Genomic DNA, 144,179 nt, shown 5'->3' with positions numbered 1-144,179 from the left:
AGGAGCATAGAACACTTCTTTTAGAACTTTCTTATCTTCAACGGCAATCTGAATTTCTGCTTCCCATTTTTTTTAATCTGATGTGACTTCTCCATTTCACACTACCTAGAATTTCAGAGACAACGCCTATTTGTCATTTAAATACATTTGTTTTTTCCTCTTACATTTTCATAATTTATTTTCACTGCCAGAGTAGGACATGGTCTGCTGTATATGAGTGTAAGTTTTCTTCAGATGTAGAAGTAATAAAAGAGTTGTACTGTTTGTGAAAAACATTCTGAGAATTTGCTTTCATTGATAAATTGTTTAGATGGGTTCGGACCTCACACAGACATGGTATGCAATCTTTTGTTTCATCTCAAGAAAATAGATATATGCATGAAATTATATCTATGTATATACCTATATATCCCAGAAGATACTAACATCCTTTTAGAATGAAAGCTGAAAAACTTCAAGAGTAAATTTGAAATTGAATTTATCTATTCATTTCACATCCATATCTAATAGAAGCACATACTCATTTTGGTGTTTTTGGAAATACACAAGACTGATATCAGACTTTTTTAAAAATGTAATTAATATTTCACTTATCAGAGACTTATTAATCTGAGAAAAGTATAAAGTCAAAATTGTGTTGGACTATGATCTGAACAACTGGTTTTGATTTTTCACTGAATAACACTGCTTTTTGCTTGAAGCTATAAGTGATAGAATTGTGAATTTGTAAAATCAGAGGTAAAATATTAGAATAATAATTGATATTCTTGTCCATGTGAGTGAAAGGAAAAAATCCTTTTCTTTTCAATTCAAACTTCTATTCCCACTTGATTTACTATCGTGACATGATAAACCTGTTATAGTGCTTGGTATCATCACTACCGTGAAAGATAGCCTTGTTTCTTTCATACCACAGAAGCAATATATAAGGCACATTTTTGTAGGTCAGAAGAGAGGTTTTCTTTTAGAATGAAAACTGAGATGTCATCAGGATAGGATATATGTCCTGTGTTTTTTGTTCTGTCAACACATGAGATCTTTAAAATGCTCTATGAAACAACTTGGAAAGACAGTATACATCTGACTTTGAGTAAAAGCTACTGGCCTATTATATTGCTATTCATACTGAATACTGACATGTTTGAAATTAAACAGACCACCACAGATTCTTGACATCAATGTAAAATTGCCTTTGAGAAATTATATCAAAGAAGATTTTTTATATAATTGCTATAATGCTTATATCACCTCTACTAATGACTATGCAAATGCATTTCTCAGCATAACAACAGTCGTAGCTTTAACAGGAACAAACATTCTTTGTGACTTTGTGACTATCTATATACCTGTAAATCTTTCAAATGTCCATATTATACCGACATACAAAAAGTCTGGACATCATATTTTTTGCTAGTACAAATACAGACATGCAATAATCTTTTGATTTTACTGGAGCTGCACCACTTTACAGACAGAGAGATTCTCTAACTCAGAATTTCATAAAAAAGAACATCAGCTACAATGTTGTAGTAAGCCTTCTGGCAACAAATCAAGTAGAACCTATCTGTATTTCCATAGTTCAGACAAAAGTACACTTGCTTTCTATAATATTTGACAACATCTAACATGAAACTAGCTAACTTAATGTCCACTCTGTGGGAAGCTCTAACAGTTGATTCTGTTTAATCTTAAATAGAAATAAATACCTTTTAAAAATGGTGAAGAAATAAATTATCTTCTATTCAGATATCTTGTATAATGTGCAGTTATTTGGTTAGGTAAAGTTGGTTTGTATCATTCTGATCTAATGTGACTGTTGTTTCATTTTCTTTCCCGAATATATTGGTAATATACATGAAATATTCCCCTTTGGTGTATTAGTATGTTAAAATCAGTAAACTTCCCTAATATGTAAGTTTAAAATAAGAGGGTTTTGTTTCTTCTTTTTTGTTCTATCTTGCTGAAGTGAAATGTTCTCTTATAATTTTATGAGAATTTTGTCAAAAGTGATAAAAAGTTTTTAAATTAATACAAAAGTGTATTTCTAAAAATGCCATGCTTGTAATTTTTCACACAGTTTTATTTTTTTCTACAGAGTTGCTGCCACTTCAGCAATCCAGAACTCCCAGACTGTTTTGCCCAAGATGTAATTACAGATGTTTTTTCTCTGTATGCAAAATGGTCTTTAGGATTTTCAAACCCTATTTAACTTTTTAAAAATCTGTTTACTTACCTAGAAAAAAAAGATATTGATTCTAAAAAAAAAAAAAATCGAAACTGCAATTTTGACAAACACTACTAGGGCTGTTTGGCTCTAATTTAAACTCTTCTTTTGTCTTCATCAAATCAATGTGTTTTAGTGATGTCTATCCAAATAGGAATATTGTCAAGAAGGAATAGCTAGGAATAGAGAGATCTATCCTCTTGAATTCTTTCGGGGACTAAATATCCTCATGTACTGTGGACCACTTCTGATGCTGCTTGGTGTAGTATGGTCAGGTTATGGTAGTCCAACTGAGCAGGTATTTACCTTCCCTTTCTTTTTCTCATTCTTTTTTCCAGCCCTGAATCTTTTAGATATTACAATTACTGCTTTATGACACCACATAGAAAGCTTCCACTACTGCTGCCTGTATCAGTACTGCACTGATTATTTGGCACTCTTTGCCAGGGGCAGATGTAATCAGAAAACAATAGAATAGAAAAAAAGGAACACTATGTTATGAACTTTGACAGTCAGTAATGCAAAACAATGTACAAATTTATACTCTTTTTAAAGATAAAGGAGTTCTGTTTCTATCGTTCTTATATTTTGTTTGGGTTTGTTTTGTTTGGTTGGCTGGTTTTTGTGTGTGAGAGTGGTGTTGGAAAGACATCAACAGTGTTACTTTCCACTCCATTCACACACCAAGATGTGACTTACTGGTTGTGTTAACTAAAGAATGAAGGGAAAGACAGGGGAAAAGGAGTAGTGATGTAGGAGACCATGTTGCCACATATTCAGAGGAGGTTAGCTTTCTGCTATGAGAGACTAGAGTACTCAAGCTAACATCACTTCTGAACCAGTCCCTGAAAGAGTCTCTGTCCTTGTGGGTTGTGTAGGGATTATTGGTAACTAGCCACCTGACCTAAGCAACAATATTAACTGAGTGGTATTTGTGGCAGAGGAAGGGGAGCTATTGTTCACAGGTAGGAAAGGTTAAGGGCAAGGAGAGAAGATAGGAGAGGCTTGTTACTTCACTGGTATGCCTCTTTAGCATCTATGTGTGGACCTTTAACTCCTTAGCAAGGATGGAAGCCATACCAAGAACTTCAAAGGATAGGGGAGGACTCGTTAAAAATTACATGATGCAGTTTCAACTTCCCTTAGCTTGTTCTTTCATGTTATGTATACAGCTTAAACATGAGAAGGTCAGGGGAGGAAGGACGGGCTCTCTGAATAGCTAAAAGTTTCAGCTCCTTAACAGGACATGGTAAGCTGATGTCACTTAGCTGAGGAAAGAGACATGGGAAGCCCAGAAATAATAGAAGTGGACTAGTGTCATGTAGATTACAGCCAATATTAGTGCCATTGGTCCATTCAGCTTTTGGCTGTTGAATTTTTGCCCCTTCCTAAAAGGGAGATGAGGCCAGCTTTATGTCTCTGACTGACAAAATTCTAGCATGCATGACTGGTAAGATTGGTGCTGTTCTCACAAAAAAAATTCATCTATTATTTTTCGTTCTGGTAAAGATCACAGAATCACAGAATCACAGAATTGGCTAGGTTGGAAAAGACCTCAGAGATCATCAAGTCCAACCCTTGGTCCAACTTCAGCCCATTTACTAGATCATGGCACTAAGAGCCATGTCCAATCTCAGTTTAAAAACCTCCAGGGACGGTGAGTCCACCACCTCCCTAGGCAGGCCATTCCAATGCCTGATCACTCTTTCCGTAAAGAACTTCTTCCTAATATCCAGCCTAAACTTCCCCTGGCAGAGTTTAAGCCCATGTCCCCTTGTCCTATTGCTAACTGCCTGGGAGAAGAGACCAGTTCCCACCTGACTATAACTTCCCTTCAGGTAGTTATAGAGAGCAATGAGGTCACCTCTAAGCCTCCTCCTCTCCAGGCTGAACAACCCCAGCTCCCTCAGCCTCTCACCATAGGTCATGTGCTCAAGTCCCTTCACCAGTCTTGTTGCTCTTCTCTGGACCCGCTCCAGCACCTCAATATCCCTCCTGAACTGAGGGGCCCAGAACTGAACACAATACTCCAGGTGTGGCCTCACCAATGCAGAGTACAGGGGAAGGATCACTTCCCTTGTCCTGCTGACCACACTATTTTTGATACAGGCCAGGATACCATTGGCCTTCTTGGCCACCTGGGCACACTGTTGGCTCATGTTGAGCTTGCTGTCAATCAGTACCCCCAGGTCCCTTTCTGTCTGGCTGCTCTCCAGCCACTCTGTGCCCAGCCTGTAGCGCTGAAGGGGGTTGTTGTGGCCAAAGTGCAGGACCCGGCACTTGGCCTTGTTGAACTTCATCCCATTGGAATCAGCCCATTTTTCCAGTCTATCCAGATCTCTTTGCAGAGCCCTCCTGCCTTCCAGCAGGTCAACACTGCCCCCCAACTTGGTGTCATCAGCAAATTTGCTGATGGTGGTCTCAATCCCCTCATCTAAATCATCAATAAAGATGTTAAACAGGACTGGACCCAACACTGACCCCTGGGGGACACCACTAGTGACTGGCCGCCAGCTAGATGCAGCCCCATTTACCAGCACTCTCTGGGCCCGGCCCTCCAGCCAGTTCTTAACCCAGCAGAGAGTGCACTTGTCCAAGCCATGGGCTATCAGCTTTTGAAGGAGTATATTATGGGAGACAGTGTCAAAGGCTTTGCTGAAGTCTAGATAGATCACATCTACAGCTTTCCCCTCATCCACTAGGTGGGTCACCTGATCATAAAAGGAAATCAGGTTGGTCAGACAGGACCTGCCCCTCCTAAACCCATGCTGGCTGGGTCTGATCCCTGGTCCATCCTGGAGGTGCTGTGTGATTGCATTCAGGATGATCTGCTCCATCACCCTGCCAGGCACCGAGGTCAGGCTGACAGGCCTGTAGTTGCCAGGGTCAGCTTTGCAGCCCTTTTTGTGGATTGGGGTAACATTTGCCAGTTTCCAATCATTTGGGACCTCCCCAGTGAGCCAAGACTGTTGGAAGATGATGGAGAGCGGCTTGGCGAGCTCTTCTGCTAGCTCCCTCATCACCCTAGGATGGATCCCGTCTGGTCCCATAGACTTATGAGGATCCAGATGGCTCAGTAAGCCACCAACTATTTCCTCTTGGAATACAAGGGGACTATTTGGCTTCCTATTCCTGTCAACCATCTCCAGAGGCCAGTTATCCTGAGGGCCATCTGTTTGACTGGTAAATATTGAGGCAAAGTAGGTATTAAGTACCTCAGCTTTCTCCTCATCTTTGTTAACTATATTTCCCTCAAAGTCCAGTAGAGAATGGAGGTTTTCCTTGCCCCTCCTTTTGTTATTAACATATTTAAAGAAGGACTTTTTATTATCCCTAACAGAATTGGCCAAATTAACTTCAAACTGCACTTTTGTTTCCCTGATTTTTTTCCTGCACGATCTAGCTATTTTCCTAAATTCTTCATAGGTAGCCAGCCCTTTTTTCCACAGTCTGTAAACTCTCTTTTTATTTCTGATTTCCTTCAAAATCTCCCTGTTTAGCCAAGCCGGTTGTCTTCCCTGTCGGCTAGCCTTTCGGCGCACTGGTATAGCCTGATCCTGTGCCCTCAAAACCTCCCGCTTGAAGTATGTCCAACCCTCCTGGGCCCCCTTGTTTTTAAGCATTGTTTCCCAGGGTATGCTCTGAACTAGACTTCTGAATAGGCAAAAATCTGCCCTCCGGAAGTCCAGTGTAGAGGTTTTATTGGTGGCTCTCCTTGCATCTCTAACTATTGAAAATTCTATTATTTCGTGGTCGCTATGCCCCAGGCGGTCGCCAACCACTACATCTCCCACCAGCCCTTCTTTGTTTGTAAACAGTAGGTCTAGCAAGGCCTTACCCCGGGTAGGCTCATTTACCAGCTGATGAAGGAAATTGTCCTCTATACACTCTAGGAAATTCCTAGACTGCCTCTTCTGTGCAGTATTGAGCTCCCAGCAGATATCTGGCAGGTTAAAGTCCCCCACAAGAACAAGGGCTGTCGATTTTGAGACATCTGCCAGCTGCTTGTAGAATAATTCATCTCCTTCATCATCCTGGTCGGGTGGTCTATAACAGACACCCACAAGGACATCAGCCTTGTCGGACTTGCCCCTGATTCTGGTCCACAGGCACTCAACCTTGTCACTACTGACCTCAAGTTTAACAGAGTCAAGAGACTCTCTAACATATAAAGCCACCCCTCCACCTCTCCTGCCCTGCCTGTCTTTTCTGAAGAGCCTGTAGCCACCCATAGCAGCACTCCAGTCATACGAGTCATCCCACCACGTTTCTGTGATGGCAACTATGTCATAGCTTTCCTGCTGCACGATGGCTTCCAGCTCCTCTTGTTTGTTGCCCATACTGCGTGCATTAGTGTACATGCACTTCAAGTGGGCTGCTGATTTCACTCTTAATTCAGGCTTTTTGTCCTTAGGCTGATCTTTGGAGAGCCCAGTTTCAATCCCTTCCCCCTTCAAACCTAGTTTAAAGCCCTCTTGATCAGTGCTGCCAACTTATGGGCTATAGTCCTCTTGCTCTTCCCAGAGGGATGAAGCCCATCTGATTTCATGAGACTAGGTACCATGGAGTTTGCCCCATGGTCAAAAAAACCAAAATTTTTATGGTGGCACCAATCCTTTAGCCATCTGTTAATGAGATGGGCTTTTCTGTTTCTCTCTTTATTTGCCTCCTCATCCATTCCGGATAGCACAGGAACTGAGGCAAATATCACCTGTGCTCCTGTCCCATGAACTGACTGACCCAGTGCTTTAAAGTCTTTTTTAATTGCCCTGATACTTCTTCTGTTAATGTCCCCTAACGTAAGGCTTCTGAGATGCAGTTCACTATTACTGTTCAAATTAAGCATTGAAATAGTTTTCTGCCTGGGCTCCATGCGCTAGGAATGAATTAGAGTCCCTTCTCCCACAGCAGCTGACTCAGCCCACATCTGATCCATGAATAGTCTCATGCAGAGGACTATTCATGACCATGTTACATGATGCAGGAGCATGTGTGACATCCTTCACAGTGCAAAGGAGAAGGTAGTTGTTTCCTCACTAGTGAATACAGATCTGTAAGTGCAATACTCTTGAAATTCTTGTGCCCCAGAGTGGCTTATTTGTAGCAGTTGAATTTGTCTTGAGATTTTTGTATGTGACTTCTCAGATCATGAAGATTTGCTATTTCTATCTTTCTCTTGATCTGATTTGAGCGTTGACTGGCTGAGTATGAGGGATATAGAGAATCTTTTATATATTCTCCAAAGTACAAGGATTTATCGTTTTGTGTAGGATATCAAGCTGGATAGATAAATAGCTGGGTCTAGTGATGAATGCTTCATACTACCAATGGCTGATGTGGAAATGAACACAATTTTAGACTAGAGAAGGGCCTAGAACACCAGTAACTTTCTAGGTATGTCAAGTAGTTATTGAAGATATGAGCATATTCTTTTGGGCTTTGTGTTAGGAACAATTAAATTGAATTTTGTGACCAAAGTCAGTAAAATATGTTGTGGACAATTTAAAAATGAAAATGTAAAAAAGTAATGACTTGAGATTTTTTTAAACTGTAATCAACATAATATGCTGACTTCTTTGACAAAATAACTTATCTGTCATAATGACTTTATTTTTTTCAATCTATTAAATTTTATTCAACTATTAAAGTTTAAATCTACTATCTTCTCTGCTGTTTCTTCCCTACAAACTAGTTCTACACCAGAAGAAGCCTCAGTTCTTTAAAACAAGCATTCAGTATGGTAGTGCAGTAGGAGCACAAATTAATATAATCAAAACCATAAGCCATTACTGCGAGTTTGAAATGGACAATTTGATGGACTGAGTTTTATGCAGTTTCTAATGAAAGTTGACCCCTTTGGTTAATCAGAATTCATAGTAATGCAGCACTGTCTAAGTGTTGCATAAAAATCTTTACCTGAAGCTGGCAAATAGACTGTGGTTAAAAGAGGAGGGGGAGGGGCAGCAATAAAAGAGACCTCATAATAATAAAGAAGTCGTCATAAAAGTCCATCATATGCATTTATTCAGGTTAGTTATGTGATACTATTCAATATGCTCTAGAGAAGAAACTGTTTCTAAAAGTATAAGGAAATCCACAATTGCAAAGACGTGTGTGGTATTTTAATATAAGTGCTGCAAGTCATTAGTTCCTGGCTTATTAGATCCAATATAATTCCTCCACTCAGACTTCAACAAAGCAGTTATTAGTCAAGCAAAGTGCCCCAACAGTACTTCACATCCAAGATGTAATTTCATGCCAAAAGTGTAGCTGGTGAGATGTGAACATGAAAGATTTGATAATGATTTTTATTTTAGTTACATTCAGTCATTCTTTGTTTTCATCGCGAAATATTCCGAATGTTACGAGAATACATGATAGTCTTGCATTTGTAGAAGCAGTGGCATAAATATTGGTAGACAGATGTGTCAAAACAGTGAGGTAATCTTAAAAATGTAGGAGGTCAACCCCAAAACCATAAGATGGAAACAATAATGAAGAGACTAAATCTGTGCTCCACTGAGATAAAAGGAAATGCTACCAAAGATCTGAATTTACACAAAATTGCTTAAAGGACTTATCTTAATTCCCTTACTATCTATGCACCTTTATTTAACTTGGGTTATATCAGATTAGTATCTTTTATCTCCTCTCAACTCTGAGTGTTTAGAATTTGGTGGTTTATTTATAAGGTTTCTATTTTTTATTATTTTAACTTGAAGCATAATCCTTTTATTGCTCTAAGAAAATGAAGGGGCAAAAATACCCTAATGGCTATAATTTCCTATTCTCACATGAGAAAATAAATGAAAATAAAGGTAGTTCTTTACTTCCTTGCTACAGTAAGAAAGTGTGTGCTTTAGAAACATTGTAAAAATACATAGAACAGATGCTTGATTTTATAAGTACAATCTTGGCTGATTTTACTTGTGAATAATACCATTGGCACACTGGTTCATATGTGATTTGCACTTTGCAATCTTTACTTACCATTATTTTCATTAACAGAAGTAGCTTAAAAGAAAATAAATAAATAAATAAATAATGTACACCTCACTTTGGAATTAAATGATGCGTATCCCTAACGAACTTGATAAATTCAGACTAGCACTGTGCCTATATGTAATAAGAGTATGTATACAAATAGTTGCTGACAGCCTGTGAGCAAGTGTCCTGTAACCATTTTTTAAATGTAACTATTTATTTTGAAATATTAGTATTTGTATTTTAAGAATATAAAACATTGTTAGAAATAAAAATAATCTCAGTGCAATTTATTGCTACTCCTGAAATAATGCACAGAATTTACCCATGGAACTGCAGTACTGAAAAAGTCCTGAGGTTGCTTTAGTATTCTTTCTTTGGGATATTGAGGTTCAACTTATATTGCATTGTTAACTTTTTTGGAGAGGAGGGGAGATACAAATATAGAACTGGTTCCTGATCTTCAGGAATTTACAATTTTGCTTATAAGTAGCATCTACATTTCTGTGAGTTATTTTACTCATGACTAAAAATGTTTCAAAATTATTTACATTTACTGGAAATAAATTTAAATTCTGAAAAAAGGTGATTCAAGGCTGTGCCATAAGCAGGGCATATCCAGTGTAAATAGAATTTACAAATATTCTAGTTTCCTAATGCACTGCTATTGGAGACAGGAGTCTACCAGGCTTAATCCCTTTGACAACAACTCGATTTTGAAAGACTAGTAAAACCATTAGATCAATAAAATAAAATTATTAAACACTAGTGTTTAGAAGTGTCACAATCAAATGCTTCCTCTTGTATTTCAAATAATAGTGCCACATTTGTGCTAAAGAAATCTCCAGAAATCACACTTTCTGGTTCATTTAATCTTTCGAGCGATTTCTATAGGGGAAAAATGAAATGCAAGTAGACAAGTTTTTCTTTCGTTTTCCCACGGAAAATGAAACATCTCTGTTTATTTAATGGAGTTCACTGAGATTAACTTTGTGTGAACAAAAAGAGATTTTGATCTCTTTTCCTTTCTGTAATTTAGAAACTTCAACAGTCAAGTAAGAAAGTTGTTGGGTAGGAAAACAGTCTCTGTTAGCTTGTGTAGAAATGGCAGAGAGCTTCAGTAGCATCATATAGTTCCTGGAAGCTTATAATTGGCAAGTAATAGTAATTATCAGTTCCTTCCTCCTGTCTTTTGTTTCGTAAAGCTACTCATAAGTGGCTGTATAGACAAAAGACACATACATGAGCATAGCAGGGATTATACTTTCGCATTGCTATTTTCTGATAGCTTGCTTCGATGTCTTTTCATGAAGGAAAGGCAACGTTTTAATTTTTAATTGTGTTTTAACATATTTTTAGTCCTATAAATACCATGTTTAGCAGGTGAATGCTGTATAACCTCTTCAAAATGCTTTTGAAACACACCCCTAGAATACAAGACCTGGCAAACAGCACTGTTTGGGTAAAGGACTCTCCAACAAATTTATGGATTCTTTGGGATCCAGCCTCCTTATTTCCAAAACTTATCAATCCAGTACTTGTTAGCCCTTCTCCTCTGAGGACCTTGTGAAGATGACTCTGGAACAGGCTTGAATACAAAACACGGTCATTGTTTGTTTAATTTAACATGGTTTTATTCCGTAAAAGTTTTCTTTCACTTAACTCCTAGCACTAATGCAGGATAAAATAAAAAAGAATGCAAGGGCAGGTGACTAAAATACACACGTGTACACGTTTGAGACACACAGTAAAATGTATTTTCCATTATCCACAGCAAACAAAGTACTTTTTTTCCTTTTTTTTTTTTTTCTCCAAAACAAGTATTTGTGGTGCATTTTTTATCAACATTTGGTGAGATAAAGCCATCAGTGCATGAACCAGAAGTGACAACAATAGTACAATGACAGAAATTACATTTTAAGGAAGCTGATACATTTTCTCAAATCTGCAAGGCAAAATAAACCCTCACTCTCTCACATAAGCAATGCAAAGTGAAGAGGAACAGCCACATGCTTTCCAGAAAATAGCTCAATAGTAACCTAGTTTGCTGTTTTTTAAATTTAAGTATGTCACTTCATCTCTCCTCGCCTCATTTTTCTTATATGTATATAGGGGTGATGAACTACCAAATCTATTCAGACCAGTATGAAATAAAAATATAAATTCTTTTTTCAAGAAAGCCTTTTCTTTCCTGAACATTCTTTATATAAGAAAGAACTGTTAGCCCAGTGAAATAAAAATAAAATGAAAGATTAAATTCTGCCACTGTATGAACTGAAAAAGAAGTCTAAAATTAAGACCAATTGGTCCAAACATCTAAGCACTGTGGACAAATTCTCAGGTGGAAAACACACTCTGGAATACAGATTTTTCTAAAAAAAAAAATATTAATCAATATTATCAGTCAATAAAAGAGTAAAACATGCTTAGAGAATTATGCAGAAGCTGTGAATCCAAAATACATGAGCTTATGGTGCAAAGTGAAGGAGCTGATCGGAGCTGATCGGAGCCAGCGCAGCGAGAGCCAGAGCCGGCGAGGTTCAGTCGACTACGAGGTTTAGCCGAGATTAGAAAGCCCAGAGGGAAACGTACAGGGACAGCGTGACTCCCGGCGGTCCCGATCCCCCCGAAGCCCCGGTAGCCATTGCGAGAGAGCGGCTGACGTGGCGGGGGGCGTTCCCACGGTGACGGCGACCACACCTCCTCCTCTTGCCTTGAAAAAACCTTTGGGAGGGCGGCTAGTCGCTGCGCACCAGGTGCAGAGAGGAGCAACTAGCTAGCGCAGCGGGTGTGGCAGCTAGCGCAGCGGGTTGCAGAGAGCACTTGTTTTTCATTCCCACCGACTTATTGCCAGCGTCCCAGACCGCTGATGACCATGGTCACCTCCAGAAGGAGAGCATGTCTCAAAAAGACTGTGGCAACGCAGACTGAAGTTCTGTCCCAAACGGTGGCTGTTCAGGTCTCCGGCTGCAAGGATTGCCAGAGCCTGCTGCTGCCGGAGGAGGGAGGCCAGCACTCCATCTGTGTGAGGTGTGAGCAGGTGCAAGATCTGCTCGACATGGTTGTGAAGCTTAAGGAGGAGGTTGAGACGCTGAGGTCCATCAGGGAGTGCGAAAGGGAGATCGACTGGTGGAGTAACACCCTTACGTGCTGGTCGGAAAGGCCCCAGGGAGGTACCCCCGAAAAGGAGATGGACCTCCTGCCCTCCCGGACAGAGGCGGAGGTCCTGAGACAGCCCCACCCTTGTCGCTGTCGGGCAGAGGTAAATGACCTAAAAAAAGATGAGGGTTGGAAGCTTATTCCAGTTCGGCATCACAGGCAGCCCCACTCCCTGCCTGATTTGCCTCCCCAGGTGCCCCTCCGTAATAGGTTTGAGGCCCTGGATCTTGAAGAAGAGGTAGGTGAGGAGGTGGTGCCAAGCCTGCCTACAAGATCACATAGGAAGAGGCGGTTGACTACACAACTGAAGACTACCTCTGATAAGAAAGATAGAAGGGTGATTGTAATAGGAAATTCCCTTCTGAAAGGAACAGAGGGCCCAATATGCAGGGTTGACCCTCATCTTAGGGAAGTCTGTAGTCTACCTGGAGCCCGGATCAAGGATATTGCTAGAGAGCTCCCCAGACTGGTGCAACCGACAGACTACTACCCACTGCTGGTCTTCCAGACAGATGGGGAGGAAGTTGCTTCCCGTAGTCTGAGGGGAATGAAGAATGACTTCAAGGTCTTGGGAAGGATGGTGAAAGATTCAGGGGCTCAAGTGATCTTCTCTTCACTCCTTCCCTCTTCAAGTGACGATGTGGGGTGGAATGGGAAAATTCAATCTCTAAATGGTTGGCTCCAAGACTGGTGCTACAGGCAGGGCTTTGGTTTTTTTGATAATGGCTGGTTTTATAAGACTCCAGTCCGGACAGTGTTATGCAGGAAAGGCTTATCTCGCAGAGGCAAAAGGATGCTGGGGCAGGAATTAGCTGGGCTCATTTGGAGAGCTTTAAACTAGCCTCGAAGGGGGATGGGGTTGTAGTTGGGCTTGCCCCAGAGGGGCAGCATTCTAAAACAGATGAGGACCGGGTGGCCTCCTGTGCCCCTAGGGAGAAATTGGTGTGCTCTGCTCGCTCCCTGAAATGCCTGTACACCAATGCGCGCAGCATGGGGAATAAGCAGGAGGAGTTAGAATCCTATGTTCGGTTGGGAGATTATGATCTGGTGGCAATTACAGAAACGTGGTGGGACAGTTCACATGACTGGAATGTGGTCATGGATGGCTACGCCCTTTTCAGGAAAGACAGGCCAGCCAGGCGTGGTGGTGGAGTTGCTCTCTATGTGAGAGAGCAACTGCAATGTACTAAATTCTGCCCAGGAGCAGATGAGGAACGAGTTGAGAGTGTATGGGTCAGGATCAAGGGACAGGCTGGTAGGGGTGATACTGTTGTAGGTGTCTATTACAGGCCACCAGATCAGACTGAGGAAGTTGATGAGGCCTTCTATGCGCAGCTGAGAGCAGCCTCACAGTCACAGGCCCTGGTTGTTGTGGGTGATTTTAACTTCCCTGATGTTTGCTGGAAGGACCATTCAGCCAGCCAGCCACAGTCCAGGAGGTTCCTCCAGTGCATTGATGATAACTTCCTCATGCAGATGGTGGAGGAGCCGACCAGGAGAGGTGCACTGCTGGATCTCATCCTCACTAACAAAGAGGGTCTGGTCGAAGCAGTAAAGGTTGAGGGCTGCCTGGGTTGCAGTGACCACGAGATGGTGGAGTTCAGCATCTCGTGTGGCAGGAACAGAATAGCAAGTAGAATTGCAACCCTGGACTTTGGCAGGGCTATTTTCGGCCTTTTCAAGCAACTGCTGAGGGAAACCCCATGGGCAAGACTGCTTGAAGGAAAAGGGGCCCAAGAGAGCTGGATTGCATTCAGAGATTGCTTCTTCCATGCTCAGGATCAGAGCATCCCCACACGTAGGAAGTCGAGGAAGGGAGCCAGAAGGCCTGCGTGGTTGAATAGGGATCTGTTGGGTATGCTCAAGCAGAAGAGGCGAGTTTACAGGTCATGGAAGCAGGGACTGGCCACTTGGGAGGAATATAAGGCTGCTGTTAGAGGATGCAGGAAGGCAGCTAGGGTAGCCAAGGCCTCCTTAGAATTACAGCTGGCGAGAGGGGTCAAGGACAGCAAGAAGAACTTTTTCAAATACATAGCAGATAAAACTAATACCAGAGGCAATGTAGGCCCACTGATGAATGAGGTGGGTGCCCTGGTGGCAGAAGACACAGAGAAGGCAGAATTGCTGAATGCCGCCTTTGTCTCTGTCTACTCCGCTGGAGGATGTCCTGGGGAACCCTGTACCCCTGAGACCCCGGATGAAGCCAGGTTAATGGAGGAGTTTGCTTTAGTCGATGAGGACTGGGTTAGGGAACAATTAAGTAGTCTGGACGTCCATAAATCCATGGGTCCAGATGGGATGCATCCGCGGGTGCTGAGGGAGCTGGCTGAAGTCATTGCTAGACCGCTATCCATCATTTTTGCCAAGTCTTGGGAAACGGGAGAGGTGCCCGAGGATTGGAGGAAAGCAAATGTCACTCCAGTCTTTAAAAAGGGCAAGAAGGAGGACCCGGGTAATTATAGACCGGTCAGCCTCACCTCTGTCCCTGGGAAAGTAATGGAACAGCTTATCCTTGGTGCCATCTCAAGGCACATCAGGGATAAGAGGGTCATTAGTGGCAGTCAGCATGGCTTTACCAAGGGTAAGTCATGCTTGACCAACCTCATAGCCTTTTATGAGAGTGTAACAAGGTGGATGGATGATGGCAGAGCGGTGGATGTGGTCTACCTTGACTTCAGTAAAGCCTTTGACACAGTCCCTCACAGCATCCTCACAGCTAAATTGAGGAGGTGTGGTCTCGACAATAGAGTAGTGAGGTGGGTTGCAAACTGGCTTAAAGAGAGAAGCCAGAGAGTGGTGGTCAATGGTGCGGAGTCCAGTTGGAGGCCAGTATCTAGTGGAGTGCCTCAGGGGTCAGTACTGGGGCCAATATTATTCAATATATTCATTAATGATTTAGACGAGGGAATTGAGTGTACTATCAGCAAGTTTGCTGATGACACTAAGCTGGGAGGAGTGGCTGACACGCCAGAAGGCTGTGCCGCCATCCAGCGGGACCTGGACAGGCTGGAGAGTTGGGCGGGGGATAATCTGATGGAATTTAACAAGGGAAAGTGTAGAGTCCTGCATCTGGGCAGGAACAATCCCAAGTTCCAGTATAGGTTGGGGCATGACCTATTAGAGAGCAGTGTAGGGGAAAGGGACCTGGGGGTCCTGGTGGACAACAGGATGACCATGAGCCAGCACTGTGCCCTTGTGGCCAGGAAGGCTAATGGCATCCTTGGGTGTATTAGAAGGGGGGTGGTCAGTAGATCGAGAGAGGTCCTCCTTCCCCTCTACTCCGCCCTGGTGAGACCCCATCTGGAATATTGTGTTCAGTTCTGGGCCCCTCAGTTCAAGAAGGACAGGGAACTGCTGGAGAGAGTCCAGCGTAGGGCAACAAAGATGATTAAGGGAGTGGAGCATCTCCCTTATGAAGAAAGGCTGAGGGAGCTGGGGCTCTTTAGTTTGGAGAAGAGGAGACTGAGGGGTGACCTTATTAATGTTTATAAATATATAAAGGGTGAGTGCCATGAGGATGGAGTCAGGCTCTTCTCAGTGGCAAACAATGATAGGACAAGGGGCAATGGGATCAAGCTGGAACACAAGAGGTTCCACTTAAATTTGAGAAAGAACTTCTTCTCAGTGAGGGTAACAGAGCACTGGAACAGGCTACCCAGGGAGGTTGTGGAGTCTCCTTCCCTGGAGACATTCAAAGCCCGCCTGGACACATTCCTGTGCGACCTCACCTAGGCGTTCCTGCTCCAGCAGGGGGATTGGACTAGATGATCTTTTGAGGTCCCTTCCAATCCCAAACATACTGTGACTGTGATAAATATACTGAGTGAGTTCCTGTGTTAGCTCTGGAGAAGCTACAGTTTCCTTGAACCTTGTTCACGGGTTTGAGAAATCAATCCTTTTCCTCAACTCTGCCAGACAAAATAGGAATTTCTCTAAAAGGTTTGAATTTTTCCAGAATGTGAAGTTTGCTGAGGGCTAAGTTTCAGCGTCTGACACAAGTTTGAATCCTAAGCAGCAGCAATAAAATCAAGACAGGTATAGTTAGAAGTGGGGTATGGTCACTGGGTAAGTTTTGCATTCAGATCCTTCATTATTGCTATGCCATGTTTTTTTTTTACTTTTCTTATATTCTTATATTAAACCTCTTTTCCTGGCTGAACTTACTATATTCTGCCGATGTGAGAGGTAGGTATTTTTGTATACTTTATTGAATGGTTTTGCTTTAGATTGCCAGAGACACTCATAGAAAAGACTGTGGGGACTTTATAAAGCATCCCTTTTCTAAAACATTCATATTGAAAATGATCAAACTATCTAGCAGAATACTCACCAGTATTAAATAAATTGATATACTATGAAAGAACTATTGTACATTCTTTGTCAATTCATCACATCAAGCTGTTCTGTGTATCTAAAATTATGATTGCCTGGTGTTTTTTAAGTGTACATCTACCTGTATCAGCTTATTTTACAAAAATGTATGATGAGAACATAATTGAATCCAGATTTATTATGCAACTGGCATTTTTCTCTACATGAGGTAGGGGCAAGGGAACTTCTCGAAAGTGTGCTGTGAAATATCTAAATTGCAACCAAAAGTCTTATGAAGACATAAATAAAGCATACTGGTTCTGCTATGCTATTATTTAAAGGAAAGAAAATTACTGGTGATCTCCAAGGTATATTTAATTATCATACTTAATTAATTTTTTCTTCTTCTTCTGTAGTCCCAAACATCTTCTGTTTAAAGAAGATAGAAATATTTTATTAAATTAAAATATGGTTCTGAGGCAGTCTCAGAGGAAGGAGATTGTCAAACATCACACCAAGTGTTGAAGACGTGAGAATTTTTTCAGAAACTGTCCGCTGAAAACTGCCCATAGTTTTGTATCCCTCTGATGTACAGAAATTTGTTAACTCCCATATACCTTACCAAAAAAAAAAAAAAAAAATCAACCTCTTAGTGTTGCACAAAAATGCTGAAAATTGTTCGCTAAAAATTTTTAACAAAAATGAATTTATAACAGATTTTTTATAAATTTCAAGTTGTTTTTTTTTTTTTCTCTTCAGTTTTATGATTTGGACTCATGATTTCTTCATGGACAGTGTATTCTGCTTTCATCACATCTAATCAGCAGAGAGGGAAAACGTAATATCAAATTATGATATGATGTGTCACAGGGATCTTTTTGCATGTCTTTTTCTGCATATTGTGTAAATTTAATTAAATGAGGGTGTTTTTGGGTTTTTTGTTTGTTTGGGGTTTTTTGTGGGTTTTTTTGTTTGGTTGGTTGGTTTTGTTTTTTGGTTTTTTTTGGGGTGGCGGCCGTTAACAATTGTATTCCAAGTAACTAAAGTTGAGGCATACTTTTAAATTTCTCTTCAGCAGAGTGAAGAAGCATGCCACTAATTCTTGTGATTTACATGGAAATAATGCACTGATATAGCATAGATCTCCCATTAATAGAATACAGGCTTTTCTTTTAAAATAAGCTGCCTTTAACACCATCAAGATGTCTTTAAATGTTCTTTCTGAAAATAGAGAGTTCTTGGTTTGATAGTCTGAGAAAAGTTTGAAAAGAAGGGAGAGAGAGGAGAGGAGAAGAGAGGAGAGGAGAGGGGAGGGGAAGGGAAGGGAAGGGAAGGGAAGGCTATGTCACTAACTAATCACTATAAATACATTTCTGACACAGTTAGATTTTTTTAAAAAAGGTCTACAGAGTACCCCAAACCCTGAGGGTATAGATATGGGGGAAATTACTCCAAATTTACTATAATCATTTTATTTTTAAAATCTGCAACTTCTATATAAAAGTATTTATTTGAAAGGTGAATAAATCCTACCTGTGTGAATTTATTGTCTTGTGTTATCTTCAAATCATAGATATTAGGGTGAGGAATGACCTGCTGGGTCACCTGACCCATCTTCATACAGCAGTAGGATTGCACTTCTAGTTTATTTATAGGTTCCCCCAGTATTTTTCTGTGTGATAAGCCTTGAATGTTTTCAGTGACAGTAGCTGTTTTAGTAAGTTATTCCACTATCTAATTGATCTCACTGTTTTACAGTGCTTTTTTTAATTTTTGGCCTCCATTTTCTTAATTTCAGGCCACTACTTCTTTTACCCACTATGACAAATTAAACTCTAATTACTCTTTTTTTTTTTTTTTTTTCGTGTTTTTTTTTTTTTCTCTTTAGTAATTCCTGGAAGGTACTTATGGATATTTATTTGATCACCTCTTGCTGGTCTTCTCTGTAGGCTGTACAAGTTCAGTGTTCTTAACCTCTCTTCATAGGTCATGTTTTCTAAACCTTTCAGCACTTCAGTTGCTTTTGTCTCTACCATAATGATATTATTTTTTACAACACAAAGACCAGAATTACAGTGCTCCAAAAGTGCCCTTGGCAATTTTGCATTATCATTATGCAAAGAAAAAACAGATTTGCAATTACTGACATGCATTGAGACAAGATTTTTAACCCATTTGAAAATTATTAGAAAGTGACTAATTCAAGATTTGCTGATGGCCTACATGTATTTTCACCTTATTTTTAATAGGATAGAAAATAAAGCAATGGAGAACAGCTGTCTTGATTTCAACAGTTTTTCACTATTAAACTCCTGTTGAAGGTGTTACTCTATAAACTGAATGGTCTAGTTGTGATCATTTAAGAAAACTGAACAAACAGTAAGAAAAAGCTTTTTGTCTTAATATAGTTTGCTTGATACAGCTTATGTTTTCTTCTTCATATCTAACATATAAACCTCCGTATTAATTATGGCTTGTGAGGCCTCTGCATAAAAAGAGACTACCCAGCTTCACTGTAACGTATAGATTATTATGACTTTATATTTGTAACCATCAAACAGCCAGTAACAGTGTTTTTATTGCTACTTTGCCTTGCTGATATCAATCCATATGTTGTGGTTCTTTTATATGCATGCTGTGTTCTGTGGAAACATAGATGAACTTTTTTTCTTTTCCCTATGCTGTTTCTTTCTAAAACACCATTTGAATGTTGGTCAGTGTTCCATTTCCTTCCACTCACTCAGAGCCTTTTCTGTCTTTCCTGTCACTGTTTGCATTTTAATCTTTCTACGTATATTTAACAATTCTTTTTCTCTTATTAGCACTTAGTCCTCTCTGAGATGCTTAGTCCTATCTAAAAACACTATCACAGACTGTTTTTATGGGATTTTCATGGGTAATTTACCTGTCCAGATGAGGATTTAAATTCTCTCTTGCCCATTAGTATTTCATACTAGTGCAGGGAAGAAAAAGGAAAAATATCGTAGTACTTCGTGGTTTTGATTCTGTCTTCACATGATGTGAGCAAGAGTCAATTGTGAAAGAGAATCGTATCTGTTGTTTCTCCTGTCTCCAGAATTTTAAACTTGCAGAATAAAATAAAATTTTTAAAATACAGTGAATATAACCTTAAATCTTATTTGTAAAATAATCTGCATTGAGCCTTAGTCACTTCTTTAAAGAAAAAAATACAAAGTGCATTAAGTTTGTACTGTCATTTATAAAGTGTTATGCACTCCCTTCTGTGGAAAAATGTTTCAATTAACTGAAGACCATCACAAAGTCATTTAAATAAAATATTAGCAAAAATATAAGTTAAAAAAATCAATAGAAATAAAAACTGTTTTTAAATCGAAAACTTAGATCATCTTTTGGAACAGAATACATTATCTCCAAATTCGCCTATCTAAAAAAAGTATTTTTTCATGCAAATCTCTTTCTGTAATATTTCATATGTTGAAATTCCAAGTTTCCATTAAAAAAAAAAAAAAAAGAGAAAGCAGTCCAGTAAGCACCATATATGCAAAAAATCATAATGTCCATCCCAGTTCCAGTGAATTGATTCTATATTGTAAGTAACTATAACAAATACAATTTTGTCCCTAATTCTACTCTGTGCTTCTCAAAATCTTCTAAATGTGAGAATAAACCTTGAAATGTCTTTCAGTGTTGTTCTGGTATCTCCTATTGGGTACAATCTAGTTAGTGGTTTTGAACATTCTCTGAATTTCTATGTGAACATATAAATATCATATAGTCTTGGCATGAAAAATCAGATGTTCATACCCATTCAATTCTTTAGTATGCAACTTCATAAGCAAATGTAAGTCCTGGTGATAGCAATGACTGTTTCCTTTAATAGTAACCCTTTCTGCTTTCTCAGAAAAATTCAGTGACTTTTTTTAGTATATCATTGTAAAGCTCATCATAACACAAAATCTGTGTAGTAGAGGCTAAAAGCTTATATGACCTGTGTGTAATGAAGGACAGTTCTGAGCTATGTTTAATGAAGGCTGTTTTGACATAGTGGAAGAAGAGACTGAAGCTTTGGCTGAAGAGACAGATAGCAGTATGTGTACATGTCTGTATCAGGAAGATAATAAAGACAGTATTTCTAATGCTATCTGACAGCATTTTCATGTGCTCACTTCCCCCTAACTACATTTATGCAGTCAGCAGCATAAAATTTATGTTACTAAGTATTGCGTGCTGAGAGTGAGTGAAAGGGATAAACAAACATTCTCTATTTTAATTGATAACTTCTCTTAAGCCTTCTGGAAGCCTGAGATGCAAAACTCAGAATGTATGTATATTATGTTCCTCTTGTGATTATTACAATTGCAATTGTTGATCCAATAATTGAACAAGCAAATGATTGTGTGTCCAAGTACAGATTTGCTTCCTCTGTGAGTCAACTTGCCTGATTCCAGTAATTTATTGTATGGGCCACTGAATATAAATTGTCTGCAAAATGCCATAACTTTTATTTGGTCACAGTTTATATGATGTATAAATGCCTTAGACAAAGAAAGGTCTGACGGTGAGTACCTAAGATATCAATAATTTCAGAAGTTTTTAAATATATTGAATAAGTCCTGTATGGTCATTTTCACCTGGCAAAGCAAATGCAATAAGTAACCTCCCCATGAGTGTTATTCTGCATGACTGTTTTTCAGCAAGCTGGCAGTGTGTAGATGAACTAAAACAGGTGCAAAACAATTCAGCATCAGACATGTATATACCTTTAAAAAATCTGATGATGTGATCATTTTGGAGTAGTGTAACTGATATGTCCATAGTGTGAATCTGAGAAGTGTAAAATTTCAACTATGTCTCCAAAGGGAATATAATTTTCCTTTAAAGTAAAGGGGTTTTTTTCGTCCATATGAACAAGGACTCTGTCACAGAACTGAGATTTATGTAATTTTCTTTTTTCGTTTTTTTGTTTGTGGGGTTTTTTTGTTTGTTTGTTTTGGTTTGGTTTGGTTTTTTTTATTTTTGTTTTGTTTTACCTGCAGTGCAGACTTAGTTAAAAATAATCAAAAAGATTTTTTAAAAAGTCATTGAACTTGTGCAATCAAAGGGAAACTATTTTGGAACTTCATTTTTATTTCCTTTTTATTCTTACTTTTTTCTCTGAATTTTGAACCTGAAATAACATTAAAACTTATATAAATAAATCTCCCTTTCTCTCTCTACCATTTGTGGAATATCCCAAAGAGTATTTTGAATCATTTCCATTAAGTATACACTGTAAGTCTTTGTCTGAAAACGATAGAACTTTCAGAAGCCAGTTCTCTCTAATGTACCCATTTTTGATTCCTAATCAGCTCTTTTCATTCTGTCAGATCATAGGATTGCAAGAGACCTCCAGGGTCATGAAATTCAGTATTGTGGTATCACAGGCAACAACATTATACTAACCCTTTTCTGAATCATTGAGCTGGATCTTAAAATTAACTAGGTGGGATTTGGGGAGCTTTTTTCCCCCACAGTTAAAATACACCAGTAAGAACTGTTTCAGCTTGACAATGATCTGCTAAATGTTACAGATTTGTGATTTTGACCTAAAATTCTAGCCTAGCCAACAAAAAGGATGCCAGAATGTCTCTGTGTAACTACATTGCAATTTTGCATGGTTAAAGAAGGTGAAAAATAAAACCTCTGAGTGAATAATACAGCAGCAGCAGGTAGCTCAGAACTAATGGTACTGTAACTGTGGCAACACAAATCTTAAATTAACTAATAAAAACCACAGTGCCACTATTGCCTTCCCTGTTTTTTGAATTACATGATTGATTGCATATGCCAGGTGCTGCAGCTTTCAGTGGATTTTATATAGGTATAATAAGAATGGAAGGATTTTTGCCCATTATACATCTGAATAACAATCACACAGAATCTGGCATCCATTTTTGAAATATTAATGGTATTCTGAAAGTTGGACATTCATTTTACAGGTTCATGTTGAGTAACATTTAATGCACAAAATGCCCTCAAAGCCAACAGGAATCTTTGTGGTATCAGAAGCTATGTATTAGAAACAAAAGTCACAGATCATGTCCATTAATCAAAGTACTCAGGGAAAAGGCAGTGTATGCTCTATTTGTAACATCTTTTCCTACCTTTCTGCCATAAAATACGGCTTCTTGCCAATGGCTGCTCACTTTCTGAGTTAAGCCTCATTTAATCCAAACCACAGTACTTGTGATTCTCCTGTGTACCAGCCATATATTTATCCCCTATTTTCTTCTTCTTGCCTAGAGAAATCCACAACCTCAAATGAGATGTCAAGACCTAGAAATACATGAAAATAAGAAAGGAAGTGCAAATCACTGTATTATAGGTGAGGAACTATAACAGATATCTCTGATAGAAGCCTGCGTCAGCTGGAACATTGAGTTGGATTTGTCTAAGCTTACGTATTCCCTTAAGGAGCTTTCAGGAAAAAAAAAAGTTTAAAAAAAAGTTTTTATCAGCATGTAAACAAGAGAACTCAACTTTTTAAGGCTAGGAAATTCACTCACTGAGAATAGAATAGAAACAGAAACAAATATAAACAGTTCATGAGAGAAAATCTGATCTTTCCTCTGAAATCCTTGCAGGAAGGTTTCAGTATGCTCAGTACCTTTCAAGGTTCCAATAAATGTTATACTGCTGTTGTTAGTTCTTACATAGCTTCAGTCTCCCTTGAGATATAGCTGTCTATTCCCTACTCCTCAGCATCTTGCTATGACAATATGTTCTGTGTCTGCTTCACCTAACCCTATCTTTCAAGTCTGTGACCCAACGAAAGGACCACTTTCTTCTTGTAAAGGGTTTTATCTAACCCATTCCTTGTAAAAGATTATTTGTAAAAGACATATATACAAACTGCTTCTATGAAAATATGGATCCTATCCATATCTGTAGCCAACAAAAAATTATGAGAAGGGGAGTAAGCTCAGACAACTTCCCCTTCTCATGACATAGGCATTTAGCCTTTTGGTCTGCAGCTCTGCATGGGTTGTCTAGTCTGGCAGTTAATAAGCATCAGAATTTCTACTAGAATCACATAGAAATGAAAGACAATGATGTTCCTGTCTCCTTTGATACATTAATATGGCTGTAAGAGTAGTCCAACAAGTGGGGTGGAGCTGGATTACATTTTCTTTCTGAGAGAATTTTAGAATTCTTTTTCATCCCAGGTGAATGCTCTGAAAGAGTGCAAAGTTTTTGGTGGATCAGTACTATCTCTTAAAATCATCCTATTTTCCAGGCTATGAATAAATATTTATTAGGTCAAAGAATACTTGGGAAGGATCGCACTTCATGGTTTATTCTCACCAAATGCACACTCTGAAGGAGCCACATGAATCCATGGTAATGAAATTATAAAACATTCCAATTATCACTGCCACCTCCCACTCCACGGGAAAATGTAGTACATGTGTGATTATCAGTTTTTGTGTGAAAAATCCTCTGGCTTTTAACATAAGAGAAATATCCAGGTTTTGTGTAGCAATCAGCCTAGGCAACCCTGGCCATGCCTTGAGACAGAAAGATTCCTAGGCGTTTTTTGATAGGTAGCAGTATAGCCTATTGGTATCATAGTAGGTGGTTGAAAATTTCTGTTTCTTTAACAGAAGCATCTACAAAGACAGTTTGGTGATACTTATGTTTCTGTGCTCTTTCATGGATCTTGCCTAGATATGGTTACCTGAATTATCATACCTTTTCATATCAACCAGGTCTGCACTTGTACTCTTTGTTTCAGGTGTATGGGGTTTTTTTGTTTCATTTTTGTCTCCCCCATGTAACAAGTCTATAATAATAAACTTAATAATTCCAAAATCAGTGCATGAATGTTATGATTCTGGCTCTAGATATCGATACGGAAAGAGAAGTAACTTTGCTTTTTCAAACAATGTCTGAGAGATATGCGTGAGTGGGAACTTTCAGATCACAGTTATCCTGAAATTAAAGGAAAACAACTGCTGTTAATCCTGTAAGAGAAAAATATTGTAGCATGAATCATTGATAAAATAGTGCATAAGTGTGCGGCTGGTATTAATGTTACTTCTGATCAGCATTGTTAGCACTCTTTTTGTCTTAATCTGTGTATTCTTGGCACTCTAAGAAAAGGCCAAATGAGAAAGATTTTGTCTGAGTCTTGCCTCATGAATCAACCAGCAGTATGAAATTCTAGTTCCAGACAGTATCTGTGTCCACACACTCTGGGATTAGTGAGCTACAGATGTATAATCTGTCGAAGATCCACACCTTCTATGTGCTTCAAAACAGAGAAAGCTCAGTAACAGGGGGTGCCTCTGATCCAAGACGACAAAAAAGGGAATATATAAGGTTCTTAAAAAGTTTGTATGTTTTAAATGTACAAAGCATGCTATTAGTAAAGGCTTCTGCTTTTTCTTATATACTTTTTCTTATTTTTGCTTCAATCAGTGATTCCTAGAGTTGTCTGGTCAAGTTTTCCTTAGATACACAGACATTTTAGAATAGAAAATTACTTTGCTGTGTTTTTTTTACACTGAAAGGAAGAGGAGAATATGTGGCTGGCATGCTATGGTCTTGGGCAACTAACATCTAGTGTTGTTCAAGGTTAGATTATAGTTTAAGGCTTCAGAGCAGATTAGGGAGGTTTAAGAACATGTGTGTGTTCTCAATTCAGTGGCAAGACCAGGAAATTGAACAATAGATAAATTACTATGCTTCCATCAACTCAAAATCAAAATTTTCCATAATTTTCATGGAAGTAAAGTACTTGGTTTTAACTAAGACAGACTTAATTTGCTTTAAAATTACATCAGCTCTAATTTTGTGTAATTGTTAAGTCATAGAAAATGTAGAAGCAAAATGTGTGTTTCAAAGGAAGACTTGTCAATCAGAAGCTAAAAGAAGGTAGATTTTCTTCTCCTCGAAGTCCCTGAAATCAATGGTGAGGACAATCATTTATAGCACAGGAGACAGTTAAAAAAACTAACCTCATTGCAATTTAGAGAGGGATTTGAACCAAAGCCTCCCTGCCACTGAAAAGACAGTGTCTCATCCAGATAGTCCTCTATCCAACAAATGTTGTTTTGTCCACCCACCACTATGTTTTCTTTCACAAATAAGCTGACTGTCTGTGGCCAGTTGTCTGATGACAGCATTGTCTGTGCCTTTGCCAAGTAGAAACCAAATGTTACAACCATTAGGGACAATTATCTTTACTTCCTCTGTGAATGTGTCATAGTCTTATCAATTCTTTCTAAGTTATATTTCTAGATAAATAAACCAAGAAGATCTATTACAAATTATCTATCTTATTGTCTGTTAGAATTAAAAAAATTCTAAGTTGGTCCTGTACCCAGGGAGCCCAACCCACAGGAATGGAAGAGATGGGCACACCACCTGACAACTTCAATGAAACTGTGCATCCCGTGTGCTCAACACACAGCCCTCCCTTATCTGAGGACAGAGTGGACCTGTGCCTCATGAGGCCTCTGAAAGTACAAGCACCCTGTTTCTCCATGCACACAGGTGCAAATTAATTGCCGTACTGGAACATCTCAAATATAGTCCTACTGGAAATGACACGGCTAATTGTTTCTGGTTGTGTAGTACTTTACAAATTTTACATTGGTTTCTCACAAATAAGGAATATCTCTGCGAGAAGCTGTGGCTCTGCACTCGCTTCTTTAGATAAAACACCATTCACTCTTTCCTTCCAGGATAACATCCACTGTGGAGTCTCTTAGGATGCAGCTACTTTTGAGAGTATTTTTCAGGGTATTTTCTGCTATTTTTCATTCTTAGGGTTCCAATTTCAGTATTATGTCTTCTCTTTTTGGTTTTTTTTTTTTTTTTTTCCCTGATCCTGTAGTTTTCCAAATAAAGATGACATATAGTAAAGGACAAACCAGGCAGGTCTGTCTATTTTTTGTGATTATACGTTTCATCCTACGAAAAAACTTGATAGTGAGGAATGAAGGTTAAGCTGGGGTATTTCTCAAAATCTGTGCCAGCCCCTCAAGGAGCAGACTTTGCCAATCTATAGAAAAAAGTATTTGGAAGTTCCTGTTTTATGGTTTAGAAAATTTATAAGCATTTATTGAAAAGCTTTAGGATGATTAGTATATGTCTGCTGCTTATTGAAATGTGAGTTTGGAGAAATTTGAGGTTTGCTTTTTATCTGCTCCTTTGGCTTCAAATTCCTAGAATTCTCAAAATTAACAGGAATTATAAACAAAACTATAGCTTAGAGTATCTCAAGGAAATTTAATAAAAAGCATGACATTAATCTAAAATGTATCAAACAATTCATGACACTACCATATATCTATGCTATCTAACACTGCACAGACAATGGTGTTTGATTTAACTAGCATTGTCAATATTTTAGTGAATTTTGTATTCTTAAATTTACTTTATTGCAATTTTGAAATGTTTTAATAAATGCCACAAAAGGAAAAATATCTATATTTATACATAATGGTCAAACTCCTCCAAAATATTTCCACTCTAAGTGGTAAGTGGTCACCTGTTAGCTTAACTAGTTATAGTCATGTTTTGTCTAGTTAAAAACAATTAAGCACAATGGTTTAAAAACAAAAACAAAAAACCCAACAACAACAACAAAAACTATTGTTATGATATACACAAAATTGTGGGAGTATTACAAGTGACTAAGTGAGTGAAAAATGCTTTAATTCTATTGAATGCCGAATATAAAACAAATGTGGTGTGACTGATCATTTGCAATTTGATTTAACTGGGATCTGTTGATTCATAGCTTATTAGTATGCTATGTATGAAAAGAACTACTTGGGTACATTTTTTTGTCAAAGAAGCTTAAACATGAATAGAGTAAAATGGATAGGCTGCAAGAGCACCTGTTTGTTTGCTAAACAGAATAATTAAGAACCCATAGGCTGCAAAATGATTATATTTAGGCCTACTTTTCTTAAGAAACAAAATGCGGGTGCTTTTTTTTTTCATTTGGATTATGTGGATGTAATCTACACTAAAAGCTAATATTTTAGGCAAAGCATTATCAGGTTGTATGATGTCAAACATGTTATCATAATAGGATGAGACAGAATTAATAACCGTAACCCTGTTTCTGATATTTGTGATTTTATATTTTTGTAATCTTGAGTAAATATTTTTAATAGCTGGGTTTTCACATGCACTGTCTCAGATTTAAATACATACATCCTCGTTTTTTTGGGAAAGTATATTTATGCCTCTCCTCAGTCATCACTGTCTGCATCTGAACAGTGGACTTTCAGCTTCGTGGCATAAATCTCTTCCACTAGAGCTACACTGTTATAATTATCACAGATGGCAACGGAAATAAGTGGTTATCTCAGTGGACCAGGTGCTTGAGAAAGATACATAGCACAATACACTAGTGGATTTCGTATTTATGAGTAAACACATTTCACAAAGAACAGAGACAACAGACAACTACTAAAATGGAGGACTCCCTTTCTTGAAGGCACTGTGTCTCACTGATTGAGAGGTGAATTATGGATCCACCGCGTTACTGATTACGTCAGCCTCTATTTTAAGAGCAAGAAGTTCTGCCTTATAAAGCCAATGAAATGTACAATGCATAAAAATTACCTGGAAAATGTTATCCTTAATTTTGGTCCTTTAATGCTGAAAGTTTTTAAATTAGTTGTTGACTGTCATGGCTTGATTGGTTTATTCCTTTCCTCCAACTACACCCTGTCAACTTATAACAAAGCACATGTGTAAAGGATCCAGATATGTTTGTATTGACATAGTTATTTCAGTATCCTGTTATTCTGTGAAGCATCCTCTCAGTTTCTCTGCTAAGACTGTCTGAATTTACTTTTGTCAATTTTCTTTTAGGACTACTGTTATATTTTATCAATTATTTTCTTTATCTCAGCAAAAGACATCCAGATATTCTGGTTTCACTCATTTTTTCTTACCTTTGTTACAGATTACAGGATTAACACTTCATTTTGTTGCAGAAACTTTAAACTAGTCAAATACTCATGACAGGGTACACATTTGAGAGAACCAGCTCTGACAGTGCAAAGCTTAAAACACCTCAGGCCAGAACATGAACCAGTATAACCGATCATAGATTTAATGAAGATGGAGATGTAGTATTTTATAAGACCTAAGAATCTTATTTTCTGCTTTTTGATTTTCAGTCTTTTTTCTTGTGGAGCAGGTATTTCACTTCAGCCTGTGGAGATGACCATGTTGGAGCAGACATCTACACTGCAACCCGTGGAGAACCCCATATCTGAGCAAGCAGATTTGCTCTGAAAGAAGCTGCAGCCTGTGGAAAGAAGCAGCAGAGATAAACAATCATGGACTGACTATAAACCTCCATTTCCCATCCCGCTGTGCTACTGGGGAGGCAAGACAGGAAGCAGAGGAGTTTGGAATGAAAAGTTGAGCCTGGGAAGAAGGTGGGGGTCATGAAGAAAAAGTGGTTTAGTTTTTTGTCTTTGTTTGTCGCCATCCAACTCAAACTTGGAATACATTGAGTTAATTTTCCCCAAGTCAATTTTGCCTGTCACGGTAATTAGTAAGTGAAGTTCCTCTCTAAATCTTGACCCACAAACTTTTCCATCTTATTTTCTCTAATCTATTTTCTTATCCTGTTGAGAAGGATGAATGGGGAGCCACTGGGTGGGCACCAATCCCCTAGCCAGGGTCAACACACCAGAATTCCTACATGCAGTGTGTTGTTTCTATTATGTGTTTCAAATTAAGAAAAGCTTTTATTCAAGGAACACTTGAAAATGAGCAAAATGCAATAGATTAACCTCATCATAACTCAATATGATAATTGTTACAATTGGTTACCTGTAACTAGAGAGAGTAAGATTTACCTAAAAGAAATCTTAAAGGAAAAAATAGCTAGATGGCAGGGTTCAAATGCTTATTGTTTGTCTAGTTGTTTGTCTAGGAAGAAAGTAGACAAACTAAAAGGAAAAAAAAAAAAAAGAAGGGAGAGAGAGCAGGAGAGAGAGAAAGGAAAGGAGAGATGGAGAGGAGAGAAGGAGAGAGAGGGAGAAAGAGAGAGAGAGAAGGAAAGAGAGAGAGAAAGGGAAGGAAGGAAGGAAGGAAGGAAGGAAGGAAGGAAGGAAGGAAGGAAGGAAGGAAGGAAGGAAGGAAGGAAGGGAAAGAGAGAGAAAGAGAGAGAAAGAGAGAGAAAGAGAGAGAAAGAAAAAGAGAAAGAGGCAATGTTAGAATGACTAAGCTGCCACTAAAAGCAGTTTTTGGTAGGCAGAGAAATTAAAAAAAGAAAAAGGTAGTAAGTGATGCTTCACCTTCATCATAATCAATGCAACCACAAAATAGATAGAAAATGAAAAGCACAAAGATTTTCTCTTAGGAGTTATAAATGCATAGTATTGTTCTATTTTTTCTTTTTTTTAATCATTATAGCTATAAAATTATGTATGTAAACTATCTCTATATGGAGACTCTTTTAACCATGTCTTCCAACAAATCATTGCTAACACGATGCTTGCATTCTTTACCTTTGGCTCCTCTGCTCCGTTGCCAGTAAAATAAATTTTGGAATTTTATTCTAATTTCCCATTAAAAGATACATTTTTTTCCTCTTCACTAGAATCCTTGCTGCTATTAAACCTCTTTTGCTTCAAAGAAACAAGTAAAATGACCATTACTTAAGTTAAAATGATGGAATAATATCTCAACAATCAGAAACAAAACCTTGATAAATTCCAATCGAGCAAGAAAGATATATTTGTGTCTGTGTTTAAAGGAAGTAGAATCCAAAGGTACAGGGCCAAATATGTCTCTGAGGGCTTCTTCATTATAATGAGATAAAGAATCAGAACAATGGTTACTGTAATTCAGATGAAAATACCTTCCAGGATTCCAGGAAGTTTACATAAACTGCATTAGCAGTAGCTATTAACATTTGAAATGCAAACATCCACTGTTCAGTGCCATCATAATTGACATCACTCAAAACCCTTACAAAAATCAAGTAGACACTCTGCAAGTGCTTAGTGGCTATCCTGTCTTCATTCAGCTTTAACAGACACTGAAACAATAGTGTTCTGTCTTCTTGTCTTTGCAGCATAATTAAATACAATATTTTGGAGCCTGAAAGTCTAGAAGTGTCCTAGAGCAAGGCTCTATCAATATCAATTACCTTATCAGTATTTGCACCTGGTATGGACAGCATGACATGGTTCACTTTCATTTTCTTTTTCTCTATCTCCCTTTACCCTAAGTTAACAAGTTCTGTTTCAGTACAGCAAGACAACATAGCATAAATTTTCAGGTTTTGGTGTGATTTGAACCACTGATATTGGTCTGTAGATGACTTTTTTTTTTTTTGAGTTGGGTATGCTTGAAGATAGCCAATTATAATTTCAGGTAGCTGTTTGCTACTGAAAGAGGACAATAAGCAACATCTCTACATTATCACACTTCGGAATTTTTACTGCAGGGGAAAATAACAATCAAGAAGAATTACATACAAGCCTCAGTAAATTTCTATTTTCTCAGAGGCTGTATTTCCTCCTTCTTCAAAATACCTTCTGAACGCTGCAGGGAAAAAAAAAAAAAAAAAAGAAAAAAGAAAAGTGTGCTACTGAATAAGAAATTGCTGAGATTTATAGAAATACACCAAAATGAATGTATGCAAATGATCAGTGTTACTTGCCATTTACTTTTTGCAACAGAGTGATATAGCCATTCAATGATAAAAAACTATACCCATAATACAAAGCACAATATTATATCATCAGCTCTCAGTTAAAAGCCTAGGTTTTCTTTTTGTTTTCTTCATAAAAGTAATTCTTTTTTCAAACTACGCTGAAGCGCAACCAGCTCTGGGTATAACTAATGGCTCCCATTTTTTCAAGACATTTCTTCCAAAGGACAAATTTCATTGATGCTGAAAATAAAATGAAGGGCAGCTCTTTCGGAGAAATACAACACTCTCACAATCTCTCTTTTTTTAAACTCTTTCTCCACATATGTTACAAAACCAACCCAAACCACTGCATCTCATTGCTGTTGTGCATTAAGTATTCCTATAGGTCTTTTCCTCCAATCCAGACAAAACTACTGAGACCAAAGAAGCCTCACCATTGCTTATATTCTATAACCCAAAAAGAAGAAGAAAACCCACTCAACAAAAATAACCAGAAAAATCCACAGATAGTACAGGTTTGCTTAATGCATTAGTCTCAGTGCTGTGATGACAAGAGTTTTACTGACATTTTTTTTTTTAAATTGATGGCTTGGCTTAAAGTGAATTTTAAGTAACAGCCTCTGAGAACATACAGGGAAGAATGGAAAAAATAAAGAACAAAATTAATAATGGGTTTTTGTGGATTTAAAAAATTCCTCTTTGCTATTACTCATAAGGGGGTTAATCACTCCTTACCTGGCCACCTAGAAGCTGTAAATCGGCAGCACTATTAGCATACAACACTCTCTTAAGTAATAAGTGGAGAAATAAAGAAAGAATTCACCTCTCATCTCTGTCCACTTATGTCATTGCAAATCTAACTGTACTGTTTTTTTCAAGGACCAAGACTTATAAATATATTTCTCTACCTGACTTTCTTCATACCTGTGATCTTCTCCAGTATGTTTTATTCAGGATATGAGCTAGTATTATCAGACCTCACTGATTAGGAATTGTAGGCGAAATACTTTGTTATCCCATCCTTCATTTCCTATTGAATAAACAAGGGTATGCTGGAAGAGAGGCATATTGTTTATGCCTGTGTATTGTTTAGCTTTATAAATACTGAATACAACCCAAAGGCAAGCAATATAAGTCCTATTTGTTATCTGTCATCGGTCATTATTCTAGGTATAAAATTACTACAAGTTGCCCTTTAGCCCTGGGTGGTAGTCAAACAGTAAACAGCCGCTCTCTCTTCCCTTCCTTCCCCAGTGGAAAGGAAGGGAAAAGGAGGAAAGACTTGTGGGTTGAAACAGAAACAGATTTAATCAAACAATAATAAAAAAATGGGTGATAAAGAGCAATACTCAGCCACTAGAACATGTGGTCCTAGCAATCAAAGCAGCAATACTCAGCCACTGGAACGTATGCTCCCAGCAATGAACACCCAAGGATGAACACTGTGACCACAGCAAGTTCTGTAAAACTATGAAGATCAACAGCAGGGCATAGGGAAGCTGTGGGAGAGGGACCCTTCATGAGCAGTAGCAATCAAAGAAGAAGGACATCTCCAGCAACTTCTTGCTTACATATGGAGCGTGTTGTTCATGGTATGGAATACTTCTGTTGGTCAGCTTGAGTCAGCTGTCTTGGATCTGGTCCTTCTAGCTGCTGTCTTGCACCTGGAGCTGGGCAGTTGGAATGTTCTTCATCCTCTTGGCAACAGACAAGAGATCAATGAGTTCTTACATTCTTTTCATAACAAATCCCGAACATCGGAAAGTTACTGAAACAAGACACTAACTTTATCCCAAGGTGAAAAGTGCCTAACTGCATGAAGAAAGTTAACTTTATTTCAGTCAAACCCTCACACTACAGAACAAAAAGAGTAATGCTCACTACAAAAAAACCCTAGTTGATTTCAAACTAACCTCACTGTAAGAGCTACTGAATGTAAATACAGATGTAAACAGAAATACAAATGCATGTTTGTTTCTCAGTATGTTTTCTATATCATGCCTTATTTTTCTTTCTACTAGATTTTCTTTCTTTCAGGATGCTCTCCTCTCACTCTGTCACTGGCTAAAGTAGACTCCTTTTTTCTATACAGGCTTTCTTGGTTTGATTGCTCTGATCTTTACACCTGTCTGGTATTGTTGCCTTTCCTCTCAGAGCCATTGCAGAGCATGCTCAGACAGCACGTTCTGTCTATGAGCCTTTTCCCATAAACTCCAGTCTCTAATGGCAACTAGTACCTTCTCAAGCATAAGATGAAGAAATGATTGTAAGTGAGGGAACAGTATTTTACTCCTCCCTGGGGCATGATTACTATGATTAGCTAGGTCTGCTCAAATGTTCAAGTGCTTGAGGCATCTGTTGCCTGAAGAAAAAAAAAAAAAAAGCAGCAACACAGAAAGCTGTTCAACCCTGTCTCCCCCTTGGCAAAGCAGCAAAAATTGTGAACAGCTGTGTAAATGTCAACCTGAGGTGTGAAGGTGTCTCATTGTCTACTCACATACCACTACATGAGACTTGAAATCAAGTGTAGAAAAGAATTTTAATAACCAAGTGTGTGTAGGGGGGAGTGTGTGTGGTGTGTGCATGTGCTTCTATCTCTATTTGAGATTATTTGTAAAGTAATACATTGTAGACTTGCTAGATGTTCTCCTTCCCCTCTGCTCTGATGAGACCACATCTGGAATATTGTGTCCAGTTCTGGGCCACTCAGTTCCAGAAGGACAGGGAACTGCTGGAGAGAGACCAGCGTAAGGCAACAAAGATGATCAAGGGAGTGGAGCATCTCCTTTATGAGGAAAGGCTGACGGAGCTGGGTCTCTTAAGTTTGGAGAAGGGGAGACTGAGGGATGACCTCATTAATGTTTATAAATATATAAAGGATGAGTGTCACAAGAATGGAGCCAGGCTCTTCTCGGTGACAACCAATGATAGGACAAGGGGTAATGGGTTCAAAATGGAACACAAGAGGTTCCACTTAAATTTGAGAAGAAACTTCTTCTCCATGAGGGTGACAGAACACTGGAACAGACTGCCCAGGGAGGTTGTGGAGTCTCCTTCTCTGGAGACATTCAAAACCCGTCTGGACATATTCCTGTGTAGCCTCATCTAAGTGTTCCTGCTCCGGCAGGGGGATTGGACTAGATGATATTTTGAAGTCCCTTCCAATCCCTAACATTCTGTGATTCTGTGTTCTGTAAATATTGGCTGATAAGATAGAGCTACAGCCAACATTAGGTTTAAAAGGCTGAACGATCTATATAATAACTGGGTTGTCTGTTAATAAATAATATTAAATTGGTTGTCTTTAATATTGGAAACAGAAAGATAATATCTCTAAACATGGACTTACACTAATATATTTTGTTTTAAATACATAAATTACATTACTCTAGATAATACATAAAGGACCAGCAGCAATTAGTGCTGATACCAGTAATCAATGGCATGAAATTTAACAAGTACAAATGCTGGATTCTGCACCTAGGATGGAGTAGCACTGAACAAAAGTACAAATTGGTAGAAGAGTGGCTGGAGAGTAGCTCTGCAGAAGAGATCTGGGGATGTTGGTCAACAGCATCTCAATATGAATCAGCAGTGTGTGCCCTGGCAGCCAAGGGGAGAACCTGCATCATGGGGTGCACCAAACACAGCATCACCAGCTGGACAAAGGAGGTAATTGTCCCACTGTATTCAATGTTAGTGCAGCCTCACCTTGAATACTGTTCAGGGCCTCACAATTTAAGAAAGTTTATAAGATATCTGAATGCAACAAAAATGCCAAATCATAAATGCCCTTATCTTGTTGTCCCAATGCACTTAATTAGGCACATAAAAAACGCAACTGAAAATTTTATTTTTGGAAAAAGGTGACACAAGTCCATTATGTTGTGATTATCTAGGTTCCAAAATATAGAGAACATTTTTCAAAGAGTTTCAAGTATGTTGTTCATTTCAAGCAGCACAGAATTGTTTTTCTTTCTATGACATTCAATTCTGACAGCATCTTAATATCAGCCCTTTACCCCTGAGATCAAGCTTTTTCTTCTGAATGATTCTCAGTTACTAATTTGGTCAAGGTTAGAACCCAACCAGGCTCCTTTGGCACAAATGAAGAATAAATTAAGGCCAAAAGCTGAAAATCGCTGCTCTTTCTAAAACAAGCTTTGATGAGGAAAAAATCATAATTGTATTTTAAATTAGTTTAATCATGATTAAATAATGCTGGACCACCAGAATATTTGTTTAATTGAATAGAGACATAGAATGTAGCAGAGGTAATTTGTCAGGCTTAAGAAATTTAGGTGTGATTCAATTTTGCTTCGCACACAAAAAGTCTACCCTACATCATCTGCAGAGAATATTAAGCATATTATTTAACCTCTTGGCATTACTGTTAGCTGTATTATCATGTGAACGAAATCAATAAAATGTGCTGTCTAGATGATTTCACAGGAAGAAGTTGGGCTCTGCAAGGGTGATAATTCTTATTTTTATTTTTGTCTTTCATGGGTACCACACCACCCAAAAGTAAAATTTTCTTTGATGTGTTAGATTACTGTTGAATTTATTTAAATAAAGTCCAACCTTTGCAAAGTATGAAAGTCACAGTGATGGAATCTAAAACTAAAATAATTGAAAGAAGTTTAGAAAGAAATTTGAAACCCCACATTTTTAATAGAATAAAACCGGATTTTCCTTCTAACCTGTTCTGAAGAGGTGATCAAAGCATTTCTGAATTCTAAATTCTCTAAAATTTCTCCAAAAAGGCCATACACTGTAGTGGCAGAGCCCCCTCCGCCCCGGGGAGATGGGGTTGTCACCAGCCTGACTGAGAGGTGAAGCCAGAGACAAAAGAAACTAAAGCAGCACCATTAGAAGGTAATAATGAGTGATCAATCGCTGGACACATGCGTGCAGAGCAAGTGAACAGTACATGCAGCCTATCATGTTATTGTATAACACAAGTTACAACCAATCACTTTTTTGTAAGGCACGTGGACAGAGCAGCTTTGCTATAAAGCTAGCCCAGTCGGACCATAAAGTGAACTCTGTGAACATCACATTGGTGTGTCAGGTTCCATGTCTTGCATGGAAAAAGCAACAATACACAATGCTGAAAGCTATCAGTAACAGAAAGATTGTTTTGGCATACCCTGTCAAGAGATTAAAAAGCAAATGCCACTCAACCTAAATTCTTCAGACTTAGGAGTAGCCCTCCCTAGTTATAGCTGAAACATTTTCCTAAAACAAAGTGAAGAAGGTTGTACTATAAGACTAACAACTTCTGATTATGGTACTGTCAATCTGAAACCTCATGAGAACTACACACATGCTCCAAACCAAACTCAGGGTTGTTTTTTGTTCTCTAACAAATTTCAATAGTAACTTTATTCCTCTCTTTTTCCACAGTTCCTTTGCCTCATGAAAATATAGCATGAGGGCCTAAACAATGTAGAAGCACTTCTTTAAGTATTCTTGCCTTACCAATGTATGTCCAGAAATGTGTAAGGGAAGAAAAAGAAGCAAACCATAGACATCATGTTTACATCACTCTAAATATGTAAGAGGGATTAGCTTCTTTCCTTTTTGGGGAGTCTTCAGTCTAAGATTTTCCTTAATTAGCTCTATCCCAGATTCATCAGTTCATTGTATCCAATACTGCACCAATAGGTAACTAAATTACTTTTTGAGCATTAAAAAAAGTAACAGGGTTTTTCAAAGAAAAGTCCATGATTATGTGGCTTCTCACTTAGAAGGTCTATCACAGATTCCAAACAAAAAAAGTGTTCGGGAATCTTATTTCTTTATACTCTTTAATCCAGCTCAGTTTAAGAGTAGGGATACTGATCCAGCAGCAAGGTGCCACCTATACTTTTGATATCTTTACAGTCCCCTCAGTAGTTCTGCAAAATATATGATACAGGATTATTTTAATTCCAGAGTCATTCATACAAAGATTTTCCTCTTTTGATCAGTACAAAATTTTGAAATCAGTATAGCTACTCTAAATCTAGGTGGACATAATAAAGAATATAATTTGGCCCATCGTCTGGACACATTTTATGCTTTTTATGATGTATATCAAAAGTATCTTAGTACCCCATGGACATCCTAAATAGACAAATCAAGAATTCTACTAAATATATTAGATGAGAAGGATGATTAGAAGTGGAAACAGTTGAACATGTATTAAATGTTAGACCTATCTATTTTATTGTCTTACTCCTAATTTTGGTGCTAAAATAGGCAATGCTTCTAGTGACTTATAAGCATCAAAAATTAATAAACAAACAAAACCAAAAAAGACCTGAAAAATACACAGATAAAAGAGGAGAAAAAAGAATGCCACACATGCTTTAAAAATTGTATCTTGTTTTCATTATTTAAAGGACTATGAAGATAAGGAGTTCTGTCTGAAAGAGCAGAAGATATTGTTATGTAAAGGAATGAAGTACGGGGCTTAGGGAGAAAACTAGAACATGACACCAAAGTGCTTTTAAAACTATTTAAGTAATGATTGACTTACATGGGACACAGAAGGAGAAAGCCTTCAGAGCAGAGCATAAGGAATTACAGATGGGGAAAGAAGGTGAACTAGAGCCAAAGGAGGGAGTAGTCAAAGTTTTAAGAGGAAAGGAGTGAAGTACACGACAGACATGTCAGTTCCCTTATTATGCCTCAGTTATTTCCTGAATGACTACTCCTTCCTGAAAACACAAATGAAATCAAAAAGCTAGATTTTGGGGATGTTCTAAAGCAGAAATGGCAGGATTTAGTAACAGCCTGAATGTGAGAGATAAAGGACAGAAAAGTGTCAACTGTAATAATAAGTTACCTGTTTACAGAATGAGAGGGATTACAGACTTATGTGCAATGATGGGAAAGGATGCCAAGGTGAGGACACATGCAAAATAGTTATTATTTGCTTCCATACCTCTAGAAGCTCTACATTTCTGCTATAGAGACATGAAAAATCCACAGTGGTTTTCAGAACTGAAATGTAAGTTGTATCGAGCATTGAACAAACAGAAAATTTGAGGTGAGATAAACTGTCCAAAATTTACATATAGACATTGTATTTTGGCTGTCAATGTGTAAAGCGTCTTATACAAGAACGGGAGGGCTTAAAATACCTGATCATAGATATTAATAGATGTCAGACAACTTTCCTCAATTACAATGCGCTGATTAAAGAAACTTAAATGTGTTTAAAAATAAACTTCAACAATGGTGAAACAGTGGAAGAAGAGTGCAGCTATTTTGAAAACCATGCATGTAGAATCCTTTTTATTCTCTGATTTCACGATCATAGCTTTTTACCCTTTCCATGTAACAAACATAGCCAAACCATATTGGTGATCACAGGAGAGGAGTCTGGATCTGAGAAGGGGAAAAAGGTGCTTCCAGCAGTGTACCATCATCTTCATTCCATTATAGGCCTAAAGCTCAATTGCAGTTTATCAGATCAGTTATTCTAGACCAGGGGTGTCAGATGCATTTTCACTGGGGGCCACATCAACCTCGTTACATTTATACAATCCTAAAATCACATTTGGCCCTTTGAAGGCAACCATGAGGCTGATGTGTCCCCCCATGAGAATGAGTTTGATACCCCTGTCCTAGACAATGGAAAAAAATCCATACTTCTTCTTTAAGGTATGTTATTTATTTATTTATCTATCTATTTATTTATTTATTTTTAATTCAGCCTTTTATGGTTCCTGTTCTCTGTTATTAAATGGATCAAGTCAGATTTAATTCTACTGAGACTGCAGAACTAGTGTCATCACTCTATAAGCTGTTAAATCCCTCTGAAACCTTCAGTTGCTTTTGGCAGAACCTCTTTTCAGAGGCTCTCATTCTGCAAAATGTGTACTGGGTTTTGATCAAAGTTGTCATCTTGCCTACTGTAAATTATTATGCATGTATGGTATTTCAATGCATGTGTAAAACCAGTATTGCAGTGAGAGGGAAATTCCACTGAAGACTGTATCATCAATCCCGTGTTTTCCAGCCTCCTACCAAACAAGAACTGTTGAAACTCTAGGGGAATATTAATTCATTTTGACACTTCATTAAGGACATTGATCACCTTTCAAGTTAGTTTTTGTTTGTAAAGGTAGTTCAGAATATAAAATAAATAGAATATTAATCAAGTACACAGTTGACCTTGAAGTAACAAAAATGTATTTCTGGCCCATTTTCACTTGAGAATAAGCCTTTATCATAGCACCAGAAAATACTTGTGTCAAAATTTGCATTTTTATGTAGGGAAAAAGGGTTTGTACTTCATTGCAATTCATTCATACTGCTGTCCTCAGTTTGAGAATATTGACTCAAAAGACTCCACTGGCTAGAAAATGTTTTATGTCTGTAGTATTTCTGGTTTCTGTTGGAGTACGCTGCCTGTTTTATATGTTAAGCCAGTTTGAACTTGCTCTTTCAGTTCACTGATGTAAACGTACCCAGGCAAAAATGAGTTAACAGTGTCATTAAAGACAAAATGTGGGTTCGAAGAAGCAGGCCAAGGCAGTCCTGTGCCTTATTTTATGCCAGTAATTCTTTAAAATGCCTCCTCAAGCCCTGGATGTAGCTTATCTTCCACTGAAATCACTACAGTGTTTTCCTATAGTTTACCCTAACAGTGAATTTGCCCATGCCTTACTTTTGATTGCTGTGTTTGAGCTTTTTCTGATATATAAGATACAGCAAAGATAAATTCACTGGTAGAGAGACTGTCCCTTTTCTTTTGTCAGTAAAACTTCTGCTTTGCTCCTTTATGATTGTAAATCCATATATGTTTCAATAAATCTGCACAGAAGTCAATTAAATTCATATGCTTGTGTACGCATGTGGATTTTTTTACATAAATATACTTGTACAGAAATTGAGTATATACGTATCTACATGCACACATATATAAAGAAAATTAATTTTTTTTTTAGAAAATGAATTCAGAAATACACGTTTTTAGGGTATTATTCATAAGTTCAATTTTTTATTATCAGGAATGAGAATTTCCATTCAAAAAAGAAAAATAATACTGCGTTATTTGTTGCGTTTTGAACTAGAGTAGAAGGCCAAAGTTACCATCAAAGAGCAATAAGAACTTCTCATCATTGAGGAGGATTAGAATAGTTTTGGTTTGGTTTTGTTTTTTGTATTTTTTTTCAGTCTTGTTGTTTTAATCATTTGGCATTTATGCAATACTATGCATATAACCTCATTAGTTATTTTATATTTCAGGTAATATTAGAAGAAAATGGAACACTACTAGATAAGAACTGGCTAAAAATCTCAAAAGTCCCAAAACGAATTTGCCTTTACTGACAAATTTATGAAAGATCATGGTATCTCCATGAAATACTTCAAATTTCAAAACATTTAATATTTTGGTGAGTTGCTGTTATATGCCAAGAAGTGGACAATCTAACTAGGTAATATCTTATTACAATAAAATGAACTTAAGCAAAATCAATTTCACTTAATAATATGGAGATTCTCGGTTGAAGGTACATTAGTTTTAGATCAAACATGCAAGGAATTTTTTTCTTTAACACATATGCTTTTGGATGTTTTTAATATATATGTTTATGGTTATTAATTATAATGTGTTATGCGAATTTTTTCCCAACTTCGAGTAGTAACTTCTGATCTATGTCTTGGTATCCGTCCCTCATTGGAAGTCATGCTTACATCTAAGTTTTGTGTGTAAGTTTAAGTCCAATGAAAAAGGTTGTTGTTTTTTGTGTTAATTTCCTGTAGTAAACACTACCTTGAAGAACCTCATAAAATGCAACAGAAAATTTTAAATTGAAGGAAGCAAGAAAGAAACTGTGAGACAAATTTATGCCTTTTGGCAAGAATTTTTGCTGCTCAGTGTCAGGGCACAGCACAGACCAGAGATCAGGCATGAGGATGGGGCTGGTCAAAGGCTGGTCTGGGATATCATTCTTCTGGTGGGGTCAGGATCAGGCCTGGTGAGGGGAAACAGGGTCAGACTTGATATCAGGATGGTTGAGCAAGGCCATGGGGATAGATGGGGGGAGGCTGGGCAGAACCAGCAAGGGTTGTCAGTTTTTTCAGGGCCCTTAAGTCTGTTCTACAATAATAATTTGAGATTAAAAATATTATAACAATATTGCAAATTTCATCAGTTTTGGAAAGTTTCCTCCCACTGTATCTAACTTTATTCTCCTTGTAAGCCTGAATGTTGATAATTGCATGAGCATACTATAATTTAGCCTGTAAAACTGTCAGAGTAGACAAAATCTGCTGTAGATTTAACCTCTAAAAAATCAGAAGCAAGCTGTACAAAATTCACTTCGGTAGAGCTTTCTAGAACATAGACCTTTTCTACAGCATAAGAGATTTTTTTTTTTTTTTCTCAACAGCCTCCCTTCTTAGTGTTTCAACACTAAGAAGTGTTTATTTCAGTTAAAAACAGGAAGCCCAGGGTTGTGGGAAAGTAACAAACAATGTTAGACTTTTAAACAGATAAATCTTACTCCTTCTTGAATTTAAGATTTGTTTCTCTTCCACCACCAACACCAATCATCTCTTTCCAGTGTTTCTTCTTACATTGATATTGAGTAGGTCTTCTACTGGATCTTAGTTTTTCTTATGTCCAGAAGAATGGGCTAAGATATTAATCCCTACATTCACCTCAGCTGTTATAACCATGTCGCAGATCTCAGTAATCAAATTAATGAAGATTTTTTTCCAAAAAATTTTGACAACTTTGTTGGATTTGTTTCAGAAACATATGTTGTTTTTACCAAAGAGTTTTAAATAACATTTAAAACAAACAAACAAACAAAAAGTTTTCAGCTTTTTTTTGTAAATAAATGACAACTGATTCACTTTTTTTTTTTTTTTGCGTGTGTGAACAAAATAAATGTTTGATATTCTGTTGACCAAATAATTTTGTTTTAGTTTTGATTTTAAATTCTTGTTTTGGCAAGTTATTTCATACCAATTTAAAATAAAATAGGTTCTTTAGCATTGTCATTAGAAACAAACTGCAAAAATAGTGACTTAGAAAAATTATTTTTTGAGATATATGCTGAATGCAACATTACAGCTAGAGAAACTTATTTTGTTAAAATAATATTTGTAGTTTTTTTCCATGGTCTCCTTTACAGTATATTTCTATTTTTTTTTTCTGCCTCTTTTCTGTAATTTCTTTGGAGGAGGTGGAAATATATCTCTCAAGTGTTCATAAATAAAAATTCTTACTCAACACTATTCTCATAAAAATGTTGTATTTATTAAACACCAGACAGAGCCGATCAGGTTAAAATTTGGAAGACAAGGTTTTTAATGGTTGTTATTTTCACCGCATAATTCTGTTGTTTCTTTCTATACACACTATTCTTCTCGAAAGTTAATATAAAAATGAATGCATGGAAAACGGATAAGAAGTCAAGCAAAAACCATTGAATTGGCAGAGCAGAAACAGATGTATTTTTCTGGATGAGGAAAATCAGCAGTGAGTGCTTAACTGTTGGTTATCTCCATATGTACCCGTGCTCCGATGAAGAAAAGCAGAATATTTAAGCAGATAACATATTTAAAATCACAGTTCATACTCACTTTGAACTTGATCAGGTTTTCTGCTGGTAAGGGTGAGGTATTTGCCCAATTCTGTGGCTTTTAATCAAAGAAGGAATGTAGTAAAATAAAAACAAATCGGATCTCTCTCCCTGAACAGCTCTTGAAAACTTCTAGTAATTTTCTTGAAAGAACACACTTCTGTTTCTTTAAGGACAGTTTGAAAGGATCTTTCTGGATAATAACTTATTAGCAGACAATAGATAACCTTTACTTTCTGTTGCTACTGTAATCGCAGACCTCCTACAGTAAGCCGTTCAATTTGGTAACTATTGGGATGGAGTAGTTAAATGCTGTCAAAATGAAGGTCGATATTCAGATTATAAAGTTTATTATAATCTTTTAGTTCATAAGTCCTGAGCCAAGAAATACCAATAGGATAAGTACTATTCAGATCCAGGAAAGATTTGACCCTGGGAACATCTAAAAGTGAATATAAGCTCGTCTCCTACTCTCTTTCTTTTTTCATGTGTGAGTTATCTTGTTAATCCAATGTTAACTAGATTAATGTGGTAGAAAAAAAGGCATTTCTTCCTGCGCTATACAAAGGCTGCAGCTGAGTGCAGTGTATATCCTGCCTAGCACTGTTTGAGTGTTGAGAACCTAATGAGCTCACATCTCCTTTCTGACAGAGGGAGAAAAAGAAAAAAATAATCTGGTCTAATGATTGCTTTTACAACTAGCAATAGCAGTGCAGTTAGTATATTGCTATGTGGAAATTGCTTCTGTCTGCTGTCAGAGGATACTTCCACCTTTAAGTACTGGGGTGTAGACATTACTCTTGCTCTTGATTAACTAGGGGGTAATCAGGAAAGGTGCAAGCATTGCAAAGGGTGATTAGAAAGAAAGGCCTGTCTCCCAGCACAGTGACTGCACTGCTTCCAAGGATTTTTCTCCCTGGCACAAGGGACTTGCTGGAGTTACTGAAGCTAGGCCGGTTGATGGACCTTTGATTGGTATTTTAGTTCAGATCCTTTGCTGTGACACTTTTTTTTCTTTTCATAAAATTCTCCAAAAACTTCTCAGAACTGAGTTATTTTTCCAACTTGAATGATTTTTTTCCTGTAAAAAATGTAAGTTTCTGTAATAATTAGATTATCTTTCAGCAATAATAGCTTTGTTCTGGGAAGGTGAAAAGCAGCATGGGAGACATATATGCCTAGGGTATAAAAGTAGAGCACTAGACCTCTTGAAACTTTTTTTCTACTCTGTAGAAGACAAAAGCATTTCTGATGCTTGTCATAAATCTGCTTTGATAATAAAAGAAAAAGGTATACAGATAGCACTGATAAAAGTGTTTAATATTCTAAACTAATCCAACCCAATGACCTAGGAAGATCTGGTTTCACTGACTCTCAGGACTCAATGCATAGCTTCCTTTTTTGTTCTGCAAACATTTTTAAAAAGCCTGACTAGTGACCTTGTTGGGTTAAGAGCATTAATTTGGCAGAAGTCAAAATCGCTTGCATTCCAAATTGTCCTCAGCATTTCACTGGGGCTGGGGGTGGCTGAGCTTAACTTCTGAGTGATGCCCAGTTATACCAAATGACCTCAAGTCAGCACGATAAGTCCAATCATGCTCAACAGCCAGTCTGACATTATGTTGAATCCACACAATTATGGATTCGCTAATAGTGCAAGGTTGGGTTGTGGTCATTGAATGTATGCGCTTGCCGAGATTTACAAGTATTATAATATATAAGTCTGAGTGCATCCAATGAGAGTTCCTCACAACTAGATCCACAAATAATGAGATTTTCTTAAAGGAACGGGTACAAGTTCTTTTAGATTGCAGTTGATAAAATACACTGTCTGCAAAAATACACTTTAGATGCAAAATACACTTGGGTATCGAATATATATATATATATCCTAAGATGACTACATAGCACTACTAAAGGGATTACAAATACAAGCTTGAAGTCTGAGTTTCCTAGGGAAACACTTGGCATAACCAAGTGTGCAAATCTTACCCAAAAGTGTGCTTTTGGGGAAGAAGATATGCTCAGCTCATTGACTGATCCCAGAAGTCTGTCTCCTTGACTTCTCAGTGATTGTGTCTTCCCCAACTTTTACCTATTGTTAGGGTTTATTTTATACTATTTTCTACATTTATATGGAGTTTGTGACTCTAGTCATACATACCGTGTTGATTGGTGTAAAATTCTCTCACTTCAAGGTATAAACATACAAGAATTCAGGGAGCATTCTTGAGAAGGAACAGGGGCATGATGGAGATGGGTATCTTTTGGGATGGAGTTGTGTTTTGGTATTACAATGAGATTATAATAAGCAAAGTTCATCCACAGGAGAAATTTCAACACATCTGTTAGCTCAGCAACTATCACTTTGGATGGAATGGGATATTTATCTCTTACTTGGCAGTAACTATGTGCACAGTACCATCTAGTTCCTGTACATGCCTTGTACACAGAGCCTGGCTGTGGTATCTCCACATCACTCCACCCTCCAAACTCTTTGGTGACAGCACACTGGGCTCCCCCCATATACTAACATCCAAGAATGTGGGCCAGATTGTGGGTGGGAAAGCATGCGGAGCAGATTCCTTACAGGCCAAGCAGCGGCCTTATGTGCCGAGGATGTGGATATAACATGATTCTTAGTAAGTGTACCTTTGATAATTAGTTTCAATAATTTGCCCCCTCAGTAATTATTCCACAGACCTTTGGTAGAAAGATGAGTGCTAATAACTTACTCCCATAGTATTATTCTATAAATTTCAGAAACCTACACAGTAAATGGTTTTGGTTTTGGATTTTGCCTCTGCTGCCAGTAATAAACTTCCACAGTAAGTTTTGTGCACTGACTTCATCAAGGTTTAATGCAAGGTGACAATAAACTGTGGCAGACGCTCTCTGTTACCCCCTCATTCACCTTCTCTTTTTGATAGGAAAGATTGTAAGGAAGAAGGAAGAGAGGCTTAGACTTGCAGGGTTGGAAAAAGTTTTAAAGGCTTTACTAATGCTACTCCTAAATAGAGAAAATATACAAAGTATACAAAACCAATCTTGAGTATCACATGTAGCAGCGTTCCCTCCCCACCCATTGGTCATCTTATCAGCTTTTGGAGCAAACAGTGTCCCAACAAATATGCAGTTACTTAGAAGGTACTTAGCTGAAAGGAAAATCCACTAAAAGAGAACTGGTCTTGTTTTTAAGAAAACCAGGACAGACTTACAATTTTAAGAGTATCCAGAAACAAGATGGCCTGTTTAAGAAACTAAAATTATTTTTATTGTTACAAAAGAACATGTACTTCTGTTTTATGGGTCTTTTTTTTTCAAATAAATGTAAAAATGTTCCTCATCATAACTGAATGTAATAGTGTAACTTACTAGGGTTCACAGCATTCACCTGCATTTGTGCAGCATATACCTATGAGCCTTACATATTTTCGAAACTGCTGTCCATAAGATTCATTATGATTCACAGGGATGCTATTGTTATCAAATCATTATCACATTTAAAAAACCTAAACCACTTTGTAATAATAATTGGTCTACAAACTGTCCAACTGTTGCAGTGGCTGTAATAGCAACATGGCTTCTGTGAATGCACATATGGTTATATTCAATTAATTACTTGATCACTGGACTGTGCTGTATACATGTAGAGAGTTCAGAACATGTTGTCATGCAGACGCTGTGACAGAGACAAAAGTAGTGAGTTTACTTCAGGGAAGCATATTGCTGATTTAGGAGTGTAATGGCCCCTGACAAACTCATTCATAAGTGTTGTATACTGTTGACATAACAGCACAAGTTCAGGAGCATTTTCTTTAATTGCCTTTTCTGATTGTTGGGAGGTTCTGTTTTCTCAAACAATATCAAGAAGAAAGTCTATTATCCCAAAATAAGGCAGATAGAAAGCTTTTGCTAATTTTCTAAAACTTACTGCTTTTATTCAGATATACTTATACTGGTAGGTAAGACATTTGATTTTAGAATTGCTATCAAGGGACTTAGTGGGCTGTCAAGCTCTAGGAGGTTGATGATATAGTCTCTAGAAATGGCTGAATTGTCTTCTTGTGAAAATAAATTATCTAAGCAATTACACCTCCTTTATTCTGTTAGACAATCTTTTATCAAATGAGCTTCTTTCCTTAAATGTGATTTTTATGCATAAATGTAATCCAAATAACTTAGCAGTTTGCAGTCTAGGGGGTGTATGTGAATTGTCCACTTTGACTGTATCTTATCCATTATTTGTGGTGTGTAATTGTTTTCATTTTACGTTTGTTATTCGTTATTTGACTGTTTGGGAGAAGTATGTAACTGTCAGCTTTTTAACAGAAGAATAACAAATTAAAAGTGAAAATAATGATGGCACTTTTAGAAATAGTATCCAGTTGTCAGAATTTCCAGAACTAGTGCAACTTTGAAAACCCAATTAAGTATAATCCTTATTGTCATACACTTCTGATGCATGTGGTGGTCTATGAAATGTTATTAGTTAATCTGGTTTCCTTCTGATCTTCTTGTCCCTGAAAAAACTGAGAGCATCAGTTTAAGAGACTTTGCCTTGATCTGCCTACTTTCTTCGTGAAATTCTTTACACTGAAACAGCACAAACAGCTGATGGGAAGAGGCACATTGTCTTCCATTGTGTCTCATTTTGCCTTGTTTGGGGATAATATTTCCTCAGAATTTCCATGTCTGGTGATGGCTCACAATTGAACACAGGCTAACACTTTCTGATATGGCAGAAATTTTTGTGCCATGCAACTACAAATACTTTATTTGAAAAGTTCTAATAATGAAAGAGTTAATACGGATGATAAGGTAGTTTTGGATGTATTAAAGCTTTCATTTGTATTACATTAGATAGAACTATCCTTCAAAACTGCAATGTATTACAAATTATAGTAACAGTTTCAAAACAGAAAATGGACTGAATGAGAATGAAAGATAAATTATTGTCCACCAGGAGATCATAATGTCTTTTTTTTTTTTTTGTTCAGCAACAGATGAGTGACAGTCATCAAGTAAAAGTTTTTTCATTAAATTATTTTTCTCTAAGCCAACTGTAATATGACACAGAGAGAAAGAGTCTTTTCCACCAAAAGACAAATATTTCAAATATTTTAGCACTGCATTGAATAGTGTGCACTTATTCATGGCTATTTGATATTATGTCAGAGGGACATGGCTCCCCAAACTGCTTGTTGCCAATTTCCTTTAATGGGTTTCTTTACTTCATCGGTTACTTGATGATTTCACCTCATGAGAAACTCCTCCTGATGAAAATGATCTAAAGAGGAAAACTATTGTCTTGGCCCAGCTATGCTGGGACTTTAGTAACTAGGTCAAGTTGCTAGCTCCATCCATTTTAACAGTGAGCATACAGCTCAAGGGTGGTTTGGTTTCAGTTCTGTATTTTTCCCTCTACTATTTCTAAAGGAAAGATAGTAATATTTCAGCTCCTCTCAAAAGTTGTCTTGCTTGTTTAGCTTGCAAGTATATTGGAGAAAGGATCATCCACTATGTGTTTCATTCTCTAAACACTGATATATATTCCTGTTGTTATATATAGATACTCATATATATAGTTATACAGCAGATGAAGATTAGATGTACAATAGGAATGACTAATTGCATATGTACTGTGGAAGTTTGGGTTTTTATTTGTTTTTAAGGAAGCAAAACATTTATTTGTAAAATTAACAACATTATTAATTATTTGGTCATGTTTGTAAGTTCATTTTAAAAAGGACATCCAATCAGTTCAAAATCCCTTCATTTCTATTCTTTTTTTAAAGCAGTGGTGTTTAACATCTGAAGAGGGTGGGTAAGTGAATAATTATATTTTTTGATTCTCTGATATTCTTGTATTCACTAAATGCAAGGATAAGATCCTAGATAGGAATTTTACTTTTTTCAAAGCAACCATTTTCTCCAAGGTACATTCTCATGATAGATCTGCAAGAAAGCATAGTTCATAGCTATTTCATTCTTTGACACTGTGAAAGATCCCTTGTAACTTTAAAAACACATACAAAAAAAAAAAAAGGACAAAAATGAAGAAAATGATAGAACCTTAGAAAGGAATATAGAGATAAAATTTTACTCTTGTGGGTTGTGTAGAAGTCTTGAAGAGTGTATGTTTTTCTCAATACTTTTATAGACATTATGCAAAACAGCCAGAGAAAATGAAGAGACTATAACAGCAGTCAGATAGATGAAATAATATTGCTCCCATATGAGTTTATTACCAAGTGTAATCTGTGAGGCAAGCACGAACAATCTGTTTAACTAAACATTTATATCTCTGAGAAAAGAGTATCCATTAAGTGTTCTGTGTTCACATGAGAATTTTTGGAATATACATCAAACTTCTCAATGTCAAATAAAAAACCCATATGTCTATGCAAATACTCTATCATAGTATCATATAAATTTTAATAATGTATATTGCATAATACATCTTATTTAATCTTTATCATTATATCATTATGATAAATTAATTAGTCTTATTGCAAATTCTTTGCCAAATTTCTGTGTCACTTTTACCTCACTACACTTCATGCAAGGGAAGGGAAAAAGGACCACTGCAGTGGAATATTAAGCTTAGTCAACTTCGGATACTGCGCTTTAAAACTGGAACTCGTTCTAACAGTCCAGCTAGAGAAATGTCATGCTAAATGGCCAGTCAGGTGGCAGAGCTGTAATCGAATGTATCAGAGAAACTTGATTTTATATCCTTCAGGACATTAAGCACTGTAATACTAAACCAAGAAACTCACAGAAAATCATTGAATTCTGTAGGATCCTCATGACTTATCTACTGAAAAAGGTGAAGCCCTAAGAAGTGTGTTCTACTTAGGCATCAGCTGATGTAATGGGTTTGTATGGCCTCACAACTGTTTGTAGTTTGTATAGTCTCACAACTCATGAATCCTATTTTTTAGTCCATAAGGGAAACAAAGTTATCCTCTGAAAGCCTAAGAAATAAGTAACAAATCATCCAGTTCCTCCTCTAGGCTGAAATAAGAGAAATATGCAGGCAAAAAGATGAACTGTTAGTCTGCTTAGTCCTTCCGTACGGAAGCATAATTCTGCAGTATGTTTGTTTAGGGCTGTCTTATTCATTTTCAAAACTGTAGCATAGGGTTGTAAGTGCAAGTTAGTCAGACTGACTAGTCAGCTAGAGAAGATGTAGACCTTGTACAGTGTCCATATTGTTCATGTTTGAATCCAACAGAAAACATTGTCACGAGTAAACTTCTATCCATGCCATTGAAAATGTTATGCTTAAAAAAAAAAAAAAAAATCTAAAAGGTCTAAAGATCATACAAATTTTAAATATTTTTAAAAGAAGAGACTGAATGAAGTTTCACATATGGAGAAATGAGCACTGTAAGGAAAAATGAGTATTTTCACATTGAAAATGGGAGAAAAAAAGAAGCATTGATTGGAAAGGACTTGAAAGTTATAGATGACATGCAGTTAAATATTTTTACTCCAAAGATAGCCACAATAAGAAAAGAACATGTAACATGCTCTGAGGTTGCAAACAAATTAAAACGTATTATTTTCCACATTACTTATATAATAAAGCTTTTTATTTCTTTATCTGCTCTCATGATTAATAAATTGTCAATATATTTTACCTAAATTAAACTAGTAGGAAACAGAAAACTAAATCATATACAATTTATCCAAATCATTATGAGTCAAGTTTTCTTCATGAAAAATATGAAGTGATAATAAGGAGGATTGATGTGACCAATATTCTATGTGGGAGTACTTGATTTGACTAGATCAATGACTACTGAACATTCACAGCTCCCTTTCCTTTATTTTTTTACTGAAGATCAAGTATGTTTTATAATTTTTATGAAGTTTTTGTATTTCTATTTCTGAAAGGAAAGTGAGAATTATGAATTTTGGAGACAAGGACTTGATACATTTTTTGTTATCTTCTTTTTTGTCCACTCAGAGTTATCCTGGTAATTTTATGAAAAATGTCTCATCAAAGAGATGTAATGCTTGAGATATATCTACATACAATTATATTGGCATGCTCAAAATCACTCTGCACTTTTAGTGTTACATCTAAGTTGTCCTTGCTTTGCTTTGGAAGAAGCAGGATTTATTCCAATGAAATGAGTGTATTAGAGTCTACTTGTGTTCTGATTTGATCAGTTCCAGTGGGGAGCCACTCAGTAGGACTGTACCTACTGCTTGCAGTTTCTTTGCACCTGATCTTTTCCATTATAGCAGTTAGAGATGATCAGCTTATCATTGATCAACAAATAAAATTAGCAAGCATATTATATAATTTAGGAGTAGCTTTTTTAATAAAGTCTGTAACAATAAGAAGAAAGGGATTGCTTTACATTTACTGCCTCTCTTTTGCCTTTGTTTACTAAAACAGACCTAGCAGAGAGTGAAGTTTGTTTCTTTAGGTAATTTTCACTCATCTGATGGCTATCCTCAGCTTTGTCTGTGTGATCTTGACATAACACCCCCCAGCCCACAACACTTCAAAACCACATAAAATCAAAATGTAGATAAGGTACAATGTCTTAAAGAGGTCTGAGATGACTACAAGCAGTGTTATTTGAATTATTTGTGGCCAGGAGGAAGAGGAAAATGGAAATATTTTGATAAATTGAGAGGTAATTAAAAAGGTTTTCAATGCCCTGAAACAAAGCCAAAAAGGTCACAGTTAACATTCAAATAATAGAATGAAACTGTTAATAATTATAAACCAAGTTAAAGTATTAAAAACTGTTACTTTTCGCTCATTAATAAATGACTAAGAAATGATTGATTGCAGAAGAGGAATTTGACAGGAATTCTCTAAGGGCTGAAAAACAGAGAACATTCAGATCTACTACTGATTGTATCTTACAATTTCCACATACAGGTAACTTTTTATTTCAGTCAACTGGGCTGAAAAAAAAAAAAAAAAAAAAAAAATATATATATATATATATATATATATGAGCTATAGTTCATTAAACACTTTAAAACTCTGCAGTATTTCCTTTGCTTTTGTGATACATATAATAAAATATTGATGGTCCTGATATAGTTTCATGCTTCAGAAAAACTGGAAGAACAATATTCTGGTGAAACATTGAATAGCTATAACAATCACAATTTTTTTTAATATATTTTTCTTCATTAAAAATTAGGGGGAGGGTTGCTGTTTTTTGGTTTTGTTTGTTTGTTGTTGGGTTGTGAGTAAAAGATTATGAAAGAAATTATTTGGAAGCACAACTTCTTATCATCTTAGAAAACAAAGACATTCAGGACCATTTTTAGTTTCTAACACTGAATATTTGGAGTGCAATCATGTTGTATCTTTTTGATATTTAGTGAAGACTTTTGGAAAAACTTTTAACCTTGCAGTCAAAGCATCAATTGTATAATCTTAGGATAACAGAATTAAAATAAATATTGTAGAGGTGGTAGTGGGGAAGAAAGATATTCTGAACTAGACTGAGTTATCAGTAGAGTATTATACATCTGAATATTTGCCCAGGATCAGCATGGCTACCCACAAGCTGGCAGGATCCTTCCCATCCCTCCATGGCAGGCTGCAGTTCCACTGTACCCCAAGAAACACCAAGCAAGATGGGCCATGACCCTGGTGTGTTCATGTGCTGGCAATTGGCAGGAGAAGCCATGGTGGTAAGACAAGTGCCAGGATAGGATCAGAGTGTTGCATGACCAGGAACAGGCATAGTCCCAAGTTTGCTCAGGAGGGGAACAAAGGTGGTCATCATGGCTTCCATGTGGTCATGACAATTTCATATTGAAGCCACTGGGATTTCTGAGAAAGGAATAGACACTCAGGATTTAACTATGAATTTGTATACAGTTTTGCTGTCTTAATACTTTAAGAACTAAAAAAAAGGACACTTCTGAAATTATACCAAGCATTATATAAGCACATTTTTTCAAAATTGGACACTTCACTGTTAAAAGCTTAGCTATATGCTTAGCTTCTGAAATGGAAGCAGCTTTTAACATTGACAGAATCAATTTTGTACTTCCATATTTCTGAAAAGCAGCTACTGATTCTTAGCTTTTAATTTAAAAAACCATCATGAAAGGAATGTTAAAATTTTGACATTACATGAAGAACTTTTTATTCAGAGGTAGAAAGTGATTTTTTAGTCAAACTTAAAATAAATTACCTTTTGTACTTTAAGCTAGCATGTTTTTAAAAAATTCAAGATAGCTATTGAAGCCATGGGGAACAAATGAAACATATTACTTATATGTTAAATTAAGCTCTAGAAATAATTGCAAGAATCTAAAAAGTTTGAAATAATACATGAAATAAAACACTTCTTCCCTACTCAAATTTTGACCTTTCATTTTAAAAGGAGAAGAAATTTCTATATATGCTTTCTAATTTTTTGTACTGCTTATAATTCTTAAAAAAAATAATAGAATTTTTTAAAATATTAACTAAACACACATTTTAGTGAGGATGAAATTCACATCAGTTTGGAGGACAAGAATAGATTTTAACATGTTGTTGTGAGTCTGCATTTATATAAAGCAAGTATTTGTGATATATGGAAGACTGTTATCAACTAAGTGAATAGCTTTTTTTTCTTTTTAGTAGTTGTGAATATAGGTGCAGTCCAGCAGTCTGTCTAAATTCAGTCTTACAGCAAACATTTCCTGTATTTGTGACATATAAATGCGTATAATGTGTAGTATGAAATGGGTAAGAGAAATTCTATACAAAACCAGGAGATGGACTTACAGAAATCAATTTTCAGTTAACTGGGAGGGGTGGTAGGCAGGATTAGCTGGGCAATGTTCTCAAAGGAAGAAAGAATTCAAGCGATTGACAGAGGTAATTTTAAGACCATAGATGAAGGGTAGGTCAATCTGAAGACATCAACTTCACCAATCTATATGATTTTCAAATAATAGAAATTGAAGAATGTCACAGGAATTGACTAACTCAAATTACTAAGGATGAGAACTAAAGAACAGTGAGACTGTGGAAAGAGATTCGGAAAGTTAAAGCATAAAACAACGAATAAGGCATAGAAAGTACAGCAAGAGAAGAATTTTTTACGCAGTGACAGAAAGACTGAGGAAGCAGTTGGTCCTCCCATTATGTGTAAAAATAGTACAAGAGTATTCAAGAATGCTTTTTATAGTTATTAAGCTTTATTTTAAATGCTCACTAATGAGCAGATGGCTAATGTAAATGCAATCAACTTAGAAAGGTACAAAGATGAAAGCATAAGTTAGAGATGATTTTCATGGTAATTTTGACCATTGAGATCTACTATATAATACAGGAACATTCAAGTGTCATTCATAGTTTTTTTTAGGGAGATTGTGGAAGATAAAAAATCATAGATTCATAGAATAATTTAGTTTGGAAGACACCTCTAGAGGTTGTGTTGTCCAGCTGAGTCTTAAAAACCTCCAAGGATGGAGATCCTACACTTTCTCCAGTATTTGATCAACTCACAATGAAAAAGCTTTTCCTTCTATCTAATTCAAATTTCCTGTGTTGCAGCTTGGTCCTGTTTCCTCTTCTGCTTTCACTGTGTACTTCCAAAAAGAAAATGGTTCCATCTTGTCCATGTCATCCCACTTTAGAATTGTATGATAATAAAATTCTTCATTAGTTTTCTCTTATTATGAATGAACAAACCCATCTCTCTCAGCTTCTCCTCCTATACTGTGTTTTTCAGTCCTCTGACTATCTTGGTGACCCTCCACTGCACTTGATCCAGTATATCAATGTCTTTCTTATACAGGGGAGCCCAGAATTGGACACAGTACTCCAGATTTGGTGTCACAGGAGCCAAAGGAAGTCATAGAATCCCTTGCAGTAGATGTCACCTTGACTTCACAAGGCCTTAAACACCATCTTCCACAGTATTCTTCTATCCAAACTGAGACATGACAATCTGGACGGACGGACAACTAAATGGATAAAAAAATGGGTTGTATGGTTGGGCTAAGAGAGTGATGTCAATGGATTGTACTCTAAGTGGAGTACTGCAGGGGACTATTCTGGGACCTGTTCTATTCAACATCTTTATCAGTGACCTGGCAGAGAGGATGGATGAGAGTCTAACCAAATTTGGAAATGACAACAGACTGGGGAACTAGTCAATACATTGAAGAACAAGACTGCCATCCAGTGGGATCTGGAGAAGCTGGAGGAATGGGTCAAGAGGAACCTCATGAATCATAGAATCATCTCAGTTGGAAGAGAACCTCAGGATCATTGAGTCCAACCATAAACTAACGTAACTCTAGCACTAAACCATGTCCCTAAGAACCTCATCTAAACACTTAAACAAATCCCCATTTCCCTGGGCAGCCTGTACTAGTGCCTGACAACCCTCTCCATGAATATTTTTTTTTCTAATATCCTATCTAAACCTCCCCTGGTGCAACTTGAGGCCACTTCCTTTTGTCCTATCACTTGCTACTTGGGAGAAGAGACCAATACCCTCCATGCTGAAAGCTCTTTTCAGGTAGTTGTAGAGAGCATTAAGGTCTCTCCTCAGCAACAAGGGCAAAGCCAAGTACTGCCCCTTCTCAAGGGCACAGGACGGTGCCTGCCTGATTGGGAGCAGCCCTGTAGGAAGTGATCTGTGGGCCTTGTCAGACACAAACATGAGCCAGCACTGTGCCCTGGCTGCAGAGGTTGCCAATGGCGCCCTGAGAGGTATTCACAGGCATACAGTCAGAACACTGAGGGGAGGGATTAACCCCCGCTATTTGGCATTCATGAGATTCCATCTGAAATACTACACTTGGGTTTGAGACCCTCAATCTAACAAATAAATTAATGAATTAGTTTGTTCGGCAGAGGTACTGTCTGGGGGCTGTAGCACTTGCCCTGTGAGAAGAGTCTGAGAAACTGGGGTTTTTTCAGCCTGGAGGAGAGATCATCTCAAATGTGCTTAGCAACAATGACCCAGTACCTATGAAGCTAGAAGGGGACACTTCCCACTAGTGCACAGTGGGCAGATGAGAGACATAGAGAACAGGGTGGATTCAGATGGGTTATAATTAAACACTTTTTCCCTCTGAGAAGAGGCAGGCAGTGGAGCAGGCTGCCCAGAGAGGCTGTGCAGTCTGTGTCCTAGGACATTTTTAAGACCCAACTGGATAAAGCCCTGAGTAACGTAGTCTGATCGCACAGCTGACCCTGCTTTGAGCAGCTGGATGGACTAGAGTGTTCCTGAGGACCCTTCTAGCCTACATGTATGATCCTATCTTTTTATATGTGATTGAGCTTCTTTAATGCAAGGGAACACTCCTGACTCATGTTCAACTTGCCCATCAGGACTTACGGGTCCTTTTTTCCCAAAGCAAGCATAAAGTTTCTCTGAAACAAAATAAGATAACAAAACAAAACAAAAACAAACAAACAAAGCAGAACAGGAAGAAGTAGAGACAAATAACCTAAAATTTTATTTAAAAATAGCTTACATTTCTGGAAAGATAATAACAAAATCTATGAGTTAATATTTAAATAACATAATACAAGTAAGAGTCAGCACAGAACTATCAGGAATTGTACTTGCTAATGACTTATAAGAGTATGGAATAATTTGCATCAACTGTCCTCTATTTGGGAAATCATTTTACTGTTGAATACTTTCCATCTCATTAATTTTCTAACTAAAAAAAACTCCTCAAAAATTTGAAGATTCCATCCGGCAAATTAAGTAGTAGCCTTTTGACCAGTTTACTTGAAGAGTTATGTCAGTTTTGCTTCCTACAGGAGAAAGTGATATTGTGAAGATCTTTTCTATCAAATAAATGACAGACAAAAAGAAAACCCAAATTTAGTTTGCTGGATTTTTTTTTTAACTTTTAATGTAAGTGTTAGATTAATATTTTTCAAATATATCTTGTTTAGTTTTATTTTGTTTCATTTAATTTTGTTTCATGAAAATAGATTTCTCTTTCTAGATACTTCTTTTATCATATGAGCTTAGAATCTATCATTGCCTTATTGAGCGGGACTCTAAAAAAGCTTCCACTTCTCTCCTGACCCTGAGAAACCTTTTTAATGCATTTGTACTCCATCAGGATATCTCTTCAGTTCTCAGTGTTCTATGATATCAACAGTGAGTCTGTCCTTCCATGTGCAACTATGGTTTTAATATCAGCACTCAAGTGCTACAAGCGTGTTCTTCCTACTTTCCATTTCTAGGACTACATCGTCCAGGACTGATTCCTAAACAGAACCAAGGTGTGTTTGGTGCTCAGAAACTCTGGAAAGCCAATGGAAGTGCAATGTGAAAGATGTAAAACATCAGCAAAATTGTCAAACACTGAAGCTCTATTGTAATTTTAAATTATTTTTATTGCTCTTTCCTGTAATAGAGGTCAAAGTTTCAGAAATATATTGTGATATAAAACAAATATCAGTCAAACAACCCATGTAAAGCAAGGCCCAAGTATGAGCCTTCTAGAGCTGTAATAAAAGTGCTTTCATGAATTTTCAGTAAAGGATTTCATTGAAGGTTGAGGGGAAAGGAATGATTTTATAGATAGCAAGGCTTCCTTTTTTAATGCAACATAAATTTTATTTCACATGTCACTTTTCTCCAACTTTTACTGTTTGAATAAGATAAAGAGTGAGATTACCAATGGGATTTGTATGCTCAATTCTCATTAATTTTAATAGGAACTGGTCATCAAAATCCCTTAGGCAACACTGAAAACATCAGCCAAAATTTCCTGCTGTATCTGAGAGCAAACCGCAAAATCAACAAAGCCCATAAAAGCTCTCCCAGTCAAAAATCTGTGAGCAAGTTTACTGGATTCCCACAGCACTGAATAGAGCATCGAGAAAAGTCTGAACCCCTTTTCAGGATCCTGACTCATGAAGAACGAGAACAGAAGTGCTCTTTAACAAACATAAGTAACACAAAATATGATCAAAGCTAGATTTTCTTCCCCACTGCTCTTGAAGCATCTTGCTGTAGTTAACAAATGCAGAATGCTTGAGAGTAAATTATGAATATGTTTAAGGTCAAAAATAAAGAATTGTCAGATAACTTCAGTAAATCAGCCGAAGTTTCAATTTGACACAGTGAAATCACAGATTTAGCAGTCAAGATTTTAATGGGTACTCAATAGCCTGAATCTACACTGAAGCTTCACTAAAGTCTATGATCTGTTGTTAACCATTAAAATCAATATGCAGCCTTCCATAATTCCACCATATGCTGCATTGGGTCAATGGGTTAAGATCTGTTTTTACCTGATACACCAGCTACAATAATAAAGTATTTCTTCTCCATGTCTATACCAATTCCATGCCTAGAACATTATGAAGTTGTAATTTTCATTAAGGTATTATATCACCTAACTACCAGAGTTCAAATTGAGGTTCCTTTGACGAAATAAATGAGAATGAAATAGATTTTTTCAGTAAATAAAAATTATGAGTCATTTGTCTAGAGCTGAGATGAATTTGTTTTATTTAACATGTCATCCTCTCAAAATCTCCACACATACATTCATGTTATTAGACTATTATTTTATTACAGCTCCTTTTCAAAGTAAGAAAATGTTTTCCCAAGATATGAGCAAGTGCTTTGAGAGTCAAAGATATCATAGACATAGTAAAAAATTTAGTTATTATAATAGTGTTCATTATTTATCTCCTTCAATAATTCTGTGGGAATAGTGTGGTAGATGCACACCCCCCTCTCTCCCCCTCCCTTCCTTCGATAGTGAAGGTGCAGAGACATCTCCCCCTCTCCCCCACCTCCTGCAATGGGGTTAACAGCTTATTTTCTTTTAACCCAAGAATCCGTTGATCAGGGTCGTTAAGAGAGAGAAGGCGGGGGGGGGGGGGGGGGGGCGCAGAGGCGCCAAGGAGCCGCTGGGCGCCCACAGCCAGAGTGGGGGTGCTTGGAAGCTTCAGAGTACCCCACCGCCAGAGTAGGGGTGCAGAGAAGCTTCTGGAATGCCCACAGTCAGATTTGACAAGGCTTTAAAAACAGGATCCCTCCCGCCGAAGTTTAGCCGCCCTTTGTGTGTACCTCCCGGAGCGCGGGTCAAGTGCTGCGGCCGAGAGCCCTCCCCCTTAGGCAGGATGGCTGCTTAAGGTAATCTCCTGGGACCGGGATTCCCCCACCGAGCCACGTGGGTGAGCGATAAAACTTCTCTTTAATAATTCCTCGCAGGGTCACGGGTGCTTATTCCGTGCTTAAATATAAGCACATGTAAAACTTCAATAATTCCTTGCCAGATTCAGGCAAGTGTATACTTTTCCCGGAGTCAAGGACGGCTCTGGCATTGTTTTGGTGAGCCACGTGTACGCACACTGTGGATCTCCATTGTTATTATTTGCTGCACCTTAATTACCTCGACTGATACTCGCACCTGTATTTATGTCACTATTGGAGGGCTAAAACCTCGTCTTCCACCGGTTAATCTGCTGCACCTTCTGTACCGAATAAAAGTTTGGTTTGGACCCTGTTGTCCATCTAAACTAAGTTCAGGGTGCCTCCATGACAAATGTATAAAAAACTTATTTAGTGGAACTGAAAATCTGAATCAGTAAGTTTTTGCTAGTTTTAGAAGGCCAAGTTTTAGTCAAGGGATTAAATAGGAGTTCTTGTAATATTGGATTCACGTATTTTTACCTGATGAGCTCCTAAATCTTTTTAATGATGCTATAAATCAAATTGAATTTTTAAAAAATCCAGTCCTAAATAGATTAGTATTTTCAGAACTATACCATTATAGAAATGGTGCATCCTGTTCTATTAGTTTTCTGTTGGCTTTAACTTATAAATTTCAATCAATGCATTCAAGTAAGCAAGCATCTAAACTATGTTGATCTGGAGAAGATACTTTTTTCCATTAATGAAAAACATTTTAATGTATCTTTGTGATTTGCCATGGAATACAGAGCTACCAGGAGTATGAAGAACACATATCTTTCATAGAAAGACCATGCAACTGTCTTTCCAGAAAATTTTAATTTAGAGTATATTCTTTGATAGGTTAATACCAATCTTTATCTTCCTGATGTTACAATTATTTCCCTTTATTTTGAGAAGGGGCTGGGGATAGGAAGAAGGGAAATGTAGCCTTGCTTTGCAAGTGAAATGCAAACCAAGTGCCACTTTTATAAAGACGAACAATGTTTTCAAACAGCTGTTTAGAATTTGTTAAATAATATGATAATATATTCCATTTTCCACTTTCAGTTAAGAAATTTCGTTCCTCAATTGACTATAGAAGTGCTTGGAATAATTTTTACTGGCTCTATCCAAAGTCTGCTCTTCTTGAACAAATTTTGGAAGGCCTGAATGAATTTTGTGCTGTAAATAATTCTTGCCTATAGACTGGCATAAAACCAGTAAACCCATTAAATATCTTCTTGATAGCAGCAACTGTCTCCATCACTACTGAAAGTTCTTATTTCTGCTGTTACCTGTTACTTTTTGTCAGATGAACTAGAAGCATGAAATTGTAATATAAGGTTCTTAAATTCAACATTTGAAGGACTAAAATGTGATTTTGAGGCTAAACACACAAGTCAAGGAACAAATACCAAGGAAGAGAGGAGGAGGGTTCTGTCCAAATGCTGGATTTCAATGTGCAGTCTAAGAAAGTTTTTTGTCCCTTACTAAAGTCTTGTCACTAAAGACAAAAATAGACATAGACTTTTGCAGTCATAATTACACCCATGCTTGCTAAAAGGAGCTAAACTGATATTTAGACATGTAACTCTTGGAGTTAGGGCAGCTGTAAAAGATTATTCCTTTGGAGCAGAGATTATGGGAAAGGGCTGTTTCAGACCCTTGCTAGAACAAACCAGGCAATCCATTAGGTGTTCCAGGGCAAAGCCTTGTTGAAGATTTTCCTAGATGTATCTGTGTTTATTCTATGTTGGGACACTCTAGATGTGCTCTTATGAAGCATATCACTTTCTAAGGGATATAATCCACTTTTATAGAACTGCTTAATCAACAGCATTCTTGATGTCTTCAAATGTGTCCTCTGTCACTTCACTTAACTGATTTAAGGCTCTCTTCTGTACTGCAGCCCCATTGTTGAGTTCAAATAATTTAATCCTTTTTAGGAAAGTTTAGGTTTTGTCATTACATCACTTCCTAACTTTGATGTGTTTCTGTCATTGTCTTGACATAGCACTGACTGAGTGTTCATGACTGGGAAGCATGTGGGGTAGTCCAGATTGCCTGTTTTTTGCATTTCCAGATCTTTGTGCTTCACCAGCAGATGTGTGTGCAGTTTGTAGTTCTCCAAATTGCTCAGCCCATTTGAGACTGTCATGCAGTTAAGAAGCACCACACTTTTATTTATAAATACAATAACAGTCTGTTTTGAGATAGCAGAAACAAATTAAGCAAAGTAGCAGGAGATTGGGGGTTATTTACTTGTCTTTTCTGTCAAAAAAACATAACTCTGGAAATGCAGTGTATCTGACAATGTGTACTATTATTTTTGTTGACAAAATGCAGAATGTCTTTGGTCTGATAACGACTAGTTTTAAAATACCTTGGAGACAGAGGAGTTACAGATGGGCATTGCTCATCTCCTTCCTTTCTTATGAGGAAGATTTGAACTATTGCTGTCTTTTTCTGAACTCAAGCAGATTTTGTGCTTGAGTTCTGTTGTCTTTACCAAAGTGCATCAACAGAGAATAGTATAGCTAAAAGAGCTATCTACCTGCTATCTGTGCACTTTGCAGTTATTAGAAGATAATATTTTCTTGCCTATTGCCCGAAACTATCCAAAACACATGTTCAAGACAATAAAATATGGAACTTACTGAAGTCATTTCGCCTAAAACCTGAGCTTCTGACCCAGAATATAGTAGATACAAGTATCCAGGCTTATCTGCAATCATATGAAAATTTTGAACTCCAGAATAGAGTGGGACCTTACTGATTCAAATAATAGAATCATAGAATAATGGAATAGTTTGGGTTGGAAAGGACCTTCAAAGGTCATCTAGTCCAACCCCCTGCAATGAGCAGGGGCATCTTCAACTAGATATGATTGCTCAGAGCCCCGTCCAGCCTGGCCTGGAATGTTTACAGGGATGGGGCATCTACCACCTTCTCTGGGCAATCGTAGAACCATAGACTACCAGGCTGGAAGGGACCACAGGGATTATCTGGTCCAGCCTTTCTTGGCCAAAGCACAGTCTAGACAAGACAACCCAGCACCCCTTCTAGCTGAATCTTAAAAGTGCCCAATGTAGGGGAATCCACGACTTCCCTGGGGAGATTATTCCAAAGGCTGATTGTTCAAATCATGAAAAATTTCCCTCTTGTGTCCAATCAGAATCTCCCCGGGAGTAACTTGTACCCATTACCCCTTGTCTTTTCCATGTTGCTTTTTGTAACAAGGAAGTCTCCATCTTCTTTGTAGCTACCCTTTAAATACTGAAACACGGTGATGAGGTCTCTTCTAAGCCTTCTTTTTCTCAAGGCTGAACAAGCCCAGTTCTCTCAGCCTTTCTCCATATGTCAGGCTTCCCAGTCCTCTGATCATCTTTGTGGCTCTTCTCTGGACCCTTTCCATCCTGTCTACATCTTTTTCATATAACAGGGACCAAACCCAAACGCAGTATTCCAGCTGTGGCCTGACGAACACGGAGTAGAGTGGGATAATGACTTGTTTGTCTCTGCTGGTGATTCCCTTGCTAATGCAGCCCGGCATCCTGTTGGCTTTCCTTGCCAGAGCAGCACACTGTTCACTCATATTGAGCTTGTCCATCAGGACACCCAGGTCCTTTTCCACAGAGCTGCTCCCCAGACATGTAAGACTGTCATTCTTCAGCTTAATGAAGGTCTGATGCAATGGTTGCTAATGATAAGAAGGTATTTCTCATATAGATAACTGAGTTGTTCTGCTTAATTAATATTGATAGGAGATAAAGAAAAAATAACTTTTTAGCCTGCGTAGAACAGAAATTCTTGCAGAGGCAACACCTGTTTGGATTAGTGAGTTCTGAGTAGGAGGTTCTGCTGTGCTATGTCCCTTGCGGGAAAAACTTCTAGCATGCATACACATTTTTCTGGCATTTCAGACTTACAAGAGAACAACCACAAAATTAATGACTGAAAAATCTAAGTGGAATTCAGTTGCTAATTGTTTTTGCATACCATTAGCTGAATTTCCTCATTAAGAATATCACAGTATTACACCACCAACTATTTTTAAAAAGGGACCAGCCCAACCAATATTTTGAACATATATCATTGTATGTTTCAGAATGGCCACATAACTATTTTATATAGAAAACACAACAAATTACAAGCTGAACAAAATTGTGTTTTGATGAAAAACCTGGTTTAAAATTGCATAGTGGCATAAGTTACGTGATTTTCTCAAAAAGCAGAGCTCTTGAAATACCTAGGAAAATTAAGAGGCACAATGAATTATATTCTACAGTTGAAAAGCATGAAAAATACAACTGCAAGGTCCCACATTTTGAAAACACATTTTTAAGGGCTCTCACAGCCCTCCCATTCTCCATAGCCCTACACCCCTCAGGAAACGTGGTCAGATCTTTTTCGTGACTTAACTTTATTCTCAGACAAAATGACATTTTTTTTCTGTCAAAAATACTCATGTATTATATTGTCTTCAACCACCCAAGGTAGCAAACATTTCTGTGTAAGCTATCTTTTGATTCCACATATATATCAAGAAACTTCTTCAAATTTTGTTAAAATATACTGCTGGCTTTTCTAAAATGTCATTATTTCGATGAGATCAACACTTAACTTTATGACCCCAATAATCAACTTGGAAATACGTGTCTTTGTAGCTAAAGTGAAAACATGTCCTGGTTTTAATGATTATGAGTGCATCTGCTTTCCACCAGAGTCCCTAAGAAGCAATGAAAGGTGACTGCTTATGAAAAAGAAAATATTTGGTTGAAATAAGTCAAGCTTTTGTATTTACATGTGCAAATGCAACTATTACTGGACATCTATTTCAAAATTCCCTTATGAAATTTCTTCTTTCTATTTTATGTTTATCTTTGTTATTTCAAGAGCCTGAGTGAGTAGGACTTTTTTTTTTTTTAGGGAAACATTCTAAACAGATAGTGGTTTAGCACTTCCCACAGGAATTAGTGCAGCCCATTACACTTATCCATCCCTCACAGTACTCATACAGTGAAATTTCTGCTGTGTTTTTTTCTATTGCAAGGAATTATTTTTTTTAATGAATGTGTCACATGGCAAAAAGTTTCATGTCAGTGTGAATTTCCTTTGCTCTTTGAAAGGAGTGTCAAAATTGTGTTGAATATGGTATATAAAAAAGGAAACAGACCAAATAACCAAGTCCTTTCATATTTTTCAGAGCACAGATCAGTTCCAAATAAACTTAAAATTTTGGGGAGATTCACTGGACTGTTGAAGAGGTCCTAAGCCTTCAATAAGTGACAGCCTGAAATGCAGCTGTACAATAGAATGAGTGTGTGAATTTCACCTGCAGCAGGAAAGCAAAAGCTAATGAGGAGGAACCTGTCATGAAAAGAAAGCTACTGTGGGTGACAACAGCAGCAGAAGAGTTGACACAGGGCTGTAACACAGTCAGGGGTTCCTGATTTCCATCAGGCTGAAGCTAGGCAGAGAAAGAAAGCAGCTGGACTTTTATGTGTTGCCTTTCTTTCTGAAATTTTATGAGTTATTAGGGGATAATAGCACCTTTAAAAGACATGACCAGTAGGAGATAGGAGAGGCTTGATTGTTGAAATTCCTGTAATTACTCACTCATGTTGAGTTCCTTGAAGAAAGAAGTGGAAGGAGTTTTGAGGGAGCTGACCTCCCTGTGGAGAATGGTTTGTGTTCTACAGAGGAGTGCACAAAGAATTATCTCAGGAGTAGTGAAAGTGAATACATAAGGATTAAAATAAATCTCTGCAGTTCATGGAAAACTAAATACTTCATGCACTTATTTTCACAGTCCACTTCCATTCTTAAACCTTATAGTATACTTTTCTGTAATGTTTATTTTTTTTTACTGAGATGTGCAGTAAAGTAAAATTACAGAAAGAACACTAGGAATTATTTATTTGAAATCACCTACCTACATTTTTCTTTCAGGTTAAAAGGAAATTTCCATTCAAGCAGTGAAGACTGGTCTGACTATTGCACTCAGGAGCTCTTTCAAATTAGTATTAGTTATAACTGCTAAGACAGGTCAGCTCCTCGGTTTTCTGCTCTACAACCATGGAGGAATTAATGTTGTAACTTCACTATTCGTACTATTTTATATAGATATAATTTTATATTGTCTGGGGTTTTATATCTTTCTGTCTTAAAGCTTGATAAAGAATTTTGCTTTAAAAAGAGCTTCAGCACATCCTCCGTCAGAATGCAGTCACTAGAGCATGCATTTTTGTTTAGTTGTGATTGTCTTCTGTGCATCACCTACGTTTTTCATGTAAATCATTAATCTTAAGTAAAGATTTCACAGATATATGTCAATCAGTGGGACCAATCATTTGTGTGACATGCCTTTATTTTCCTTGAGTTAGCTCTAATGTGACTGCATTTTTAGCCTGCCTTGGGTGGTCTATCAGGACGGTGTAGTCTAACATCTCTTCAGCTGTTAACTTAATTGGTTTATGCAGTAGTTCAGTAACTGTGCAGCTTGGCTTCTCCTTAAAATCTAGGCTTAGTCTCCAGGAGTTCACCTGAGAATAGGTAACAGATGCTGCACTACGGATTCTCTGAAATCTCGGGGTTTTAGACATTAAGGTGCGTATCTGTGGATGATAAAGATCTAGGAAAAAAATGTGATTAGAGGAATGCCAGGAGGATCAAGATCATGATTATCTATGAAATGGACAAGAGATAGGATGTTCAGATCTGAGAGAGAGAGCTGTTAACAAAATAGGATGATCTCATTCAGGATAGCTCCAAGGGAGGCAGCTCGTGGACCTTGTGTGCTTTGTAAGTTGAAGTATGAAGATGAAAAGCAGTGAGACTACTATGACAAAAACAATAAAAATGACTAACACCTCATCTTTGCCTTCCTGCTATGAAATTTTGATATGGAGAATGAACATGAATATCTGGGATTAAATGAAGTGATGTATTACAGGCCACACTTTCAAAAATAATTGTCACATTAAATTAAGCTTTCCATACAACAAAGTGTGATGTGAGACAAGCACTCACTGGGCCTAATTTTGCTTTGGGTGGTTACAAATGAAAAAATAATGATTTTTTTTTTTTTTCCTCAGGATCAAAATTGTGAAACTTTAAATATATTCAAATACTCCTACTGCATTTTTAATTCTAACTTCCTAGATTCTTGTTTTAAAAATAGTATTATTTTTAGTAAATAAAATTATAATTTCTTCTGGAACTTATTCTTTTTTTTTTTCTCCTTTATATCCTCATTCTCTTCCTCTGATCTTTCTTTCACCCCAGATAAAATAACTATTTGAAAACTTTGGAATGCAGAGGTGAAAAGTGGAGGTTAACTGTGACAAGAAAAACAAAAAAAAATCTACAGGTCTTTCTCAGAAATGTATTGATCAAGTAACAGATCTGCATATTTAAGTATTTGTCTTCAAAGAAGGCTGGACTTTGGCTTTACAGAATTTTCAGTATATAAGTTAGGCATTCAAGCACTCTAGACAATGCAAATGCATCCATTTACTAGCAAGATGTAGAGAAATTGATGGTTTTTATTTCAAATCTAAAATGTCAGTGCTAGTTGTCTGGCTCATGGATGACTGTCATAAAATGAACTCCAGGCCTTTCTGACGTTTGTGGGAGTTTTGCCATTGACTGCGATACAACCAGAAGCTTGCTCACAGCTGTTACTGTAGTGATTGGAACTTATTTTTGTCTGACATTGTCAGAGAGTCCTTGGAAGTCTTGTTCCAGTTGATTTCCCGTACACAATTTGTGATCTTGTGGTAACTGATAATTACAATATTGCTGATCAGCATTGAACATATAGTGGGAATTCTCTTGGCTCTTGTGTCTGTTGTATGACTTAAATCCACAGTAAGCATAATTAATAACCTTGAAAGTTATAATCTGCACTATGACAATAGCCTTTGTCTTTTCAGAATATCAGTTCTACAAAGCTTTCTCCATCAGAATATTTGTAAGACTAGATTTGAATAAAAACTGATTTTGGAATCTTCTTGGAAGGTTTTTCTCTGCTTTTATCAAGTAGAATCTTTACATTTAAACAAACAAATAAAATAGTCCTTTAAGGAGTGGTTCACTTAAGAACTTTTGTTGATGCTTTTTTTCTTATTAAGAAAAAATAAGAGGGAATAAAGGTTGAATGTACTACCCATATTTTATCCAAACATCTCATATTCTCTACCTAGTTTACTCTTTCTGAATGACATGGAGCTCCTATGGACAAAAAAAAAACATATAATCAACGAGTGAAAAGAGACCATCAGAATATTTTAGGAGATGATGGCCCAATGAGAGTGGCATTTTCAGACTATTATGTGGTTTACTTGTCTGATTTTCTTCCTGTGAAATATAAACAGATGCTTGTACAGATCTGGCAAAACCTGTATGGATTTCTAATGAGAGCAGGCATATCCTTGAAGAATGTAGTGAAAATCTTGTGACACGTTTACATGTTATTTGAAAATACCATGTTACACTGTGACCACATTATATTATGGACCCTGTATAGAGGGACAGAGTTAAGGTTAACTGTTGTAATTTTAATCTGATATTTACTCTGTTAGAAACAATGGTCAATAAACAACTTTCTTACCTTGTTGTATTTTTTTTTAATATACTACTAATTTCCATTGGGTGGGGTGTCATAATTGCTCCATATGTATGTAACTATGTTGCCCTCTTGTGACCAGCTGTCTAAAATAAGCCATAAAACACTTAAAGTACCAAATTTGATTTAAAATAATAATAAAATGAATTATTGATAGGCTCATCTCACTTGTGTATTTCTTTTATACTAAAAGGAGAAATATTTTTGTACTTTTTAAACATGATGTTAGATATCTATCATATGTATGCTATTTCTATTTCTTTCTGATCCTAGTGTCAAATGTTTTGTGTTTTTCTCTTGACATCTCAGTGACCTTAGGTGCCCTACTAATATAGAAACAATATTCACAGCTGTGTTTCAGCATTTTATATGTTGACTATGGTGTCAGGAGTTTAATGGTTTTCTATTCAGTATGTATATTTATAAGCCATCAAGAAGCAAGTCATTCTGGCTTTGGTTCTTTATCTTTTATGGTTCAGATACTGGTTGTTGCAAGTAAGCAAAACCATAGTGAAACTAATCTGTCACTTATTTTGGGTAAAATCTGATTAGGTTTTCTTTTGGGTTTTGTTGTTTGGTTTTTATTTTGTTTTCTTATTTTCTTCTTATGTGCCAGTCATTTTCAAATTGATCCCATTTCCTTTGATGCATATATTGCACACTTGGGTTAGTCAGTAACTCTACCAAGTTTCACTTAAGAAGGAATTTTAAAATAGTAACTTTGACTGCTGCCAAGTGTAGTTGACTAGTTAAATGATGGACTAGTTATGATAGAAGGACCAGACTCTGAAAACTGAGCAACGGAACAATTAATTACAAATTAGGAATAATGCACACTGGCTTGCAAACATCCTCTGAAATCAGTTACATTTTCAGAAATCCCAGATGGTTTTGCATGTTAAGCAGAAGTCAGAAGCAATGTCAAGTAATTTTCTGACTTTCTGTAGTACATTTCAATGCTGCAAACACAACTAGGTTTGGTTTAATTGTCTTGCTGTGAGTCGGAGTTTCCCTGAGATGATAAACTCTTGTGTTCCTGTGTGTTATGATATAAAGTGCTGCTAACTCTCATTTACTTTAAGGTATTTCATCCGTGTCTGATGTGACCTATCAAAAATACTGAGTTTCAAACAGTTGAATTAGGGGCACAGGAGGAGGTCACACATGTGCACACACATGTACATATATAAGGCTTTGGATGGTATTCGCATCTCAAAAAAAATACCTTATTCTTAAATACAGAAGATATTGGAAAGTGATTCAAATTTCTCTTTTAGGCAAACCTTTATGGGATGATGCCAGTGCCCTACAAGGCTGAAATGTTCTAGCAAACGACTCTTTCCTTAAATAAGGAAGACTCTAAGGGAAATAGATCTAAGCAAATTAAGACCTGAGAGTTAATTTACCTAAATCAGGGACTATTTTCCATTAACTACATTTGGTGAAGCCACCCCAGGTTACATTTTAATTAGAATTTTTGTTGTAGGTTTTACGCTGAGTATGCGTGATTAAACAATCTGCTTTAGAATTTTTGTTGTAGGTTTTACACTGAGTATGCGTGATTAAACAATCTGCTTTAGAAAAGTGTAAAATTCTTCTTCATTGTACTTTGGATGCACTCGTTAAATCACAAAGATATACACAGACTAGAGAGGTTGTATATCGCCTTCTTAATAGTTGAGGGAAAGACAATAAGTAATCCTATTTATTTTTCCTATAGAAATCTAGATATAATTTCTAATGAAAAAATAATCTGTTATTTAGAAGACCAGAACTCAAGTACCAGGTAACTGCTTAATGCTGATTTTCCAATCTAGGATAAAGGTATTATTCAATTGCAGCAGGAACCTGTAGTGAAATATGGGTATATTATCTGCAGTTGTGCCCAGCAGCATCGCTGCTTGGGTGGGCAGAATATCTCTGTACCTGTAGCTGAACTGCCCTCTCTGTGTGAAGATCTCTGAACCAGCACAGGAGAGAGCATCCTTTGAGTTAAAGAACCCTTCAGGAGCACACTAAGCACAGTAAAAGTGTACATCCATCACTGTCAGCTCTTCTCTTGCTTCTTGACAAATAGTGTAGCTTCTTCAAGGCTTTTGTTTATTCTGTTAGTTTGCCTGTTTACTGGTGCATATGCAGTGGGTTGAAAGGTACTGTTTTTCAAAGACAAAGCCCTTGTCCTAGCTTCATTAATTATACTTGTGGAGAAGGTGGCTTTTGAAACCATGTAGGTTTTGATTTAAATATCTTATTGCAGTGTTCCAGATGACCAGCATATCTGGAGCTAGGAGAAGGCAGATAATCCTAGCTCAGTTCTCTGCTATCCTGACTGTTGTACAGTTTTGCAGGTTATTTGAGAGGAAATCTGGAAATCCAGTAATCCTAAAAGACAGTCATCTTTGAGATAGAGGGCAGAAATTAAGTAGCAGAAAGTGTTCTTTGCAACAGTGTGCTTATATGGATTAAATTACAGGACAAAATTGTCTGAATTTACAAAGTAACAGGCAGGCTATTATTTTAAATCTTTCCACAGGAACTGTTGGGTAAGAAGTGTATATCAGTATGTTACTACATTATGATAAAATGATAGAGACATAAAACTAATATTTTATGGATAATTTCAAAATTGTACTTTTTTCTTGGTATATTGTTGAGGTTATTTTGCAGTAAAGCATCTTCATCTTACACAATGGTTAATGAATGAATGTCACATTTATGTCTCTGATTCATGTGCAAGGCATTTGACACTGTTCCACATGACGTTCTTGTCTCTAAATTGTAGAGACATGGATTTGAGGACTGGATCGCTTAGTGAATAAAGAATTGTCTGGATGGTCGTACTCAAACTGTTATGGTCAATGGTTCCATGTCCAGGTGGAGACCAGTAACAAGTGACATTGCTCAGGGGTCAGTACTGAGACTGATGCTGTTTAGCATTTTAGTCGGCAATGTGGACAGTGGGACTGAGTGAACCCTCAGCATGTTTGTCAATGACACCAATCTGTGTTGTGTTGTCAGCATGCTGGACGGAAGGGGTGCCATGCAGAGGGACCTTGACAGGCTTGAAATGTGCCTAGTCCAAGGTCCTGCATGTGGGTCGGGGCAATCCCAAGAACAAACACAAGCTGGGCAGAGAATTTATTGAGAGCAGCCCTGTGGGAAAGGACTTGGGGCTGCTGATTGGTGAGAAGCTCAACATGAAGTGGCAATGTGCACTTGCAGCCCAGAAAGCCAGCCATATCCTGAGCTGTGTCGAAAGGAGCATGACCAGCAGCTCAAAGGAAGTGATTCTTTCCCTCTACTCTGCTCTTGTGAGACCCCACCTGGAGTACTGCATCCAGACCTGGGGCCCCCAACATAAGAAGGACATCGACCTGTTGGACTGAGTTCAGAGGAGGGCCATGAGATGGTCAGAAGGCTGGAGCACCTCTCTGATGAAGACAGGTTGAGGCAGCTGGCGTTGTTCAGCCTGGAGAAGAGAAGGCTCTGGGGAGACCTTAAATTAATAGCAGCCTTCCAGTACCTAAAAGGGGCCTACAAGAAAGCTGGAGAGGGACTTTTTGCAAGGACATATAGTGATAAGAGAAGGGGTAGCAGCTTTAAACTGAAAGAGGGTAGATTTAGGTTATATATAAGGAAGAAATTTTTCACCATGAGAGTGATGAGATAGTGGAAGAGACTTCCCAGAGAAGTTGTGGATACTGTCACTGAAGTGTTCAAGGCCAGGATGGATGGGCCTTTGAGAAACCTGGTCTAGTGGAAGGTATACATGCCCATGGTAGGTGGGTTGGAACTAGATGATCTTTAATGTCCCTTACAACCCAAACCATTCTATGATTCACCCAGATTTTGACAGAGATCTTTAATTGTCCTTGTGTAAAGTGTGATATCTGTGACTTAGAATAATACAGTCTAGATATAAATGTAAATTTTTGATAGCTCAAAGAAGTCCTCTTATAAACATCTTTATTCTACCTCAGGACTATCACAAAAAATTTTCTATAGCTACATATAGTTTAAGTGTTTAAACTGAATCATGCTGAGAGTATATGAGCCATTGATATTTTTCATATTAAATGTGGCTACTCTTGCTGCCTCTTAATTGGCTTTCATGTGGGTTAGAGATAGTTTACAATAATTAAGCTGCAATAAGATTTCATATAGGACTTAGTGATCTCTAAATAGCTTTTTTCAGGGCTCAGATATGGAGAATGATGTAATGTCTAGAACCTTGAAAAATAAATAATTATTAAAGATACCTAAAGAGTGATCAGATCGGAAAAATGTATCCATTAGAAAATTTGAGAGGTTGCTTTATATTCATTAGCACCCCTTAATGCTTGAGTAGAAGTTTTTGTTAATGAAGCAGTCACTTTAGTACGTATGATTTGTAAACCTGTGTAAACATACGTAAACATGGGTAGACCAGCCTGCGTTGGATATATTTTATTTTTATAAGAAGAACAAAAGATAAGAAATGCCAGTTTTCACTTTCAAAAAATACATTGTTGTATTTGAAATCTTACTACCATAATGCAGGCAGTGTTAAGTTCCAAAATTTAATTAACATTCTTATGGGTGTTAACCCATTATGGAAATTACAGATTGGAAAGAGTATACTAATCCTCATCTAATTAAGTCAATTTGGACCAAATTCCCTTTTCTTGATCAAAGTTTTTTGTTCTCTTTTAATGAAATCATTTTGTGTTTAGTTTTACGGAAACAAAATAATTTTAAAAATGTGATAACTGTTCTTAAAAAGTGGGTAAACCAGGACACAGCTATTTTTCATGACTTGCTTACATATTACCTACTTTTTAAAGGTTTTATTCAGTTATAATTTGTGAGTTTAACTTCACAGAAGTGAAGGGATTCAAGTAGGAAAAAAAAGGACACAATAGTGAAAAGGATCATGTAACAGAGAAATCAAAGCAAATTGAACGTTCGGAGGATGACATAATGGAGGTGTTAAAAACTGGGATCCGTATAAAGGAAAAGTATTTAGGAGAAGCAGGTTAGCAAAATGGAATATATGACATAAACGGATATGCATGAATTTTACTTTTAATTTGTCCTGCGTCATACAGGAAATAGTGTACAACCATATAAAAGCAGATGTACAGGAAAAAAGGGATTCTGGCAATGGTTTTTAAAGTCATTGGTGACCTAGATTTCAGATTATGATAGATGTGATCTTAAATTCAGACCTAACTTTACTGTGTTCTTCTCAACAAATGTACATTAGATTCGCATACTAGGAACATTTTGCTAAGGGCATATGCTACTGTTATCTAAAGATGGGTGTTTTGGACCCGCAGGACAGTGTAAGGTGGGATGAGAGTTCACATTTTCAGAAAACCTTTTATGCTCTCTCCGTAAATGTATTTGTGCTCTATAGCAGCCTAAAATTTGAGCTCCAACTGTTACATGAAATTGTAGGCATTGTGTGCGGTAATCTAAACTAATTTCTTCTTTAGTCCTTTAAATATTTAGAAGTTTATATTACCAAAAAGGAGTTGTTTTAGAGACCATTTTCTATGAGAATTCAAAGTATACTTCAAAATTCTGTTGGGATAGGAAAATTGCATGTATTCTTACAGATGGATAATTTGTTTCCCACTTAAGTATTTGGAACTGAACAATTTGAGTTCTTTTATACTTTATTTGACTTGGGAAAGTTGAGATGTGACACTTTTCTGATAGTCAAGGTAGGTTTTTAAGTTGTATAAAACGTGCCAGGCAGTAGAGTTTGGAAAAAAAGTGCAAGACCTTGAAAAAATAAATTTCTTTGCATAGAAAATATAATGCTTGTCTGCCTGGTACAGCTGGAGAGTGAGAAGCAAAGACAGTTGTATGCCCCTTTTCCATGCTGCCAATTCAGGGGTTCCTGGGGCCTAACTTATAGTTCAGCTACAACTTCATGCTAGTCTATTGAACACTTCATGACTGACTCCAGATTACCCAAGCAGATTTTGATCTGGAATCCTTTTCTAGTCACATAAAAAGGAAAATGTTAAGTGGGTGATCTGAGCTTTATACTGTATGATTAATTTCTCTCTCAGCATCTGACCTGTGATAAGTATTCAGAGCCTTTCATCAAATTATCTGTCAAAGGAACTTAATGCTCTTTATTACACCTATCTTACTGGTGGCAATGTTAATGGGAAAAGGAAGCCAAGGAAACTAATAATACAAAATTCAGAACCAGGAAGTGGAGTAGAATGTAAGACTTGTCTCTTCCATGTTCAATTGTAGATTCTGCTAAAATAAAATGCATTTAGGCTTTGAGCATACAGATATAACTACACACTAGAGACTAAATTGTTTTGTCCGTGTTCAAGCAAATCCTGCCCCCAGACTGAACTGAGAATTTAAATTGAGTGAAGACCGCAAAATTGAGCCCTAAAGGAATATGACTTATTGCAATAAAAGACATAAGAGAGTTAGAATAAAAATACTGCTAGCAACATGTAACAAAGAAACAACATTACTTAGGGAAACATTTGAATAGGATGAATTAATTAGAAGCAGAACTTTGATCTAATGCTTATGACAGTATTTATGTTCAATGTAACCTATAATTTGTATTACCTCAGTTCTGTCATATACTTATTCTATTTCCTAAATAGCGTCTGCCTATCTTTTACTGTTCATGAACGAAAATGTTTTGCACTGTCAACATATTTGTTTGTTTTAATGAAAGATTATAACTAAAAATATAATGATGTGTCAAACAGAACTAACCCTCCAGAGAAGATAAGCAGATGGAAATAGTGCTATGAAAATGGGTGTATTGTAATTCAAATTGTTTGCTTTTTCATCACAAATTATCTTCAAGTCCCAGCTAGAACATACTAATGATGAAGCAGAACTAGACCAAGGTTATGGGTTGATTCTGCTATCATTTGCATCGGTATGAGACGTATATAACACCATTTGACATCAACAGAGTAATTTCAGATTTACAATAATGTAAATTAAGGCTCAATAAGCAGAAAATTAGTAAACCTAAGTGCTTTAAATACATTTTAAGCTGAATGAAAGGTCTATTATCTCCAATTTCAGTTTAAAATCTGTTATCTTTCAGAGAAAGGTATGGATTAAGACTGCTTTGAAAAAAGGTCCATGTTCATTGAAGAGGCATTTTTAATTCCTTTTTTAATGCCTATTTTTATATTCACATTATCTGAATTTCTTTGCATAGTTTATTTTCAGGCAAGTATTTGTTAAAATACAGGTTATATTTGTGCTCTGTGCCATCTTTTTAAGCATATTTAAGTGTGTAGGCTGATTTTACAACAAGCAAGTCTGCACATTTTTTAATATTCATCAAAAATAAACTCTTCCATGTGAAAACCATCTAACTATATTCCTATTATAGTATTTATTCACAAAATGAAGAAATCAGTTCTGCTAACTATGATGTCTGCATTAATATGGAGAAGTTAACTACAACTTCATTTATACCTTTCCTAACCTAAGAAGCCTTCATAAAAGAAGGCTACATGTTTTTCCTGGAAATACAATTCTGCCTTTCTTTCTGAAGTTATTTAAAATCCATTCTTGTGTGAGGATTTATAAACATGGGCTTTGGTGTTCCTGCAAAATTCTAGTGAATAAGGCTCAGGGAAATATGTTGAGCACAATTTCTTTTGAGAGTTGGTGGATTTCAGTTTCATTGCTTGATATGTTCATTTGTTCTGACTTTTTGCTGATTCTTGCAAAGCCAAACATAAATTCTTTTTAAAACTGTCTTTGTTTTTTCTTTCTTCTGGAAGCTTTTAGCTCTCTTCATATTTTTCACTCTCCTCCTCTTTCTCTCATTGACTTTGAATGAAATTCCTAATTAAATTCTGATACATTCATCATTAATTCCAGGCAGGTGCAAATACAAGATTTATTATGGGAAACTTCGGTGCTTCTAACATTGCCATGGGATGAAGCCTATCCAAAAGCAATGCTCGTGGGAGTGAGACCTGGCCTACCTCTGCCCACTATAAAGATGACAGCAGTATGCAGAAGAAAGAAATAGATAGAAGGAAAGAAGCATGAATTAATTTTGTTGAATAACTGTTAGCATCGTTACTTTCTTGTAACGTCATTGGGGTGAGAGGCCACAGACTGATAATAATCCAAGTAAGAACCATTGATTGGCCCTAAATATAGGGCAAATTAAAGAAATAGTTCTGGTGCTACATGGATAGCAGGGTCATTCGTGGTTTATGTTGACAATATATCTGAAAATCCAAACCAAACCAAAACCAACACCACCAAAAAAAAAAAAAAAAACAAAAAAACCCAACCAATAAATAGCTGAAAATGCAGCCGCTTGCAGGAGGTGGAATGAATTCCTTGGTGTGGAACTGCTCTGGGCTGCCAGCCAGGCCTTGAAAATGCTGAAATGGTCTAAATGGGGCTGGAAGTTGTGGTTTTGTTTTGTCTAAGTTTTTGTTTATAGAAATGTATGAATGCTTCAGGATAAAAATCTTAACATAAAAATTGCTATTCATCTTTCAAGTCTATGCTGCTTAATAAATGAAATTTAGATTAAATGCCATGGAGTGATGTGGTTCTGCTCTTGTGCCTGCTCCATCCGAATTTCCCTTTGTGAGACCTTCTGGACAATCTTTAATTAGTGTGGTTTTCCTGACAGGGAATGGATCCCAACCCTTGGTAAGAGAATCAGACTGGTAATTGAGGAGGGGTCTCTTCCTACCGACAGTCTACCGAAAAAGACTTTAAAAAACTTAAGTTCCCATAGATGTACTAAGATGAAAAGTAGGGTCTACAAATAAGGACTGAAACATTAAATTGCCCCAATCTTGTTCCAATGGCAGTCACTATGGAATCAAAATAAGATTAAATCTTTGTTTGCTGCGGAGTAAAATTAGAGCTGGATAAGAGCTTTTTGGATAAACTAGAGATAATTGTTCTACCTTTGTAAAGGTGATAAAGAGAACTTACTTTTTTTAATTTGAGATCCTTAGTAGAGTGGCATAGCTGATAATTTATTGGTTTGAACTAATTAATTGATAGACTGTAAGAACTTCATTTATTTTAATATTTTGTAATAAATCTTACCACAAAATTCAAAGTATATGTCTTATTAACAAAATCAAATAACTTTGAATATTTTTTTCTGCTCTGAAACTATTGACATACAAAAATAAATTTCCTCATTTGGTTATTCAGTCACAAAAAAAAAAATTACAAATCCATACAGTTTATTCAAGGCTTTAATTCATCTCCACTGAGCAAGCAACTGCTGCTCTTTGAGGAAGCTTCCAGGCATTTGTTATTGCCCCTCTTCCAGATGTTACTGCTCTACTAGTAGAGTCAGCAGAATGAAGTAAGTGGAGGTGCATCAGCTGTTCAAGTTTAGTTCAGCTAATTAGCTTTAATCTGTGATTAGGGGACTTGGGCCAAGAGTCTGGGCTGAGAATGGGAGTTCCTTCAGGGTTAGCATATGTTGAGTTCTTCCATAAGATTATAGTTTGTTAAACAGATTCAGCAATGTCTTAAACTACTGCAAAAAAATCACTAGATCTCTTTTTTTCAAAGATCTTACATTTTATCTTGCACTTTAGTGGCCAACGTTTCGATCAAAATTATGTTTCCATTTGGGGTTACGTTTTGTTTTTTTTAATGACCTTGACTTTATTAGGCAGAACTGAAATAGTGTGACTCAAGGATTTTCTTCCTTTTCTCAAGCTAACATGTCTCTTTTTGTGCGCCAGGTGTGGCTTGCTGTAAAGAAATCTGTAAGATAACTTTCTAAGAGAGTTGTCATCTTTCATGTGCCTGCCTTCTCTGTTGGTGCTGGTGCCCACTGAGTTTCCTTTACTCATTTGTTCTACCTCCTGGAAATGTGGTTATCTTCCATGCCTCAGATGACAAATCAACAGAAAGACTATAAAAATAATTTTATGAACACTACAGAATTTTTGAAGCATTGTTATCAATTCCTCACCACTATTTTGCATTTTAGTAATATAAAGTGAATTCTACGGTTGCTGTTAGAAGTGTACAAACTGTATTTTACAAATATTAATGTGCAGAATAGGAGCACTGGCTTTTTTGAAAACAGGGGTACATATTAATGCAGTGGCTATTTAACTCAAAGAGTTAAAATTGCTTAGGATAGGAATGAAATGGAGGAAATCAGAGAAGCCCCAATGTGATTTATTCAGGACTTAATAAGGTATGGCAGTTCTTACAACCCAGCATACCAGAGAGTGTAAACCAGCAATAAATGCAGGGTGAAAAAAAGCTCATAGGTGTTTCCAGATGGTGTGATTATGGTGGGTATGGAAGTTCTGCTTAATTGTCTGTGTAGGCAGTTAGAGCAGCCAGTTAGAGCTAAGAGGAAGGCTTGCTGTTAGTAGGGATATGGGTCACTACTGGAAATTCACTAGATTTTTCTTCCCTGGATTTTTCAGGTTTAGTCATGACTTGAACACAGCTGTTGGTAACAGAGTAATCTGCAAAGAAGTATATTTTTTTGGTTTTGTACCTAAGTAAGTTGACTAACATAGTATTTTCTAATTCTTATAAAAAGTATCTGTTTTTAAAATAGGTATTTTTAAAGCAATAAATGATTTGATAATAAAGTTGCAAATTCATACCTGAAGTTTTGTAGGAGATATATTTTCAAGAACACTAGAAGTCCAGGGAAAGAAGTTATTCAAAAAATTCTTCTGCCTGTGCTGAACTAAATTAATTTATATACAGTATTTCTGGGTATTTTTTACTACAATAGATGCCCATCTCATAAGCAGTTAATGAAGGTATTTTTCTGTAAGCGAATAATTATGGAGAATATATATATGCTGAAAATATTTTTTGTATATTTAATTTGTTTAAAATTTTAATGTCATTTCACAGTTTTCCTCCTTTGTATACCTCAAGCTATCAAATGAAACTCTTAGAAAAAGGGGTTTTTTCTGCAAGTTTCAAAGAATATTTGATAATTGGGCTCTCACTTGTTTTCACTAGGAAAAAAGGATACTCAGTAAACTTTCTTGATATATAATTGTATATGATCCTTAAAAACCCTGTAACTGTTAATGCATTAATTCATTATAGAATCATAAACTTCAGGCAGCTCTGGATCACTTTTAGCTTTCAATTTGGTCATAACATTTGTCAGTAAGTTTCAAATACGTAATATCGCTCCTCATTCAATTAGTGTTACTTTATGATGATACCTAACCATCTTCAAGACATGATTCTTAACAGTCTGTGATGACTGGAAGGCTGTATTGATAACATCCACTTTCTACTGACTTACGGATTAAGCAATGATCTGTGAAACTTAAAAACTCTTCCTTGCTTGCTTGTTTGTTTATTCTAAGACAACACTCAGTCTTGCAAGCACAGAGTGCTTGTACTAGGTGTATTAGCTTCCTGTCCCTGTACCAACAAGTATCGGGAATGCTCTGTCATATCTTGGTTTGTGACTTGCAGCCAAATAGCAAGTTCAATTGTTTTCTCAAGCACTTCCCTGTTTACTCTGAAATGAGCTCCTTCTGCACTCACTGTAATTTTCTTCTCAGCTCATTCTTTTAGTCTCCATTTGCAAGTAAACTGAGCAGCCGTTCTGTAAGGGATGAAGTTCTCTTGTACATTTGACTGTGTTGCAAGATGCTGGACATGCTTTGCCAAACTAAGAAATTTGTCCTACTCTGAATATATTTTTGTCCTCCTGCATATTTTAAGGGTTGGTATCAACCCTAAGCGCAAAATCTGTTTTGTCCAAAGTTAAGCTGATATTTGCATGATGTTGAAACTTGATGTTGCTTTCTGGTTCTTTCTGAATCTCAATAAGAAAAGCTGGACAACAAACAGTTTATAAAATAGATGTTTAAATAAGGTAGAATAAAAAAGGAAATATAGATAGCAAGTAAATCCTATGTGTCCTTCAGATGCTGGGCTCCCTGGATGCATGCAGCATCACACAGGCCACCGTTGTCCTTCATTCTGGTCATTTGAGCTGTTATATATAATTTTCTTAGAGAAAACAAATATATTCCACATTTATACTGTCAAACAGAATGGGTACTCACATAGGAGCTTCTTGCTGCACAGTTAAAGGCAAGGCTGTGCAGGTGGCATAGTGACTGATACTGAGTGGGAGCTGCCTGCATGCACCTGAATTAAAATGAGCTGTCTGCATTTGTCCTGTGGCCAAGGGACTGTGCAGAGCAGCCCAGCCTGAAGGCCATGCTGGAGATGCAGCCCAGTCCAGGCTTGTACCTGCTCAGGTAAACTGTGATATGAGTCACCAACTCCTCCATGTACACCCATTTCCAAATCAGGATGAATATGTTGTACCATGGAGCCACACAGACTTTGCTGTTCCCGAACATATTACAAGTTACAGATTATGTTAGGAAGCTATTCAGCTAACAGAAAGATTCTTGGCAGGCTGGGATGTTCTCTCTGTCATAACACCCCCCAAAGCAGCACAGGTTGGCACTGAGCATACCAACAGGTTGCAATGCAACAGCTGCTCATGTGAATATATGGGGTGCTCAAGCCTATAGGACAAGGAATAGAGAAAACATGGTCTGTTCAAGATCAGTAACTCCTCAATGTGATGTCTTCTGCAAAGCTCCCAATGTAGCCACTGAGAAGGAATCTCTAATGTATTATAGCATTTCCTCCTACACCACACTCTCTGTTAACTTCAGGTTTGTACTTAACAGTATGAGGAGTGAAGGTATCTAGTAAGAAAAACATATCTTTAAGAAGGCAACAGTTATTATAATGTCCCTGACAACACAGGGGAAGGAACAGCAAGGTCATCTGAGAAAAAATAAATAAATAAATAAATAAATAGAATTAGTAAAATATTTTTGTGAAATGCTTTCTTCTGATGGAAAATCCTATTTCAATGAAACGAAGTGTGGGCACATTAGCAGGAATGTTTTTGTGGGAATGTGTCAGTTGCAATAATGTTATTTCTGTGGCAGGAAAAAAAAAAGCAAAAGAGTAAATTTGAAACAGCAAATTTGAAACAGCATGTTTCTACACATTGTACTTGAAATATGTAGATTTCTCAAGCCTGAGAATACTTTCCAAATATTTATTTGAATATCTAAAGATGAATCAGTACTATTGTCAAAACTGAGGAGTAACTATATATAACTTGCTCTTAAATTCATATTTTCAAGTGATTTCAAAATTATTCTGTTATTGTCTATTGTCTTTGAGAATGGTTGAATAGGCACAGATGTTGGTTAGACATGGAACTGTTTATGGTAAGTAATGGACAGTCTTGGAAGGTCAGTTGTTTTGGTGAAGTTCAGATGCCTAAGCCAAGATTTGCTGTACTTCCTCCTAGACCTGTAGAATAGACCAAAAATCTGACATGAGCAGGCTCTCAATAGCTATGCAAAATATGATATCAAAAAAAGAGACTTATGGAGATATAAAATTCTAAAAATTGAAGATGCCTCCCTGTAGAAAGCAAAAGGAGAAGAGAATAGGTATGCCAGAAGCTTTATGTACCAACCAAAAACCAGTGGAGAACTTCTGATGTATCCCAAAATAACTAGAAATCCCAATAAGCTTAAAAATTATTAGGCTTTACATGAAGCACTAATGTTAACAGATCACTTCCTTCATAGTAAGAGAAGTTTTGATCATAGAATAAATGCATGCGTCTGTTAGAGGCACGTGATTTACACATAGAGATCCAAACTACACCATGAAGAAATTCCATAAGAGCCTTTCTACACTTAAAGAAAGGAAATTTCTGTGAAAGATTTGTCTTTTTTGTACTCTAAAGGAAATACTTCATTAAATTAGGGAAAGGACTGTTTGAAGGGGAAGAAAGTTGCTTTGAAGGAATGTGACAAAGCCATTACGAGATATAAACTCTCGCAGATATGGTATACTGATGGAAACTTCAACCTATACTTCAGCTTTCTGTATACCAAGGCTCTCAGCAGTTTTCACAGAAACAGTCAAGAGTGCAGATATTTTCAGCAAGATGATAGAGGTGATATACCAGCACTATGCTAAAAAGATGGCTGCTCCTAGCCACAATCTATAGAGATTGTTAACACCAAAACTGTCTTAAGGCTTTTGAAAGAGTTTTCTAAATGCTTTACAAAATTGAAGCATAGATTTGAAGCTTTCTGCAAAAGAAGGCTATTATGTTTTCTATTAGCCAACAAGAAAGCTGGAACAGATTATTAAAATATAAAGATGATATTTTGAAGGGAACTCAGACAAAAGTATCAATAAGCAAGAGGTTGGAAAAAATATTAAAGGAGGAATTTGCAAAAGTGGTCAGGTACCACCGAGAGACCCTGTACATTTACATCCTTATAAAACATCATGTTGAAGCTCCCATTACAACCACATGTAAGGGAAAGGCTTAGTGCACACCTGACCCATGACCCTTTCAAGGACTTATTTTAGTAGCTTGCTTTTCTTTTAACCACTCTGATTTGTCTATGGATTTATGAAACAGAAAAGGAGACTTTTGTACGCCTTATCTTTCCTTGACATATTCCTATAGGTCCTTACTTAGTGTAGCAGTTGCACTTCCCCCCTTGAGAACTGGTGTGGCAGTTGCACATCCCCCTCTGAGAAGTGGAGCCTTCAGGCATTTAATGGCTCTTTTGTGGGACCCACAGTCAGTTGACAAAGTCATTAGCAGAGGAGGGGCCCAGAGAAGTTGAGGAGCTTCTGGAATGCCTACAGCCAGATCTTATCAGACTATAAAATGGGGTTCCTGCTGGAGATTCTCTTTATGTGGTCTTCTCAGAGCAGTGGGTCTGCTAAGCCAGAGCCCTCCCCTTAGACTGGAACGTCGTCTAAGGAAACTTCCCGGGATTGGGAGCGCCTCACCTCCTTGTTTGGGTGAGTGATAATTTACTGAATGTATCCTTGCCTAACCAGGCAAGTGATAGTTTACCCTGGAGTCAGAGGGTTCTGGTATGCTTCTTTTGAGTGTGTGCATGCACGCTGTGGATCCTCATTATTCTCATTATACCACACCCCAATAATCTCCTCGACTGATATCTGAAACTTTTATTTTATGTTGTCAGAGTGCTAACTAATTGTATAAACCCTGTTTTGATCGTTTTATTGGCTGCATTTTTCCGGTCAGAATAAAGTCTGTTTTGGAACTTGTTGTCCACCTAAAACTGACTTTGAGGTGCCTCCGTGACACTTAAACACTGTGCTGTGGACAACTATATGGGAGGAAAGTCCAGCAAGTGATGCTAGTATGTCAAACCTGCTTAAAGAAGAGCTGTCATTTCCCTCTTCACTCCATCAACTACAATCTTTTCACTAATGTTCAACTCTAAAGACCACAGTTATACTGTCAGTCTCCAAGGGAAGCTGATCCAGAACTGACCTGATCCATGGCAGAGTGGAAGATCTTGGCACAGAGAGGATTTTTCTGAGGCAGGGGAAAGCCAGGGCAATGATGGGATGCACCAGGAGCTGGCAGCTCTCTCATGGGAGGTGCTGATGAGACCTGAATGTTGCAGGGCAGAAGCAACCGCACCTATAAAAAATTGCCTGGGGAACACGAGTGACCAGGAGCACTGCGAACAGAGCAGGCAGAGGATGGCATGGCAGTTTGCATGGCAAGGTGTGCAGGAAAGGTGGAAGCTCTGTCAGCTCAAGAGTTTAGGTCAATTGGTGGTTATCACCCTCCCAGATGGAGCCTGACTAGGGTATCCAACAGTCGCAAAGGTATTTCGTCTGCACTCACCAGCAAGGAGGCAACAATCCAGATGGAGCTTTCACAGAAACATTCAGCCATCTAGACCTCAGGCTGTAGGGAGTGCCGGAGCGTTTCATTGGAATGGGATGGCAGTAGAGGTAACAGCTGTATGAGGTGTGATCAGGTGGGTGATCTGCTCAGCCTGATGGTATAGCTGAGAGAGGAACAGAAAAGTTAAGCAGCATTAGGGAGTCTGAGAAGGAGATAAACTGGTGGGATCATGCTCTGGCCTCACTGAGGCAGGAACAGCCACCAAAAAAGCAAGATCAAGGAAGTACTGTATCCTCACCCACCAGACTGAAGACAGTAGCTCAAGGGAAAGGAGTCAATGGAGGCAAGTCCTCACTTGGGATGGCAGGTGAAACATGCCTTTGTCCCCCTTGCCCTCCCAGGTGCCTCTGCACAAAAGGTAAGAGGCTCTGGATGTGGAAGGCCAGTCAAGGGATGAGGAGGATGAAGGTCCATCTACATCAGAGGTGTTGACAGGATCAGAAAGGCCTAACCCCTATGTTACAACCACCACCAAGGAAGAAAAAGCGGGTTACAATTCTAGATTACTCTCTTCTGAGGAAAACAGAGGGTCCAATATGTCAGACCCTCCTCTTAGGGAAGTCTGATGCCTCCCAGGAATCCGGGTTAAGGATATCACAGGAAACTTCCTAGCCCAGTATGGCCCTTGGACTGCTACCTGTTACTGGTCTTCCATGTGGGTGGCCATGAAGCTGCAACCTATAGTTCAAGTGCTATCAAAAGAGGTTTTGATGCCTTGGGATGGTTGATAAGTGAATCAGGAGCGCAGGTGATTTCCTCCTCTCTCCTTCCAGTTGCGGGGAGTGACATTAGAAGAAACAGACAGATGCAGTCTATTAACACATGGCTTTGTGGCTGGTGTCACTGCCACAGTCTTGGGTTTTTTGATAATGGGATGGCCTACACAGCACCAGGTTTGTGGGCATCAGATGAGGTTCACCCTTTTTTAAAGGGAGAAAAGGGTCTTTGTACATGAGGTAGCAGGACTGATTGACAGAACTTTAAACTAAACAATGCGGGCTGGGGGAGGGGGATGATATCAGGTTCACCTGTGACAAGCTGTGCGACAAGACGCCAAGGATAGAGGAGTGGGGTGCTAGCGAGGACACTCAGCTGGTATCCCTGAAATGTGTTGGTCACGCTGGAGCACAAATGAAGTCTGATGGAGATGAGTCGGGGGCTCCTGAGGTAATAGAGACCAAGGGGAAAACATCAGTGAAATACTTCAAAGGAATTAAGGGGTTGTACTCTGAGAAGGTGATGCAGACAACAGCCCAGCTGAAGCGCCTTTACACAAATGCACACAGCAGGGGCAATAAATAAGAGTTGGAAGGCACTGTGCTGCTAGAAAACTATGACCTAGTGGCCATTACTGAATCTTGGTGGGACGGATCCTATGACTAGAGTGCAGCTATTGGTGGCTACAGGCTGTTCAGAAGGAACAGACAAGGAAGGAAGAGTGGAGGGGTTGCCCTCTACATCAAGAGATAGATAGAATGTGAAGAGCTGTCTCTGAAGAATAGCCACAAAGAGGTTGAAAGCTTATGGTTAAGAATCAGAGACTGAGGCAAAAAGGAAACCTTGTCTTTAGTGTCTATTACAGGCCACCCAGTTCAGGGGAGATTACTTGAGCCCTCAGTATAGGAAAGATGGACCTCTTGGAGAGCGTCCAGAGGAGACCACCAAGATGATCAGTGGGATGGAACACCTTTCCTATGAGGACAGGCTTAGAGAGTTGGGTTTGTTCAGCCTGGAGAAGAGAAGGCTCTGCGGAGACCTTATTGTGGCCTTACAGTACTTAAGAGGGGCCTGTAAGAAAGATAGGAGCAGAATTTTTAGCAGGACCTGTGGTGATAGGACAAGCATTAATGTTTTTAAACTAAAGGAGGGGGTGATTCAGGCTAGACATGAGAAGAAATTTGTTACACTCAGGGTGGTGAAACACTGGCCCAGGTTTCCCAGGGAGGTGGCGGATGACCCATCACTGGAGACATTCAAGGCCAGGCTGGATGGGGCTCTGAGCAACCTGATCTAGTTGAACATGTCACTACTCATTGCAGGGGTGTTGAAGTAGGTGACCTTTGAAGGTGTTTTCCAACCAAAAATATTCTATGATTATATGATTCTATATATAGAAAGCTTCAAGTAAATATTTCTAGATCAAATATTAATACTGCATATGTTAGTACAAAAACCAGGGAGGCAAAATGAAGCTTTAAAACACTATCTGCACTTCGGTAGTACAAGCAGCATGGGAAACATATTACTTATCTGCTTTCTAACATTCCCTTGTGTAGCCCCAACATGTAGTATCAGGGATTAGGATAGAATGCACAGGCATAAAGAATTCTCAGTGGAGAGTCCAAGTAATGTTTCATACCACTTAGAGCCCTGAAAAAGCCTGCATAGCACAGGTGGGCTTCTGGGATTGCTGAAGGTAGATTTTCAAGCAAGAAGCAGACTAGACAGAATAAAGGTGTAAATGTGGCTTCAAATTTTGCTAGCTCATGTTTTCCTATGCAGGTACATTTCCAACGAGGTTAGTAAGAAACTTTCCTCATGTGTATTTGGAATTTAACATGCATCTATGCATTACATTTGAGGTAACTATTTACCAAATATCTCTGTGGCCTTGCATTGCAAGGCCCAATGTTAGATATGGCATTTCCGATAAAGAGCATTTTTAGAAAGGTTCATAAATGTTCAATTATAGATTCCCTTTATAATGTTATACATATAATATATAATTGCAGATGAAGTTTCTTTTGTAGTTTTATGTTTTGTTTTGGCTTTTTTGCCATCACAAATGAAAAATTCTAAGTTCTTTATTGTTTATTCACTTTCGCTATTTCCTTCTTCACTTCAGATTCAGGGCATTGACTTTTTTACCAAAGTGAAGTCAAAATATCTAGCAAATTGAATAACATTAAGTCACTTTTTTTTTTATTATTTTTTTATTTTTTTGTGAAACAGATCAGAACTCATAATCTAGCTAAAAGTGTAAGGATTTTCTAAGCAGATGAAGCTTTTAGAATCCCACATTTATGTGACTTTTTAGCTCTTGTTTTTTTTTTGTAATAAAGTGATTTTTTACTGAAATCCACCACAATTTTATTTTAAGATCTACTCAGTTCATAAGATATGTAAGTTTCCTACCCCTGAAAAATCAATGTAAACACATCAACTCTGGCAGGTTGTTATCAGTGTTTCACAGAACCTGAAATCAACCTAAAAGATAACCTTCCATAACTCAGAGGAAAAGACACACTTTCAAATTTGCCTGTCAGTCTATCTCAAAGGAGACAAAGCCAGAAAAAATGTCTTTAAATGTGATGGTCTCTTATGATCCATTTCTAGAATTGTGTTTCCCACCGGATGGATCTTTTATCAGAACAAGACAAAGCTTTATGCTGTCTTGTCTGACAGTGAAGCACGTACTTCATAAAACTTGCTGCGAGGGTTATCTCATTTAAGCTAGTCTGTGATCAGTAACCTGTTTCTCCCATGGAGCTCTTCAAAGGTGGCTAGTACCCAAAACACAAGAGAAGAAAATCAGACATTTGAAACCACTTTTTTTTGTTTGTTTGTTTGTTTGTTTTTGTTTTTTGTTTTTGTTTTGGTTTTGGTTTTGTTATTTTTCTGTGTTGCTTCCATCTCTCTTACCTATGTTGTACATGTGGATCATAATTTCAAACCACCCAGAATCTAGAAGAGGCCAGTCTGGGGTTCAGCACATTCATAATTTGCAGCACATTTTCCACGTACACCTCCTCACTATGCATCCCAGGTGAAGCCAGAAAAAGATACTTTGAGATTACATTCTCTGGGATGCTGGATACTAAATGATGTCAAATTGTAAAGAATGTTTCAAAATGTATGTGAAGCAGGATTTAATGTATATCTCTGTTCCATCTCTTAGAAAACTTCCTTAATATAATATTGAACAAGAAGGCTGCTTGTAATTTCAATCCATCTGAGGACAGCTGGACCTTAATTTAAAAAAAGTTGAGCAAAATTTTCCTTTGTTCCCAGGCCATTCTCAGTGGAACTGATCTGACTCCCTTCAGAGACAGAGGTTCAATAAATGGGGCAGAAGGGTTTGTTGGGAATAAGGGGAACTGGGTTATGCCATGTCTCTGCAATACTGGTGATACAGATTCTGAATCCTCTGAGCTACAGATTTTACACGGTAACTTCAAAAAAACTATTGGTATTTGTATTACAAATTACAAGTTTTCTTGACAACATTGAAATTACATCCATCAGCAATGTGCAACAGAATTCAGAGGATTTATTTTGAAAGGTATGATACTTTATTGATTTCACCCTCCTTTTAGTCACAGTGTCAGCTATGGATATCTCCCTTCTGTATGTCTCTGACCTCATGGCATCCAGTCATCAGGAAAATTTGTAGTATGTATGAGACTGCAGTCACACACAGTCTCTTGCAGGGCTTCAGAGTGACAACTGATGGAAAGATTATACTGAGGAGAGATATAGAAAGGAATGCTGGTGGGAACTCAGTGCTTGAGAGCTGAACTGAGTTTAATGCATTCAGATAATGTGCCCTCATGGAACTGAATCTGAGATTAATGTTGCCAGAAGTAACATGCTACGACTGATGATGATCATTCTTGAATAATGGCTGTATAATGGGAAGAAGTCTGTGGAGTCCCAAATAACAAGAGTTTACAACACTCTGGAAGCATGAAAGAGTCTGAAGCAAATGACAAATATCCATGTGTTAATAACATCAGCTTGAGGCTTTCATTCCAACAAAACTACCTTTAGGACTTTAAAGTCACTTGTGCTATAGGCTACAGGGCTGTGTTACAGGATCTTTTGGACATGTTTGATATTCACTGCTCTTTCCAGAGTCTAGATGGGTGGCATGGGAAGCTTTCCACTGTAACACGTGGTGCACTGGACAAATACCTCCACAGCCTCTCCTTTATTGTGCATATGGAATTCGCTTCTTTTACCATTAGAAAATAGCTGAAAATGAGGCTAACTCAAGGTAATTCAAGACTTTCCAAAACAAAGCAATCTCATTTGCATCATTTTTCACAGTACACCATTCTGTGAATTTTGTCTCTCCTCTCTTCTGCTGTCATCTTCTCTCAATTCCCCTCATCTCCATGCCATGTCATCTTTTTCCTAGTGCCTTCAGTTTTCTGCTCATTTCATTGTTATTGATAGAGCATTAAATTATCATATTTAAGTACTCATTAGTTACTAAAATTTGAAACCAACTATGGCACAAGGTAAAATAAAGTATCAGAGTCTCAATTTTCTTCTCATTGCTAGTGCTTCTGGCCATCCCATGTGAGCTGTTAGTATGGTGAATAAACATGCATTGAATTGGTTCATTAGGGTGGAACTCCTGATGTTTCCTTTACTCTTTGAAAAAGAGGCTTCATTGTTTCTATATATTTGGCTGTTACAGCTGTGATGTTGCAAAGGAAAACAAAGTGCTATACAACAAATGCTTCTGCTTATAGAAAATGCAAAAATAGGAAGCAGAAAAGATAAATATGATGCAAATGGAATGTTTTATCTTGCTGAGTGCCAGACATATTTACTTGGAGCTAAATTCTTCTATAAGTCATGGAGTTACAATGACTCGTTGGAAATATGTTCTCATCGAAATCACAACTTAATATTTAAAGATTAAAGAGAATGCTACAGTTTAGTATTTGTTCTACTGTGGAATTAGGTACAATACAATTACTTCTCTGTAATAGCTATCACTCCCCATCTGAAGCTGCCTAAAACATTTTAGCCAATTAAACTTCATTGCACATCTACAAAGACAAAGTTTGTTCCAGCCATTGGGCAGATGGAGAAATGTTACTGACAAATGTCAAAACACCCTTGCCTGAACATTCACTACCAATATGTTCTTTATTTCAATGGTCTTTTTTATGGTGGGTGTCCTGTGGCACTGTTTGTCTTTGAAATTTGAGTAATAATTTTCTTTCTTTTTACAGTGTTAGTAGATCACTATGGAGTTAATTATTTTGATTTATGTAAGGCCTGGATATCCCACCAGATTCATGAAAATCCCACTCTGTGTCTGATCTGTGCTGAGATTCACTACCGCAGACAGCTTATTTGTTCAAGTTAATGAAATGGGAGGGAAAAAAAAAAAAGAAAAAAAAAAGAAAAAAAAATCCTCTGATTATTTCATAGACAAGTAATATGCATGTCCACAGTGACGCAAAATGTTAGCTGTATAGCCAAAGTCCGAAGCAGGCCCTGTTATTCCCAGTTTGGTGTTCCAGCCAGAAGACCACTTGTATGGATTCCTGTCCTTTTTCTGGTGTTTTAAACTAAATATTTGCTGAGGTATGAAACCAGTCACACTCTCAAAGCAAGAGGTGTGTTATTTTGAAACTCATAAGCATAACCAATATTTGAGGACCATCTTGTGTAAGTACCAATGAGGACAACATGTATACCTGTCTTCTTTTTTTCTTTCCTTCAGATAAAAAGAAACTGAGAACATAGTCTGGCTTTTCAGTTACATGTGAGTGGAATTGCACAACACACTATTAACAATACTTTTACCACATAGGACTTCATGTAGTACTTGTGCTTTGAATAGTGATTTTTGGTTTGATGCTAAAAATACCATACACATTTCCACAGCAAGGTGTATAACGTTGCTGCCAATAGAGGATATATGCAGTTAATGCGCAGATGGAGTCATTGGAGTCTCAGTTTCTATATTTCAGTGCCCTTCATATTATTCTGCAAAAAGTTATTCCCTAAAATGACTGACCATGACGCTGCAAATGCTGTACCTCTGGCAGAACTTTATGGGAGATTCTGTAGTGACAAGTCAGTATGCAAGGTCAATAGTGAACAAACATCTACTCTAACGTAAGAAGCTATTTTCCTTCATGGAGATTTTTGTCCTCATAAGAAGCAAAGCTGAAACCTAGTTGTGTTGCTTGTTGATTTTGTAAAAAGATTTTTTTTATCACAGGAAAGCCTAGCAAATGACCTGCTTCACAAATTCTGATTAAATAGAATTATACCACCATTCTACCTATTTTTTTTTTTTTCCACACATAAATCCTATTGCAAGTGGACAAAAGAGCTGACATTTCTTTGTCTTAAATATTGTGTGCTAAACATTGCATCAGTCACTATGCTTCATTCCAGCTATACTTCCATTTTAACTGATGAAAGAATACTTATTTATAAGTGCACCAGACTGATAAAGTGCTTTTTTCCTGAAATTTGTTGACTGAACATAACAATTTCACTTATACTTTTCCTTTAATATATTTTCAACAAATACATAGAGAAAAGAACACAGAAACAGAGAACGGCTAGCAGAACAAACAAGAAGCTAGAAGCACATGTGGATAACAGTGGCTTTCAGTTTTCCATTTCTGAAATCCATAAAGCAAATAAGCAACTAAAATGCAGAACAAAACATTTAACATCCCACTCTGACACTGCAGAACATCAAATGAAAATATTCATATATACAGCAGCTGTCAGAATTTTTTACCTCTTGTTTATCAAAAACATTATTTACAATCATGTGATTATGAGCTTCTCAATACCAAAATGTGTTACTATAGAACTGGATTTTGTGAAGGCTCACTGTCCAAGAAAGATGATCCTTTTAATTTCCAAACTGAAAGCCTGTTTTTTGCTATTTCTGCAACAGTAGTCAATTTATGAGAGGACTAAATCAACAGTTTAATCTTGATTGTAGTAACTTCACAATAAAAAACTGTCTTCCCCAAGAGACAGTGATCTTTAACAGCAAATAAAATACCAAAAAGTTCTAATGTTTGGTCTAGTGCCTGATATTGGTTTGTCCATTTCACCACTATTTTTATAATCTTTATAAGCTCTTGCAGATTGACATTACATGCCTGTGTGTTTGGCTTGTTAATGATTGTTGTTGACTATTGGAAACAATAACAATATAGAATCTAGTATTTCCAAGTACATTAGTATCTGTAGATTCAGTTCTAAACAAATTGCACATTCAGTCTTTGATGTTATTCATAGAAGGTCAAGTGACACAGCTTAATTATAATATTTCAACAGAAGATTTATTTAGATGTGCTCGGACATCATAAGAAAAAAAAAAAAGGCATTTTAGAAAGAGATTACTGTTTATTAAACAGTGTGCAAAAATGAGCATCATTAATAGGAACAATGAAAGAAAAACTTTCCAGAAAGTTCTTAAGCACAGTCATACAAAGTACACCTCGTTTACAGCCTACAAAGTGAATTTTTATGAATTGCAAATGAAAATTCCCAAGAATCAGAGCGTAAAAAGTAAAATATGACTACTGCGACTATTTAATCAGTTCACAGCTTGTGCTCCAATTAAGCACGATGTTACTGTTCCAAACTTTAAGATCATAAACAATAGCATCCCAAGAGTGTCTAATAAGCACTAAAATAACAACTGAAATAGTTTTCTAATTCCTGCACCTTCCTGATAGATCTCTTTCTTTCCATGACTTAGACTTGTTTCTGCTTTTCTCACTTTTTAATTTTACTTTGAACACAAGGTAATTCTTGAAACAGGTAAGACGATACACTGGGGAACAGAGAATAATCTAATACTTCTTTTTAGCTTGCAGTTAGAACAGAATTTATCCCTGTGCCAGAAAATCAAACATTATATGTATGCCACTTAAGTCCCATGTATCCAGACAAGAGTTCTGCAGTACGTAGGACTTACTCAAGGCTTATTTTTACTTTGAGGATGCAGTCTTGGAAAAATTGTTTTCACTTTGCAGATTCCATGTCATCTAATTATCTTCAGGCTAAACTACTAACACCAAAGAAAAGTCTCTGTCCCTGTGTGAATGGAAGGGAATGGACTGTAAAGAGAGGTGTTGGCTAGAAACGCCTTCCTCTGGACATGCGTTTTCCCTGCAGGTAGAGAAAAGCAGCATACTCCTCCACAGGGACCTACAACATTGTGGAGGGTATGGTTTGAGGAGCAGCTAGGAAGAACCACACATTTTGTTTCATATACCCTGTGGCAGCTTCTTCAGCTTCCTGTGCTTGATGTGTGGGGTTGAACTGGAGAGAAAAAGTATGATGTGCAGAGATTGAAGGAGTGAGCTCAAGCGCTGTAAGCAGTGCTGGAAATCAAGCCTACTGGAAGACTACACTCTGGAGAGACCAATAGAAACATGAAACAGCTCCCAGATGTCCCACTAACTCTGCCAACACATCACAATTTGTTTATAGTTTGGCATGTGTATACATAATGGAGGATGAAGTACTGTATGCTTGTATTCTAGTCTCTCCTTGCCATTTTGATTTTAGGTTTAATGTGACATGGGTGTTACTTACAGCAGAAAGACAGTTATTTGCAGTCTAATAACATAATTTTTGTATTGATCATAGTCAATTTCTTAAACAAAACAAAACTTGTAGAAATCTCATGAATTTTGCACTTACTACCAAGCAGAAAATTATATTCAAACACTCTTTATTATTGTTGCAAAGCTTTCAGAAAAATTGAAAGAGGTCTCCTTTAAAGATTTCTTGTCCCAAATTGTTTTGTTGTTGTTCCTTTTACACAAATTAGCAGGAAGAGAAAACATAAGCAGACTTTCAAGAAAAAACAAACAGCAACTTATTTCTATATCATTTACAATATGTTTCAATTTCAGAAAAGGTTTTTCAAAGTGTAGCAAAACTACAATTGAATTGCAATTGGTTTGGTGGTTTTGTTGTGTGGTTGTTTTTTGTTGGTGGTGGTGGTTTTTTTCCCAGGTATGTAGAATGTACTCATGTCAACAGAAAAGCCATGGCTACTTCAAAATAGTTAATAAGAAAGCAACAAGAAGGATGACAAAATTCCCTTCTGTCTGAAGTACTTTCGTTAAATGCTAGCACAAAGTAACTACTTTTTGCTTGCAGACATGGGAGAATAGAAGTGACGGTAAGGAAAAGAACCATTAAATGACAACAAAAATGACCAAGAAAATATGTTAATAATATGTCACCTATACAAGATTTAATGACCCACATTCCAGCAATAGCAGTTATTCTTCTCTGTAGAAATGGAATAAAAGAGGAAGGAGGAATTCTGATCAAGGTCTAGAGATAGCCTAGAGTGAAACAGGTTTCCACTTGCATTAGATCAAAAATACTTTCTATATTTTTAATGTTGTCTTCCAACATCTGTCCAGTGCACAGTGCAATTGCCAAAAAATACTAAAGTCAGTATCAGATAAAATGTATGTGGCCATCACTGAGATTTAAAGCATTAATGAGTATAGATGAGTACTGACAATATCTTTTCAAAGCAGAGAGGAGATTTGTTTGTTTCTCTGATGCTGTTTGTGCTGGAGGAAAAATAAGGACCGAGAATTTGAAGAGGTTAATATTCAGGACCTGCTGTCTAATTCTGGAGCATATTTGATTCCAAGACTGCCTTACCAGTAGCTTGAATCCCCTAACATCATCAGGTTTTTCCTTTCTTCCTGAACAAAAACTGCCCATCTTCTAAAAGGCAGAAAAGAAACTTATTCTGCCTCAACCACCATCTGCCTTATGTGCAGCTAAAATGGAGGAAAATAGAAAGGCTGTAATACTTACTGCCCTGCAATGTTATCCTGTGTTTGAATGAAGTGGCAAAACACTAGGAAAGCTCTCTTGCACAGCATCATCCACAGTTACACACACACCTATTTGGGAAAAGGCTTGACAAAGGACAGATGAACTTCCAAATACATCCATCTTCCTGATCCACTCTAACTTTTGTGCCTTTACGCATCTTAAGGGCTGAAATGAGCCAACATCACCTGATAAGCTCAATGCTAATAATGATGCACAGGCAACAGAACAGGTAATATATCCCATTATTTTAATACTACTCAAGTGACTAGTCCTTGCCACTCTACAGTACTTTTTTAGATCCGTTAACCAGGTCTAAGAATTGTCTACTGATGACTCAAGTGGTCATTTGTAATTTTATTCTCCTTTCATTGTAATATTTGTGCAATTTTAAATGAAATTGAGCCATTAGGTAGTAGAATATATGAAATGATTATGTTCATGGAATTGGACTATCTGATCTTTGTTTTTAGAGAAGTAGAATATGGATCTGGAAAAATACTTCAAAAATACACTCTGAGACATCATGAAGGCTAGTGCAGGAATACTAACCTTAGTTATTTGTAAATAGTGCTTGATTTTACTCATAAATGTTAATTAATTTGATTAATCCGCAGGACTAAAAGTCAATCGGATCTCTCAAACACAATGTGTTCCATGTACTTCCCTCCATAAATCTAGGTTTTGGTTTGTATTTCAAGCAAAACTGTTATTGAGATTGTGGATTGTTTTCTCCCCAGGAAAAAGTTTAGAATATGTGTTGGTTGGCAAATGATACGTTGCCAACACCACTTTCTCTGGCATCTGTCCATTAGCTCAAAAGGAAGAATTAGCATTGTCCTCCTGCTTGCTAAAGGAAATTAATTAGGATCAGAAACCTGGTTGCCTCAACTATTACAGAGCTTCCTCAATCACAGCATAAAAAAGTGCACACACACAAACCACAAACAAAAAAACAAATACCACCAACAAACTAAAACAAAATAAACAAACACATATAAATGAAAACAGAAGGGAAGCCATGCTTTTTTTTTTTTTTCTTTTTTGTCTCTCCAGCTCTGTGCACTCCCATCCTGGTATGCAAAAAATAGTACCTCTGCTAAGAAGACACTTCTGTTTCTGAAATGTTCTGGTCCTTCACAGCTTAGCTATGTTTAAATTAGGCAGGCAGTAGCATTTTCATGTGGAGTTATTTTAAAAGATGAAGTGATGCATTTAGAAAGAAATGATTTGCTGGATTGTCAGTTGAAAATGAGAATTACAATTAGAAACAGTACAGAAGGAACAAAATAATAAAATGTATTGAAGAAATTAGAGTTATTTATCTGACAGAGATTTATATAAGGGACTGAAAAATACGAGAGAATGAGCTGCAATATTATCAGCTTTGATCCACTGAAAGCAATTAATGTGATGTCAGAGTCAGCTGGGTTTATGACAAAAAGTAACCTCTGTGACCCAGAGAGACGAAAATAATGACCAGAATTTCTGAGGTGGTATGATAATTCAAGTGCTAGATACTCTGTGAGGGACTGTGAAGATTCAATTCATATCAAAGTCAGAGGAAACTAAGGTCATTCAGGCCTAAACACTCAAAGGTACTTATGGGCTTAATTTTCCTTCTCCTCCACCCCCAGCCGCATTAATGCTCTTCTGCATCTGATCATCAAAATCATGTTACATTGGGTTCCCTACTGTTAGTAAGACATTATTAGCAAGTAGTAAGCAACAGCTTGACTAATGTTGGATAGGTAATAGGAGACCTGTACTTGATTGTTTTTTCACGCATTCTTCAAAAACTGAAATGTGAAAAATGACCTCTTGGTCCATGTACCATTGAAATATCTTAAATTTCGTGGCTGAGTAGAATTTGTTACAGATACAACCATGATAGCAAGTAAGCTATGTCAAATCCCTGTTTTGAAAATAACTTATGTTTGGTTCATGATTTAAAAATAGGTAAATAAAGACATTTTTAAACTAGTGTGTTCATACAAGGACAGTATTTTCTGGTCTACCACTGCAGTGCAGTGTCTTTTCTTTCTCTGTCCTTCAACAAGGCCTGTCAAAGAAGATAGTTGAAAAAAAGTCTGATTTATGGAAACCATTGTGTACACAACACCAAGTACACAAGTGGAGCCACTGTGTAGAATCCAAGCCAGACAATTAATCTCTTTTTCCTATTTAGGGAACACAATTGACTTCAGAAGGTCTTTAGCTAAACTTCATTTTGAAACCTTGCTCAGGTGCCTCACTCACTTGTAAGAGCTTTCTGAACATATTCTATCTACAGATTTGTCACTGATAACATCAAGTCATTTAATTTCCTTGTCCTTTTGTTTCAATTTCTTTAAAAAGAGTAAAAATAGTTGTCACAAGAAAGCTTGCAGAGACAATAACGTATTTGAAGTTTATTTTGAGACCTTTGGAAATAGAATTTGTCATACTAATTCACATTCTCTCTCTCTGTGTACTTTCTTCTTGAGATATTAATCATTTCCATATTTTTACTGGAAAAATCCTCATGAAAATCAATGGAGCAAGAGTACTTCTGGTGCAAAAATTTAAACATAAAGCCCCAGACCCAGTGGTTTGGTTTATGCAGTGAAATTTGGAAATCTGGTGATTAAATTGTTTCTGTGGACTCTATGCTGGTGTACAACCTTAGCAAGATAAAGCCTCTTTGACGAAGCTCTAACCTCTTAATGCTTAACTGGGTACAAATAAGGAAAAGAGAAACTGAACAAGACTGGTCTAATTATTTGTTTTGTCAAACCAGAGCTCTGCTGTGCAACATCTCAATTTTTAATGTCAAAATAGTGCCTTATATTGAGGATAGTCAGATGTAACAAAAAAAATTCAAATGCACTAGTTAGCTGAGCTTATGTACAAAAACAAACCACATTAAAAATACTGTAAAATGTTCTTACGTACATACACATCTTTGGGTGATGATGAAACACAAATAACCATTTTCAACTACTCTTGCACTGATTTTGTGAATCAAATTGAGTAATCACAAGCCAGATTTTCTGTAGGCCTCCAGTTTGAAGTTGTTCCCAACAGCTAGCTGAGCTTTGGCACACAGATCAGTTCTTCATGGAAGTCTGAAATTGGACACGCATACAACAATTCTTTGAGATCAGCTTTTCCCTAAAACAAGGACACCAATACTCCTTAGTCTATGTAAATATTTCTCAGGGAATCCAAAATTCCCTCTCTCACAGAGCTTTTTCTTTCTTTTTTCCATTGCCTAGCCAACTACTTCACTTCTTCCTTGACTAGCCCCTGGTAGGAAATCAGAGTTGGAAAGCAGACAGTCTTGTTTCTCAGTACATTCTCTCTGCTCTGCCAAAAGAGAGAACAGGGTCTATACTCACAAAACAACCAGTGAGAGACCCTTCACATGATATCTTCTGTTTCTGGCAGGTGACTTCTGAGCACTCTCGTCACCTCATTAAAACTTCTTTTTACCAGATTGGTTTGAAAGAAATGGTTTGTCTTAGCATTTATCTTTTGGTCAAATATGCTCTGTTTAAATGCATGATCTCAAGAGGTGCTATTCCTAAACCAAGCACAGTAATTTCTCATATTCCCCTTGTCAGTCTTGCATTCAGTAAGGATGCAGAAATCAGGAGAGAAGGCAGATACTGTGACAGAGTTAATCAAGAGGATTTAATGGTTAGACTATAAAGGTCTGTTCAGATTCTTTGCATAACAATTACAATATCAACATAGAAAAGGGGATATGTTTTGCAAACAGTCTGCAGTAGAGGTAACTGCTTTTACAAAATTGTTACAGAGTCTGCTGAATGTTCTGACCTCTGCAGCAAAAATTGTTAACAGCATCAAAACCGATATTTGTCTGTGAGGTTATATATCAAGGTTTATATTAAATAAAATTGTGGTCAGGTTTTTTTTTTTTTTACATATTTTGTCTAATTGTATGGACAAACATGTTATATACTTTGTTTCTTTCAATGTTACATTAGCACACCATAATTAAGTAACAAGAAAAAAAACATTTATGTTATTTTTTTTAACTTTTGTTCAGAAAAATCACGCAATGTGTTTCTCATGTGAATTGCACAATCAGTATTCATCAGAGGACACAGATTAGTTTGTACAAAATAAAGTACTTATTCAGCTGGCAGGAAGGCAGACAAGCTTATACACAAGCAGAAATTAAGGAAGATGGTGGGATGCTGATAGTTACAAATACAAGAAGACTTGGAAATGAGAGTATTGACGAAACTTTCTTTTACACAATTATGTTGATACAGTGTTTTAAACACTTACATAAGAGCAACATAAGCCAAAATTCCAGATTTAACATTTCTTGATTGTCCATTTGGGTGGCAATGACTCAGGGCTAAAACAAGGACTTAAGAACCTGAAACTGTATTTCCATCTGAATTACATACCTGGTCTTCATCTCTGTCATTAGCTTTATCGTCAGAAAGATTCTATTAATTCCTTAAACAACATCCCTGTACTTCTTCAACATGCATTCTTAAGGCTAATCACATTTTACACTTCATGGCATGTGTTTTGTATTTATTCCTGAAAACATATTCTTTCAGAATACTTTATCTGATAAGAAAGTGGAATTCCAGTTTCACAGATGTTGGTTGCTTGGATCAGTTTCTTGGTCCCACTTCATGGTCCCCTCTGAAGCCCTTATACAGTGGAAATTAAGAGGAAAACTGGCTTAAATTTCTGTTTCCTTTACTTCCACCACATAGCCTTTACTTCATACAGTAAAAAATGGTGTATGAGCTGCTGATCTATGGACACTATTTAGGCTGCTTGTAACGATACCCATGGTCACATCCAAACAAGTTTCCTTACAGTAGTACCTCCTCCTTTTTGCTGGGAAAGTTGAACATAGAATGCAGAGAGAATTTGGCCCTGTGTGATTCAAGCAACAGGAAAAGCAAGACTCAAAATGTGAAAATGTTATACAGCATTTTGTTTATTTTTTATTTACTTTACTTGCTTTTGTATGCAACCAAGCATAACTAACATCTGGGTTTTTTGGTTTGGTTTGTGTGGTGGGTTTTTGTTTTGATTTGGTTTGATTTGATTTTGTTTGTTTGTCTGTTAGTATTGCAGTTAGGAACTTCTAAAATTTTCATTCTAAGCCAAGGAATTAGCCAAGATTACATGTTGGAAAGTAAAATGTGGGAAAGCAAGATGTGTGGTTCCAGCCACCTGGACAATAAAGGAAGATTAATACTAACATAACCATCTGGACGGTCAAAGACATAATACTAACATAATAATATATAAAGGGCCTTGGACAGATTATTTTGAAGTGCATTTCTCATAATTGTAAAAAGTTATAGCCCAGACTCGCAAGAATGGTATCTCGGGCCAGATAACCGCCCCCAAGTGCATGGGATCTGTGAATGTCCTTGGGCCTGGTCTGTGAATGAGTGGAAAAACAAGTGAGACAAACATCATATGAGTATAGTGTGTTTTTAATAACAATTAGTAGAAAAACACCTTTTGTAAACATCTTAGTCCAGGGCCATACCTGTAAATCCTATAAATTGTCAATGGTGAATAAAGAAGGTGGCCTAGGTCAGCTCTCTGCTTGGCTAGGCTCTGCGCTCCTTCCTGAACAAGATCTCTGCCTCTGCATGAATCTGTCTGCGTCCTGGTATGCATCGTCCCTAATCACCGCAATTACATAATGAGCTAGTGACAAGAATAAATCCTTCAACATGTATTTTTCTATCTTTAGCTTTTTCATAACACATCAAGGACCCTAGGAGCTACAAAACACTGCTCTTAGCATTAGTGCCATTTATTCATATATAACCCGGTAAGCAAAGAGAAGAAGTCATATTATTGTAAGAAGAAGAAAAAAACAAAAAACAGAAAACAAAAAACAGAAAACAAAAAACAGATTTTGTATAAAATCTGTTGTGTTTTTAACGTTGAAATTTAGTAATTCTTCCTTTTCACTTAGAACGTTATTTATTCTGCTAAATATGTGTGCATCTGAGAATATAGTGGGGAAAAATGCAAACCACTCTTCTTTTCTTTGTTTTTTTAATCTTGACAAAATGAGGAAATGATCCAAAATTGTAATTGCACTGCCACAACAGAGAACAGTATTATTAACATGTATTGTATGAAAGCAAAGGTAATCCTTTATATTCTTTCCCTGCAAGATTTTTTCATATGTCTAATTCTCTCATTGAGAAAGGCAAAGGTCTGACTTGTGTCAGGAAATTCAGCTGTGATGTTTCTCCTTTTACATGGTATTTTTTTTCTGTAGTTTGTGTTCAGAGGAGATAACTGCCACACTTTTCAGAATAGGATAGTAGGAAGCAATCAATATTTCCGAAAAAATCCTAGTGAACATACTGCTTTTGTGTGTCTTATGATGTCTTTTGATACTCCTGAAGAGTGTTTGTTCTCTTCAATAATCTAGCCAGAGACTTGACCCTATCATTCCTTTAAAATGACTGATTTCTTTAATTCTTCTTTTCTGAGCACTGTTGTGTGAGACCAAATGTTTTGAGGATATGTGTTGACTGAAAAGGTTCCTGAAACTCTGAACAAAGAAGCTGCTTCTTATTGTTTTCTTTGTGACATGTTCAAGGAAAAAGAACTTCAAATTCTTTGCAAGTACATAGGATTGAATAAAATGGATGAAAACAGTTCCCAAAACACCTGACTCCACATTCAATTTCCTCCTTAATGGAAGTAAACTGCAACTTAATCACAGGTATTTTAAAGAATTCTTCATCCTGTACTATTGTGCATTGACCCAATTGTGAAATGCTGAAGCAGGGTAAATTAGCACAAGTAGAAAACTCCTGTAATGTAGATGTGTTTTTTCTAGCACTGATCTATCTTAGCCAAGGTACTACTGTATGTCTCTGTATTGTGCAACTAAAGCAATCAGTTTATTATATCAAAATGTAAAATAAATGTAGTTAGCACCAGCTAACCAGCTGTATTCTTATATCAGAACTTTATCTAAATGTGATTTTTATGTTAAAGGTTAATGTCAACAATGTCAAATCTGGCTGTTAAAATATGTATCTAAAAATGATATTTGATCTCTCAAAACTACCTTTTTGAGTTAAATGAGAGAGGCAAATGCTTTGTATCACTGAAACAAAGCTACCTATACTTATCTGTCTGTAGTATGCATAACGCATGACCTTCTTCAGTAGGTAAAAGGTAGTATTTCCACTAGTTCAGTGTAATACCAGTATAAAAAAATATTTTCCTTTACATATTGCTTTTAAATATGACAAAAACAAACAACTGTGCCTTGAAAATGGTTAGATGATAATTCTTGCTTTTCTTTTCTCTTAACTTGGGTGGTGTCTTCCTCACTACCAATAATTCTCAATGTTTAAATTGTGTCACAGAGGCACCCCAAAATTCAGTTTGGCAGACATAAAGCTCCAAACAGACTTTATTCTAACCAGAACAGTTTAGCAGAGAACCAAGTAGAAACAGTGGTTATCCAAAATCATTCGGTACTTGACACGGGTTCAGATACTGGAGTTCAATTACTACACAGACAATTGAAACTCAAGGGATAAGATCCCAATACTCTTAAGTGATGATGCAAAATGCACATCTTCCCACTCATACAAAGTGAGGACTCCCGAGAGTACTCAGAACATAACTTAACAATAAGGCAATGTGTTTCAGTCCTCGAGGAACTTTCCTTAGATGGCCAGTCTAAGGAGGAGAGTTTTTGACTGCAGACCCACTGCTTCAATGAAGACAAAGTCAATGAGTGTCTCCAGCAGGATTCGTTTATACCCTAGTTAAATCTGAATTGTGGTCATTTATGGTAGTGGTACAGAAGTTTCTCTCAAATGAGGAGTCTTGTTGGTCAAGGGCCCTGTCTGTTGACCAAGGGACATGTACATTACCATAGTGATCTATTGGTGTACCAGTTTCTGGTGATTTTGGGTGGGGGACAAAGCAGTGAGGGGAAATGCATCTGCCACAAATGGGATTGTGGGAGCCTTCATCTAGGCAGTCAGATCAGTAAAAGTCCTTTCTAGAACTATATATGGGGTTTTTTTCTCTTTGTGCACATACATAGGTTTATTATGTAATAGAACATTTACTGATATAAAACTCAGGGAAATTATTTTTGTGCCAAGGGCCAAGCCTATCAATTTCAATTTTCTCTATTGTCTGGGAAGGTATCATCTCAAAAGTTTAACAATATTAAAAATTCATAAAGGCTGGAAAAATCAACATCTTACAAGGTAAAAAAGAGCTTCAAAAGGCATCTGCTTTGGACAAAGCAAAGTTTTCACCGAAGAATGTTTTTCCACCAAATACGCCTTTGAGTGATTTTGAATAGGTCTTGTCCAACTTTCTATTGAACCTTTCTGAGGACAGGGATGCTATAAACCATGAGTTTTGGACTTCATGCAATCTGTTTGCAGATCTGCCCCTGAGTCAAGAGCCCATGAAGCTGCAGCTTTGCTTCCTCTGGGGCAAACGCCCACCATGGTTCTGTCTCTAGTTGGATTCTGCAGGGTACCTGACCCCGGAGTGGCTGCACGTAGTAGATCTTTCTTATGTGAGGTCACTCTTATAGCATTTCTGTAGTTCTACAGTGGCCTGGGGGATGCTCATCAGCTTCACAACTCTTATTAGCATCAGAGTTGTCAGATCTTAAATTTCACCCAGCACTTAACTGTGTTGATTTTTTTCTTTCCAGAGCATTCTTAACTCATTCAGCAGATGATTGTTGCTTTGATGTTCTTGTTTTTTATCTATCTCTTCAATATATAATGTCAAACTTAATTTAATGCACATGACCAAATATTTGCACTGAATAAAAATACATAATTTTTTTTTTTTTTTTCAGGAGTTTCTGTGATGATCACATCAAAAATATTAATGACTGTTTTGTTTCAATGCCCAGGTAGTACAGGTTGCTATTATTTCAGATTAATTGCTACAAAACTCGAGATTCAAGACATCTGATGTCAAAGTCACTATTTTTTTCGGTTTCACAACATAAGCTATCTGTATAGAATCTGGTTTCTTTAAAGCTCCTGCTGTTGGTAGTACACAGAAACAGCACAAAGGATAGTAGGAAATGGAAGATAACTCTACCATCTAGTTTAACTGTCTAGGTTGTCAGTTGAGTTTCCATGTATTGTCAATGGAATCACAGAATCATAGAAGATCTCAAGTTGGAAGGGACCCATAACCATCGAGTCCAACTCCCTGCTCCTCACAAGACTAGTTAAAACTAAACCACATGACTGAGAGTGCTGTCCAAACACTCATTGAACTCTGATAGACTTAATGCCATGATCACTTCCCTGGGAAGCCTGTTCCAATGACCAGCCACCCTCTCAGTGAAGAACCTTTTCCTGGTGTCCAGTCTGAACTTCCCCTGATGCAACTTCATTCCATTTTCTCACATCATACTTCTAGTCACCAGAGAGAGGGAGGATCAGCACCTCCCTCCCTGCTACCCCCTGTGAGGAAGCTGCAGACTGCCATTAAGTCACCCATTGTCAATACAGATCAAATAGATCCTCCAAAGAGACAGAAGTCTGAGCATGCCTATTTTCTTTGTCTGCATACTTATTCTAAAATGTTTGAGTTTACACCTTGTTAACTTGGTGACACCATGTTAACTGGTGTTCAGGGAAGTCCACTAGCTTCTGTAGAATATGTAAGTCAATACCTAGGCATGTTGAACTGAGCATGCAGACGGTAAAAAAATCATTATCAAATCGTGCATAAAAGACTGTTTAAGTGGTTTAGCATGATAGACCAAGCAAGGCTTAAATCCAGAGTTTTCAGGATAGCATTTGATCTCGACACTGAAAGTATTTATTTTCATCCATCTGTTTCACGTGCTTGACACTTTTCAGTCTCTTCAGTAAAGGAGGCACAGCTAAACCAACCTAATCCTCTCTATCATCCTTATTCATTACTGAACACCTTACATCCAATACACAGAGTAAGACAGGATTTTAAAAGGTAGTGTTGGCCTACAGATATAGTTGAAGTGTGCAATAAACAAACGAGCAACTAAAAGACAATGTGTGATCTGAGTTGTAAAATTAACAAATCTTTCCAAACAACCCAAAAGGTGCAAAGATGCAGATCCACACAGATCACCACCTCATAAGTGATCCTCAATTTCCTCTCGTATGCTGTAGCTGCCAAAATCCCAGGAGGCCAACAAATTCTTGTTAAGTATCTTTAGGGATACTGAGAAACCATACAATTAGTTTCCTCATCCTTCAGTCATAGTTCTTCATTTCTACTTCTTCTATTGGTTTAATTTATTCTTTCTTGTTAATATGAGTCACTCTTCTGTTACCTGGGTCATGAAGAAGTACAAAACAATGGATTTCAAGAGTAGCTCTTCTCAAACTGAAGTTCTTAGACATTCAAAAGCAGTTTCTTTCTTGGAATATTCTAGAAATGGTTGCAAAGAGAATGCTATTTTCCACAGAACTAGATTGATTTATTTTTTTCCGCTGTTTCCTTATTATTAAAATCTCAAGAAAAACCACTGTATCTTAAAATAGATGTAATCTACTAAACAGAAGGGGGTTTTTTGTTGTTTTTTGGTTGGTTTTTTTTTCTTTTTTTTTTTTTTAATTTCTGCATCTGAACCTGCAAGCATTGTTTTTGTGTATGAAAACATCATAAGAGGGATTATAATAGAGAGAATTGTTTAGATTTATGGCTGTTGAAGCAGTTTTGTGAGCTATAGGGCTCCCAAAAAATGTGAACAGCTGTACATGATTTAGCAATTAGCAGTGTCCAAAGCATCTATCTCTGACAGATGTTTTCAGATGCTGCTAATTTTAAATTGCATCAAAAATAGCCTTGCATATAAGAAAATGGGTCCAGTGAAATATGAAATTATTAGCTTAAATTCTGAAGTGTTTTGAAAGTTGTTTTTTTTTTTTAATTAAAAATATTTGAGGAAGCAAAAATCTGTGATTTGTAAAGTAGTATAGGACTTTTCAGCTTTTTATGCTGGCCTGTCGACAAGAAGGCAGGAAATGCACAGTAAGCTGTGAGGAAGTAGCGAATGAATCCCTGTTTTGCCTTCATTTCAACTCATGAGTTTTCTCTTTTACTCTTCTGGTTCTCTCTCCCATCCCAGTGGCCAAGTGGCTGCATGCTGCTTAGTTGTTGGCTGGAGTTAAACCATGACAACATTTCAGACAAATTCCAAGCCCAAATAATAATTTCAATCCATTTTCAAGAGACTGTGTACAAGTGTTATGTGCTATGACCTTTCTACAAGAAATAAAAGAAAAATAAGATATTTCTTCTACAGGCTGAATTTGCTAATGGTACTAAGGTAAAGCTTTTCACAGCAATCAGGTGTTAAAAGACTAACAAAGGATGATTTGGCTTGCTGAGATGGACAATTTATACTCTTTTAGATCAGATTTTGGTGTTGTGTTGATGCATCCCTTCCTCCTTGTCATTCAGGTTCTAAAGTGAGAAATCTGTGATAAGATAGCACTGTGAATTGGAGGAGGAGGGAATTGGTTTGTTTGGGGTTTGTTAGTGTGTTTGGGGTTTGTTTGCTTGTTGGTTTGGGGTTTTTTTGGTTGTGAATTGCTGATGATTTTTTTTGAAAGTTTCATAAAAAAGGGAAGTATGCTCTTAATTAATTAGTTGCATTTTAGTCCAGTGTCATGAGACAACTTCTGTTCTTCATGTGTTCTAACCTATGAATTCTGACATGACTGTTTCCTGAGTTAAATCCAGCTGACAATAACAATGTTAAACAAGGTTTATCAAGGCAATTATAGAGTGCTATCGCCAGGAAAAAAAAAAGTTTTTATATTCCAATGAGTCTTTGGAGCTTCTGTCAATTTATGTCAAACTAGCTACAAGGACTATGTATGAAACTGTCATTCTTATGTTTCTATGTTTTCAACAGCAAATTCTGAAGTTGATAATGAACAGTAAAATAATTTACTTTTATTTTTAGATTTTTTTTTTCAGGACATTTTAAATATTTTATGGCTCCAAGTACATTATTACAGTTCAGTACATGAAATGTGAACAGAGAAGTCAACCATTTAAAGGTTAGAATAAATCACAGGAGGTAACTTTTTTTTTTTTAAATCCAATTTAATTTTCAAATTTTTTACTTGACTTCCCTCTGGATATTAATTTCTGAATAAGAGAGGAGAAAAGGAGGAAGAGTAGAAAACAGTTAATTTCAAAAGTATTTAAGAGTACCTTTCCCTTCTGATTCACTAGTACTGGAAAAGTGTTACCTTAGCTCCAGTTTGTATGCTTCTAAGGAAAACCTTTAATTCAAAGAACTGAGACAAAACCTATGAACTTAGCAGTTCTATATTGAACATGATCTACTCTTTATTTTTTGAAAACGGCAATTTATTCATTTTCTTCTTTTTGAAAATGGGCTTTCTGACCCTATTAATGGGAGACTCAGACCACTTCCGTTAAACCTTCCCTATCCATTCTTTTATAAGCTATTACAAATTTCACATTTTATATGGTGAGCAAATCAAGTTTATTTTCTAACATAGTAAGCTGACAAAAGGGGGGAAGAAAAAAAAACACACACACACACACAAAACCAATGAAAACCCCCAAACCAACCAAACAACTGAACAACAACAATAAAGCAACCTCCCAGGCACTCCCTAACCACAAAAACCAAAACCCTGCAGTATAATCCCTTATAGAATCATTATTATCTAGCTGTCTGTGTCCCAAGTCAATCAAGTAAGCACATACCATATTTGGTCAGTTTTGTATTTATTCTGGTTGATATGTAGTGAAATCAGTCACATTTAAAGATAAAATACATGTTAGTTCCTTTGGTGTGCTCATTAATAACATTACAATAAAGACATAGCACTTTCATTTACACTTTGATAAATCAGAAGTAATTTAATTTAATATACATGAATTACACTGGGGATAACCCAGTCCCATATACAGTTCAGAGCAGGAAGCTGTATAAAAGATATGAGTATAAACAGCTCATATCTTTAGTACATTTAATATGGTTTGGCTATGCACAACCTTCTGTTTTACTTCTGTTTCCTTAGCTTTTGTCGTGAGTTTGTGCTTCCACTGGGTCTTGCTACATGCTAGCTTCCAATATGGGGAGTGAAAGTGAGAAACGAAAATTTAATGGACTATGTGCACAGTTAGCAAAAGCCTTCAGCTGCAGAGTGAATAACATTAATGGTAATCCTTTAGCTCTGATAGGAACTCTAACTTAAACTTACTAAATAATATCTCTTTCATCTTTATTTTCTCATATGAGTTGCAGAGATCTTCTAAGGATCATGCTGTCCTTGGTTATGACCCTTATGGTTTAGCCAGCCTCTCCAGAGAAAAGGTATAAAATAGAATTCTCTTGAATGTCAACAGGGGATCTAGGGAGCTTTATTTAAAAATATGGAATACAGAGAACTTTTACATTCAAAAATCCTAAAGAGATTATGCATTTTTCTGTTAAAATATGTAAATAAGAATATTTAAGTAAGTATATTAAGACTTAAATAAAGACATCAGCTAAACATGCAAGGCTAATTTGAAGGTATTTGTTGCATACTGTCTCATAGGCCTTTGAAATCTCAGAATCTGTATAATGTAAATTCTGCTTTCACCCTCCAGTAAAATGCTTCTGTGTTTTGCTTGAGCTTTTTATTGTTTGTGTTAAAGGGAATTTGTTGTTCCCTCTTACCTTTCACAACTTTCATTTTGCCTTAGATCCAGCAATTTTTTTTTTGTTTTCATTTCATATCGATATATAAATTCTGTTTTATTTTGAAGGTTAAATTCAAGAATATTCAACATCAAAAACAAAACAAAAACAACCGAAATACCCCACCACCACAAACCCAGGCAGCCTCCTCACCGAATCTCATGAGTTTTGTCTGGTTTTATACCAAATTAATAAATGTGAAAGACATGGGTATATTGTTAAAATCTCTTCTCGATTTTATGTCATATTTCCACAAACACATTATCTAGCCTGAATGGTGGTGATGGCAACTTGGTAAGTAATGGTAGTATATCTAGCACTGTGCAAAATATATGTGCATGTTTTTTGTCCCACAAACTCACAGGGATATTTTGCTGGGTTCCTGAGTTACCAGAAAACCTGAGAATCTTTGTCAGTTTTCCTATGAAAACTGAATGTACCTCTTGGTATAACCAGTTGTCGCAGTGGCATCAGGCAAGCTGCAACACAGATAACACTACTAGTTAATGCAGCTACAGCAGTGTTAACTTCATAGCACTCACATGCAACTCTGTGAACATCTGCTTTTATTACTTTTCTACTTCCCTTCTTTTCAAAATGTGAAGTTTTTGCAATTATGTTCTGTATTGAGCAAAGCCATCAATTTTAAGCATCTTTTTCACATTTGCTGCAGAAAGAAATCGTTTTCTTTTCTCGTCAAACAATCTGTATAATTAGGGTACTCTATAGCTATCTGTATCAAACAATTAGTGTATTAATTGCTGAGGGTTGGACTACACTAGTAAGCAAAATTTTATAAATGTGATTACATTGTTGAAAGTTTAATGAACAGGAATGGCATTTCTATAGACAATGAATCCTTTTCTCCAGAACTCAGCAACAAAGCTTTCTGATTTTCATTATAGATAGTCTGTTGTTTATCCTCATGGGATATTTCCCTTTTCTATATCTCAAACATTCTCTTTAGATTTGAAAGGCCTGATTCTGATCTGGCCTATTTAAGTTTTACTCTGAAGGAAATAAATTGATTTCAAAAAAGTTGATCTGCATTTATGAAGCCATAACTGGCAGCTTACTGTGGCCCAGAGTCTTTTGAGCAACATCTGAGGGTTCACTGAAAGTCTCTTTTCTTGCTGCTGTGGTTTCCTAGGCAATAGTATGGAATGCATAACAATAGTTTATCTGAATTTATTGACAATCACTTAGCATATTATTTTAATCATTAGGGGTTTTAGAACACACCTGATGTGGCATGCTCTTGTACATATGTGGTCTGTTAGTTTAACTGAGAGGGCTGTATTGTGCTTCCAGATAATTATTCCAGTCTTCCATTGCAAATTTTTAACAGCTCCATCATCCTCCAAATGTATGAACTGTGCAGTCTCACCCTTCATAGGTCAGGCCCAGAAGCAAATACTCTTGAGACAACAGCCTTTGCTCACCATGCTGATAACCTGGGGTTCTTTAAAGCAGAAATATCTACTGCTCTACAGTAATGATATGACTGGCTCATGAAAAGGAATAAGTATATCTGTCTGGTTTTATACTGTCTGTTTTCACTCTGTATATTTTTTATAATTTTCAAAACCAAAATTATCTTAATCAATTTTAAATATGGAATGCATTAAGCATGCTAATATTTATTTTTGTCTTCCTCAGTGAAGGACTGGCAAATTGGATCTTCTTGGATCTGTGGATTGGAGCTCTGCAAAGGCAGTGTTGGGAAGGAGAACAGAAAGAATACTGTACTCCCCTCTTCTACCTCTGTGTTGATGTCACAAAGTGTGATGATTCATCTCCAGAGACAGATGGTCACATAAAACATGTTTGTTGTTGGACCTAAAAGTAGTATGCAGATCCCACAGATCCATGTACCTTAGGGTCTGCATTGAGATAAGGCAGAGTTATGTTCTATGCTTTCTTGGTTGATGAGTTCCCATGTACATGAAATTTAGGTGTGCAGGTTACGTAGGAGCTGCAGAATAATCAGAAAGGTGATTAACTGGAATGTAAAAGGCAACAGTGCTGTTAGACATGCAGAGACACCTATCCCAGACTGAGTACACAGTCACGTGCAGTCTTACAAGCACAAAGAAAAGCATCCGACAGTACGAAGTGATATTTTTAAAAAGACAGCCTGCACTAAATTCAAAACAAAAGAGATCAATGCAAAAACCTCCTCCTGACAATAAAAACTTGCTCAAACTAGAGAAAATTCTAGCGTCTGACAGAAGTCATACAGGAAAATAAGTAAGTATTAGGTTGGGAGGAATGAACATGAAAGAAAGGTAATTTAGAAGCACTTGCATCCTTTCATTAATCTCTGCAGCTAATGTGAGCTTTCCATCTAAGCAATTTGATTCTCAGCAAATTCATGAAACCACTAAGGACATGGTCCAGAAAAGCCATTCTATTAAGATATAGGTCACACTTAAAACCTTTATTTATTAATTTATTTTTTAGGATGTGAAAATGATGGACTCATCAGGCCTCTGAATTTACTCAATAACTCAAGAGTTGTCTTTTATTTTTTTCCATATTTTTGTCAGTGAAACAAATGGGACATGAATGCAGTAAAACAGTGAGATATTCCTGAATAGAGACTTACATTTCTAACTATTAAAAAAAAAAAAAAAAAAAAAAGTTGTCATTGGTCATCTTCAATGTAGCAGTTTCATATCATCATTGGGTTTCAGTTTATCACTTTCCTATTGTAAATATGTAATAAAATATCACACTAACATCCAGTTGCTGGAAGTAAAATGTATCCATTTAACACAAATATTAGTAGAAATTATTAGGAGATTATACACTGACACTAAACACTTTAGAAGTATTTCTGGTGCCAGTCAACAGAGTACCTATATATTTTGTGGAATTACCAAGCACTTATCTGCTTAAAATTTATTTTAACTTGCTTCATATTGTATAATCTAGAATAACCAAAATATCTAGTATGACCAAAATATAATACTTCAGATTTCCAGAAGGACTGTGTCCTGACACCTAAAACAAGAAATAATAATTTCTATGTTTGGTTTTCCTCTGTATTGTTGATAATTTTACTTTATTTACAGTAGTAAAAGGCAATTTTAAATATATTGATATCAACATTAGGAGCCCCAGTGAAGTAATTTATAGAACAATACGAGTTAGTTATGATGCAACATTTTTATGAAATGTTAAAATTGATTGCCAATCTGACAGTCAAGGTAAACCTGTATGAGCGCAGTTGAACTGAGTAGTCACAAAAGGCAATTTCTTGACTAAAGAAGACTGTTAACAGGAAAACAAAAACAAAAACAAACAAACAAAACCCCTTTATGCTTGTTTTTAAATTGTTTTGAAATTGGCCAGTGAACAACAGAGTAGGAGGGCACGATCAGATGGATAGATGCTTTCTTTAGGAGTCATGCTGAAAAATATCATCTTATAATTCTGTATGAAAAAATAGTAACTGAAAGTAAAACCAAAACTTATCAATATCCTGGGAAAACTTCCATAACTTTTAGTTGTCTCAACCATAGGTAATTTTTAATCTCTATGTTAATAGCTTACAGTGTAGTGCAGAGCCTGGGGTCTTTTATCAGTAACAGAAAAAAAATAATATTTACAGGATTACTGTCATTAAATGATTTTGCTGAGGTACTTCATTCTTTAAGTTCATGTAGTTCACCTGATTGATTGTCAATACAGAGTATTATTTAACATTTTATGTACTGTTCAATATTTTCAATCAAGATAGAAATTTATGTGCAGAAGTGATTTTATTGTACACAGTTTGTATTTTTCTATTTATGTTTATTTCATTCCTTCTGTAGAATCTATATAGCAAGGTCCTCCTACTTACTCATTCATGAGTAATTCCATAAAATGTTGAGAACAGCAAAGTGATATTTTCTGTCATATTCACTGTATCGTTGCAAATATTCTCACTATACCTAATAAAGACAGAACTGTGTGCTTTTAATAAAATCATCTTTAGTTGAAATTAATTTAAAAAAGTATAGTTTTAAACTCATGTTATAACTTCATTGCATGATATGTAGAAGTTCTAAATTAATTGTACAGTTACTGATGGCATTTTATAGTCATGATGACTATAGAAGTTTAATATTTGAGATTCATTCAAAAGCTTTTTTAATAATTACTTCGTGTACTGTCCAGATCACTTTTATGTATAGTATTTGTAGTTAAAGGATTGTGGGTTTTTTTTTGTTTGTTTTTTTTTGTTTTGTTTTTTTTTTTACATTAATTGCATGGTATAACTTTTTTTTCAATAGAATATTTTATCTTCCCTTCATGTCAATGATGTTAGAATGTTTACTGGTTTTGCCTCACTCATTTATTTTTATTGAATTTTATTGGAAAACAATTTTGAGATGCTTTAAATTTAAGAAAAAGCTCCCATCCATGAAAACTTGTTTTTCTTCAAAGTGTATAGAATTTGTCAGCAATGCTTGGGTTTTGCTTGTTTTTCAACAGGATTTATTATGCACAAACCACAGTCCTAAAAGAACATAATGGCTTAGTAAAAGCAGTGCAATTTATCATGATAGAATTCTGTGTCCAATGCAAATAAAAGTTCTTTTCTGCTGAGCTATGATATGGGTGCTCCCACGGTATTTCGCAGTTACCTCTGATTCTGTTAAAGTAAAACTAAATTACTGCTAGAAAAGGCAGGAGGTGGTGTCACAACAGGAAAAGAAGGCTAGTGCTACATTGATTCTAAACCTTTCTCCCTGCTTCTTCACAATGACTATGTTTCTAATCAGTTAGTTTTCCGTGGTGTTACATAAACAATTCTGTACCTCTAGACACTGCAGAATATAATGCACAAGCAGAGAGTTAAAAGTAAATACCTACCTAAAATGCTTGCAGGCAAAGAACATAAGATAAATAGCCTTTTTATGGAGAGAGAATGGATGCAATCAGAGAATAAATGTTTACTCAAATAACACCTGGAAGTCTGCAGTTAAATTTGGAAAGAGGATGTACAATGTTTCAGTCTAATGCCATCATCCAAAACATCTTTATTTTTTTTTTTTATGTCCTAGCCAAATTAGACCTAGTGTGGTTTTATTGTACTGTCTAAATTGCATGAGGTCTTAAGATCTCTTGATGGAAGCCGTAAGAGTTCCTTGTTAATAATTTATGTTCTAGGAGATGTTTTAACATACAAAGAATTGTTGGGGTAAGGCATTTCCATTCTAGATGCTAACAAGCAGATGATTGCAAGGGGGAATTTGAAAGCTCATGGAAGAGAAATCTGTTGGGGATTTTATATTGAAAAGTGCCATTTCGTGCTAAATACATCCCTGAGCTACAAATTGTTGGAAAAATGGGAGACCACTAAGAAACCTTTGCTTTTCCTGTATGAAGATAAGGAAATTCCTACAGAGTTCTGTAAACTGCAAGTGCTGGGCTGGACCAACTTCTGGTCTGCGTCAGGACTATCCTCCTTATGTTGTTATTGTTCTTGAAAACTCATATGAAATAGTACTATCTCTACTTTTGGATTGATTTATATCACAATATCTTTCTTTCTGTATAGATGGCCAACTGAGAACAACCATCATCAAAAATAACCACAATCCTATAAAAAATATTATCTCTGCTCTCCTAACACAGCTCACAAGCCAGCCTGAAGAACATCTATAGTATAAGAATGGTTGACCAGAAATAATATTAGAAGAAACTTTATCATTAATTTTGGTAGCCTGGATCTTGAGAAAGTTTTATATTTTTGTAGTTGTAAAGTACTTGGCATGAGGCTGACTAGCAGTCTCCAGTTCCATGGACACTCATTCTTGCACTGCTTGAAGTTGGGCTTGATGTCTGCATATTAGGAAGGAAATCTGTGCAGGTTGAAAACAGAGGCAGAGAAAGCTTTATTGACCGGGTTATGAAAAGTCATCAGTTATTGACAGGGTTGGGATTATAACCTGTTACTTTTGATTCCTCAGCTTTGATAGAGATCATTGGAAAAATTGTGGTGGTTTGACTGCAGTTGGCAGGTAAGCTCCCACACAGTCACTTTTTCAGTCCCCCTAAGTGAGATTTGAGAGAGAATCAGAAGGGTTTTTTCTCACAAAAGTCTCACAAATTATAACAACAGTTTAATAAGTGAAAAGAACAAAAAGAAACAAGTAATGCAAAAGCAATTACTCACCCCCAGCAGATCAGGGCTCAGCCTGTCCTCAAGTAACCACTACTTTGGAAAAATTTCCCCTCACTCCCACCTTTTATTTCTGAGCATGACCTTGTATGGTAGGGCATATCCCTTTAGTCAGGTTGGGTCATCTGTCCCAGCTGTGTCCCCTCCATAACTCTTGCTCACCCTCAGCTTATTTGCTGTAGAGTCAGAATATGAAACAGAGAACGCCTTGACACTGTATAAACCTCATGAGGCAATAGCTAGAACATAGATCTGTTATCAACACCGTTTTGGTCACTAGTCTAAAGCGCAGTCCCATATGAGCTGCTGTGAAGAAAACTCCACCCCAGCCATATCCAGAACAATAATCTTGACCAGTGCTTCTGTATTGATGGCTTCCTCTTGTGTACTTAGACTATTGTACCAGAAACACTATGCCACCTGCTAGACCAAACTTTATTTTATAAACTTAAAATTTCAACTTCATGTGTATATCTGTCAATCCTCCAAACATTCTTAAGATTGCCCATCATATACCATGCTGTAGACTAAAGAAGGAAAAAGCTGTCACAGGCTAATAAAAAAATTTCTCTCACCTGTTCTTTCTTATCATAATCTGTTTCCCAATTTTTTTTTTTTTTTTTCTCTCCTCTTCTCCCCAGTATAATCTGGCTGCCAGGAACATAGAATTAGAAATTTACCAGCATGCAGACGACTGATTAAAAACCCCTAGGATAACCCTCACAGTAGAACTGCATCTCCTGAATCAGCAATGTATGGAAACATAAGCCATTATCACAAGGGAAAAAGGGAAAATCTGAGGAAGGTGTTGCAGATATGCATCTTATGGAAGAGTAGTAAAAGCCCAATCTTATTTCCATGCCTGAACTTGGCAAGTACCCAGTGCAACCAAAGGAAGAGAAAACAGCGTAGCAGTGAGAGATTCCGAAGGAAGGAAGGGAGAAGGTGAGGGAGATGGAGAGGGAGAGGGGGAGGGAGAGAGGAAAAGAAGGGGAAGAGGAAGAGGAAGGGGAAAGGGAAGACCAAGGAGAAAGGGAAGGGAGGACCCAACACAGGGGTTCCAGAAAGATTCTGGTGGTCACTGCATGCCTTCAATCATAAGTGTCTTTCCGTGACTTAGCCTGACTAGTAGACTGAAGAGCAAAATATTCTAATCTAATTTGATCTTGACTGCAGTTTCAGTAACATGGGTGTGCACTTGTCTGTTTGGTGTTATTTATTCACTAACTGTTATTTGGTGTGCTTTATTCTCTCACTATTAATTTGAATATGAATCAAATAGTAGCAGAGCTGTCATTTTAATTAGGACAGTAAATACAACTTTATACCAATTGTAGATTTACTTGTGTGATAGAGAACTGCAGATTTAATGGGTGACTGGAGTTTGCGGTTCTTTCAGCTTTTCTCTTTTGCAGTGTACTTAAAGTCTTTTTTTTTTTTTTTTTTTTTTTTTTAATTTTCATACAATTCAAAATAACCCAGAGATTTAGATTCAGTGCACATCTTTTTGACACAGTGTACTTCTGTGTCAGAGATTCTTGCACAAACTTGTAGCAGGCTGTTACAGCTGCAACACAGGAGACTTTAGCTGTGAGGCAAGTGACAATGGGGTCGTGTCCCTGGTTTGTGCCAAATGAGGGAGTGGACTTGCAGAATGAATTTTAGTAGGAGAGTAACATAATTTTCAGTTCTTGCACAGCAACATAGCTTTATTTGTCTTATATCTAGCCCATAGCTCTGAAGTTTCAGAAACAAAATCTTCACCTGACCTTCCCAGTAAATCTACACCTGGATTATATAATGTGTCTGGGCAGCCCCAAGCACAAATAATAGTTTAAATCTTGAATTAAAGCCATTTAGTGTGTCACTTAGGTAGGTATGTTGCTATAATTGTAAACAAAGATGGGAATGTCTGCATTGCACTATGTCACTGCAGGTATGACCTCTGTTTCTGCTACCTGAGAATTTTCTCCTATTTTCATTGCTATTTTCTACCCCAGTGTCACTAAATGACAAGTAAACTCAAAAAAACCAGAATTTTGGAAAATCGCAGCTGTATTGAAGATATTGTCTTTGAGAAAGTTTAATAGGATCTGATTTTCAGAGGCCTTTGGTTTGGTGTATTCAAAACCATTAATAACTTAGAAGGTCAAAATATTTTCTCAGAAGGAGTCCTGTCACTGAAAATTGACTTGTCATTTGAAGTGTTTCCTGTTATGTCAGGTTCGTATTGCTCATATTCATCATATTTGTTTGTGTTTTTCATTTTTGTTCATTTGGTTCATATTTGTGTATAAATGTACTAACTGGAAACAAAACCTAGCCCAGTAAGAATTTAACTGAAATACAGTGCTTCTTAGACTTGTTTCTAAAAAAAAAATAATTTTTTTTTTTTTTTTTTTAAATCGGTGAACTATTGAAAGAGTCCTCCTAAAATCCTCATTTATTTTATTCCACAAATATAAATACACTCAGGAACAGAAACGGAATTCACTGTATCAGTCCCAGCTCAGGAAAATAAAGTATGAGGACACAGAGCATGCCTGTGTCCTTATCATAACATAGAAAGAAGGAACAAGAGGTATGTGAACAATGCCTTGCAAGTACAGAATGTATCATGGAAAGTCCTAAACATACTGTCAATTTTTAGTTAGAAGTGCAGTTCAGCAATAAAGTTTCTGTCCAGTGCAGGAGCAGAATTCTTCAGATATTAGCATTATTTTCACTTAGACGCACAAGTAAAATACAAATAAAAAAGATATTAGCTCCTTATTTTGATAAATTAATGACTTAAAAAACATCTTTGACTCAGCTTTATCTGCTTTACCTTCTTAATATTTTCTTTATTGTTGTTGACAACAGCTGGCTGAACATGAGCCAGCAGTGTGCCCAGGTGGCCAAGAAGGCCAACAGCATCCTGGCTTGTATCAAGAATAGTGTGGCCAGCAGGACTAGGGAAGTATTCGGTGCTGGTGAAGCCCCACCTTGAATACTGTGTTCAGTTTTGGGCCCCTTGCTCCAAGAAAGGCATTGAGGTGCTGGGGAGAGTTCAGAGAAGGGTAACGAAGCTATTGAAGGGTCTGGAGCACAAGTCTTATGAGGAGCAGCTGAGGGAACTGAGGTTGTTTAGCCTAGAGAAAAGGAGGCTGAGGGGAGACCTCACTCTCTACCACTATCTGAAAGAAGGTTGTAGCATGGTGGTGTTGGTCTCTTCTCCCAAGTAGCAAGTGACAGGATGAGAGGAAATGGCCTCAAGGTGCATCAAGGGAGGTTTAGATGGGATGTTAGGAAAAGCTTCTTCATGAAGAGGGTTGTCAGGCATTGGAACAGGCTGCCCAGGAAATCGGTAGAGTCACCATCCCTGGAGATGTTTAAAAGACATAAAGATGAGGTTCTTAGGGACATCCTTTAATGCTAGTTACGTCATGGTTGGACTGAATGATCTTGATGGTCTCTTTCAACTAAAATCAGTCTAGGATACAGTCTTGACATGGGAGCACTCACGTTATCTGCCTCCTGGACACAGTTGGAGGTGGGACTGATGACCTGCACTGCTTTATCTCCATGGGGCAGGTACCTGCTGACCCTCTTGGCGTGACAGGAAACAAAAAGTTGGAGGTCTTCCTATTGCTGGAGGGAGAACATCCACCTCATGTCTTGAGGTGAACACAGTACTTTCACTTCATATGACTGTAGGTGGGATTAAGCGTCCTATTCCTGGGGGCATCCATAGGGGAAGCAACCCTAGATCACATGGCATCAAGCTTCCAGTCTTGGCAGGGTCCTGCTTCCGCAGCTGCATCCCAGGGCTTTTGCCCTGTGGACTTGGATGATGACTCCTCTTTCCTGGGAGACATTCCCTCCCATTTTTCTTCACAAGACCAGGCTTGTCCTCCTGCAGGCTATATGTCACCTGCCTCTGACTGTAAGGACACCATTGGTGACCTTGTCCTCCAGCACATATTTTTCATCCTCCAGCCAAGGAAAGAAGTTGTGAGTCTGGGCTCAGCACAGCCTTTCTCCTATATCTCCCTAGGCATGCCAGGAGATTGTGGCCTGTGCTGCACACACAGAGGCACACATGGAGCATCATGAGCCTTGGGCAGGAACCTCAGCTCCAAAAAAGTTTATGTTAGGAATCCCATTCAAAAGAAAGAGTGAGGTCCCTGGAAAGGTTGTAAAATCTGACAGAGGTGAGTCCCCACATGGAAGTTATACCCAGTCCCCCGGTCACAGAATGACCAGTGTGGGCCACCCCTTGTCTCCCCCAAAGCCCCTTATGGCACCCAGTGCCTCTGCAGCATCCAGGCAACTCTGGCTCAGCATCCACAACCCTCAAACAGTTCAGAGCTCAGGAAGAGCAAGAGTGGTTCTCAACCCAAATGATTTTGAACTGATCTTAAAAGATTTTTCTCTCAGACTAATGTATGGATTTGTAGATACTTCCTGCCAAACAAACAATAAAAATGCCACTGAACAGTGTATTTAACATTTGCTTTCTCTGAACTGCTTCAAGAATTACAATTTTTCAGAGGGAATAGCACCCAAATAATATCCTTGAATTGCTTTCAAGTTAATACCTTAAAAACATTAAAAAACAAAAGGGAGCTCCTGAAAGGTATACTGTGGTAAATATGTAGCAAGCAGCCTGGAATTCTTTTAATAATTCTTCTAAGGATGCAACTATCTATAAGTAACTGAAGTCACAAATTATGCTGATGTTTTATTTACAATAAGAGAGGTATTTAACTGAAAAGAAATTAAAACTTCAATAAATATATAAGCCTTAAGATATAATAGCATCACTTCCAACTTCATAAAAAAACTTTTTTAAACTCTCCTTCCCTAGCTGGTCTTCTCTTTGGTTCTGTTAGTGTAGATTCAGTGACACAATGGTTAGTAACTTTCCATCTTCAGGGAGGCACATTAAAAATACCAAGAATGTGTAGTAACTGTAACACACAAACTGTTGATCTGCTGTTGTACATTCACACAGTTTATGTTATGTTCAACATTATTTTTAAGTGAAATATTATAATACAAGCCAGCTGCATACTAGTGCAACATTACTGTCCTGTTTCAGATATTTATAGAAGACTTCTGTGATGGGCACCATTCAGTTGTGACAGTCCCATAAGTAGCACTCATAACTAAACTGTCATGCACTAATTAATATTACGGTGGGAGACTAAATTACTTGGTAGGAGGGTTGGTTCCAAATATTTTGTTAAAGAAGATTGCTACAGCCCATTATCTTTAAGCAGCCGAGCAGATGAAAAATGCCTAATGAAAAATCACATAATTATATAGCTGTACAACTATATGTATGATGTAGTACATCTATAGTTGTACTACTGATAAGGGATTAAAGACTAAGGGGAAGTGAAATAGCAAATCATCTTTATGCACGGATGATTTAATATACTTTATATTCTGCTATTTATGGAGCTCTAGTATTTGATACACTTCTATATTAAGATGATTAAAGATGTATTTTTAAAAGTGTTTTTGCATTTGAAGTTAGACAAAATTTTAGCACTGATAGCTAAAATTTCAGGAATTATTTCTTACTTCTGCTTCCCAGTCTGAGCATCCTGAGTCATCCAGGTACAACAACAGAAGTGTACATTTCAACAAGTAATCACAGCATGAGTAATGATTAGCAAAAAGCCACAACAAACCAGTTGCAAACAGCCTACAGGGCACAGTTGACTTGTCAAATGGCTTAGCATGTATTTAAAGTTAATAAAAAAGTTCTGATGAATTGGGATTGATTTCCAAAAAGCCAGATGAATTATTTCTTTTCTAGTGAACTAGCAGAAGCAAGTGGGTAAGTAAGCCTGACAGTATGACATAGAGGGATGTCCTTATATTTTAACTAAATACATAGTTAGTAATCTAAGGTAAAATCCTTCCAATTGTATTAGTCATTATGTTTCACAAAAGTTATTTTGTAAGGAGCAAACAAGATGTATTTTGACTTTCTGCCTTTTCTGATACCTACACATCACAGACAGAAATAGGATTTTCCTTCATGTTAGTTAAATCAGTACAGAAACACATTTTCACTTATTTTATACTTGTATATTTGTTTCATTTTTAGCTCTCTCTTCCATGTGTCACCTTGACTAGGTATGTGTCCTAGCAGTCTTCACCATCACATAATCTTTTAATGTATACACTGAAGAATGAAATTCTGAAACTGTGAGGTGATATGGATCATTATATATTTCTAATCAGAATGTTTACTTATTATATTCAAAGCATTATTAAGCTATAGATGTATGAAAAATGCCTGTCAAATTAGTATAATTGTAGAAATACCTACAAGGTGCAGACTTTCACCCTAAGCCCCTGAATATTTCTGTTTTACAACTTAGGTCACTTTTAAGCTATCATCTTTATAACTGATGTCTCTAATTTTTGTGCTTGTTTAATGAGTTCTAAATATGCACTAATAATAATTCTAATCAGGAGTCCTTAGTACTGAATAGACATGAATACATATTTATAAGGTCAGTAGTAGGACAAAGGGGCACAAAAATGAAGCTTTTAGGTCATATGTGTGATATATTATGGCTTCCTAGCTGCAAAGTTAAGACCTGCATTTAAAAAAAAAAAAAATATATATATATATATATATATATATATATATATATATATATAAAACTTGACGTTATTAACTACTGATTTTAAAATAGTGTGTTAAACACATGGAAAAAACAGTCAGCTTTGCATTGTCTCACTTCAGCCAAAGATACTGTGGAGGTATCCTCCCAATTCTTGTGGAATTTGATACTAATTATCTTCTTCAGATAGTCATCTTTAAAAATTAAAATAAGACAGTCAATTGTTACTTCTCAAAATTCCTCAGACTTTTGTGGCCTTGAGAAGAGGAAAGGGTAAACAGGACAGTAAATCTGGGCTTATTATGCTAAGGTAAATCTGGGATTTACTTTTTTCTTCAGTATTGTTTAATTCATGGTAGTATAAATTATTAAAATTTGGTTCTTTAGGAATATCTGCTTTGCAATACCTGTATTAGTGATTACCTATTTTTTTTCCTTTTAAGCACAAAAACATAATTGGTGATTTCCAAACAATAATTATAGGGTCTGATAAAATTTGTGCTGACTTTAATTATCTTATGTTTACACTTTGATATGTGGTAATTGTTCCATGTGGCTAACTCTACTGTGAGATTGTCCCACCTGCTTCTTCTCTTTATATATTATGAAGCCTATGAGTGAGCTCTTTCCCAAGCAAGACATAATACTGTTAAACAGTCCTTGACAGCCTCAGTGAAACAGCAAAATACAATAAATGATATTGCACTCTTATTTCATCCTTGATCTAAGAATCTCACAGCACTTCATAACATTTAATTGAATTTCACATGGAGCTTCTACAGTGAAATTACTTGCTTAAAGTCACACAGGAAGTGTATGGTGGAATCTGTAGTAGAACTGATATCTGACTGCAAGTCTCATACTTATGCTTTTGAAATGTCACTCAAGCTGTAGCCTGTGACAAGTTCCACTTGTTGAAACCCTAGAAAGTCACAATGAGAAAGCCTCAATGCAAGAAAGGCAATAGTTTCTCTTCTTTACAAAGATCTTTGCTTTTCACTCCCACATCCCAGGGTTAAAGAAGTTACTTTGTCTTGTTCCTGTTTGCTGAAATTTATTGCACTTTCATCCTTTTCACTCTGCTTTCTTCTCTTGTAAAATGTACCTGCCTTAACTCTTTTCCTCCTCAACTCACGTCTCTGTTTTATATTGACTCTGCACTCTCTTATGCATTTTCCTATTCTTTAGTCAACCTGGTGTATAGTCAGTTCACTTTCTTAATGGTAGTACTGCTAGGTGTGTACTTTCTAGGTCTGTCTTCTTTTAGCTTTCTTTCACTCCAACCAGAGTGTAAACTTGACCTCATCCTCATTGAATGTTGCTTGGTCTTTCTGTACTGTCAGTTAAGTTCTTTTTGCATTACCCACTGAATTTTTTTTGAATCACTAGGGGTTTTTTTTCAGTAACATTTTGTTAAAAGCTTTTTTTCTGAGAAAAAAAAAAAAAAGTTCTAAAATATTTTAATACAAGCTTAAAAAGTAATATCATTTTATTTGTAGCTTTTCCTTTTACTAACAGGTGGCAATACAGCACTTGTCAAAATGGAAGCACTACTCTGAAACCCTGTCCCCTACACAATGAAGAGACTGTTTTACATAAACATCCGTTGCACTTGGTTTCTCACTGCTCTTTGGTTTTGATACAGCAGTAGTGGTAACTTCTTTCAATTCAGTCCTGTCTTGACTTTTTTTCCATAGTTATGGCTGATTCCCTTCATAATGCATTACGTTTATGTCTGGATTTCTTAATCCTTTTTCTTTTCCTTTTAAAAACTTGTTTTGATTAACTAATATTTTGCAATATCACCTTTCCTTGTACTTACAGAACTCCTACACGTCAAAGACCACACAACTGTGAGGAAAAACCCACTCTATATATTTGTTCGTACCTCCTTTAGTGTTGCTGCACCAATGTGTACTATGTTAACTTTATTGAATTTCACATGCTTATTTCTTGCTGATTTTCTCTATTACTCAATTCTTATAACTCATTCTAGCATTTTTATATCTCTGCAATTCATTTATACTTTTTTCTTTTTTTTTTTCCAGAAAACAAAATTGTTCTCTTTACTCCCTTTTCTCTTTAATCTCTATCTTTGCTCTCTCTTCTTTAGTGGAAGCCTGCTTTAGTTTCTCTATTTTCCATTCCTTACTATCAAAACCATTTCTGCCTGAACAATCTGGCCTCATAAATGTTTTATCAAAATATCCTCAAAATAACAACAACATTGTATTCCAATAGATTAATTTGTACCAAGACTGTACTGTCATATTTTTCCGCTAACAAAAGTGTAATGTCTTCTTTTATTCAAAAAGGAATAATAATTGTTCTGTTCCCCGATAGACAGACCTCTAAAGGATCCATTAACTTTTAATTGCATTGTAAGGCTTTCTAAAATCTTGATGTGGTCAATGCTGTCTTTCTCTTCCAAACTTCTTTTTCATCTCTTCCAAACTTTTTTTTTTATTTCTTCTTGTCATTGTTTAACTCCAGCCAGCAATTAAGCACTACACAGCTGCTTGCTCACTCCCCATGGTGGGATGGGGGAAGGAATCAGGAGAGTAAAAGTGGGAAAACTCATGTGAGATAAAGACAGTTTAATAGGTAAAGCAAAAGCTACATACACAAGCAAAGAAAAACCAGGAATTCATTCACGGCTTCCCATGGACAGGTAGGTGTTCAGCCATCTCCAGGAAAGCCAGGCTCCACTATATGTAACAGTTACTTGGGCAGACATACACCACCAATTGAAATGCCCCCCCCGCTCTTTCTTCACTCAGCTTTTTATATGCTGAACACGATGTCATATGGTCTGGAATATCCCTTTGGTCAGTTGGGATCAGCTGTCCCAGCTGTGTCCCCTCCCAACTTCTTGTGCACCCCTGTCCTGCTCCCTGGTGGAGTGGTGTGAGAAGCAGAAAAGTCCTTGACTCTGTGTAAGCACCACTCAGCGATAGCTAAAACATGCCTTTGAGCGACGGAGGAACACGCAGGTTGACCCAATATGAGTGATAAAACATAGTTTGATTTATTAGCCCAAACAGCATATATTTATACAGTTCACGATAATTATGCATACCTGTCGCCTACTAATTGACTTAAGCTCTAACAGTACATTTGCACGGTCCTCCTACTTGCGGCTGCTAGCTATGCTTATTCTACATTCTTGTGCTCTTGAAAGCTGTTTGTGAAACTCTGCAAAGGTCTCAGTGACCTTGCTGATTTTACTAAAATAGTCAGCGGTTCCCACCGTGGCCTAACCTTACTACTTAGGCTGAAGTCTTCAGAACAGGTTCTGCTCGTACAACTGCTCTGCAGACCCATGTCCCTTATTTTTAAGCCATTCTCCAACAAATGCCTGTGCTTTCAACACTGTTTCCAGCATAAATCCAAAGCAGAGTCACATACTAGCTACTGTGAAGAAAATTAACTCTATCACAGCCAAAAACAGCACACTTCTAAAGGAAAATGTAATTAAGAAATATATATTTAAAAAAAATCTAAATACCAGGTGTTTAAGGAGTTTTGAAATAATTACAGAATTAACAGTTAAACAAATCCCAGTGATTTTTAAAAGCAGTATAAGTCTGAAATTGCCACTTTGACTTTTTAATTTGATTCAAGTGAAAGATACCGCATAATAGAAACACTCAGAAATAAGGAACCTATCACCAAATTCATAAAAAATACATTTTTTATTCACAGTCCTGATTAAATTGTACTATATATTAAAATAAACTTGGGATAATGGATGGCAATGTGATTTTCAAAAGTGCAGAAGAACCTAGTGAAAAGCCAGAATACCACATGCAGCTTGCACCATTTTCTCTCCTGGGTGATTCTGGGTTTAAGTGACTGTGTGAATGACAGAACTGAAAGAACAGATATATCCATTCACCCAGAAGATCTATACTTTCTCAATATAGTGATTGTGATTTCCTGAGACACTGGTGCCTCATGAAGAATCTAATTGAGATGAGAGGTCATAGCTCAGTTTTCAGTTCTGTGACTAACCCTGGTGACAGTTATGATGGTTCATTCTATATATGACCACATATTTGTTGAAGTGATTGTAGATATTAGTTATTCTCTTGGGTATACATCTCCCGTTATATTCTCTGCTTCCTTTTTTTTATGGTTAATGGTCAGCTATGCCATTAGTAAATCAGATAACATTTTCGGAAATATTTGTTGCCTGAATGGAAAATGAATGTGTTTTAGACTGTCTTAACTTACATCTGAATTCTTACCAGCTAAAAATTTTTTAGGACCTTACCTAACACCAGTCACAACAAAATGAAATATCTCACCATCTTCTATTAAGCCATATAAGCAGGTTAACTGATGTCTTTGACCACTCTTCCACAAATAAAGAAATTCACTGGTAAACAACATGAAACTAAAATATACATCAGAATATCTAGGGCAAGTGTCCTGGTTTTGTTAAAAAACAAGTTTCTCTTTTAGTGAATTTTTGCCTGTCAGCTAAAGCCTTCATATTAGCTGCATTTTCCTGGAGAACCCAACACATGTTTTGGTTAAACCTAGCAATGGAATGCAAACTTATTGATAAGCATGGATGGACATCTCGCGAGAGGGGCAACGAGAAACTGATGACCAACGGTGTATAACATTCCATTCACGTGAATACTTCATATAAAAGTGGGAGATCACGAGGATCTCAGCCCTTTTTGCCTTTTTCCCTTTTTTTTTCCTCATGGCTGACATTAGGAGAGGACCTTGCTGGTCGTCCCTGCGAACTGAGGCCTAGTGAGAGACTGAATCCAGCTCCGGTTGGCTACAGAGTCTAATCCAGGACTTTGGGTGCTGGCTCTGCAGTTGCTGAGACTTACAAGATTGGTTTTGTATATTTTGTATTATTTTCTCTATTCTTATTAGTAGCATTAGTAAAACATCTTTAACTTTTCCAACTCTCTTCTCTCTGTCCTTCTTTCCCTCCCGATCGCCTGTCCTGAGTGGGAAGCGGGGAGAGGGAGGGGCAAAAGGGGGAAGTGGAGGGGAGAGGAGGTTAACAATACATCTGCCAGGGTTTGATTGTCACCCCGCAATCTTAACCCTCGACAGATAATTGGCGCCCAACGTGGGGCTCGAGAAAGGGGTAAATTTGGAGATTTTTGGCTTTTCTACTGCTCTGACGTACCTTTCAATTTTCTTGGTACGGTGCCAACTCATAGAGTTGTGATACTCGCGCGTCTATTTGATTCAGATATTATTTAGTCGTGATGATGATCCTGTGTGGTTTGGCACTGGTTTATTTCATTATACTGCAGCCGCTAATGTATTTTTACTTGTTTTTGCTTTACCTTGAAAAACCTCCAGGAGAGATTAAAGAGCAGAATGGCTCTATATTTGCTAATTGGTCAAGCGAATCTTTAGAAAGGCTGACTAACAATACTTTTGTGTTTTCGCTAGGACAGTTTGCAAATGTTTTAGAGAACTTTGAATATCCTTGGAGCTTTGATAGAACTGTGATGGTGTTATCTGGTTTGCTGAATGTGTGTCAGTTTGTGTTACTGTTAAGAGAAATGAGGTTCAATAGGAGGTTTGCGTCTCTTCTTAGTCCTGAGATTTGCAGTGCGCCTTTGGAAGCTTTAGCAAAAAGCACTCCTAGCCGCTCGAGAAAAGGCAAAACAGCCAAAGCTGCTGCTGCAGCCACTGCCCCCCCAACCGCGGCTTCACAGGCTGAAGCTACAGCTCCTCCGCAGAGCTCCTCTGCCAAGGTCGCTGCAGATAACGTTACTTCTCCAGCCTCAAAGGCTAACAAGGCAGCCCCCCCGTCTTCACACACTGGGCACTGTTGCTGCTGTAACCACAGCAATCACTGTGACAGTCATTCAGACTCTGGAAATGAATCATGATGGTGAACCCATATCAGCATCAGTTGCTGGTTGTAAGAAAGTCACTAGAAAGACTACCCGTGCAGCAGGTGATGGCACAGGGCCAACATCAACCCAAGAGGCATCATCAGGACAGGGTGGAGATGAAGTGACCACCACTCGGTCCTTTTCTCCAGGTGAGCTGAGAGATCTGCGAAAAGACTTTAGTCGTCGTGAAGGCGAGAATATTTTAACCTGGCTGCTGCGATGCTGGGACAATGGGGCAGAAACAATTGAATTAGAAGGTGGTGAAGCCAGGCAGCTGGGATCTCTGTCAAAAGATTCCACCATTGATAGCGCAATTTCAAGAGAGTCTAATGCCACTACTCTCTGAACCCGACTCCTGGCAGCTATGAAAGTCAGATTTCCCTACAAGGAAGATTGTATATCCAAGTTAGGGAAATGGAATACTATGGAGAGAGGTATCCAGTTCCTGAGAGAATTAGCTGTGCGAGAGATCATCTATCTAGGACCAAACAGCCAAGAGGGGACAGATCCAAATAGAATCAATTGTACGAAATCTATGTGGCACAGATTTGTACAAAGTGCACCACCTGCATATGCTAAGTCATTGGCAGGAATGGTCTGGTCAGCTAGAGGTGTACAAGAAATTAATGAAGTGATTGAGCAGCTCCGGTACTTTGAGGACAGCCTTGCTGGTTCTCTACGGGCTTGTGTCTCCGTTGTGGAGAAACTGTGTGAAAAATCTGATGACCGGTTTGAAAAGCTGTTGCAAGAAATCAAAGAGCTCAGAGAAGACACGTACCGTTCACGACCTGCACAAACCTATGTTTCAGCTGTTAGGAGAAGGCGTTTCCAATCTCGAGAGAGAGGGCAGAGACAGCCCACAAAAAGAGGTTCACTGTGGTTCTTCCTACATGAGCAGGGAGAAAACATGAACAAGTGGCATGGAAGGCCTACCTCAGAACTTCAAGAATGAGTACGTGAGATAAAAGGAAAAAATCCTAGGAAGGTGGCTGCTCCAGTTTACAAAAGGAGCAGAAGAGATTCTGATGCTCTTGAAGGAACCTCTAATTCACACCCAGAGACTGTGCAAAACAGGAATTAGAGGTGCCCTGCCTCCAACCAGGTGGAGGAAAGGGATAACAGAGTTTATTGGACTGTACAAATACTATGGCCTGGTACAACACAACCCCAGGAGTACAAAGCTTTAGTGGACACTGGTGCTCAGTGCACAATAATTCCTTCTAATTATAAAGGAACACAATCCATCAATATTGTTGGAGTGACTGGGGGATCCCAGGAACTGACTGTTGTAGAGGCTGAAATGAGCCTAACTGGAAAAAACTGGCAAAAGCATCCCATTGTGACTGGTCCAGATGCTCCGTGCATCCTTGGTATAGACTACCTCAGGAGAGCGTATTTTAAGGACCCAAAAGGGTATAGGTGGGCATTTGGTATAGCAGCTGTGGACACTGAGAAAATTGAACAGCTGTCTGATTTGCCTGGTCTTTCAGATGACCCTTCTGTTGTAGGACTGCTGAGGGTTGACGATCAGCAGGTGCCAATTGCTACCACGACGGTGCATCGCCGGCAATATCGCACCAATCGAGACTCTTTGATTCCTATCCAGAAGCTGATCCGTCAATTGGAAAGCCAGAGTGTGATCAGTAAGACTCGCTCACCTTTTAACAGCCCAATCTGGCCAGTGTGTAAGTCTAGGGATGAGTGGAGACTAACTGTAGACTATCGTGGCCTGAATGAAGTTACACCACCACTGAGTGCTGCTGTGCCTGACATGCTAGAACTGCAATTCGAACTGGAGTCAAAGGCAGCCAAGTGGTATGCTACAATTGACATTGCTAATGCATTTTTCTCTATTCCTGTAGCAGCAGAGTGCAGGCCGCAGTTTGCTTTCACCTGGAGGGGCATCCAGTATACATGGAATTGCTTGCCCCAGGGCTGGAAACACAGTCCTACCATCTGCCATGGACTGATCCAGACCACGCTGGAGCAAGGTGAAGCTCCAGAACACTTGCAATATATTGATGACATCATCGTATGGGGCGACACAGCGAAAGAAGTCTTCGAGAAAGATGAGAGAATAATTCACATTCTTTTGGATGCTGGTTTTGCCATAAAATGAAGCAAGGTCAAGGGACCTGCACGAGAGACCCAGTTTTTAGGAATAAAATGGCAAGATGGCCGTCGTCAAATCCCAATGGAGGTGATCAACAAAATTGCAGCAATGTCTCCACCTACTAATAAAAAGGAGACACAGACTTTCTTGGGCATTGTAGGTTTTTGGAGAATGCATATTCCTGACTACAGCCACATTGTGAGCCCTCTCTATCAAGTGACTCGTAAAAAGAACCAATTTGAGTGGGGCCCTGAACAACGACAAGCCTTTGAACAAATTAAGTGTGAGATAACTCATGCAGTGGCCCTTGGACCAGTCCGAACTGGACTAGATGTTAAAAATGTGCTCTACACCACAGCCGGAGATAATGGACGTAACCTGGAGCCTCTGGCAGAAAGCACCAGGAGAAACCCGAGGTCGACCCTTAGGTTTTTGGAGTCGAGGATACAAAGGATCTGAGGCCTACTATACTCCAACTGAAAAGGAGATACTAGCAGCATATGAAGGAGTTTGAGCTGCTTCAGAAGTGATCGGCACTGAAGTACAGCTCCTTCTGGCACCTCGACTGCCGGTGCTGAGCTGGATGTTCAAAGGGACGGTTCCCTCTCCACATCATGCAACCGAAGTTACATGGAGTAAATGGATTGCATTGATCACACAACGAGTTCAAATTGGAAGTCCCAACCGTCCAGGGATATTAGAAGTGATTACAGACTGGCCAGAAAGCAAAGACTTTGGGATGTCTCCAGATGAGGAAGAAGTAAAACGTGCTGAAGAAGCACCACCATATAATACGCTTTCAGAGACTGATAAGCAGTATGCACTGTTCACAGATGGATCCTGTCGTCTTGTAGGAAAACATCGAAGGTGGAAAGCTGCTGTGTGGAGTCCCACATGACAAGTTACAGAAGCCACTGAAGGACAAGGTGAATCCAGTCAGTTTGCAGAAGTGAAAGCCATCCAACTGGCTTTGGACATTGCTGAACGAGAGAAGTGGCCAATACTTTATCTCTATACTGACTCATGGATGGTAGCAAATGCCTTGTGGGGGTGGCTACAGCAATGGAAGAAAAGCAACTGGCAGCGCAGAGGTAAACCCATTTGGGCTGCCACACTGTGGCAAGACATTGCTGCTCGGCTAGAGAGCCTGCCTGTGAAAGTTCGTCATGTAAATGCTCATGTACCTAAAAGTCGAGCCACCGAGGAACATCTAAACAACCAACAAGCAGATCAAGCTGCTAAGATTAAAGTAGCTGAGGTGGACTTGGACTGGCAACATAAAGGTGAACTTTTCCTAGCTTGGTGGGCCCATGATGCTTCAGGGCATCAAGGTAGAGATGCAACATACAAATGGGCTCGTGATCGAGGGGTGGATTTAACTATGGACACTATTTCACAGGTTATTCATGAATGTGAAACTTGCGCCGAAATCAAACAAGCAAAACGGTTAAAACCTGTATGGTATGGGGGGTGATGGTTAAAGTATAAGTATGGAGAAGCTTGGCAGATTGATTATATTACACTTCCACAAACACGTCAAGGTAAGCGCTATGTACTTACAATGGTGGAAGCAACCACTGGATGGTTGGAAACATACGCCGTACCTCATGCTACAGCCCGAAATACTATTTTGGGCCTTGAAAAGCAAGTCCTTTGGCGGCACGGTACGCCAGAAAGAATTGAATCAGACAATGGTACTCATTTCAAAAACAGTATTATAGACAATTGGGCCAAAGAACATGGTATTGAGTGGGTATATCATATTCCATATCATGCACCAGCCTCTGGGAAAATTGAAAGGTACAATGGTTTGTTAAAAACTACACTAAAGGCACTTGGTGGTGGAACCTTTAAAAACTGGGATTCACATTTAGCAAAAGCCACTTGGTTGGTCAACACTAGGGGATCAACCAATCGAGCCGGGCCTGCCCAATCAGAAATTCTACGGACTGTAGAAGGAGATAAAGTCCCTGTAGTACACATGAAAAATATCTTAGGAAAGGCAGTCTGGGTTACTCCTGCCTCAGGCAAAGGCAAACCTATTCGTGGGATTGTTTTTGCCCAGGGACCTGGCAGCACCTGGTGGGTGATGCTTAAGGATGGAGAAGATCGGTGTGTACCTCAAGGGGATTTGATTTTAGGTGAAAATATGCAGTGCTGAACTGTATGATGTGAATTGCTGCACTAACAATGTTTAATAAGTGTCTTTCAGATCAAGACAATGGTGATGAAACTAGAGCTAGCTTCTTCGAGTGGCGCCTGACACCTTCTTCGAAGTTGGTGTCCTTAACCCACAAGCAGTGGTCATGAGAGGCACTTGTATGATTTTTCTTGCCCTGGGAGACTGTTGTGACAAAATGAACTTAATGAACTTTTCAAAGGATGGTCCACTGATTAATTACTCCTGTGTATATATGTACATATGTATATATATATATATATATATATATATATAGTAGTAGTGATTAATTAGATTATATTGATAGATTGTATTGATAAGGTTTAAGTATTCAGTGAATGTCATATTATAAGGGGTGGAATGTCCTGGTGTTGTTAAAAAACAAGTTTCTCTTTTAGTGAATTTTTGCCTGTCAGCTAAAGCCTTCATATTAGCTGCATTTTCCTGGAGAACCCAACACATGTTTTGGTTAAACCTAGCAATGGAATGCAAACTTATTGATAGCAACGGATGGACATCTCGCGAGAGGGGCAACGAGAAACTGATGATCGAGAGACTGACCAACGGTGGCTGTTCAGGTCTCCGGCTGCAAGGAGTGCCAGAGCCTGCTGCTGCCGGAGGAGGGAGGCCAGCACTCTACTTGTGTGAGGTGTGAGCAGGTGCAAGATCTGCTCAACATGGTTGTGAAGCTTAAGGAGGAGGTTGAGACGCTGAGGTCCATCAGGGAGTGCGAAAGGGAGATCGACTGGTGGAGTAACACCCTTATGTGCCGGTCGGAAAGGCCCCAGGGAGGTACCCCAGAAAAGGAGATGGACCTCCTGCCCTCCCGGACAGAGGCGGAGGTCCTGAGACAGCCCCACCCTTGTCGCTGTCGGGCAGAGGTAAATGACCTAAAAGAAGATGAGGGTTGGAAGCTTATTCCAGTTCGGCATCACAGGCAGCCCCCTCCCTGCCTGATTTGCCTCCCCAGGTGCCCCTCCGTAATAGGTTTGAGGCCCTGGATCTTGAAGAAGAGGTAGGTGAGGAGGTGGTGCCAAGCTTGCCTACAAGATCACATAGGAAGAGGCGGTTGACTACACAACTGAAGACTACCTCTGATAAGAAAGATAGAAGGGTGATTGTAATAGGAAATTCCCTTCTGAAAGGAACAGAGGGCCCAATATGCAGGGTTGACCCTCATCTTAGGGAAGTCTGTAGTCTACCTGGAGCCCGGATCAAGGATATTGCTAGAGAGCGCCCCAGACTGGTGCACCCGACAGACTACTACCCGCTGCTGGTCTTCCAGACAGATGGGGAGGAAGTTGCTTCCCGTAGTCTGAGGGGAATGAAGAATGACTTCAAGGTCTTGGGAAGGATGGTGAAAGATTCAGGGGCTCAAGTGATCTTCTCTTCACTCCTTCCCTCTTCAAGTGACGATGTGGGGTGGAATGGGAAAATTCAATCTCTAAATGGTTGGCTCCAAGACTGGTGCTACAGGCAGGGCTTTGGTTTTTTTGATAATGGCTGGTTTTATAAGACTCCAGTCCGGACAGTGTTATGCAGGAAAGGCTTATCTCGCAGAGGCAAAAGGATGCTGGGGCAGGAATTAGCTGGGCTCATTTGGAGAGCTTTAAACTAGCCTCGAAGGGGGATGGGGTTGTAGTTGGGCTTGCCCCAGAGGGGCAGCATTCTAAAACAGATGAGGACCGGGTGGCCTCCTGTGCCCCTAGGGAGAAATTGGTGTGCTCTGCTCGCTCCCTGAAATGCCTGTACACCAATGCGCGCAGCATGGGGAATAAGCAGGAGGAGTTAGAATCCTATGTTCGGTTGGGAGATTATGACCTGGTGGCAATTACAGAAACGTGGTGGGACAGTTCACATGACTGGAATGTGGTCATGGATGGCTACGCCCTTTTCAGGAAAGACAGGCCAGCCAGGCGTGGTGGTGGAGTCGCTCTCTATGTGAGAGAGCAACTGCAATGTACTAAATTCTGCCCAGGAGCGGATGAGGAACGACTTGAGAGTGTATGGGTCAGGATCAAGGGACAGGCTGGTAGGGGTGATACTGTTGTAGGTGTCTATTACAGGCCACCAGATCAGACTGAGGAAGTTGATGAGGCCTTCTATGCGCAGCTGAGAGTGGCCTCACAGTCACAGGCCCTGGTTGTTGTGGGTGATTTTAACTTCCCTGATATTTGCTGGAAGGACCATTCAGCCAGCCAGCCACAGTCCAGGAGGTTCCTCCAGTGCGTTGATGATAACTTCCTCATGCAGATGGTGGAGGAGCCGACCAGGAGAGGTACACTGCTGGATCTCATCCTCACTGACAAAGAGGGTCTGGTCGAAGCAGTAAAGGTTGAGGGCTGCCTGGGTTGCAGTGACCACGAGATGGTGGAGTTCAGCATCTCGTTTGGCAGGAACAGAATAGCAAGTAGAATTGCAACCCTGGACTTTGGCAGGTCTAATTTTGGCCTTTTCAAGCAATTGCTGGGGGAAATCCCATGGGCAAGACTGCTTGAAGGAAAAGGGGCCCAAGAGAGCTGGATTGCATTCAGAGATTGCTTCTTCCATGCTCAGGATCAGAGCATCCCCACACGTAGGAAGTCGAGGAAGGGAGCCAGAAGGCCTGCGTGGTTGAATAGGGATCTGTTGGGTATGCTCAAGCAGAAGAGGCGAGTTTACAGGTCATGGAAGCAGGGACTGGCCACTTGGGAGGAATATAAGGCTGCTGTTAGAGGATGCAGGAAGGCAGCTAGGGTAGCCAAGGCCTCCTTAGAATTACAGCTGGCGAGAGGGGTCAAGGACAGCAAGAAGAACTTTTTCAAATACATAGCAGAGAAAACTAATACCAGAGGCAATGTAGGCCCACTGATGAATGAGGTGGGTGCCCTGGTGGCAGAAGACACAGAGAAGGCAGAATTGCTGAATGCCGCCTTTGTCTCTGTCTACTCCGCTGGAGGCTGTCCTGGGGAACCCTGTACCCCTGAGACCCCGGATGAAGCCAGGTTAATGGAGGAGTTTGCTTTAGTCGATGAGGACTGGGTTAGGGAACAATTAAGTAGTCTGGACGTCCATAAATCCATGGGTCCAGATGGGATGCATCCGCGGGTGCTGAGGGAGCTGGCTGAAGTCATTGCTAGACCGCTATCCATCATTTTTGCCAAGTCTTGGGAAACGGGAGAGGTGCCCGAGGATTGGAGGAAAGCAAATGTCACTCCAGTCTTCAAAAAGGGCAAGAAGGAGGACCCGGGTAATTATAGACCGGTCAGCCTCACCTCTGTCCCTGGGAAAGTAATGGAACAGCTTATCCTTGGTGCCATCTCAAGGCACATCAGGGATAAGAGGGTCATTAGTGGCAGTCAGCATGGCTTTACCAAGGGTAAGTCATGCTTGACCAACCTCATAGCCTTTTATGAGAATGTAACAAGGTGGATGGATGATGGCAGAGCGGTGGATGTGGTCTACCTTGACTTCAGTAAAGCCTTTGACACAGTCCCTCACAGCATCCTCACAGCTAAATTGAGGAGGTGTGGTCTAGACAATAGAGTAGTGAGATGGGTTGCAAACTGGCTTAAAGAGAGAAGCCAGAGAGTGGTGGTCAATGGTGCAGAGTCCAGTTGGAGGCCAGTATCTAGTGGAGTGCCTCAGGGGTCAGTACTGGGGCCAATATTATTCAATATATTCATTAATGATTTAGACGAGGGAATTGAGTGTACAATTGGCAAGTTTGCTGATGACACTAAGCTGGGAGGAGTGGCTGACACGCCAGAAGGCTGTGCCGCCATCCAGCGGGACCTGGACAGGCTGGAGAGTTGGGCGGGGGATAACCTGATGGAATTTAACAAGGGAAAGTGTAGAGTCCTGCATCTGGGCAGGAACAATCCCAAGTTCCAGTATAGGTTGGGGCATGACCTATTAGAGAGCAGTGTAGGGGAAAGGGACCTGGGGGTCCTGGTGGACAACACGATGACCATGAGCCAGCACTGTGCCCTTGTGGCCAGGAAGGCTAATGGCATCCTTGGGTGTATTACAAGGGGGGTGGTCAGTAGATCGAGAGAGGTTCTCCTTCCCCTCTACTCCGCCCTGGTGAGACCCCATCTGGAATATTGTGTCCAGTTCTGGGCCCCTCAGTTCAAGAAGGACAGGGAACTGCTGGAGAGGGTCCAGCGTAGGGCAACAACGATGGTTAAGGGAGTGGAGCATCTCCCTTATGAAGAAAGGCTGAGGGAGCTGGGGCTCTTTAGTTTGGAGAAGACTGAGGGGTGACCTTATTAATGTTTATAAATATATAAAGGGTGAGTGCCACGAGGATGGAGTCAGGCTCTTCTCAGTGGCAAACAATGATAGGACAAGGGGCAATGGGATCAAGCTGGAACACAAGAGGTTCCACTTAAATTTGAGAAAGAACTTCTTCTCAGTGAGGGTAACAGAGCACTGGAACAGGCTACCCAGGGAGGTTGTGGAGTCTCCTTCCCTGGAGACATTCAAAGCCCGCCTGGACACATTCCTGTGCGACCTCACCTAGGCGTTCCTGCTCCAGCAGGGGGATTGGACTAGATGATCTTTCGAGGTCCCTTCCAATCCCAAACATACTGTGATACTGTGATAACATTCCATTCACGTGAATACTTCATATAAAAGTGGGAGATCACGAGGATCTCAGCCCTTTTTGCCTTTTTCCCTTTTTTTTTTTCCTCATGGCTGACATTAGGAGAGGACCTTGCTGGTCGTCCCTGCGAACTGAGGCCTAGTGAGAGACTGAATCCAGCTCCGGTTGGCTACAGAGTCTAATCCAGGACTTTGGGTGCTGGCTCTGCAGTTGCTGAGACTTACAAGATTGGTTTTGTATATTTTGTATTATTTTCTCTATTCTTATTAGTAGCATTAGTAAAACATCTTTAACTTTTCCAACTCTCTTCTCTCTGTCCTTCTTTCCCTCCCGATCGCCTGTCCTGAGTGGGAAGCGGGGAGAGGGAGGGGCAAAAGGGGGAAGTCGGGGGGGGGGGGAGAGGAGGTTAACAATACATCTGCCAGGGTTTGATTGTCACCCAGCAATCTTAACCCTCGACAGGCAAGATAAACTTCAGAAGGCTCAGGAAAAAGTAAAATTGGATATTATTCTGGTGTAAAGAGTAAATTTGATGCCTGCTATTTTGTGTGAAATAAAAATATGTTCAATTTAAGCACTTCAAAATCTAAATGACTAATTTGATCTTGCTTATAGAAATAAAAACAAAGAACATGGGTGAAAATGCTTGATTTAACAGGTACTTAGCTACTATTAAACGGAAATGTTAAAAATTAGATGTCTCCTCTGGGCAATATTACCTTGAGAGTTCTTGTGCATTATATTAAGAAAATGACATTAGAAATGGTCATTTGCCTGTTCATATTTCAGTACTGTGGTATATGCTGAACAGAAATAATTCTGGTTTACAGATATTCTCTTTGAGTAACTGGGCAAGAGAAGGGGAGAAATAAGTACTAAGAATAAAAGATAGGGGTCAAATGATTATATACTCAGAATACTTTCTCTATACATGTTTACAGTTTACATTTCTGACTTACTATGAAGCAGTTGAGTTACTCAAGAGGCAAGGTAAATTTGCCTGAGCAATGCTCAGTGCTTCTATAACTATTATGATTCTACTCATGAGCAGGTGCATTTACAGTTAACATACATATAAAAAACATCCTTTCATCTTAGCTGTATTCATTGTGAAAAAAGATAAACAAAAATCACAAATGATGTGTTTACCTTCTGCTCCTGTCTTATGGGTCTTATTCTGGGTGATAGGCAGGACATTTAGAGGCTGTGCAGTGGAGCTCTCATTAATGCATCATCAGGTTTTTCTGTTCTCTCCTCCCTCCTGCAAAACACAGCCGTGTAAGATCAAGCCCTCCATTATTTTTCAGTCACCTGTACATTTTTTAGTTCTCTGTTGAAAGCTTGAAGGATTGCAGCTGTTTTGCTCCAAAAATAAAAAATAAAATTGCCTGTGCTCTCATAATTTTAACAAGTGAGAGCCTTAGCTCTCTACATCAAGTAAGCTACGTTCCTACCGAGTTGTAACACCTAGGTGCTTGAAATGTGCCTTTTAAAGAAATGAATCCAAATCCAATTATAGTTATATTTTATTTTCAGATAGTATTTTTGCTGTGTTGCTGTACAGTATCTCTAGTATCAGATATCCTAATTCCACCAAGACAGATGTCATTCGTTATGTAAATAATGTAACATAAACATGAATGGTAACACCAAACCTAAGATACAGAATGTCAGAGATAAAAACTGGATTGCTTCTAATTTGAAACATAAGACAAGTTGGTAAGTGGTTTTCAAAAATATGTTACCAGTTGTCTGATCGTATCACCAGGAGGGAGCTATAAAGTAAGATGGAGAAGCAGTTAGTGCACAACGTGTATTAGTGAAAGGTGAAGGACTCAGGAGAAGTGATTGAGTTATTCAAGAGTTCCTTTCGATTCACAAAACACTCTCATCTTTCACCTTCATGTCTCACCAACACATAAAGCAACTAATTCCTCAGTTTCTGTGTCTTCTTTTTTTTTCTCATTTAGTCCAGGCCTGGACTCAGCTCTCTTAACAACCCAAAGTTTCCATAAGCTGGTAATGGATTCTCAGCTGTGGTAGTCATTTCTTGCAAATAGGTCAGCTTCTGAGATGAGCTGGGGCAGCTTAGGTGACCAACTTCAGAATCTTTTCAGTGTAAAGACTCTTGCCCAGTGAAATGCAGCACAAAACAGTAAATTGCCAATGACTCTTTTGTCCAAAAGACTGCCAGCAGCAGTGGCAGCTGCACAAAATCGGGTGATGGTACATTACAGAGTTTGGAGAAAATAGCATTTCTTGAGAACTGTGTTGCTGTACAACAATAAGTGCAGACAGAAAACAGTTAGTGGGATTAGTTTGTTTTCTTCAGTAGCAGACTTGAAAACCGTGGAAATACTTTGTCTGAAACTGTTCTATATATTCATGACCGTGTTTTGGGGGATGTGATCACAAAATAGTCAGACATCTTGGCACAAACCTGGGTGATAAGTTTGAATGTCTTGTCATGCTTAAATTACAGAGTTCTCCCAGCCTCCCCTTTCTCCAACCAGCTGCACAGAAATGGGAATGCTTCAACAGCAAAAGCAGAAGGATACTTTACCAATAGTATTATTTCCTTGTGTACCATCAGTTACAGAAATGTCATGTCTGAACTGCTCCCTGTGGAGCTGAACTACTAATGTGTATGATGCAGCACCCCTGTATGTCAACAGGAACACCGCTTTAGTAAAATTCACAGAAAACCCCTCCAACCACTTTGTCCACTTTTCTTTCTCTTGTTATTTTCATATTGCATTCATCTCTTGTTCTCACTGCCTCAGGCTACTTGTTCTACTCTTCAGTTATCCTTTTTTACTTCACTATATTCGCAAATGCTTTCCATTCTATCTACTGAGAACTCTCTTGCTCTCAGTGGCTGGCCAGGACCCAAACAAGATGTTTTCTGCGTCCTCAGAACTGATGTAGATAATACTTCAGTGCAGCAGAAGTCATCAGTGGGGCACAAGAATTACAGATCCTCAACATTTGATCCCAGAAATAGGACTAGTTGTAGTGGTTTCCTTTTTGCATGTTCTTTTTTCATCTATTTAGCTTTGTCTTTAAACATTTGCATGGATTTTAATATTTGTCTGCTAGCCTTGGTGGTTCTGACATTGATTCAGTGAAATTAAAGGCTGGGGGAAAGGAGAATGTGGTAGTATTCTGCGGCATTCACGGGCAAACCAGTCTTGACTTGAGGAAAACTAGTTTAATTTATTCCCTATTAGAGTTGGATGGTGAGAAAAAAAAGACAAGAACTTGAGCATATTCTTCCTACTCTTGCCTTCTTCCTGGGCTCAATTTTACTCCTTCATCCCCGACTCCCCTTCCACCTCCCCTCTGAGTAGCACAGGGGAATAGAGAATGGGGGGCTGAAGTCAGCCCACACCAGCTCCTCTCTGCTGCTCCTCCTTCCTCAGACTTTTCCCTGCTCCTGCCTGGGCCCTTCCCAGGGACTGCAGGGAAACACCTGTCCCACCGGGCTCTCTCCTGGGGCCGCAGGGGAATCTCTGCGGGGGCGCCGGGAGCAGCTCCTCTCCTCCTCCTACTCTCTCCTCAGGACTGGCAGGGCTGTTCCTCACACAGTTGCCCTCAGCCCTGGCTGCCGGGCAGCGTTTTGCCCTTTCTTCCCCAGGCTTTCCCCGAGGCGCCCGTCCGTGGCTGAGGGGCTCAGCTGTGCCCTGAGCTGGGGCCGCTCGAGCCACTGGAACCGGCTGTGTCCGACACGGGGCAGCACCGGCCGCTCCTCACAGGGGCCAACACGGCAGCTCCGGCTGCAGCTGCTGCCGGGACCTGGGCACCTGAACTTGGTACATATTGAAACATTCAGGTTAGAACTAAGTAAGGAAAAAAGGTATTTTTGAGGGTGACAGAGCTGAGATTTTCCTCTTCTGTGTGGATTAATCTTTACCATCCAGTGCCAAACAGACTGTGAGACAGAAACCAGGATTGGGGATATCTGAACACCTCCTGGGTTAATACTACAAGTCAGCTTCTCTAAAAGCCTGAGTATTGAGGGAGGTGATCCTGCCTGTCTATTCTGGTGAGATCCCACCTGGAGTATTGTGTCCAGGGACAAGACCATTGTCTCGGGGATTATGAGTCCACCTGGAAGCCAGATTGAGTGAGGGGAATGATGTCAAAGGACTGTGTAGGTGATGGCAGCACACAACTACATAGGGCATCCGTTTTCCCAGGAACACATTCCTTTGTTATCCTCATTCCTTTGTTAGCCTCATCTAAGTGTTCCTGCTCCGGCAGGGCAATTGGACTAGATGATCTGCTGAGGCCCCTTGCAATCCCTAACATCCTGGTGATTCTGTGATTATCTACCTGCTTTCTCTGCTGTAATACTTTCTTTTGGATTTTTTTTTTTTTTAATATTTTTATTCATATTTCTGGATTTGGCTGTTGGAATTTGAACAAACCAATCACATGCAGTCATAAATGACCATTTTGCAACTGCAGCTTCTAGATGTACTTTTTACTCAAACAGGGTTGCTATCTTTTAATATATTACATATATTTTTCCCTGTGCCTTAGGAGACAGTATACTTTAGCACAGAAATGTACTCCAGTACTAATGAGGATTCTTGTCTGCATGTACACATGCTTGTTTTGTTTTGTTTTGTTAAAAAAAAAAGGGAATCAGAATGCTTCTAGTCAGTATTGAAAAAATTACTTGCAAGACAGAATTTATGTTCATCACATCCTAAATTACTCTTCTCTTGGGTGGTGGTGAAGGTACTCACATTAAACAAATATCTGAGAAGAAAGAAAAAAAAACCCACACTACTATAATAATATTGATGTAAGATTCTGGATTGAATGACCTGTAGAAGATATGGATATACCAGAAGCCCAACAGGTAAGATTTATGGAAGTGGCCATCCAGGGAAGAGTTTCTTTTCTTGTTTCTTGACATTTCTTTTTTTCTTAACAGTTTAGGTTCTTCAGCAGCACTTCCGTGTGTATAGGACAAGGAAAGGAGTTACTGTGCTAGTGAGGTGTCCTACTTCACAAGTGAAAGTGAAGACAAGCATTTTTACTCTCCCCCTCCTCTGACAGCTCAGGAGTCAGAAACTTATTCCATTGATTTCTTTTTATAAGAATATTTTTTTTTCTCCTTTTTAAGTAATCATCAGCTGATAAGACATTCCTTTCAAAAGCTACTCTTCAATGCATGTGGCTGTGTTGCAAATAGCACACGTATCACTTGCGATCTTAATTTTACTGACAGACTCTTTGGTCCTAGGTTATCCAGTAGATAAAGTACAACACCTGGATGGAATACATTGTCTAGATCAGTAGGTCTCCAGCTGCAGCATTCACAAGATGTCCCAGAAGGGCAAAGCGAGGGTAGATATATAAGGAACCAGTCAGTTCCACTCTCCTGAGCTCTGGTTTCTCATCTTTTGTTTCAAGTAAATGTCAGTGAAGTGTTGATGGAAATAGAATGATACAAGGCAAGTAAGTGTAAAAATAGTGCCTTGGAGGTACTCCTTGTGTGCTGGGATGAAAAGTGAGTGGAGCTCTCCATTACCTGTTCCCTGCTTTGTGCACTGGGGAGGGCATGGCTGAACTTTCTTCTTTTCATGCACCCCAAAGTTCTCTGGGACTTTCAGCAAAATCTGATGCTTAAACAGGTTTAGAGTGTATTTATGGATAACACACTGTATGTTTTTATAGAAAGTGGCTTGCTATACATGTTTATTCTACAACGTATTTGTTATAAGATCTCCACTCAATAAAGTCAGTAAAACAATTCAAATGGGACTCCAGTTTGGCTCAGAATTTATCCTGAAGGCTGACTTCAGTTTTCAGGGTGTGTAATGTCAGCCTGTCCATGTGAGTGACATACCCATCAGTTTTAATGAGACCTCTTTTAAACACAGAATGGTTGAAACTTGAGTGTAATATCAGTGGTAACTGTGATTTACAATTCCATAAGTTGTTCAATTTGGTTAATATTTTGTAAGAAATTGTGATTTTAGATGATTTTTTTTTTTTTTTCCTTTCTGGTTTTATTTTTAAATCAGAGAATGCACAATATTGGAATTTCACATCCCTCATAATAAATTCTCATGACCTGCTCATTTTACAGCAAGAAAATTCTTCTTTTATCCATTATGTTCTTCTTCACTAGGGCTTTTGAGCTGAGCACTTGAGTATCTGAATTAGTGTAAAGAAAGAAGGATAGAGCTAGTAGCCTGTCAGTTTATTCTTCAGGGCCAAACATAAATGTGATCATAATAAATGGTAACTTGATGTCAGTGTATGAAAACTTTTATTATGAATTGTGAATCATCTCAGGAAGAATTTGCCTCATAATATTCCCTTAATTACTGGACACATTCCTAAAGGGAATATATATAATAAAAGGGTGGAGAAAAAAAAAAAGTGTTTATTGTTCAAACAAAAGGAGATGTTGGTGTCTTGTGACCTGTTGTCTCTCCATAGATTGCTCTTAATTCATATCAGAAGTCTGAGAAAGAGTGGATTAGGCATCACAGTGTAAATTGTATCTAATTTGGGAGAAAAAATGACAATATAACAAACTATTCTGCTAAGGGCATTAACAATGTAATATTGAAACTATACAAAAGCACTTCAAATTCTGACAGAGCAGCTTGGTTTCAAATTGTAACCAATGATACTGCAGAGAGTGGGCCTGACAACTATCTTGTCACTTGATGGGGTGACTCACTTGAAGGCTTCTGTTTCTTTAGGTTACAGCTCAGGCTTTACGGAACCAAGTTTATGTGTTCAATACTTTGACAGGCATGGGAATGATAAGTATGCTATATATTTTTTTTTTTTTCCTGCTGCCCTTTTAAAGAAGAAAATCACAATGCTCTTCTGAATACTTGATAGATTCTTCACTGTTGTCAAGCAAGTTTCAAAGACATACATGCACAGAGACTTTTCTTAACTGTGGAGTTACACTGTGACATTGAGGTCAAGCTTCTATGGTGAGGAAATAGTTTAGAAATCAGTGTGCTTCAAAGCTACCCTTCTACCATCATCATTTGATTTAGAAGGATGGAATAAAGTCAGAAAGGATTAAGGCATGAAGGAAATAATCAAAAGAATGTGGGGTAGAAAGGCTGAATCTAATATATGTGCTGTGAAATCCTGACTGCTGGAAGGAGCAATTCAGATCAGGAATGGTTAGTTCCGAAAATGTCCTTACCAAGTTTTCATTCTGATCTGCAAGGTGGTAGGCAGCAGTCAGCTTCAAAACATATGTGGAGATAAGTAAAAGAACAGTAACTCTGCTTACAATATGCTCTCCTTTCTGCATTTTGTACAACAGACAACATATTTCTCACTCAATTTAGTGACATGGTCTAGTGCCTGAATTAGGTTAGTGGTTGGACTTGGTCATCTTAATGATCTTTTCCAACTAAAATGATACTGTAATTCTGTGATTCTGTAGAAATGTTGGTGAGAAGGGATCTCAGGGGACATTTTGTCATCTCTCTTATTCGGCCTATGGCAAGCACTAGGTCAAGTCAGGCAAGACTTTGTCTAGCCAAATCCTGAAAACCTGCAAGAATGGCAATCCTGCATCTTCTGTGCATTGCCTTGTCGAGCACTGCACTACTCTCCCAGTAGAGAATGTACAACTTTTCTCCTAATGTCCAAGACAAACGCCCTGAGGCAGAATAGAGATTACTTGTAACACTGTACCATGCTACTGAGAGATGTTTTGTTGTGTCATTTTACCTACCCTCCTTCAATTAACTTATTATTAAATGACCTTATTTGCCAGGAAAACAAACAAGCAAAACCACAAACAAACAAAAACAAACAAGCAAACAACAACCAAAACCAACCAACCAACCAAAACCACCAAAAACCACAACAACAAGAAAAAACCCAAGAAGCCCAGCTCATTAAAATCCACTATACATAACATGAACTCTTATCTTCTGGTCATATGAAAAGCCCTTTCCTAAACTCTCTCAATTTTCTCAACATCCTCATTGAACTGGGGTTGGGTGAAAGTGGACACACTGCTCCAGGTATAGCCCTCACTGGTACCGCAAAGAAGGAGACAGTAAATTTTCTAGATCTGCTGATATTTTAGTGCAGCCCAGTATGTCTTGCTTGTAATAAGAACACACTATTTAGAAGCTTTTAATCACAACTTCTAGGCCTCTTTCAGCAGTTGTTTCCTAGCCTGTACTGATGCACGAGGTCACTCTGCCCCAGATGCAGAACTTTTCTTAATTTTGAACTTCATGAAGTTTATTCTACTTTGACCCACAAGTTTCTCAAGCCCCCTCTGAACTGAAACTCTACTATTTAGTGTCATCCAAAGATTTGATGAGAATGCATTTTGGAACACCATCCAGGTCATTGATGAAGATACTAAGCAACAGGAGCTCTATTAATGACCTCCGGAGTATTCAGCTTATTAATAGCTGATATTCAAGTTACTGTTTCCTTTTCTGTGAACCTGGGGGTATGGCCAGTTTTAAGTCCACCTAATTATCTTCTTCCAGTCTATTTACTCTCAGCTTCCAAATGAGAATATTGTGGGAGAGAGTCAAAAGCCTTAGTAGTGTCAAAATTTATTACATTGTCTGCTCTCTCCTCATTCACCTAGGAAGTAATTTCATCATGGAAGGCAATCAGATTGGTCAGGCATGATTTCCCTCTGGCAAACCCATGCTGACTGTTTCTAATTACCTTTTTGTCCTTTTTTAGAAATGGATT

This window comes from Patagioenas fasciata, chromosome 2 (assembly GCF_037038585.1).
Source record: "Patagioenas fasciata isolate bPatFas1 chromosome 2, bPatFas1.hap1, whole genome shotgun sequence".
NCBI classification, from domain to species: domain Eukaryota; kingdom Metazoa; phylum Chordata; class Aves; order Columbiformes; family Columbidae; genus Patagioenas; species Patagioenas fasciata.
Note: the sequence above shows the minus strand (reverse complement) of the source record.